The sequence below is a fragment of the Vipera ursinii genome, assembly GCF_947247035.1.
Source record: "Vipera ursinii genome assembly, chromosome: 11".
Lineage (NCBI taxonomy): Eukaryota > Metazoa > Chordata > Lepidosauria > Squamata > Viperidae > Vipera > Vipera ursinii.
In genome coordinates, this window is record NC_139524.1 from 17,576,721 (window position 1) to 17,715,691 (window position 138,971).

A 138,971-nucleotide genomic window follows, 5' to 3' on the forward strand; every position below is an offset into this window, starting at 1 on the left:
AGGCCTAAGATGGTTCATGGTGTTGTGTGAACTTGTCGACTCTTCAAAGTCGATCAGACTACAGGAGGAAACCAAAGTCATCCTGGACCTAGCTAATACATTTTTTATTCAGAGGGTTTTTTCTGAGATGTGTTCTCACTTTACATTTCTGCCTTGGGCACAAATTTCCTTTATCTGACCATTATTGTCTTGGTTGCATCTGTTTCTCCTGATCCTCAAGGTTCTTCCTCCTACCCATCACAAGACCATGCTGGAGTAAATTGTCACCAACCAGGTGATTGATGTCTTCCATTTTCAGCCCGCCAGCTGCTGGTCTTCTTCAAACAAAGAGAACTACGCTAGTTTGTTTACTGCAATGAATGAGTCTCTGGAAAGAGTGCAGAGAAGAGCAACCAAGATGATTAGGGGACTGGAGGTTAAAACATGTGAAGAACGGTTGCAGGAATTGGGGATGTCTAGTTTAATGAAGAGAAGGACAAGGGGGGACATGATAGCAGTGGTCCAATATCTCAGGGGCTGCCCCAAAGAAGAGGGAGTCAAGCTATTCTCCAAAGCGCCCGAAGGCAGGACAAGAAACAATGAACATAAACTAATCAAGGAGAGAAGCAACCTAGAACTAAGGAGAAACTTCCTGACAGTTAGAACAATTAACCAGTGGAACAGCTTGCCTCCAGAACTTGAGACTCTAGAAAGAGTACAGAGAAGAGCAACAAAGATGATGAGGGGACTGGAGGATAAATCATATAAGGAACGGTTGCTGGAATTGGGTATGTCCAGTTTAATGAAGAGAAGGACGAGGGGGGACATGATAGCAGTGGTCCAATATCTCAGGGGCTGCCCCAGAGAAGAGGGAGTCAAGCTATTCTCCAAAGCGCTCGAAGGCAGGACAAGAAACAATGGACGGAAGCTAATTGAGGAGAGAAGCAACCTGGAACTCAGGAGGAATTTCCTGACAGTGAGAACAATAAACCAGTGGAACGACTTGCCTCCAGAAGTTATGGGTGCTCCATCGCTGGAGGTTTTTAAGAAGAGATGGGACAACTATTTGTCTGAAATGGTGTGGGAGGGTCTCTGTTATTCTGTTAAGGATTCAGGTGAACAAAAATGAACTGCCTAATGGTACGACCGGCTCCTGTTATGTTATTGGGGAACCATTTTTCCCCATGATTCCATGGTGAGGAGAACAAGATGATCTTGGTGGAACATTGGGGTTGAAGAACTCATCCCTTGGTTGAAAAAGGACAGGATCTCCTGACCAGGCAGGATAAAAGCAAGTTAAAGATTATCCAACTTCGCGTGAGAAGCCCTAAAGAGCATTTTCATGCCACTGTTCAGAGCCAAGAGAGAAAACAGATAGGGATAAAGTGGGGGAGGTGGGGTTAATTCAGGGTATCTGAAATTGGACTGTGAAGAACAGCCCAAAGGAGCTATTTGTTTTTCTGAAGGAACGCATGAAATGACCAGAACCTGTCAGAAGTTGGAGAAAGTTCATAGAAGTCCCTCATCTTATTATCTCAATGGCCTGGATCAACATAATTCATTTCCTCCATTGCTTTTTCCCTACCTACTCAACTCGAGGGCCAGGTGGAGAAATGGAAAAACCACAAAAATATTGAAATCCGTTATCCATAACAGTTATATGTTGCCATACGTTTTACTGACTTGAATGAACAACTCAACTTTTTTTTTTGCTAAAAGAAGGTAAAGGTAAAGGTTCCCCAGCACATGTGTGCTAGTCGTTTCCGACTCTAGGGGCCAGTGCTCATCTCCGTTTCAAAGCCGAAGAGCCAGCGCTTGTCCGAGGATGCTCACTCTGCTACGCGGCACTCGGGATTCGTCCCGCCAAAGTGCCGACCTTCTGATTGACAAGCTCAGCGTCCTAACCCACTGAGCCACCTCGTCCCTTTTTTTTTTTTTTGCTAAGCTAGTCATAATTTTATGGCTGGGGAATTCTGGGAGTTGAAGTCCACAAGTCTTAAAGTTACCAAGGTCAGACACCCCTACTTTAGGTCAAATTTGGAAGTTGGAGGAGAAATACTGTATTGTAGGAGAAGGCAGTGGCTATCCATTTCTGTTCTACTGCCAAAGGAAACTTTACAGACGTCTTCACGAATTCACCAGGAGCCTGGCGGGGGTGGGGGGGGAGAAACTTTGCCTTTATCTTGTACAAATAGTAACCCCTGCCTTTATTATTGGGAAGGCTCTCTGTTAAATCTTTTATAAACAAAGGAAATTCTAAGGCACTTGAGGCTGCAGGGCCAAAAGGGAGATGTCAAAAGTTGTTTTGACTGAAGATATTGCCACTCACGGTCAAATAATGTTTAAAAGTCTGTCTCCTGAAAAGCTGGGCAAAGAGCTGGTAAAATGGATCCTCTTTGATCTCAAGGAGGCCAAGTTGGACAGCCTGTTTTAAAGGTGGCTGGCGTCCAAATTTTTCTCAGCTGCTGGTTTTTCAAGCGTTCAAAGGCTCCTGTTCCCACCGGCCTGGAGAATTGGGGCTAACGGTTAAACGAGAAGCGTGGTCCAGTAGCCCAGCCGCTGTTGGAGAAAGTCTGTTCCGTCGGGTTAGTTGGTTCTGTCGATCTGATCTGGCGAGATCATTCATGATCTTAGAAGCTGTCCCCTTTCTTAAATTCAAAGGGGGATTTGGAAACATACCTGGGTCTATTATGGTATAAAGATCTACTGAATGCTCCAACACGGGAAGTTTTTAAGAAGAGACCGGACAGCCGTTTGTCTGAAATGGTAGAGGTTTCCTGCTTGAGCAGGGGGTTGGACTAGATGACCTCCCAGGTACCTTGCAATGCTGTTTTGTTCTGTTCTGTTCTGTTCTGTTGTCCAAAGCAGCAGATTGCAGGACAAACAATAGATGGAAACTAACCAAGGAGAGAAGCAACCTAGAACTAAGGAGAAATTTCCTAACAGAGTGAGGACAATTAATCAGTGGAATTCAGCTTGGCTCCAGAAGTTGTGGATGCTCCCTCACTGGAGGTTTTTAAGAAGAAACTGGACAGCCACTTGTCTGAGATGGTATAGGGTCTCCTACCTGAGCAGGGGGTTAGACTAGATGACCTCCAAGGTCCCTTCCAACTTTATTGTTATTATAATCAAGGGCTCGGGGATCGCGGGCCTGTGATGGAAACACACACTTAAATTTAGCAGGGAAAGAGGCAGGAGAAAAGGTAGAATACAGGTAGTCCTTGGCTTATGTTCATTTAGTGACTGCTCAAAGTTACAACGGCACTGAAAAAAGTGATTTACGACTATTTTCCACACTTACAACCGTCCATGGTTATGCAATCAAAATTCAGAGGCTTGGCAACTGACTCGTACTTATGACGGTTGCAGTGTCCTGGGGTCATAGGATCCCCTTTTGCGACCTTCTGGCAAGCAAAGTCAATGGGGAAGCCAGATTCACTTAATAACCGTGTGAGTGATTCAGTTAACGACTGTGGCAAGAAAGGTCGTAAAGTGGGGCAAAACTCACTTCACACATGTTTTGCTTCGCAACAGGAGTAAGGGGTTTAATCGTGGTCTTAAGTCAAGGATGACTTGTGTGAAAAAAGACATTGTCGGTGTGCCATTGTACAGACCAAGCAATAGACCACACACAGGTACAACAAGATCCAGAGACACTGAACAAATGGGGCTATCCCAGGGGTAGGCAACCTCAGCTCTTTTATGACTCATGGACTTCAACTCCCAGAATTCCTGAGCCAGCATGAGTCATAAAAGAGCCGAGGTTGCCTACCCCTGGGCTATCCGGTGGCCTCTGCCTTTTGCGACTGTGGTGCCATGCAAACAACGACACATATGTATACCTGTCCTTTGTATCCCGATCAGTGTAGACTTGAGGACCTCAAGACAGCACGACAAAATGTAATTAAGGTTGCTAGTTTCTGGACAAGGTCTGTTTAACTTTTAGTCTTGTGTTTCATATTTGGGGTTTTATGTTGCATAATATCCCTTATTTTAACCGTGAGGCTTCTGACACGAATAAATGAAAGCCAGGGAGCAGAATGATTTCAGAAACCACAGGCTGAGATCTGCAAAGCTTTATGCCAACCTCTCTCGCTCTCCCTTTGTCAGGTTAGAAGATGTTGCCAACCCCCCCCCCTTTGGTGACATCTGGCCTTGTCTCCATGTTAAACATTGCCCAGGGTTGCGTGCGAAGCTAGTTGGTCAGCATTCAATAGGTTCTCCACCGCAAACAGAGAGAGAAGGGCATGGAAGTTCACTCAACCAGAGATCTTCATTGGCTGGACACTTGGGGCATGGGTAGACAGAAGGGATTTCATAAGAGCCGTGGTTGAGCAGTGGGCTAATGCCTCCTTAAGTAACACCAGCTGCCTGCAATTAGTGCAGGTTCGAGTCCCACCAGGCTCAAGGTTGACTCAGCCTTCCATCCTTCCGAGGTAGGTAAAATGAGGACCCAGATTGTTGGGGGCAATAAGCTGACTTTGTAATAATGCCGCTTGGGGTGTGTGTGAAAGCCCTCATAAGCAGGCATATACATAGAATGAAGGCTATTGCTAAGCACATTGGTTTGTGCTTAAATTGTAAGCCGCCCTGAGTCTTCGGAGAAGGGCGGGATATAAATGGAATTAAAATTAAAAAAAAATTCAGCCAGCGAGTGGTTATTGCACAGCACTATCCCAACAGCCCAGGACCAGTTGCCAATTTTTGAGTCCAACACATTTGAGGGCCTCCCAGGTTGAAGCAGGCTGACCCAGAGCTTCTTCTAGTTTTCATCTGAAGGAAATCTCTGCGATTCATTTAGAGTGGTGTTCCTCCAACCTGGCAAATAGACTAGACTAGACTAGACTAGACTAGAGTAGACTAGACTAGACTATACAATAGAATAGAATAGAATAGAATAGAATAGAATAGAATAGAATAGAATAGAATAGAATAGAATAGAATAGAATAGAATGGAATGGAATGGAATGGAATGGAATGGAATGGAACGGAACGGAACGGAACGGAACGGAACGGAACGGAACGGAATAATAACTTTATTGTCACTTTAAATGTCCATTAATCAGCATAAATTAAAATGAGACTTCATTGTATACAGCACTGCCTTGCTTAGCAACAGAAACCCTGGTCCCGAATATGGTCGCTAAGTTGAGGAATGCCTGTAATAGATTTACAAGAGAATTTTTCTGACAGTGAGAACAATCAGCCAATGGAATAGAAGTTGCCTTTAGAAGTTGTGGGTGCTTCATCACTGGAGGCTGTCAAAAAGAGAGTGGATTGTCATCTGTCAGAAATGGTCTACGTCTCCTGCTTGGGCAGGGGGTTGGACTAGATGATCTACAAGGTCCCTCCCAACTCTGCTATTCTGTTCTATTCTATTCTATTCTATTCTATTCTATTCTATTCTATTCTATTCTATTCTATTCTATTCTATTCTATTCTATTCTATTCTATTCTTACCCTATCCTATCCTATCCTATCCTATCCTATCCTATCCTATCCTATCCTATCCTATCCTATCCTATCCTATCCTGTCCTACTGCTGTTCTCTTGAGCAAGAGGGCTAAATCCTGGAGGTGCTGGGAGAATTTCTGTCCAAAGGACAGGGAACAACCACTCCTTAGAATCCCAGGCTGCAGAAAGCACGCCCTTGAAGTCACCAGCAGCCAAAAATCTAAAGCCGGGTGTCTGGGAATCTTATTTGCACATGCAAAAACCAGCTTCCCATAACAAACCTTGAGAAAACCTTCGTGACAAAGCAGGCTGAGAACGAAACACCATGCCCATGCCAGGCTGGGTTAGGTACCATCCTTCTTCTGGCTGCAAAATCCTTGCGTGCCAGGCAGCTTGTACCTCCCATGCCCTTCCTGGACACACCCTGCTGATCTCAGGTTAAAACCTCAGCCTGCAAAAACAGGCAGCAGTGAAGGTGGCTACCGTAAGATCCTGGCCAGCAAGCAGTGCCCAGGGCCTACCTGCCTCCCATTCTTTTCTTAGAGACGCCAGGTGGGGAGACCGGTGGGGCCATTGAGCCTTTAGTTCAGGCGAGAAAGTCAGGGCCGAAAAGATGGGGTGACCCCGCTAGGTCCTCCCCTTATTTGCTTGGGCTTCCAAAAGAATACATATACATATATATATTCATATACATATACATATACATATACACACACACACACACATATATATATACATATATATGTTAAATGCTTGTTAACTATTTAGATTACCTTGCTAGGCCCCAAACATGGGACAAATCTTTATTTCCTGTTTCAGCCTAACCGAAGGCCATCGACAGGCAGTAGTCACAACAGTGACAGCTCATATTTGTGTAAATTTTTTTTTGTTAGCAATCTAAGAAATTTATACATATACATATATACATACATACATATATATACCTATACATACACATATACATATACATATACATATACATATACATATACATATACATATACATATACATATACATATACATATACATATATATATATATATATATATATATATATATATATATATATATATATATATATATATATATATATATTGGGGGCAATAAGCTGACTTTGTAATAATGCCGCTGGGGGTGGTGGTGAAAGCCCTAATAAGCAGGCATATACATAGAATGAAGGCTACTGCTAAGTTTGTAAAGCCGCCCTGAGTCTTCGGAGAAGGGCGGGATATAAATGGAATTAAAATAAAATAAAATAAAATAAATTTTATATAAGTGGGATTATTAGGGCTCTCCAAACTTGGCAACTTGAAGACTTGTTGATTTCAACTCCCAGAATTCACTAGCTGGGGAATTCTGAGAGTTGAAGGCCATAAGTCTTCAAGTTGCCAAGTTTGGAGGAGACCTCTGGGTTACACCACGAGCGTGGCCATCTTCTATTGGACCACTCCCTGCCAACAAGGTGGTTTGGAAGGGGAGCTGGTTGGTCACTAACTTGTCAGCTTGCATAAAATGAGGAGAACAATTTCCCCCCACGCAACCTGCATCTAATCTGATGCAGAAGTGGCTGACATGGCCTCCTTTGGAACACGTGCTCCGATTTCCCATGAACCTGGATTTCCTCATGGTCTCTCATCTCCACATTAAGTCCTCAACAGACCCACAGCAATGGAAAGAAGAAGAAGAAGAAGAAGAAGAAGAAGAAGAAGAAGAAGAAGAAGAAGAAGAAGAAGAAGAAGAAGTAGAAGAAGGAAATTTCGCTTCTCATCCGAGAAGCTTCATGAGTTCTGAGGGCGGGAAGACGGAAACTTCAGAACTGATGAAGCTTCTCGGATGACAAATGAAATGTTTTCTTCTTCTTCCTTAAGGGGGAAAAAAACCCCAGTCCTCTTGAAGGAAAAAAAGCACCTTTGAGACAATTATGATTGGGATGAATCTCCATAGACACTCTGCCTTGCTCCTGTTGTTATCAGTCACACAACGCACAACCTGTTCTTCCTGGATGTCCTATCAGCAGAGGGACCCCAGCACCCCAGGGCCTGTTTATCTGCACAGGAAAACCACTGGGCTGTGGCCAAACAGTTTCTCACGCACAGGAGTGATCTTTTGCCCTCTGGGGCTAAAAAAAAAAAAATCTTGCCCTCTCCTGTAGCCTAAAAGCTACAATTATGATAATCTTTAACCTCAGGTCATTTCACACACAGGCACATGCAAGGCAATTAGAAATATGTTTTTTAAAAAAATGGGAAGCCAGCTTCAAAATGAATCCCCTTTTCCTGTTTGTGACATGCAATCAGGCACTTTGCAAAGCTAACGTGCAAGCGTAACAGTTATATGGGGTGCGTTTTAGAGGTGTGAGGGATGCTTTATATTTTTTTTATAAAAAAAGGAGCATCAAAATATTGATTTTTTTTTCTTTAAAAAAAGGACACATTAATAAGGAACAATACCAAGATCAAAAGCTATCAACAGCTAATATTTCTTGAAAGTCCTTTTTTTTCCCATGGAGCGTCACAGGAAAAGTTAAATGGCTTCTTTATTTATTACCTCAAGTTACAAGCTACTCCGTTCCAAAAACTTTTGAGCGGCTTACGAAATACCAATCTACTAGGATTAAAGTTGATGATTGATTGATTGATCTGTCACATCGGTATTTACTCTTAATAACCACATATTTCTGCAGGAAATAGGATTATAAAAACAAAAGCTTTCACAAGCAATATTATTCTTTCCAAAGGATGAAAGACTCTCTTCTTAAAGAGACATTTATTTGAACAAGCCGGCCTGGTCTGATGGGTTTAGGGGTATTTTATAGTTTTGTATTAATTTATTGAATAGGGCTGTAGTATTTAATATTTTTAATTTTTGTACATTGTATTTTATTGTATTGCCCTGTACACCGCCCTGAGTCCTTCGGGAGAAGGGCGGTATATAAATTAAATTAAATAAATAAAATAAATAAAAAAATAAACAAAAACACTGGAGGGGTTTTGAAGAAGAGACTGGATCGTCAATTTCTCTGAACTGGCATATAGGGCTTCCTGCTTGAGTAGGGCGTTGGACTAGATGACCTCCAAGGTCCCTTCTGTTATTCTGGATGCACCGCCACTTGGGGGATAGTCTCATCTGTGATCCATCCCAACTCTCTTCCTGGAGAGACACGCTTTCTCAAACCTTTGAAAACATAATCGGACCCAGTCGTGGTTGTAGGTTGAGAACAGCTACAGGCAATGAGTGATCCAGCTACAGTACATGCAGGGAAAGCGTTCCAGGGGGTGAATTTTTTTTCCTTTGGAAATTTCAGATTAGGGGCAAGGTTTGAAACGATCTGATCTGTCCCCAGAAAGGCAGGTGCCCAGTTTGAAATGGGATCTTAAATGGAGGGCGGAGTTCTGCAATCCTTTTTCTAAAGGAAAGATGGAAAGAAAGGGAGAAGAGAGGGAGGGAGGAAAAGAGAGGAAAAGAGAAGAAGAAGGAGGAAAGGAAGGAAGGAAGGAGGGGGAGAGGGAGGAAAAGAGATAAAGATGGGAGGGAGGGAAGGAAGAGAGGGAGAAAAAGAGAGAAAGAGGGAGGGAAGGAAGGAAGGAGACAGGAAGGAAAAGAAAGAGAAAGAGGGAGGGAGGAAGGAGAAAGGGAAGGAAGGAAGGAGGGATGGAGGGAGGAAAAGAGAGAAAGAGGGAGGGAAGGAAGGAGACAGGAAGGAAAAGAGAGAAAGAGGGAGGGAGGGAGGGAGGGAGGGAGGGAGGGAGGAAGGAGAAAGGGAAGGAAGGAGGGAGGGAGGGAAAGAGAGAAAGAGGGAGGGAAAGAAGGAAGGAAGAAGGAAGGAAAAGAGGAAGAAGGAGGAAGGGAAGGAAGGAAGGAAGGAGGGAGGGAAAGAGAGAAAGAGGGAGGGAAGGAAGGAGACAGGAAGGAAAAGAGAGGAAGAAGGAGGAAGGGAAGGAAGGAAGGAGGGAGGGAGGGAAGGACCCTTGGGAAGCAACTCAAACCCCAAGCAGTGGGCCTTTCGATGCCATCTAGTCGGGTTCGCATCCCCACCGCCACGGGCTGCGTGTCAAGGGCGAAGCAGCGCGGCGCCTCCGCCTTTCCCAAGCGGCGCTCCGCACGCGAAGCTGGCATTGCAGCCTCCGCCTCCGCCCCGCTTCCTCTCGCCAGCCGCGGCCCATCGCGTGCCTGGCGGGAGGGCTCCGGGGCCGAGGGCGACCCGGCTGGAGGTGGCGATGGCGGCGGCGGCGGGAGCCCTTCGCACGCGAGCGCGTCTGAACGGCTCCCTTTGCGCTCCTCGCCGGCCAAGTCACTTTAGGGCAGGGGTCTTCAAACTTGGCCCTTTGATGACTTGTGGACTTCAACTCCCAGAATTCCTCAGCCAGCTTTGCTGGCTGAGGAATTCTGGGAGTTGAAGTCCACAAGTCATCAAAGGGCCAAGTTTGAAGACCCCTGCTTTAGGGCTTCGCTGGCTCGCTTTACCCCAACTTTACCGTACCTCGGAGTGTCCGACCTGGGCGACTTTTAAGAGCTGTGGACTTCCCCTCCCAGAATCCCCCGGCCAGGACGTTTGAAAAGTTCGAAACACGCTGGTTTGCTTAGACCACCCTACGTTATCCTTCCGACATTTGCCGCCTTCTCACATTTGAGATGCGATAAACGGGTTAAAGATCTGGAACAAAATAACATTTAAAAAGCGCCGACTTCAAACTTCCAGAAATCTCCAGCCAGGGGAATTCTGGGAGTTGAAGTACACCCTTCTGAAAGTGGCCAAGTTTGAAACACACTGGATTACGCCATCACACATTAGCTTTGGGATATTGACGAAGTTCGAATACATCTGAGATGTACAAACACATTTATGATGGGCGGGGGGAGAGGGAAAGTAATATTTAAAAATCAGTGGCCTTTCAGCTCCCAGAATTCCCCAGCTGGGGCAGTTGAAGTCCACCCGTTTTAAAATAGCCAAGTTTGAAACACATTGGATGTTAGACCATCATAGGTGAGGTTTTGGAAACTGACCAAGTGAACATAGGCTCCACAAGTTGTTGATGTGCTGAGTCACACACTTCTGTTGGCTGGAAGAGACGGGAGATTTTCCGATTAAGCTCAAGGCCTTTTATTTTGGGGCTAGGGCATGTGTGTGTGTGTGTGTGTGTGTGTTGCTTCTGCGTGTTGCCACTGCAGTGGTGCCCTCTTGTTCAGGAAGTTTCAAGCCCTCCTTTTCCTGGCCTGGGCGTTCCGATTACTTCCCACTTTTGTTTCCCGGGAAAAGAGAACAGCCATAGAGGGCAAAGGCTGGCCCTGGTGCTTCTCACGCACAACTCAGCAAACATCTAACACACACACACACACACACACACACACACACACACACACACACCGGTCCTCCCTTTGCTCCAGGGCTGGACAAAAGGAGGTTCCAGACAACTTACCCCAGGGGTAAATCAGAAGTCAGAAATCAAAGCATGAAAAAGGAGAATCTTTAAGAGCCAGATAAGATAAACCGGAGAGATAACACACATGTTTTTGTGTGTCGATAGGCGGGGATCTTTCTAAAGCTGTGTATGCACAACCTGAGAAGTCATGGCTAAACCGAAACGAGCTGGGAGCCGTGGCTTAGCACAACTGTCAGACTTGGAAAGGGGGAACCATTTGTGACTGATTCAGGGCTTCGAATGCGGTGTCACGAATTGTCATTTTTGTTTTATTTTTGGCCTGCTTCCGATGCTATTAGAGTTTATCATTCCAGTTGTGGTTTTCTTTCGGGGGGGGGGTGTCCTTGGTGCTCTTGTTTTCTTGCAGCACTGATGATGTTCTCTTGTTGGGTAACAAAACATCTACAAGAGAAGAACCAAGCTCAGAGAACACCCAGGACCCCCTTATTTCAACCCTACAATATTCTCTCCTTTGTCGGTACAATTTCTTGGTAAAATACTGGCTGTTCTTCGCACCCGCAAGATTGTTTTCTTACGTTTTCCTTTGCGGCATGAATTCGTGCCTCCTGTTCGTTTTTGCTCTGTTGCATGAACCAAACATATCCCTTAACTCTGATTGATGGTTTAGCATGCTGGGCCAAGACCACGCCCAAGAGAGCATGCTGAAACCTGGGGCTCTGAAGGCGCCCCACAATTACAATCCCTGCCTCATTCAGCCAGGCTGGTTGGGGATGATGGGAATGGCGATCCAAGGCACTCGGGGGCACCTGGTTGAGGACAGGCAGCTGAAATGCGATTAAGGGGGAAAAAAAGCAAAACAGGAGAACAGACGGATGTTCTTCCTTCGCAAAACAGCCTGCAGGAGAGCTTGTCCGGGTGATTTTCTGCAACATCACGAATTCACAATTTATGAGGCTGAGATGAGATTGGAGAAACTCCCCCAGATTTCCCAGGCCCTAACTCATCGCTTGAGCCCTAGACATGAACCCCAATGAAACTTTTTTTTCTGAAGCAATCTAGAGACAAAACAGAGGTAGTAGACCTGCAGGATGCTTTTGCTGGCGGAGGAGAAAGGAGAGTTGGGCTCCAACGTGTTAAAAATTGGGTTTGCGAATTAGTATTATTGTTATTATTGTTGTTGTTATAATTATTCAATGGCAAAAAGCGGTTTTACTGGGATAGCTTCCATCCTGTGACAATTTCTGTAACAGTAACACCATAAAACATCTGCCACATCTGCCTATCCCAGGTCCTTGATAAGACAAAAATGCCAAAACCACACTGAACATCTGGCTGATTGTGAATAATAATAATAATAATAATAATAATAATAATAATAATAATAATAATAATAATAATAATAATAATAATAATAATAATTATTTCTATCTCAAGGGAGAGCAAGCACGATCTTTCAGGCACAATCCCCAGGAAGCGCCCGAAGCTGCCTTTACTCGTGAGTAAAACCACCGGCAACCAGGAGAATTGCGGGCCAGCATCGCAGCCGTCCACAAGCGCACCCCGGACACGCGTCTGGCGCCTCGCGTGACCCAACCTGGGTGTCGAGAGGAACCGCTGTCGCGTGACGCGAAAAACCCCCGGCCAATCAGAGCCCGAGGAGGGGCATATAAAGCTGGAAGCCAGCGGCGCTTCAACCCAGCCAAGTTTTGCGCTGCGGTTTGATCCCCGGGCATCTTCTCTTCGCCGGAGAAAGCGGAGCGACGCCGGAGTGAAGCCGCTTTCGGCGCCGGGCGAGCGAATCCGGAGCAGGTCGGAGGTCCGCGCCTCGATTTCCCCCGTTTTTTTTCCACCCAAGGTGGGCTGTGGGTGAGTCCACGCGTGTCCTCCCGAAAAAAAACCTGCCTTTCGTTTAGACTTGGATCCAGCCGCTTTTTTTCTCTCTTTTTTTGGTCTTGGTAAGTCCAGGCGGGAAGCGGATTTTTTTCCTCCCCCAAATGCTCCTGGCTGGAGGGTCGCTTCTTTTATGAAGCTAAAATATAAAAACGTGCCCCTCTCTCTAGTCTGGAGGGTGGGTTCCGATTGGCACCTGTTCGGAAGCCCCTGAAAAAGGGTCCGTCGGTAAGGGGAGGGTAGTTTGAATCTATGAACGCACAGAGAGCCCTTGATTTACCATGACAGGTCCAGAATTCCTGTTGCTAAGCAAAGCAGTTGACGGGATGGCACCTAATTTAACGACCCTTTAGGGCGTGGCTGTTAAGCGAAGCATTCACAGTTCTTAAGTGAATCCTGTGGTCATTAAGGGAAGCTGGCTTCCCCCATTGCGAAAGTTGCAAATGACAATCCCAGGACTCTTGAGATTTCAATCAGAGTAGAGCTTGAAGGGACCTTAGAGGTCTTCTAGCCCAACCCCCTGCTCAGGTAGGAGACCCTATACCATCTCAGACAAGCAGCTGTCCAGTCTCTTCTTAAAGGCCTCCAGTGATGGAGCACCACAACTTCTGGTGGCAAGCTGTTCCACTGGTTAATTGTCCTCACTGTTAGGCAGTTTCTCCTTAATTCCATGTTGCTTCTCTCCTTGATGAGTTTCCATCCATGTTTCTCGTCTTGCCTTCGGGTGCTTTGGAACATAAGTTGACCCCCTCCTCTTTGCGGCAGCCCCTCAAATATTGTACCACTGCTATCATGTCCCCCCCAGTCCTTCTTTTCTCTAGACTAGCCAAACCCAAATCCTGCAACCGTTCTTCACGTGTTTTAGCCTCCAGTCCCCTAATCATCTTGGCCGCTGTCCTCTGCACTCTTTCCAGAGACTCATCCAATTCAGTAAACAAACTAACATAGTTCTCTTTGTCTGAGTTTCCTTGAAGCTGGCGGGCTGAAAATGGAAGTCATCAATTTACCTTTTCGATGGCTAGAGATGGCTCAACAGCGGCTCTTTGGGCTGTAGACACATATACACATACGAAATTAAAGAAGCGTTTTTACAAAGTTTAAAAAAAAAGATGTACACTACACAATATCAAACAGATATATAAATTCATCTCCTTCCTTTCTTCTCTGTTTCTTGGCTCACCAGCCTGTTGGGGAAGATGAAGTCGGTATTGATCGGAAGCAAAAACGTGGTCTCTGTCCCAGAAATCCTGATCGGCATTGCTGTTTTCTCTCTCCTGCTGCTCCTCTTCAAAATCCGGCAGCGGATCCCACCGGGATTAAGGAAGCTACGAGGGCCGAGGGGGTATCCCTTGATTGGAAATATCTTAGACCTGGGGAAAAATCCTCATCTGTCTTTGACCCAGCTGAGTCAGAAGTATGGGGAGGTCATGGTAATTCATCTTGGCGCAAAGCCAGTGGTGGTGCTGAGCGGGTTGGAAACCATCAAGCAAGCCCTAGTGAAGCAAGGGAGCGACTTTGCAGGACGCCCAGATCTCCACAGCTTCAAGTTCATTGGGGATGGTCAGACCTTCACCTTCGGGAGGAATTCTGAGGAGAGCTGGCGCACTCGCCGAAAGCTGGCCCAGAATGCTCTCAAGACCTTTGCCACCTCAACCAGCCCAAACTCGTCGACTTGCCTGCTGGAGGAGCACATCTCCAAAGAGGCAGAGTACCTGGTCACGAAATTCCACGGTCTGATGAAAGAGAAGGAGAGCTTTGAGCCCTTCCAGTACGTGGTGATCTCCGTAGTCAACGTCATCTGTGCCATGTGCTTTGGGAAGCGTTACAACCACGAGGATGAAGAACTTCTGAAGATAGTGGACATCAACAATGACTTTGGCCTGGTGGCGGCGTCTGGAAATCCAGCTGATTTCTTCCCAATCCTCCAATATCTTCCCAACCGCAGCATGGAAGCCTTCAAAGATCTGAACCGGCGATTCAATGTGCTGATGCGGAAGCTGGTTGAAGAACATTATGAGGGCTTTGACAAGGTGTGTCATTAGACATTAGGATTGTATATAGTCACCAAACAGGGCTTGGAGGGAAGCGTTGGGTTATATCTGGTCTGAATGCAGGGGTCTTCAGACTTGGCCCTTTTATGACTTGTGGACTTCAACTCCCAGAATTCCTCAGCCAGCGTGCCTGGCTGAGGAATTCTCGGAGTTGAAGTTCACAAGTCATAAAAGGGCCAAGTTTGAAGACCCCTGTCTTAATGCCTTAGATAAGTTTTCCTCAAGCTCGGCAACTTCAGGATATGTGGACTTCAACTCTCAGGATTCTGACTGAGGAATGCTGGGAGTTGAAGTCCCTACATCTTGAAGTTGCTGAAGCTGAGGAAGTTGATCACCTCTTATTAACTGAGTTAATCACTCTGGCTGACTTTGCACAGCATGCTAAGCAAAGCAAACTGGACACATCATGGTTTGATGTGATGGGTGAATTCCAACAATGTGGCTTGAATATTACCCCGAGTCAGTAGAGGATGTGGACCCAGCCAATCCTGGATTATTCAACAAACCACCGTTAACCAATACTCAGTGAGAATGACTCCTCATGACCTAGTTTGCAGAAAAGTATTTGGCATGTGGTTGTCTAAATAACAATGTTCGTTCTTCATGAAATTGAGAGTCGTGTGGGCTGGAAGTTGGTGTCACATCTCTCCTTCTGGTCTGTATTCCAGAACAACATCCGAGATATCACGGACTCCCTCATCAGCTTCTGCCAGGATAAAAAAACGAATTTAAATGGCAACAATGCCCTCAAGGATCAGAACATTGTTGGTATCGTCAACGAACTCTTTGGAGCTGGTAAGAAACCCTTATCCTAAAAGCAAGCCCTGTCTTTCTTCTTCCCATGACTATTTCAGCACCGTCCATTTAACAGACAGGTGTCAATGCATTTAAAGAAAATAAACCTTTGTAGCCATCAAGACCCACCTCTGATTCATAATTCCCCCAGATGCACAAACTGGCTCCCATAATTCCACGTTTCTCAGCCATTACTCTATCTTTCCTGGGTTTATTTTTGGTCAAGACAGAATTGACAGATGGAAAAGAGATGAGTCGTCTTCATCATCATCATCCTTGGTAGTATTGCGTGTGACAATGAAATTTTCAACTTGGCAGGCTGTTAACATCTTTTTTTCAATAGAGTCCTCCAGATGTAATTTAACGCTATCCTTTGGAGACTTTTGAGGTCAGTGTTTCTCAACCATGGCCACTTGAAGATATGTGGACTTCATCTCCCAGAATTACCAAGCCAGCATGATTTCAGGCTGAAAGCCTTTGGCAATTTGCAAAAACGATGCCATTCACTCAAGCCGCCTTCTGACCAGGCTTCTCCAAAATGAGCTAAGCCAGGGGTAGGCAACCTTGGCTCTTTTATGACTCGTGGACTTCAACTCCCAGAATTCCTGAGCCAGCATGGCTCAGCATGGCAACCTCTCCCTGTCCCCTCAGCATGGCTGGCTCAGGAATTCTGGGAGTTGAAGTCCACGAGTCATAAAAGAGCCTTGATGACTTAGCATTAGATATGGCTCACATGCTGACAGTTAAATGAAAGCATTTAATATCATACAGGGAAACCCAGACCCCAATCTGCACTTCTACATTTTGATGCTTAAATGCTTTTTTTTCTTCCCCTTTTTTGTGTCTGTCTAGGATTTGATACTGTCACTACAGCTCTCTCCTGGTGCCTTCTGTATCTGGTGACTTACCCAGAAACCCAGAGGAGAATTCAAGAAGAACTAGGTAAATCCAGATCTGTCCCTTTCCAAGTCTGGCTTTCCATTGTTATTCTGTAAATCTTGTTGATTTATTTATTTGTATCCTGCTTTTATTATTTTTACAAAAAATGCAAGGTGGCGGTGAACAACGCGTCTTCCCCTTCCTATTTTCCCCACAATAACAACCCTGTGAAGTGAGTTGGGCTGAGAGAGAGGGACTGGCCCACAGTCACCCAGCTGGCTTTCGTGCCTAAGACGTGACTAGAACTCACCGTCTCCTGGTGATGGGCCCAAAGTCACCCAGTCACCAGTAGACCAAAGTGACTCTTATTTCTGTTTTCCCCCTGACCCACAGACCAAATCATTGGAAGAGAAAGGACACCCAAGCAATCTGACCGTGCCATGCTCCCTTACTCTGAAGCTTTTATGTATGAGATGTTCAGGCATTCATCCTTCATTCCCTTCACAATCCCGCATTGGTAAGATTGAACTGAATGGAAAGTAACTTATGTTAGAAAATTAGAGATCAATATGACAAAAAGGAGTGGGCAAGTGATCCAGGATCTCCTGAGGTACTTTGAAGTACCACCATCACTTTATTTTATTTTATTATTTTTTTTGGGGGGGGTTGTTTCCAGAGAGTTTGGAACAAATATGTAGGAGGCAGAGTTAAGCTTGCCATCAGCTTAGAATCATTAGGTTGCCACAAATGCTCCAAATCCAACCCCTCTGGAATTCCATTGACTCTTCTATGGAGTCAATTTACCGTAATACTGAACTTTAATTGACTGGATTCTTTTGCGTAGGCTTAAGCAATAAATCTTGCAAACTGCAACTTAACACATAGTCCTGAATTTTGTTGTGGGTGAGCTCAGCTCACTGTAGTAGATTCAAAAAGCTAGACTTCAACAAACTGTGACTTAGTGTGACTTGTGAACACATCCCCATGGTGACTGTAGGGTAACAGAAAATACTGTTAGTGACTTGCACGAGACAGTAGTTTGTCAACTTTAAAAAAAAGTTGATTGAATCTTATCAAAAGAACCGACTGTGTTCATGTGGTTCTGTTAATACTAGTCAGTCTGTTATCTTACTGCAAATATTCTCTTTCTGTTTAGCACCACTAGGGACACAGTTTTGAATGGCTTCTATATTCCTAGAGATACCTGTGTGTTTGTGAACCAATGGCAGGTCAACCACGATCCGTAAGTATTGCCAAGAACAGCTCTTTACCTAATTGCCAAGCAGAGAAAAACTAGAATTCTTTGTGCAGTCAGTTAAAAGCTGGGTTGCATTTATGGCCTTGCGGTGCCTTAAATTTCATTCAGACATAGCTGCTTTAAGGAGTTGTAGTAAGGGCTACTACTGTGTGATACTTCCACATATTTAAAAGACTTACCTTTGTGGAACTGAAGCAAAGACTTTTCACAGCCCCCGTAGCTAATTGCAACTGTGGTTGTAAATCAAACTTGAATATACCTGTACTCGTGCTTGGGATTAAGTATTAGTAGCAAAAGTAATGAGGACTTTAGAGGCTTCCTACAAGCCTTTGGAAGGGGGAATATGGGCTGTCTGTTCCTTCCCATCTTTATTCTAGATTCCGGTTTCCCAATCTCCGCAACTTAAAAATTTGTGAACTTCAGTTCCCAGAATGCTCATCAATGGCCAAGATGGCAGTGGAATTCTGGGATTTGAAGTCCACACATCTGGAAATTTACATTTATTTTATTATTATTATTTTAATTTTAATTCCATTTATATCCCGCCCTTCTCCGAAGACTCAGGGCGGCTTTACAAACTTAGCAGTAGCCTTCATTCTATGTATATGCCTGCTTGTTAGGGCTTTCACACACACCCCAAGCGGCATTATTACAAAGTCAGCTTAATTGCCCCCAACAATCTGGGTCCTCATTTTACCTACCTCGGAAGGATGGAAGGCTGAGTCAGTTAGAGGAACTGTGGGGATATGCTGAATCAATTCAGTTCAAATCAATGAACTCAACATCTGTTCCCTAAGACGTATGTGTAGTACGCTCACAAAAGATCTACCTGATCACCACATCCATTTGGCAGTTGGAAGATCTGGCTAAAAGAGAGACTGGGTGAAATCTTCACAAAACCTTATTAGGTTCCACATAGATTGTTACCAAAGGAAAGGGTTGGCAACTTCAGAAGTCATGTTCCAACTCAAATGTGGTTGCTTTAATCTGGCTAGGCAAAGGATATTTGAATGTGTGTTTTCTGCCAAGGGGGTTTCGTAAAGAGATAACCTAGATCAGGGGTCTGGCTGAGGAATTCGGGGAGTTGAAGTCCACAAGTCATAAAAGGGCCAAGTTTGAAGACCCCTGACCTAGATGGTGTGTTTGCATTTTCTTCCCCTTCAGGAAACTTTGGAATGAGCCTTCTGTTTTCAACCCGGAACGATTTCTTGCGACTGACGGGACAGGAATAAACCGAGCAGAGTGTGAAAAAGTTATGGTTTTTGGCTTGGGCAAAAGGCAATGCATTGGACAGCACATTGCGAAATGGGAGGTGTTCCTATTTCTGACCACTTTGGTGCAAAAACTGGAATTCTCCTTGTCTGGCACAGAGATGATGGATGCAACTCCCGAGTATGGCCTGACCATGAAGTATAAAAAATGCGAACACTTCCAGGTCAAACCCCGTTTCTAGCAAGGGAGAGCTGGAAAGAGTGGAGGCTGACCCTTGTGCAAGAAGGGGGGACAAGGGGTTACTTAACTGAACTAAACACTATCTCTTTTCTTAATCTACCTCGTAGGGTTTCTTGTGGAAGAAATTGCAGAAAATAGTATGCATACTCCTTGGAATTCTTAGAAGAAAACTGAAATTAAAATATGACCAAAAAAAAGTACTAAACATGATCATTTTAAGTGTGATGACTGGGGAATTATGCTTGAAAAAGGTGCTTCGAATTATTAAATGCACTTTATGTATTAATTGTCTGCCTAAGAGCCACTGATTCTGCAGAAGTATGTGTCATATTCTAGCCTAGAGATTATATTTTGGATGGCCCAGAAAACCTCTATTATTATATGTATATTGTAAAAAAATAAAAATAAAAATAGCTTTCTACGAAATGGTTTGTGAGTGTCAATTGCTCTTTTAAAGGAAAAACTGGATAATAATTTTAAAGGGATACAAACCATTAGGAAAACAGTAATAAAAAATGGTGACCTGATGCTTTTTCTAAATAAAGTATTGGGCATTTACAGTTTCACACGCATTTTTGCACACGCACCGATTTTGCTAAATTCCAAAAGAGCTTGCCCACAAAGTTTTGACTGATTGACAGAAATTACAACATTTCAAGGTTTGGTTTATGGTCTAGCTCGGTATTTCTCAAGCTTAGCAACCTTAAGACGCCTGAACTTCAATGCACTTATAAAAAAAGTTATAAAATTACCCTTTTCAAAGCTGCTATACAAAAGTTATAAAAGCTGAATAACGTAAATAAATAAGACTCCCATAAGTCCCTAACCAGGGGGATTCTGGGAGTTAAAGTCCACCCATCTTAAAGCCTGCTAGGTGAGGAATTCTGGGAATCGGAGTCCTGACACTTTAAAGGTCGAGAAAAACGCTGATCCAGCTTTCCCCAATATCGCCAATGCGCATGCCCAGCACCCCGCGAGTGCCTACTATTCCAACCGCCTTGGCTTTCTCTCGCGCGCATGCGCCCCAGCATACCTTCCCACGAAAGCCACCGTCTCTCCGCTTCATCCCTAGAGTGCCTTAAAGAGAGACGGAAGCGGAAGTGACGGCCGCTTCCCCTGCTGGGCGACATTTCCGGAGCGAAGGCGTCCGAAGCGGAGAGACGAGCGAAGCGAAGGCTGGAGCCCGCCGTTCCTCGGCTTCCCCGTCCCAGGTGTGGAGGCGGCCGCGGGAGGGCCTGTGCGGTGGCCGCAGGGTCCCCGCCTCTCCGCCGGCCAGGGCCGCCGCCGCTCTGCCGCCTGGGGCTGTTCAGGCAGGGCGAGGAGGCGCGAGGGGAGCCTCCCCCTCTGGGCTCTGCTTGGCTCGGCCACGCCCCTTTGGGAGTGACGTCACTTCCTCCCCTGCCCAAGTTCAGTTCATGGAGCAGAATTGAGCTGGGGGGGAGAGGTCGGAGGGGCGGGGAAGACCCGGGTTCGAGTCTGCCCTCTGACGCCCTTGCCGTGATGGTCCTGGGAGGGTTGCTCTTCCTCCCCCCCCAAAAGGGGTCTTAGCCCCCTCCCCTAAGCTCAGTGGGCGAGATTCTCCCCTCCCCCACCATTTTATCCTCCCCCCCCCAGACCTGGGAAATAAGGGACCGTCCCAAGTTCTGCTGCAGGGTTTGAACTCGCAACTTCAGCCAGTTTAGTGGGTGTGGACTGCAGCTCCCAGAATTCCCAGCCAGCATGTTTGTCAGCCCACCTGCCCGTCGGTCAGATAGATAGACTGATAGGTCAGGGGTCCCCAACCCCCAGTCCGTGGACCGGTACTGGGCTGCGGCATGCCAGCAACCGGTCCGCACAAGCAAGCCAAGCCCCATCCGCGAGATGCAGGCAGCACAGAAAACCACGCACTCTCCGGTCCGTGGAAAAACCTCTCTCCACGGAACTGGTCCCCGGTGCCCAAAAGGTTGGGGGCCTCTGTGATAGGTGGATGGACATATGGATTGATGGGCAGCTAGGAGTGACAGACAGGTGGGCAGACCGATGGACCAGCCAAGCCCACCGAATAACTTTTGGCAATCGCCCTCTTAACCCGGCCTAGGCACCTGGTGGTTCGGGAGCAAATAAAAGATTTATCCTTAACAGACAAAATATTTCAGGAATTATTTCGGTGCAATCTGTGTGGAGCCCTTGATGCTCTCTGAGCTTGGGGACATTTCCTCACCCGACTAGATAGCCTGATCAGTGCTCTGGTGATGTTGATGGTGCTCTGATGGTGATTATCTCATATTGATAAGATAACCTTTATTGTCATTTTTTATTATGAGCACACTGGCCCACATTAAAAATGAAACTCTGGAGCCTGCTTTCAAAAGGCCGAATATATCTGCCCATATACATACCTAACACATATATACGCATGCTATATGCATACATACATAGATATGAGTAATGAAGTAATCTTGTTGGCCCATGAAACGTCTGCAAGATAACCAAGCTCAAAGAGCATCAAGGACTCCACAGCTGGACCCTGAGCTACAAATATTCTCTTTTGGTGCAGTATATATTAGCTCATCATCTCTTTGATTGTTTTGCAGCAATCCGGGAAATCATGGCTACCGATTGGCTTGGAAGCATCGTCTCGATCAGTTGTGGAGACAGCTTGGGTGTCTACCAGGGAAGAGTGTCTGCTGTCAATCAAGCTAGCCAGACAATTTCACTCACACGGCCTTTCCATAATGGAGTCAAATGTTTGGTACCGGAGGTTACCTTCAGGTAAACGCTTCTCCGGGACTCTTCATTGAGGCTTGAAAACGGAATGTTGTCGGGCGGTTTTTCTGAAAATATAGCAGTAGGTATTGCACATTCGTGGTATAGGGTATATTTCATTCATTCGTGGTATATTTGTGGTTTATATTTCATATGAGCCCTGGTGGCGCAGTGTTTAGAATGGAGTACTGCAGGCTACTTCTGCCGGCTGCCTGCAGTTTGGCAGTTCGATTCTCACCGGCTCCAGGTTGACTCAGCCTTCCATCCTTCCGAGGTCGGTAACAGGAGGACACAAGATTGTTGGGGGCAAATATGCTGACTCTGTAAACCGCTTAGAGAGGGCTGTAAAGCAGTGGGAAGTGGTATGTAATAAGTCATGGCTACTTTTCAGAACTTCTAGCTGATGTCGAATTGCTGTCTTTTTTTTTTTGCAATATGTGTTTATAGAGGGGATGGGTTATTTAGAAAGCTGGAAGCATCTTTTGAAAATGGAAAATGGGTATACATTTGGACAATTGAAAATGGCTTGATTGTGGTTCTTGGGTTGTTGATGGGACCTTTTGTCCATGCTTGGGGAAAACCAGCAGCCTGGAAGTCTGTCAGTTCTTACAAAAGTGAGCTACATTAAAGAATGCAAGTTTTGAACTACCTGAAATCATCTTTTAAGTGACTGAATAGACCTAGGTTTTTCTGACTGTCATTTCTGGTGGTTAAACTTTGAACCAGGGTGATTTATGTTGCTATACAGCACTCTTCCCCAGCCTGAAGCCCTCAAGATGCGTAGCTCTTCCTTTTCCACCTGATGCTGGCCGGAAGTGAGCAGAACAGGGCAGAGGATGCGACGAGAGGCAGGCGTTGTGGGCAATTAACCCCCTCTCTGGTCCTCTTTCCCTGTTTAGGGCTGGGGACATCACCGAGCTGAAGATTCTGGAGATTCCAGGCCTTGGCGATAACAGACAGTGTGGAGACTTCCAGCACCCCGACCTTGGCATTCCCGCTCTCGAGGGCCTGGGTGGCGCCAGTCAGAATGGCACTGGCAAATTGCCGAAGAAGCCCAGCAGTGCCCCCCAGAACATCCCCAGGAGAGCCGATGCAAAGAACCAAGAGGTTGCCCTTTCTCCCCAGCTGCACCCGTGTTCTAAGAGCTACGTGGATCGACACATGGAATCCTTGAACCCATCAAAAAACGTCCGCCGCAGGCACAACTCGTGTGAGTCTCTTTGGCGTTGTCTCCGTTGTCCCACCTTGGCGTGGATCTGCCGCTCCGCCCAGCTTCCTCTGTCTTGAGATGCTGAGCTTGGCCCTGCCGGTTCTAAGGTGGCTGCATTTACGCGTGTTCCTTCTACCTGTCTTCATAAGGCATTTCCTATTCTTGTCCTTTGAACCTCTTCCAGCCGTGTCAATATCCTTTTGAAGATGTGGTGCCCAGCATTGTGCACGGTCTCCAGGTGTGGTCTGTCGAGAGAGAAACAAAGGCTTCACGTGTCTTTATACCATTCTTGCTGTGATGCAGAATGCTTCTGTGGAGCCTGGCGCACGGACACACACACACACACACACCCTTGACTGTTTCAAAATAGGGGTATTAGGAAGGGAAGGGAAGAAGTCTAGCAGAGGCTGGAGATACTGGCTTTTAAAGTGGGCCTGGTCAAGCTGATTTCGTTTGTGGTGCTAAGCCATGATGTGATTTGCATCATTCTGGCTTAGCATGATGGTTGGACCTGGCCGCTGATGTCTTGTAAATCATCATTAACAGCTGGAGTGAGGAACCCAGCTAGTTATATACTATATAAATGGTAAACATGAACAGTGGTTTAGTGCAGTAACCTTAATATACAGGCAGCCTTAAAACCTTACGATGCAAGTCATTCTCAACTTACAACTGTGAGCTTGGAATTAGAGCCGTAAATCACACCAGTTGTTCAGCAGATCACCCTCTGACCATTCCTGATTTTAACAACCTTTTTTTGCAGCAATCCTAACGTGAATCCACTGTCTGCCGTGGGCCTTTTTTTTTAACCAGTCACCAAAAATAAAGGCGGTTTTCAGCAAAAAACCACATCTCCTGCTTTTGGGCGGGGGCTTGGACTAGATGACCTACAAGGTCCCTTCCAACGCTGTCATTCTGATAAATTGCAGCCCTGTGATTGCGGAATGCTGCAAAGAGCTGTGAATGCCGATTGCTGAGAACTTGAAATGTGATTCCCGTGACTGGGTGGGCAGCCATCAGAACTTGGAACCCAGGTCTTAAGTAATCCTGGGGAGGTCCGTAACTTCAGCCAGTCATAAGTTGAGGATACCATAGGATACCATAATCCACCCTAAGCATTTTGCAGTCAAGGAAGAACGATTTAAAAGGCAGCGTTGGGGGCTTCATCCTCCAGCAAAGTACATCCGACTCTGTAAGCTAGAGGTTCCCAACCCCCGGTCCGTGGACCGGTACTGGGCTCCTTTGACCCCACTGTCTGTCAGGACCCACCCCAATCCACGTCTTAGGAAAACAAAAACTCTTGGAGTCAGTTCTATTCCAAAAGGAATTTTTTACTAGGACATGCTTGGTTGTGGGAATACAAGACAGGACTTGTTATTGTTTTACAAATTGAAACTTTATAAAGGGCTCCCGGTTCAACCCCCCTTCCCTCAACCCCATTTGGTCAGCCCTCCATCATTTTACTTCGTATCATGGGGAAAAAAGGAACTTTGAATCTTTATGGTTATTGCCTTCTTTCTCTACAGAATTAAATGAAGACACATGCCAGATGCCTCCTCCTCTAACCCTCCCTTTTGTTCCCCCAGTTCAAAAGGTTTCCCTTGGTCTTTGAAATAACCTAAGGCAGGCTGAATCCACATGTACTCCTCCTTCCTTGGGAGATGGCAGAATCCATGGGGGGGGGAATAATGTTTTAAACATACATTTATGAATGTGATATAAATGGATTCTGACGCTGTCCTTCCTCCCAGGGTCGTCCAGCAGCCGCTATCCCAATCAGGTGACTCCGAAAAAAAGCGGTCCCAAGAACGGCCAGATGAAGAACAAGGACGACGAGTGCTTTGGGGACGACATTGAAGAGATCCTGGACACCGATTTTGACTTTGAGGGGAACCTGGCCCTTTTCGACAAGGCCGCCGTGTTTGAGGAGATTGAGACCTACGAGAGGAAGGGCGGGACCCGCTCCCGAGGCACGCCGAGCGAGAAGGCCGCCCGTTATCGCCACGACGAGAATATCCTGGCGTCTGAGCCCATCGTGTACAGGAGGATCACCGTTCCCCAGCCGAGCAAAGAGTTCTGCACGGGTAGGTTTGGCTCTTCCCACACACAGGCAGTCCTCGACTTAACGGCTGTTCGGTTAGCGACCGTTCCAAGTGAAAACGGCACCGGAAAAAAATGGACTGGCGAGCGTTTTTCACAGTTACAACCGTCGTAGCATCCCCATGGTCACGTGATTTAAAATTTGGACGCTTGGCAACCGGCTCGCTTTTATGACGGTCGCAGCATCCCGGTGTGTGCGTGTGTGAGTGACGTGATCCCCTTTTGCAATCTTCTGACAAGCAAAGTCCCCGGGGAACCCAGATTCACTTAACAGCCGTGTTCCTAACTTAACAAGGGCAGTGTTAAGGTGGTAAAACGGGGCAAAATTCACTTTGCAACTGTCCCAGAAATGTCGGGCTAAGCTGAGGCTGTAAGTTGTACAGACTTCCTGTAAGCCTTAGGAAATGGTTTGGGGTGGTGCTTTGAAAAGGAAGGTCTAATAGCGATGCGGTTGCCCTCAATCTACTTCAGACGTTGTGCACAGAGAAGGAACTGGAGCAAGCTGGTGTATCTGGCCACCGCTGGCCCCCGGTGCTCCTCTGAACTGTGGCCCAGTTGCCTCCAGCAAACCGGATTAGGTCGCAGAGCGGTGCTGCGATTCTCACGTCACCCGTTTAATTTGAGGTTGACCACAGTCTAGTTTGTGCAGGGGAAAAAGCCTGTTGCGGTTGCAGGCAACCCCACAGATGCAAGCAAGGGTGATAAGGCCTGGGGCAAATGCGGGGGGGGGGGGGGAATTTGGCATAAATCGGAATAAAGAGGGGGAGAAAAGCAGGAGCCCAGCAAAGGAAGTGTAACTGCCTCCTTCAGTGTCCTTCACAAAGCTGTGTCGGTTGCCGAGTGCGGTGATACCCTAGCCAGGCCTGAGCTGATCTGTTGTACTCTTCTATCTCCCAGCCCGAGTGTAATTTAAATCTGGCTCCGGGCCAGCCTCCGGTTGCAGCTCTGTAATTACACACACACACACACACACAGAGACGCACACACACACCCCTCTAGCTTTACACGCTACCTTTTTGATTGCCGCCCTTCCTGAGTTTATTTAAGACCGTCTGGTTGTGATAAGCTGGTCCAACTGGTCGCCCTTGCGTGAGGGAGAAGCAGGGAGGGGAATCCGCTGGGCGCTCTCACGCCGAGAGCGATTAGCACACAGCAGCGTGCAGCTGTAGTGCAGCAGTGGCCTTGCGTGCAGCCGGGCTGTGTAATCGCACACCTTATCTCTCTCGTGTTCCCAACAAGATCCCCTTACCTGAAGGGCTATTGTGAGCCAAGAGCTGCGGAGGCACGCGAGCCCGGCGAAATGAGAACACGAATATCATGTTGAAAGAGGCCCGTTCCCCTGGACAGTAGCCCAACTCCGCGCCCTCCGTTCACCACCCTTGGGGCTCAGAGGCCCTGCAAGAGTCCTCGGTTTACAACCGCTCGCTTAGCGCTTGCTTATTTCCCAAACTCTGCCCACAGAGAAACAGTGGGTTTGCTCTTACAACCGTTCTGTTCGCAGAATCACAGAAGAGCTGGAAGGGATCTTGGAGGTCATCTAGTCCAACCCCCTGCTCAGGCAGGAAACCCTATACCATTTCAGACAAATGGCTGTCCGGTCTCTTAAAAACTTCCAGCGTTGGAGCATTCACAGCTTCTGGAGGCAGGTTGTTCCGCTGGTTAATTGTCCTCACTGTCAGGAAGTTTCTCCTTAGTTCTAGGCTGCTTCTCTCCTTGGTTAGTTTCCATCCGTTGCTTCTTGTCCTGCCTTCAGGTGCTTTGGAGAATAGCTTGACTCCCTCTTCTTTGTAACCAGTGCTTGTGTCTCTCTGACTTTGAACATGTAGGATTGGGTGGTTGGGGTTTTTTTGGGTTTTGGGGTTTTTTTCCCCCCGCAATAAAGTTATCACTGTTTCAAGTGTGGGTTTCAAGAACAAAATAGCCGAAGCGCTGATACTTAATGCAATAAAGCCTATCAAGATAAGGCAGCCACTTTAATTGGCTGTGAACATGCAAGGTCAAACTACCTACAGTTCGGCTTCCCTTTTTTTCCTGTAATAAGCTTGTCACAAAAGACATTAAAACAACCTGTTGTTGCCAGTTGGCTTCCCAAGTCAGGATTCACTTCCATTTGACTGCATTTGCCCATCCCTCTAAAGCCAAAGACCAAACCAGGTTCTATCGCTATTAAAAAAAAAACAACAACAAACGGATCTTGCGATTACCTCGGTAGGTGTCCCATCCAGAGTTGGCCCTGAGGCTACTGAAATAATCTTTGAGAATAATCTTTTTCCCCCCCCTTCTCTGTAGCTGTAAGCCAGGCCTTAAGGAAGGGACGGGGTCATTGTGTGCTTCCACTAGCTCAGGGGTAGGCAACCTTGGCTCTTTTATGGCTCGTGGACTTCAATTCCCAGAATTCCTGAGCCAGCTGTGCTGGCTCAGGAATTCTGGGAGTTGAAGTCCACGAGTCATAAAAGAGCCAAGGTTGCCTACCCCTGCCAGTAACCCCTTTTCTTTAGCCTGAGGTGTTGGTAACTCTAGTTCAGGCACATCTGGAGGAGCACAGCTGCCCTGCTTCTTCTCGACGGTCTGGATTCTGGACCTCAGCTCTGAAACCAGCTTAAGTCTCTTTTAGGCTTGTTCGCCTGCTGGCAAAGAGAATTGGGACCAGCCCTACTTCCTTGAGCTTTACGCGACTGAAAAAGCCATTCGTTGTTTTCGACGGCCCTAAAGAACTGCGGAATGGGATGGCCAACTTTAAAAGGGTGAAGTCCCGTGGCTTAAGCCTGACCTTCCTTTGGATGGCGGCGTAGGGGGATGGATCTGCCTTAATCCCTTTTGCTCTTTGGTAACCCTGTTCCGATTCTGGCATTTTCAGATTCTGGGTTGGTGGTCCCGAGTGTTTCATACGAGCTACACAAAAAGCTGCTTTCTGTGGCTGAGAAACACGGCTTGACGCTCGAGCGGAGGTTGGAGATGACCGGGGTGTGTGCCAGCCAGATGGCGCTGAGTTTGCTCGGAGGACCCAACAGGTAAAGATTCGGAAGTGCTGATTCCTAGAGCGGTGGGGACAAGCCGGCTTTTTCCTCTCCTGCACCTTAGCCGGCAGAGTCACGCTTGACGAAAGTAAATCCTCCTCCGCTTTCAGGCTGAACCCCAAAAACATTCACCAGCGACCCATCGTTGCCTTGTTGTGTGGCCCTCACGTGAAAGGGGCCCAGGGGATCAGCTGTGGGCGACACCTTTCCAATCACGACGTAGACGTCATTCTTTTCCTCCCCAATTACGTCAAGATGCTGGAATCGATCACCAACGAACTGACCCTGTTTAGCAAGACACGCGGCCAGCAGGTGTCCAGTATTAAAGGTAATTGCAAATATGGAATGGGGGGAGTGTGTGGGTGGGGGGGGGAATTCGCTCTCTTTTCAATTTCTACCAATAAAGGAGAATATTTGTAGCTCAGGGTTGGAATGTGGCGGTCCTTGGTGCTCTCTGAGCTTGCTGGTGTTCTTGCAGACGTTTCATGACCCAAACTAGGTTAACATCATCAGTTGCTAGTCCTACACTAACTAGCCCTGATGAGGCTACCTAGTTTGGGTAACGAAACGTCTGCAAGAAAAACAGGCCGAGCTCGGAGAGCACCAAGGGCCCCTCAAATTTATCTCCCAATTTCAAAGGCTTCAGACGGTTAATTAAAACAAGCCCCCAAATCATAAACACGGTAAAAGCAAGCATAATAAAATAACAAACAGAAAAAAAACAGGATAGAACTTTTTTTTTTAAAAAAAAAAAAAGCTGCCTGCTACTAAAAATGTTCCAGATCGCCACCCAGATTTTCCCACCATCTAAAAACTAGAAATTGGGAAGCCCGAATCGGGCTCTTTCCAAGCACTCCCCAAAAGGGATTCAAAAAGTTGCATCGCTTTTTGGAACCCTCCAAAACTCATGTCGCCTTTCAACGTTGGTTCGTGCCACAATTAAATGCGTTGCACTCCCTTGACCTTTCCAAACACATCTTAGGAGGTGAGGTCAAGATTTGGTACCTCAAAGAGTTTTAAGGCTCTTAAAATCAAATGTCTTTGTTTTAAGGGTGGGGGGAAGGCTTAGGAAGAGGATGGGGTGATGGCAGTTGTAATCCAATCATGCTTTGGTTTGTGTGTGTGTGTGTGTGTGGAGATTTGGAATATACTTTTTTGCTAACGTCAGGGGGCAGCTGGAAGAGGCCAAGGAACTGGAGGTCTAGTAAAGCTTCTCCGTGCGAAAAGCATTAGCTGCTTTCAACCGCCTGTTCCATTTTTGAATCTTATTAGCTCCATCTAGCGGGGAGATGCTGGTTTGTTTTTCCATCTCAGGGTTACAGCCCAAACAGGTGAATTGGGCCACAGGCAGAGGTGACAGATTAGACTAAGAGGGTCCCAAGGTCCTTTTTTGAGTGGTTACTAGGCTTTTTGAGACTCCTGCACAACCTCCCATACGTTGTTGCTTTATTGATTTGTGCTCCACCATTCGCGGAGGGCTTCCCCTTTGATCTCCACCGCAGTGCTGTGAGAGAGGAGCTGGTCCCAAGCTGTCCATGGCTGGGGCTGGATTTGCACCTGGATCTCCCCCGCTTAAGCACCACGTCCCATCAGCCCAATGCATCAGGCCCTCTCTTTTCCTTCCTCCCCGTAGATCTCCCCGAGACGCCTGTGGACCTAGTGATAAACTGTTTGGATTGCCACGAAAACGCTTTCCTGAGGGACCAGCCTTGGTACAAAGCGGCCGTAGACTGGGCCAACCAGAACAGAGCCCCCGTCCTCAGCCTAGACCCCCCAGTCAACGAAATGGAGCAAGAGGTCGATGCCAAGTGGTCGCTGGCCTTAGGACTGCCGTTGCCACTGAGTGAGAGGGCTGGCCGGCTATACCTGTGCGACATCGGCATCCCCCAGAACGTCTTCCAGGAAGTGGGCATAAATTACCACTCGCCTTTTGGCTGCAAATTTGTCATCCCGCTGCACTCGACCTAAGCTAAAGCGAGGGACGCCTGGCCCCTCTCACCCAGGAGAAGACCACATCCGATGGATTCCCGGCCGTTACGAAACGTTTGGACGCCTGAAGGAAACATTAAATTCTGGGCCGTGTTTCTGCTCCACGGAGCAGCGGCGCAGCGCTGGGTGTGTGTGGGGGGGAGAACCGCGCGGCCTCCATTTCCTCTGAGCCATCCACGCTCTTGTGCCATTGCCGAAGGAGCCTAAGGCAGCTCGCGTCTTCAACCCGCTCACAGCTGGTGGTGGGAAGATGAGCAGGGAGGTTTACTCACGCCAGGAGCCCTGCTGTGTTTGGTTGTGTACCAGACCGTTTGTGATTTTTCTTTTTAAACTCCTGGGTTTCTTTTTTGTTGTTGTTGTTTTCTTTTTTTTCTTTCAGCACTAGAGTGGGAAAGGTTGCTTGGGTGCTGCCCCTGGCCTTCCAGGATCACTGGAGCAACGGCCAGAATTTGGCTGTGCTGGGATGGTCCTCTCTCTTTCAAACTCGCATGTTCTTGGATGCCCACGTTTGGGTCACTGTGGCACCATAACCTGCTCCGTTCCAAGACCGGGCCTCCTTTTCGTTTCCCCACTCGTGGCTAAGCTAGCACTTGCTTCTCCTGTTTCTGCTCGTGAACGTTGTGTGGGTGTCATCGGGGGCTCGGGGTGCTTGAGGAGCAGATGAGAGAGTGCCAGGTTTTAGGTTTCCACCATTAACTTGCGTCCTGCCATCTTAACTGTGAAGAGCATAGGCTGATTAATGGCTGTTCCTTTTTTTTCCCCCCCCCTTCTGGTGTGCGTGCGACTGTGTGCACAAGGCGGAAAGGACCAAGAGCTTTGTTGGGCCCACGCTGTCCCCATTGGATACAAAAGGTCCAGGAAGAGTGCTCGATCCTGGCACAATGACCTGCTTCCCTTTAGAACAAGCACACAGCGGTGCTTATAGACCGGACGTCAGGTAGTCCAGAACACCAGTAAGAGGCAACTGGCTTGCAACGATTGTGGTCGTGCACGCTGAAAAGCCCATGAGCCACTGCTTCTGTAGGCAGTCGTAGTGACCCTTGGTTCTCCATTTTTGTGGGGAATTGTCTTACGATTCTCTCCGGGGACCCAGTTCTTGCTATAGCGGGGGCTTGTTCCTGCAGTCCTGTGGCGCTGTCTAGATTTCAGGCGCTCCATGCATTAGCCAAGTGGGATGCTGAAGGCGCCTGGCTTCAAGAAATCCACCACACTCGGCCTTTTCTTGTCTCCAAAGATGCCATGCAGAATTCTCATTCATCACAATGATTAAACTGCAGTAAAAGCAGCTCGGTTGCCAAGTCGTATTCATTTCCATTTGCTTCCCAAGCAGGAAATTGGCGTTTCCCTCCCCCCAAGAATTGTCAGCTAGACTGAAGCTATCAACATTGTTCTAATCAATACACATATAAGCAACAGCTACCATGTTGGTTAATTTAGACTTAAAATTAAACTCCCTTCTTATGACCCCATAATCCCTTAATTCAGGGTAGAGTCAGGGTGACTGGATAGAGCTGAGCATTTACTGGCTGGATGCCCTTTCCGACACCTATACGGAGTTCACAGCAGATGTTTTCTCTTTATGCCCTAGGAGAGAAACATCTGCCACTCCCTCGGGTTGAACTCTCGACCTTCTGAGTGGGAGGCGAGCATCTTCACCACTAGGCCTCTAATTTAGGCTTAAAATAAATTAAAAAAATTAAAACTGGGGCAGAGAATTTACACACCCCGATCCTTACCATGGTGTTTACAGTAGTGCCGTGCATATAACTTATAATTTAATGGAAGTTGTGCATCTTTTTAAGATCGAACCACAAGCTTGGGTTGAATTGATACAAGATCTTGGAATGGCTTAAGAGTTGTGTAAATCCCTGAAAAATCAGACCTTTTGCATAAATTATCCCTAGGAATAATAATAAAGTTGGAAGGGACCTTGGAGGTCATCTAGTCCAACCCCCTGCTCAGGCAGGAAATCCTATACCATTTCAGATAAATGGCAAATGATGAAGTGGGTCTGTCAGAGGAAATGGTGCAATAATGGTGTACTAGACAATCAGCACTTTTCTGTAGCTCATTTCAATTCAAGATTTGTCATACTGGCTAGTATGGCGCTCAAACCATATTGCAGTGTGACCAAATATGCTGAAGTACAAGATCCTATATCCTCCATGTTGTCCTTTACAAAGAAAAAACACAGCCAGCAAGGGAAGAAACATTACTGTAAAATTCCCAGGTTTGTGGCAAGGTATAAAACCACCATTTTATTGTTAAACGTAAGTTCATTCATAGGAAGTCAAAGTAGCTAGACGCAGTCATAAGTAAATTATCAAACAATATGAAACACTTTTATTTGAACTTTACAACATATAAATATGAGATAAATCTGTGCTTCTGGACTGCAGTCCCGTTCCCCTCCCACGTCTGATGTCCAATCTGTGAATGCACCAACACCACAGTCCACGGTGCTCCGAGGGGGGAACCCTTGACATTGTTCTCTGCAGAGGTCAGACTAATCTCAGAGTATTTACATATCCTGCTGTGGGCTCCCCTCTATCCGGCTGTCATCTGCTTAAATCACGGCTCGAATCCCGGCAAGTCAGCCGCCGTTCCTCTGGAGATAAGCCGGCAAAGAAGGGGTGGAGCAGAGCTTCGCCGAACGTGATCCGCTGCGCAGGATCAAACTCTAACATTTGCATCATCAGATTAAACAACTGTAGATGCTCAGTGGAATTGTGGAGCATGTACGTCTGGGAGAGAAGATGAATAGGGATCCGTAAATTGCTGCAGCTTTTTGAAGGGTAGGGGTATAACCTTCCAGCCTTTGAAATAATTAGGATTTTTTTTCATGTGATACAAGATTTTTGAAAATATATTACTACATATTAGCAATCTACAGGATAGTAATGTATAGGGAATAATCCCCTGCTTTAAAAATATTACAGAAATAAAAACACGCAAGATAAGAGGTTTACAGGGGGGGGTGAACTCTTAAAAAAAAAAAGCAAAGCAGAATCTTGTCTAGTGAAATTGGGCTTGATTGATAAGACACAATTTAAGTGAGCCTGTCTTCTGATTTTGGGGGGTCTAAAAGTGGCAAAATGTTTATCACTTTCAGCTCATTTTAGGGCATACGGACTTCTCTTTCATTTACAAGGCATTCCCAGCCAATGGAGCCAGGTCTCTAACACTGGTTCAGAAAAAAAAGAGAGAGAGAGAGAGATCTAGGTATTTTTAATGGTTACAGAAAATTAGATAAAACAACTCTGCTGGCTTTCCTGTTCCAGAGGCATAGTGAAAGATGAATTCAGGTTTTTACTGTTTTTCATGAATTAAGAACCTTATTAAAAGCTTTTTATCCCCCTTACCTGTAGTGGTTTGCAGTTCTCTTGCACGTATCTTCCATCGGAAGAGTTCTCATCCCATACTAAATTTCCTTTGTGAAAATATTTCTGTTTCCTGATTGCAAAACAAGGAAGAAGAAAGCATACAGAAAACTAACTTTAAGGGTTGAGGCAAACAAGCTTCATTTCCCCCCCCCAAGTACTTAATAAAACCACCGCAGAAATAGTTCTACAACGTACAAAGACTCCACTGTGTAAACAAATATTTCATTTACAGGTTTAGTACTTCCTCACGTGTGTTACTCTTCCAGAAAAACCTTGACCAGCATCTTAATGTTGTCAACAAATGATCCTTGGCTGATCTACCTGTCCAAGATGATGATGGCTTACTTCCTGCTCCTGAAAAGACCAAACTTACTCAGAGTCAAGCATTCCTACCGAGTTTTGCGGATCATGTGCTGTGGAATTGGGCCAAGGATTTTCTCCATCATTACTAAGTGTTCTCTGTTCTCATGAGTCTGTGAAGTCAAACAAAATTAAGTTATTTCTACTCGGCAAAACAAAACAAAAAAGCAGAGTCAGCGTTATTTTTCCCTTTTCTCACTGACTCCCGAGAAAGTAAGTAACAAGTCAAGTTCATCTCTTTTTCTTCTGAAGTAGACTGGAGGCTGAATACTACCAAAGTCAACCATACACTCAGTCGCCAGAACATAATAAAACACAATGGGTGCAGCTTAGCGTGCAGACAAGAGGTTGAATACTGCAACTGAGTAGCCACTGATAGGCAAGGCTTAATGAACCAGTGCTTGTTCAAAGTTACGATAGTGCCGAATGACGGGGTCCTTGCAATTGTGGCCATCAGAGTGTCCCTGTGGTCAAATTCTTGCAATTATGACATTGCCGTGTTTTCAGTTACCTGACTACAACTTAACAACCTTCCCAGCTGGCTTCGAACAAAGTCAATGGGGAAGCCAGCGGGAAGTCGAATAAACTCCTCCCTTAAGGAATCAGTATGATCTGCTTAATGGGAACTGGGTTTATTTCTAAACAATGCACTCGTATGACACTATATGACCACTATATGACCACATCGCTTAGCGATGGGAGTTTCCAGTCCCAATTACCGTTGTTAAACAAGGACTACCTGCAGTTTACAAAACACCACTGAAGGTCTGTCGAAAGTGCTCACGCTTTAATACAGAAGAAAAAAAATAAATACCTGGATCTATCCAGAGACAATGAAATTTATATACCTGGAAAAGCGTGAATCCCCGGTAATATTCAAACAGGATACAACCAATACTCCAGACATCGCAAGGCTGTGCCCAGCCCAGTTCTGCAAAAGAAGGTACATAATCACACTTGTTGTTCATAGCACCTTTTTCACCCAAGTGAACAGATGACAACTTTGGCGATCGCAACTGGAAGTTTGCAAAGACAGTTGCATTCTCTCTTTTCCACTCGGTCCTTTGGATCCAAACTGCTCTGGATTCTTTTTTTTTATTTCAAGCGCTTTGCTTCCTGCTTTTTGTAAAGGAACCATTTGGCCAATTGGCTCAACGTGGAAATCAACAGGAACAGGCGTGTCAACTCACCCAAGATCACTTCTGGCGGGCGGTAGTGCCGAGTGGCCACAATAGTGGTGTGATGCTCATGGTCAAAGGTGGCACTTCCAAAATCTGCCACCCGGATACAGGTGTTCCTGATACATTTCTCTTCACAGTTCTGCAAGGCAGAAGAGAGGACGCCGGTCCAGTCATTTGCCTTCTCAAAAATGGGATATTCTCAAGGGAATGTTCTATAAATAGCCTTTTTCCCCCCCTGACTAGGTGGAAAACGGCCATCTGCTGCCTGAATTTCACAAATGCTCAAAGCTAACACAAGAAGTTAAATGGCTCAGCGTCAGCAAAGAAGACCTAACTCGTACACCATAAGAATCAGAGCTAAAGCGAGGGAAGTGGCCATTTTGCATAGCCTTCAAGCTCCTGAAATCTGGGGAAATTGCCATGCTGAATATTGCTTTAATCATAAGCTCCTCCCTGCCCAGTAACAACTGACGTTCCTCATTTCCAGGTAAAAGCAACCGGCCGGCCTTCAGATCCAAATGAGACCCACCTTTTTCTCATTGTATAAGGTATCAAATTCTGAGTTTACAAACAAGATGTTTTCCGGTTTGAGATCTGTGTGGGTCAGCTGGTTGTCGTGCAAAACTGCAGAAAAATGGGAGGAGACATTCCAATCAGCTTTGTAGTTGCAGCTACAGACTTGTAATCCAGAACAGGGATTTAATAGGGATTGACCTACTGGAATATCTATTTAGAAGTAGCTATCCTGCCGATTTTCCTTTAAGATGCTGCGAAGTGTTTAGGCTTTTTGAAAGAAAATTTTACTGAAATGGGCAGGATTCAGGCTAATCGCCATCCCCCCAATTATGAAAGTTTAGGAGATTTAAAAATTAATTTCCCTTCCCTTCCCAATCTGGTTTCGCAGTGTGCCTATCCCAACTATTAAGCTGTCGTGTCCAGATAAGATAATTCTCCCACGAAAAACCTGGGTTGACTTTTGGCCATTAGACCTACAATTCTGCTGGACACTGCAGGATTGATCAGGATACTAAACAAGGGTTGCGAATAACTAAAACCCCAACCCCTCCCAAACAGAGAAAACCAAGATCTTTATTTCTGGGGGGGGTGTTCCCCCCCCTCCTTAACCACAGATAACACAAGCAGCACTTACATTTCAAGGCATGGCAAAGCTGGTAGGCCATGTGCCTTATCTGTGGAAGAGGATAGGGCTGGAAGTTATTCTCCTTCAGAAATTCGAAGGTGTTCTTGCCCAACAGCTCGAAGGCGATGCACATGTGGCCGTGGAAATTGAACCAGTCCGACATCAAGACACACAAGCTAGGCCCACGGAGGAAAAGGAACAGAGAGGGAGTGGAAATCCGGCTGCCAAAGAAGCAGAACTGCCCAGGCCTTCATTACCGCCTCATCAAATTCTATGGGGCTGCCCTTAAAAATCCCACCCACCCCCTGTCCATCAGGAGCAACTATTAACTGGGAAATCTGGAGAGAAGGAAAAGCAACTTAATGTAGCTTCTGGGTGGGATGGGTGGGATTTATTCCCTAAGAATAAAGGTAAAGGTATTTATGCAGAATCATATGAAAGTATCTACTTCCTCAAAAACTAAAAAAAAATCAAAGGAATTAATAGAATAAGCACTACTTAATTTTTAGCAATTCTCGGGAGGGGGCTGTGCTGATTCTCTCCTTCCAATAGAGAGTAAAAGAGTTGCCTATTGCATGTCCCCCACCCCCCACCCCAATTTTCCCCCTAGGGCAGACATGTCAAACACAAGGCCCGGGGGCCAGATCCGGCCCGCGAAGTGGTTCCATGTGGCCCGCGAAGCCATCCTGGAAACAGTGAGGGAACGGCCCCCACTGCCTTGGCCCTGGCCCAGAGACTCTCCTTCTACCAGAGACCCCCAGATCTGTCCCACTCCTGCCCAGGGCCCCATAGGCACCCTCGATGCGAACGATGTAGAGCTGGCCATGCCCACCCAGTTGGGCATGCCCACCCTGGCCACACCCACCCGGCCCCCTGAGGGCAACCACAATGCTGATGCGGCCCTCAATGAAATTGAGTTTGACACCCCTGCCCTAGGGGGTGCTCCAGTGTTCCTCTTTTGAAAAAAGAACAGGCAACCTTAGCGGCAACACTTACTGTTTACTGTCCTTTTCTTTTTCTTTAATTTTCTTTAGGACATTAATTTCTAGTCGGGCTGCTTCACGGTATTTGCCCACATTTCGAATAATTTTCAAAGCTACCAGAGATTTGCCTCTGCGGAGCAGGCGGAGAAAGAGAAGAGAAAGGCGGATTGTTAAGATAAGTAACCGCAGACGTTTCCAATAAGTAAATGGCCCGAGATTAAATTCAGTGCTTTGGTTGTTCCAGGTAAAAACCCCAAAAAGGAGAAACGAATTTCTCTTTCCTTTCAAGCACTCAAGAGACGGGTATCAAAAAACGATAAGAGCAAAAAAGTAAAAGATAAATGATTAAATCATAAAGCTGACGAAGGAGCGGCACTCTGCCTATCTCACAGCCTGAAGGCCCCCTTCGTATCCTTTTGAGGGCCAGAGATGCTTCAGGCTACTTAACGACGTGGTTTCTTGATGACAAAGCACTCATAAAAGGAGCAGGTTAATCGGGATTATTTGTTCAGTCTTCATTTACTAGTATTAAAGCAGTGGCACACCACAGCATCTCAATGTCCCTCCCCACAAATGCTCTGTCAGAGAGTTATGTTTTATCCACCCTGTAGAAAATCAGGGTGGCATCAATGCAGATGGTCTGAAGGGAAGCTGTTGCACTGACAAGGCTTCGTCTGGTTAAGGAGATCCCTGCAGTTAGGATTGCCTGGAGGTGAAGACCCTCAGCAAGCTTCCTCTTGACAGACACTTTGGAGAAGGGGGGTGGGTGGTCTTGGAAAATACTTGAGCTCTCAGCTGCGCAGGACTTTAAAGGGGACAACTGACACAAATTCTATATTGCCCACAGAAGCTGACCGCAACTTCAACCATGTGTCATGGAGTGAATTTTAGATGCAGTCCATGCTGTAACGAATCTGCACGGACTTCAAACCCACGTAGGCAAAGCTGCAAAAGTCTAACAATCTGCTACTTCCCAGGCATCCGGGAACTACGGTTGAGAAACGCTGTGGAAGGCATTCTCTATTTACCATTCTCTCCCCCGCCACCCTGTATTTCTAGAACCTCCTAGAGACGACGTCTGTAACTTTTCTTTCCGTTTTAACACCGCAAGCTGCGTTCACCCCAGGCACTCAATTTGCTCGTGGACGGATTCAGTGGCTCAGGTAAACTCCCAATAGGAATAAGCTGTCAAAGGTCAGGAAGCAGCAGCTCTGGGTGGTATGGAGGTCATTCAAACGACATGCCTCCATGAGCAAGAGCTGGATTTAGAGAGCAGCTAGTCAAACAAGCTCCTCGTTAAGAGAAATGACTGACAGAATCCTGGCAATTGCTGCTGTCTGTTTTTTCTAAAGAGGATTGCTCGCAAAAGCAAACCCAAGCCATCTCCTACACCTGGGCTGAGGAATTCTGGGAGTTGAAGTCCACGAGTCTTAAAGTGGCCGAGTTTGAAGAGCTCTGTCCTACACTTTCAAAGCATTCCCAAGAGTCCCCATACGCTCCCAACGAACTGCTCTTCCAAGCAGTGTTGCTTGGGGTCAGCCCTGCTTGCATGTTGGGGGCAAAGCCTGCTTCCCACCGCCTTCTTCCTGGGGAAAGGTCCTTCTTCAGTTGCCTGCAGGTTTTCTTTCACCCTAACCCTTTCTCACTTCCGGGATATACATCTCCCCTGGGGTGTGTGTGTGTGTGTGTGTGTGTGTGTGTGTGTGTGTGTGTCTTGAGGCTTGTCTCCTTCACCGAGGATTTCCCTCTTCACTCAAGGCCAGCGAGGAGCGCGCGAGTGTTTTTGTTCTGCTGGAACACTTTGGGCTGACAATCGGGGAAAGTCTGTGAAGGCAAAACTTTTAGGACTCGTGTGGGTTGTTTTTTTTTTTGGAAGGAGGGAGGGGAGTCTTAAACCAGGGTAAGAAAGACCTAGGGTGGAGTTTTGGCAAAAGAAGGCCAACAGCAAGGGGGGGTAGTGGGGGTGTCATTGAATTTACTTGGAAATGCTAGTGGGTTTTTTTGCAGCATTGCCCATTTTCTCGCTTTCTTCCCTCTTTTCCTTCAGTATCCAAGGGGGGAAGGAGCTGATGATGTTACGAATCGTGCCCTTTTCTAGTGGAAGGGCGATTCTGTGCCTTTCCTGAAGAAATAAGGGCAGCCTTGATGCCAACTGGGGAAGACTGTCTCCATTCAGGGTCATCACGAGAGGGTTCTCACCGGCTTTAAGCAGGATGTGAAAAATGTGGCCATCGAGTGTCTCGTTAGTTTACCTAACCTGTGCTCCAGCTGAGAAAGGACAGTGCATGCGAGTGCCCTTGGAAAGCCGAAAGGGTTTGACCTCTGCTCTAGAGGTAAACACGACAGATTTCTGCCTTTGAAGCGGAGCCTGAATAATTCATCCATGTGTTAAAATAGCTGAGACTGGGGATCCGGGCTCATACCTGGCGTGGTCCACGCACTCCACCACTTTGCCAAAAGTCCCTTCGCCAAGGCTGCCCACAATTTCATCTAGGAGAAAAAACAAAAAGGGATGTGAGCGCCGGGCAGGTGCGCACGCGTGAGGTCCTGTAATTTCACAGCATTCAAATATCAAGAAAAGCTCTCAACTGCTACACTCTTTAATGCACAAGGTTGTCTATTTTCTGTTGTCAAGCAATTACTGTTCAGTCCATTTTTTTATAAGCAATAAAACATTAGAGACCCCTCCCGTACACTGAGAGCGATCTCGTCTAACATGGGGATAGAAAGTAGAGAGGTAAAGTTTTACGAAAGGTGGCTGTACATCGCTCTTGGAGCCAATCGCCGATCCTGCACACCAGGTGACCTTCCTTGTCATCTTCCACGCTCCTGCTGCGCTTATTGCTCTGTTGGCTTCTCTGTACACACCGCCCCCCGAAACGCCATCCGACCAATCGCACACAGCGGGCAGTTTCCGATTGGCAGATTGAGTTGTCATTCAAAGGCGGAGAGACGACGATGCGTAGGTGGTTGGATTTTCCAGATCCCAGCATTTCATAAGGCACACAGCATATATAACGATAGGGATATTGCAAGGGACACGTCAAGACACAAACCGACTTTCAAAACAAAGGTTAAAAAAAAACAGCTACAGGTATGTAAAGAAACTGATTAGCTACGGGAGGCGAGGAACTGGAGTCTCACGGCAGTGGTGCCCGGAGGTCTTGAGTGGGGAGTAAGCAGCGGGCATGTGCCCGGGGACTGGGCATGCTCCCAAAGGCCTCAACTGCCACCTCTTAATTACTAAGGGAAGATCAGCAAGCCACGCAAGAAGGAGGATTCAAGGAAAGCAGCTTCTCCATCAGCAACTGTGATAATGGGCAACCTCCCCCCACCCAAAAAAAGGTCAGCAGAAGCCCACGTTGCCCCCTCCTGCCCCAGGGGCTGTTCGGTTTTGAAGCACCCTCCGGTTTCAGCCTGATCAGATGGGAGACCACTGCAAATCTGGTTGTTCTACCTTGGGTAAGCCTGGTCTAATCAATCCCTTGTTTGCTTTCAGTACTAAGCAGAGATCAAGCTTAGAAGAAGTCTTTAGACAGGAGCCATGTTTGGGGGTGGGGCGGGTTGGGTTTCAAGCGTTTTCAAAATGTTGCCGATGACTGTTCTATCAAGGACCAAAAGCCAGCTAAGGTCATAGAGATCAGCCCCACACCGCCCCAATGCTCAGGAATGTTTTCTGACCCTCTTGAAGGAGGAGGAGGGGGGGGGGGAAACGAAACAAAACGGAAAAGGGAGTCCTTCATGGTTACTAGGATCTACTGAAGGAGTGGGAAGAAACAGCCAAGCAATCCCGAAGAGTTCTGCTATTATAAATAATTATCCCAATCACCATTTTAGGACAACCTTTTAATTGCAAAACGTTTAGAATGAGCTGCAGGAAGAGGTTACGGACCCCAGAGTCTGCCCCCTCTTCTCCCACCTTCCAATGAAGAACAACTAGGCATATGGTCTTAAGAGAAAGTGGTTGGAACACAGGCAAGCTGAGGTAATCTTAAGATCCTTAAGCATGTTAGAGAAGGGTAAGAAAACAGAACTGTTTAGGTCACAACCGAGCAAACTCCGTATCCTTAACGCGGCCATCGTACTTTGATGGGACAAATTCCAACAACAGGAATCTGGAGGAAAGGGGGGAGACTTACAGTGAGCGGCCTGCCAGGTATTAGCAAAGTGTGACTGAAAAACAGGATACGGAAAGAGGAGACTGGTTCAAACCATCCACAAAACCCCCTTCCTTTGCTATGCGTGTAAGGAGGGAGGGCACATAGCAATTCTAGCAGGTCCAGCCTTAGGTACCTGGGAGGCGTATGAATCAGTAAAGCAAGGTCATACGTGCCCCTTAATATTCACTGCTTGGTTCTGTTATTAAATTACTTGCTTCCTTTCTTTGCAGATTGGTGAGTAGAGGCAATCCATGGTGAAATTTGGGAGCTACTTCTTCATTTAATAATAACAATAATAAATAAATAATAATAATAATGCATTAAATAAGAAGGTAGTTGTAACCAAAGCTAGAGAAATCTGTATGTGTGCATGTTTCCCAAACCTCCAAGAGGCTGAATGTATGCTGTAGCCTTGTATTATTTATTGCCCAGCAGATACTCAAATTCCCATGTCTGGTGTTCTTTGAGTCCTTGGTGGGCTGCCCATGGATAACTAGGAGGCTGCATGGGTCGTAAATTATTCGGGCTGGTTATGTGCTCAGCAGGATCTAGGTTTCCCCAGAATTATCACAGAGGGTTGTATGACAAGGAGGGGAGTTCTTCAGCCACGTCCAACACAACCTGGCTGTGGTCAACCAAGGCCAGAGAGCTAGAGTAAAAATGTCCTATTACAAAGGCAGAGAAAAACAGCCAAGAGTCGCTTGAATGCAACTCCCAAGCGTCACCGTGCGTATTATGGAGTAGACGCTTCAAGGTGGAAAAAATAAAATAAAAATAAGGATGCAGCACAGCCATTCTGAGTCACGTGCACAAACAGCCCTTGAATCATCACCTCCCGACTCATCTTAGAAAACACACACTGGATTTCTCATCCACTACAGCTTGTCACAAGCCTAACATTACCGGGATCGCAACAAGAAACCTTAAGAAACCGTAACTTGAGAGAGGAAAAAAAAAAAGAAGATAGCGATTAGAAGTACTCACCCAGTGTTATAATCAAAGCTGAAAAAGAGCTAGGTGGTCAGTCACTGGGCCCTAGACCATTTCCTGAACTCATTTTGGATGCTACTCACCGAGGAGGTGCTGCTACAAGACCTGGTCCTGCGTTTCCGACAACGATGTTGGTGCTTCCTGGTCCGATGACGCTCCCGCTCCCGAGATCGCCTGTGATGACGTGTAGAACGACGGGTAGCGTAATACTCCTCTACAAAAGACGGGCTCGGCTCTTGAAACTTGTGGAGTTCGCCGTCCGTCCTATCTCGGTACCCTCTTTGGTAAGGCAATCTGTCCTGGCTGAATAGCAAACAAAAACCTCCTTACAAATGGAAAAGGGAAATGGCAAACCTCCCCATACTGGACGTTACTTACTGGCAACGCGCTTACAACAGCTACCTAAAACAACTCTTTTAACACCCAAATCTTACTGGCTGCTCGCCAGAGGCACCTGCCGATTGGTTGACCTTCAGATCTCATGACCCCACACTGACTGTGGCACATTTCTGTAACAAAGCTGGAAATGCATCGTGTTGGGTTTATTCTGAGGCTGCGGTTATATTAAGCGAAAAAAAGAAAACAATGGAATTACAGCAGCAGCAGGAAAATAATGCTTCATCGAGGTTACATGGTACAGGCTGTCCTCGACTTCAAACCACAGTGGAGCCCAACATTCCTGTTGTTAAGTGAGGTATCTGTTAAGCGGGTTTTGTCCCATTTTATGACCTGTCTTGCCGCAGCTGTTAGGTGAACCGCTGCAGTTGATGAGTTAGTAACCCGGCTGTTCAGTGAATCTGGCTTCCCCCGTGGACTTTGCTTGTCAGAAGGTCGCCAAAGGGGATCACGTGACCCCCTGGGACACTCCGACCGTCATAAATATGAACTAGTTGCCAGTCATGTGAATTTTGACCACATGATCACGGGGATGAAAGGTCGTAACTGTGTAAAACGATCCTAAGTCGTATTTTTCACGCCGTTGTAATTTTGAACGGTCACTAAACGAACCGTTGTACGTCAAGGACTAGCCGTACACAGTAAACCTTTCTACATTAGTCTTGTTTTGCCCCATCTCATCTGCATCAGCAGTAAAAATGCAGTAGAAATTAGGCCTTTAAGCCAGCGTTTCCCAACCTTAGGAACTTGAAGATGCGTGGACTTCAACTCCCAGAATTCCCCAGCCAGCTATGCTGGCTGGGGAATTCTGGGAGTTGAAGTCCACGCATCTTCAAGTTCCTAAGGTTGGGAAACGCTGCTTTAAGCAATCTATAATCTTCTGATGTCAGAATTGTTAATGATTGCCAATAGCAGATCAGAGGAAAGACCGAGTGGACTAGCAGGCTGATTTATGAAGCCACTTGTGGAAGAGACAAACCAGTAGGACTAAACATCACTTTCTCTTTGTTTAGCTGCTTTTCCTGGATGTTCGGATGTAGCACACAGAACAATTAACTAGGATTTGGAGAAAAGCAGATCTTTCTGGCATATACGTATAAACCCACACCCTACTTGGACTGAGGCTAGAATGTCGGCCTCCAGGAATCAAGTGGGCTCTTTATTCCAAAGTGTACAGCAATCTATTGCTTCGTGGGCCCGCTGTTTTATTTTTCACTTATGAAAATAACTTTCTGGCTCTCAAAAGGCATGGGCACAAAACAATGTAGAGCCTACATTGTCTCTTTCATGGTACCAAGCATTTTTCAATTCTTAGCCCTCAAAAATCACGAAGAAAATTCTTCTGAATAAATAAAGCCTACCACCGCACTGCCTTCATGCGCAGGTTTTTATTTCCGTTCATCCAAATAGGGTTTGTACCTTTTTCATACAAAATAGTTCACCTATTACCTTCGTTGTTCACAGCTAAGAAGCCCATTCATGCAAGAGATTCCCAAAGTCTTATCTGCCAATTTCCCTCAGTTCGGGATTCCAAGCAATGTTATAAGAGTGAAACTCGTAATTCGATGCTAAAGCCAGTAATTGTAGGTCACTGCTGACCTTTCCGTTTCCTTATTTGATTTCATTTAAAGCTGAGCACAATGTTGCCTGATCTCCCCAGTTCCACGGCGACATGCAAGGGAATGTGGGGCTGTGATTCTCTATCACAATATAGATCTATGTTGAAGTAGTTCTTGGAGACAACCTCCCACATCTTGAGCCTGTGCTGCCCAAATCTGAGCCAGATTTTTTTTTTGGGGGGGGGGAGAGCAGCCAGCTCTAAGAGAAGAAAGATAGCAGATTGTTCCCCATCCCTATCTCATCCCCATTCCATTTTTTAATCCCAAACCCATGGGCCAAACTTCAAACGGTTTGGGAGAGGTTCGGAGTGGGAACCTGAACCTCTACATTTGTCCCCCGATCTATTTTTGTTAAGAGGGCAGAATGAGTTACTTATCAAATTTCTTTGCTGTCCATCTCACAGTTTAGGCAACTCTGGGCGGCTTACATCAAGATAAAACCCACAAACATTCAACAATGATAAACATAAAAACACATTTAAAATTACAAAAAATTGAAACAAACTAAAAAAAAAACACACAAAACCAGGGAGGGGAGAGGTGTTAGTGCCCCAACCACCTCCAGCCAACAGCTTTTCTTTCCGGCCAACCAGCAGAGCCAGATTTTAAAGCTTTCCCTGGAGGCTAAAAGAGAGGGGGGCGGATCTTAAAATTCACTTTAAAATGCCACAAGCTGTCTGGTATACATTATACGGTGGTGGATACTTACTAAGATACTGGTTCTAAATATTATGTCTAGGCTTTCCCAATCCTCTTCACTTTATCTGCAAAGCCTCCTGGTTCTTCCTAAGGTAAGCTATGTTTTATCTGCATAACCAAGGACTAAGGCAACTAATGTTTCATTATACGTTTTGAAAAACAGAGAATGCGGGAAAAGAACCCTTATCAGAATTTGTATTCAGAAGCCCACAATAGAAAACAATCAGGTGCAAATAATTACAGTGTCCTGCTTTGGAGCATTCTAGACTCACTAAGCTGTGGGTTGACCTAAGAAAGCAATTAAGAACACAATGGCAGTTTTGCTCAATCCAAAAGGACATCCGGCCGAGCATTTGGTTGCCTTCAGCGGGGAAAGCAATTCGCCGAGTCTCCACCACAACCTCACCAAATGTGAAAGCAAAATTCCTCAACTGTATATAAACCTGAAAGGTGTTTTTTTTAAAAAAAAAAAATATGAACAGCGCTATGTACATTGACAGATTTATTTTCTAGGATTCTTGATACCTACAAAGATGATAAGGTATCTCTGAGCAAACACACTTATAATTTCTCATTTCAGACCAGTCAAATGCTGGTTTCAAGCAGCTCACCTTCTAGAACGTGATCTCCGAGGAAAATCCCTGAGAGTGGGATACCGCGGTCTTCCCTCATGGTGCTCTCTGCTACGAGACCGCCGCCTCTTCCATCTATGGCTCATATAGGGCTCTGGCTCGGGCGAGTGGTAACGTTTGCAGTGATGCATCTGAATACACAGGGGAGAGATGTGTGTGTGAATGAAAGAAACCACCTCTCCAGCAGAACAAGTTCATCCCAATAATCCACACCTTTTTGCCCCCATTCACAAACTTCATAAATCCTATTACACTTCTTGTTTTTGTTAGCATATCCCCAAGAAGACAGGTTAGTGCAGCATCAAATTCAAGAATATTCATACCAGTGGCATTGAAAAGACCTTTATGACATAAGCAACAGACAGACTGTCTAAGAGCAATCGTGTTAAAGGAATATTACCTATTTACATTAACGTTCTGTTGGAAATGTTATAACCTGAGCGTAGCTGACACAAGATAAATGTAATGAGAGTCACTGTGTACATCATAAGGCTATTGTTACTTGTTTCTATCTGGTAAGCTTTTTGTGAGAAATAATTATAATGCAAACAGCTTCTGGGACTGCAAGTCAAAGCACCTCAATTATTGTTTTGACTTGCTAAAACAAAGAAAACAACCAGAAATTTCTTGTCAGTATTTCACTAAAAATAACAAAGTAATAAAATAACAATTAAATAATGATTAGCCGCAGAAGCAATGTATTAAAAGAAATTAATATATAGTTATTTAAAATATGTACAAATTACTAGTATCAATGAAAAGAAGCCGTTGTACGGGATTAATGTTTAAAGATAGGAATTTTATTCTAAATTTTAAGGCTAGTCATCCATAAAGGGAAGAAAAGAAGGAAATGGTTACTCATATAGCAAAGCTGTCATTCCAGCCAGATGTTCTTCCATACTAGTGTCAACAAAACAATTATGTTAAAGAAAAAAATTCCACCACTCCCAATGAGAGCTAAGCCCAGTAATCAGATTCTAATTTATTCTCAAAATCACAACTATAGAACTGGGGATACAGGTCTCTGAGATTAAAAGGAAAAGAAAATAAGTGTCCTTTATCTAATATTTTCTCTCTCCCCTGGAAATTTCCATACAACTCTTACAACAAAGGTTTACATAAAAACAAAGTTAACAAAATAGTAACTGATGTACGAACATAAAACCTATACATCTAAGAAACTAAGTGTACAGTTTGTAAAAAGATCACGCAAGGTATTTATATAGTTGACACTCGAATAACAAAATGCACCTTTGTTCACAGCACATATCCTAAAAACAGCAGTCACTACCATATTGAATTGACTACTACTACTAACAACCTTTCCAAACTGATGCACATCAGATGTGCACATTACGCCTGCAGTTTGACACACCTGGACAGTGGTCAGAAGGCTGAAGAGAGGGTGTAGGTAGGGTGTAAGCCATTCAAGCAAAGCAAAAGAATCAAAGGCCCAGTTCACCCCAAGGACGCCTCATTGGTTGACATCGCAGAAAGCAAAACAAGTCCTCGACTTTTATGACCATTTTTCACATTTAATGACCGTTGCATTGCCACGGTCACATGATTTACATCAGGATGTTTGACAACTGACTCATACTTATGACAGCTGACATGATCCCCTTTTTAGACTTTCTGACCAGCAAAGTCAAGGGTGGGGGGGGGGAGAAAGCCAGATTCACTTCACAACCGGCTCACTAATTTAAGAAATTGCTGTGATTCACTTAACCAGGATGGACAGACGGGGCAAAACCTGCTTAACCAATTCCTCGCTTAGCAAGATCAATGTCGGCTCAAGTTGTGGGTCATAATTTGAGGACTACCTGATGTCTTGTGCTTTTAAAGACGACGGGGGGGGGGAGAGAGGGGGAGGGAGTCTGTTTGCATAAAGATGGGTAAAACCCAACTAGCCAGAACATAACCATCATGGCTTCCTTAAGGAGCAAGATTAAAAAAAAAAGAATCCGGGGCCATCTTTGCATTACATACATTTCCCGACGGTACTTTTATCTTTAGGCAGGTTCGGGAGGTCCCCGAATAGGCTCGAAGCCCTCTCCCCAGCGGGTCCCGGCCTTGCCCACTCCCAAAGCGCCCCCCCATCACCAGGCCAGGCCGGCGGGAGGGGTTCCGGAGGGGAAGGCCGAGCCACACCCGCGGGACGGCCCGACACCGACCGGCCACGAAGCGGGGTTTGCCGGTGGAAAGCCAGCTCCGGGCCGCTCCTTAAGCCCCTTATCCTCGACCCCCCTCCCTACCCGGCGGGGGTCCCAGGTGCCAGCAGGAACCACAAAAGCCGCCTTCGGGGATCGGGGAGCCGATCGGCGGGCGGAAGGGACCGTCCACATCTGCTTCCAGCCGCGGCGCTGCGCCGGAGATCCCGCGAGATTTGGGCGACCGAATTCGTGGCAGTCCCGGAGAGGAGGGGGGGGGAATAGAACGGTGAGGCCTCTGGAGGGGCGTGGCCCGCTCTGCTACGAGGGAAGCCAAGCTCCGCCCTTCCTTTCAGGCTCCCCCTCAGAAGTGGCGGGCCTGGCTACGGCGATTAGGCCCGTGGTCGCAGGCGACGGCTTTCCCGCTTCTACCCCGTCCTCTCCGCCTCGTCGGCGCCCCGAGTACCGAACGAGCCCCGTCCCTCACCGTTGTTTCCGGCCCCTCCGAGGCCTCCGACTCGGCTCCTCCGCCACAGACAACGACGACGACGACGACAACAACGACACTTGCGCGCAGGCGCACTCAGCCGTTCTAAGCGCTGTGAAGGGGCGGGGGAAGAATCTCGCTGGCGGCCGTCGTGCGGACTAGAGCGGCGAACGCCGATGTCCTCCCCTTGGCCGGACGCCACGCCTGGCCGATGGCATCGGCCGCTCTAGGCGTCCGACCTTGTGGTATTGGAGGACTGCGGCAAGGAAGCCTAGAGTCGCAGGAGGCGTTATAATTGTTGCTGTTGTGGTTGTTATTGTTGCGATGTATAGACTGCCGAATCTCTCTGGCAACTTATCGGAAAGACACATAGGGACAATAAACCAAGTGTGCAAAGGAAAGCTCTACATACACTAATTAAAAGGGTCTCCAATTAAAATTCAGCATAAAAAATTAAATCAACTACTGCAAAACTATACCCAAACTTAGATGGAACCAGTGAACAGTTCCCAGAAAGCCTTTGAGGTGGGAGTCAACTGGGAAGCCATTCCAATGTAATATAATAATTTTATATAGTTAGGAAAACTAGATGGCTACCCTGTGCATACAAGTAGTCCTTGACTTACAACAGCTCGTTTAGTGACTGTTCCGTTATAACAGTGCTGAAAAAAGTGACTTATCACCATTTTTCACATGGCCCTTGCAGCTTCCCCAGGGTCACGTGATCACATGATTTCCCAGAATCCCCTTCTGCCACTTTCTGGCAAGCAAAATCAATGGGGAAAACAGACTCACTTAACAACTAGGCTACTAATTTAATGACTCCAATGTTTCACTGAACAACTGTGGCAAGAAAAGTCATCAAATGGGGCAAAACTCACTTAACAAATGTCTCACTTAGCAACAGAAATTTTGGGCTCAACTGTACCTATGCTTACCTATAGGTAAGCACCATTTAAGGCAGTAGGACTTAACGAAATCCTGCTGCAAAGCATTGCTGCAAATTTATGCCCCCTTTGTATCATTTTTACAGTTTGCAAATAAATGTTTGGTGAAATGTTCCTTCTCAGCAGGTCAGAACAGGCTAAGCCACATTAGCTCCATTCACGGCCTGGGCAAAAGAGAATTATGGTTAACTCGAGGCTCGGTGGTTTCATTCAGACCCCACAGGCTTGCCCTGGATGCTGCATTGACACTCTTCTGCATTTACAGAAGATGCTGCACTGCCCTTGAATGAAATGGTCTTTCTTTTGGGGAAGCTTAACTAAACACATTATACAGCTACTAAATCTTCAGCTGATTAAATGTATCATGTGAATGAAGCTGCGCGACTCCGCCTGGCTAGCTTTATTATTTAACACCCTTTAGCTTTATTATTTAACACCCTTGTGACTCCAAACAACTAGCATTTGTGATTCAGCTGATCATTATGCAAACAGACCATTGACGCCATTAGCTTGGACTTAATATATGAACAGAGCCATCTGATTTATGCATGGCTCCATGCCATGTACGATTCTGGTCAATTGTTTATTGAAAGAACCGTGTTAAATCCCACCACTTTATTCATCAAACCATCATAAAGTCTGCACTTGTTTATTTTTTTAACTCCACATTTTCTTTTTGGAAGTTTTAATCATCTAGTCTGCTGGTGAAGGTCAGTGAACTCAAAACCTGTTTATTTCTTTGTGGTTCTCCAAATGCTATTTCTGACACATCGCCCCTTACGGGGACTTTCGATTGTTTTTGCTTCAAAGGAACGAGCAGAGCCACTGCTTTCAAAGCGCCCCTCTTCACAGCTTAAGGAGCGCCCAGCAAAGTTTACTTTTCTCCTCTTGGCACCTTTCCTCCTCCTCTTCTTACCTGTCAGGTGCCCATGTTTCAAAACTCTCAGTTTCCTGAACAACTGAAAGGAAGTCAGCGGCGAGATGAGTTGCCACCACAGTTCCCATAGCAGCAACTGCCTTGTTCCTCTTGGCGTGGGGAAAAGCTGGTGCCCTCAGAAGCCAGGCTGATCAAGTGGGGTGATTGTTGCTCACTCCCCACTTATTGTGAGATCTGCACTGGGCAGCCCTGATTATTAGGAGGTAAGCGCAGGAACGATAAATCGCTTTTTAAAATCACTTCTGTCTGCGATTTCCCCTTGTAACAGAACGCTGGGCTCATTTGCTCAACACATCTGGGAAAAAGCGTAGCTTTCAAGTTAGAATAATTTCTAATTTTGCTCCCTGGTTACGGAACTGTCCCCTCTATAAATGCACGGGTTTTTGGCTGAATGTGAGAATCTGTTTTCTCCTGGGATCTCTTCCCAACAGTGATTCTGCTATAGTTCCTGGTTCAAGCTGGGCATTCGATTTCTTTCTCTGTTTAGCAGAATTTTTCCAGGTAAAACTCCCGCAGAGTCCGCCTTCTTTTTATTACATCCATCAAAAGCTGCTCCCTTTCTTTAGTTTTGCTTTTTCATTCCTTTTCTTGTAGGTTCCTGCAAGCCCTAGATCGTCAAATCTTTGTTTTGCATTCTTGATTTACTGAACATTATTGTATTGTATTGTATTGTATTGTTGATGTTTTCTCTTGAAATAAAGGGAAAGTTTACTTATGATCAAAAGATCCAACGATGAAAATACAGATATAATCTAAACTCTGGCACCAGATGAAACAGTTCAATAAATGAATATTACATAAGACATTTAAAACTCAACCTTGCAGAGGCTTTACTAAAGAACTGTCAAACAATTGGCTGAATGAACTAATGCACTTGTCCTGGATTGCTGAATAAATTGAACCATCTCTTTTAAAGACTGCTTTGCAGAGTGATGACTTAGCTGAAGCCATCTAGTGAATTTATGACTACATTTAGGACATTCGAACCAATTACCTCATTGTCTGTGGTCAGAAGTATGAAGCTTTGGTCCACGAGGGTAGAGAATGTGAATTTTTGAACACAGTTCGGAGGAACAAATTGGAGACTGTTTAAACGTCTCAGAGGTGCTTTTTCAAAAGGCAACTGGAGTTTCTTCACTTTTCCTTGAAGATATTTCGCTTCTCATCCAAGGAGCTTCTTCAGTTCAGAACTGAAGAAGCTTCTTGGATGAGAAGCGAAATATCTTCAAGGAAAAACAAAGAAACTCCAGTTGCCTTTTCAAAAGCACCTTTGGGACAACCGTGACCTGGATGACTGAGAATCTCCATAGACAGTTTTAAATGTCCCGATTGTGAGATTTTCATTCCGTTCTGAAGAAACTTTTCCATGCATTGGGGGAAAATGCTAATTATTTTGGGGGAAAAATCCTCCCCCTCTATTTTGGGTCATAGATTTTTTTTTTTAGGCTCTTCAGACTGGATTCACAAACCTCCATCAGCCCAAACTTCAGATTGGATCACCACATTGATCTGGCCACATTGCTCAGGAAAGGTAAGTTTCCGTGGGATTCTCCGCTCTTAAATGTTACTCCGCAAGTGGACTGGATTTCAGAGTTTGCCTTCCCGGTACGGAGGCATTGATGGAGGTTTCCAACGCAGCTCTGTGGAGACAAGAAGCTCAAGTCTTCCTGGCCAAGAGTCAGAAAGTTCCGACAAGAACCGCGGGTCACTTTTGGCCGCTGGGCTGGAAGAGATCGGTGTGGAAAATGCCCTTCCTTCAAAGAGTCCTTTTCCATCACAGGTAAGCACTTGGCTGTTTTCTGCTGAAGGTCAGGGTTCTCAGTTAACAACCACTTGTTTAGTGACCCTTCAAAGTTACAACAGTACTGGAAAAAAGGGACTTGTCACCATGTTTCACCTTTACCACCCCATGGTCAAAATTCGGAGGCTTGGCAACTGACATGTACTTGTGACAGTTGCAGGGACCCGGGGTCATGTGATCGCCTTCTGCAATTTTCTGACGAGCAGAGTCAATGGGGAAGCCAGGTTCACTTAACAACTGCGGTATGGATGGTTGTAAAATGGGGCAAAACCCACTTAACAGCTGTTCCACTTAGCAACAGAAATGTTGGGCTCAACTGTGATGGTACGTCAAGGACTACCTGGATTTATTTGTCAAGAGAGCATACAAGCTAATTTCGCCTCCCTCCTATTTTCCCCACAAAATGACCCTGTGAGGTGGATCCCTCTTGTTCGTATCCTAGTCTAGCGTCTTCATCACCAGAATGAGTATATATCTTTGGGTTTTTAAAAAAATAATATTTTATTAATTTTCCAATTTTACATTTAAGAGTTTAAAAAGCAAGGTGGTGACTGGGTTACTCAATAGTTCGATAATAAAATCTTTAGTGCAAATCTCAGGTTACAACATCAGATATTTCTTCTGTTTTTCCCTTAACATTTTACTGGCTCGTATTCAAGCTAGTACAGTTCTAGTTGTATCAGCTCAATAAAAACATCATTATTACATTTATCAATACATCTTTAGCTTATACGTCTCTTAATTACATTCAGCCTTCATAAACAAACCATGTTTTTATCACATGCTTTCTCCTCTCTCTTCTCCAAGAAGCTGTGGTTTCCTCCTGTTCTTCCTGAAACCCAATCTTAGATATTTCCAACTGGTACCCATTCACACCAGTTTTGAAACTCTTCTTTCCTCTTTCCATCCCCTCAGCTGAAGACCGGTGGGGCAACAGAAGCCCTGGAGCAACGCAGGCCACAAAGAAGCTCAGGAGGAGCCAGCATGAAGTTCCTACAACCTGGGCCTCTTTTGAGCACCATGTCTGAGGACCCCCAGCCTGGCATTCAGGCCAACCACAGAAGGTAGGTTTGGGATAATCTGGAGAGGAAGAGGGAAAAGCTTTTGCCTGAAATCTAATAGGGGCAGGCGGTTCAACATTTACTCTTTTGGATGCAGTGGGACTTACTCTCAGCCAGGATAAACAAACCACGTCGGCTGCAGAAGTTTCAGTTCTGTGCTTGGGCGAGGACTCGAATCTGGCTCTCCTTAGTTCAAGTCCGACATGCAAACCCTTACATTCTCTTGGTCTCAACCTCTAATGTCATCATATAATTTGCAGGAAGGTTTTTGGCCTCATCAAGGTCACAGCAGGAGAAAACATCCCAGAGGATTATTGTACTTTCTGGAAAATGGGTGTCTCGCAACTGACCTGGTCCTGTCTAAGCAGGTCTGCCACAACAGTCATGGGTGGGGCATGTCCGCAAACTCATTTTCCCAATTTCAAACTTGTGCCCAGCTCCAAAACCTTGCCTGCCTTGGGTGCGGCTGACATTCTCGCTTCTTTCTGAGGCTGTTTCAGTCACACGTTCCGGGATGGTGCGTTCTGGACATCTGGAAAGATCACACCACTTCTTGTAGAATTTCGCTGGCATCTTAAAGAGATACAGAGCCAGCTTGGTGCAGCGGTGAACACATCAGGCTAGAAATGGGAGACTGTGAATTCTAGTCCCCACCTGGGCACAGAGGCAGCTGGGCGAGCTTGGGCCAGTCACTTTCTCTCAGCCCGAGGAAGGAGGCAATGGCAGACCACTTCTGGAAAAACTTGCCAAAAAACCCCTCCCCAAAACCCTGCAAGGGCTTGTCTAGGCAAGGAATTGGACACAAATGAATGTAAGAAAACAAAGAAAAAGAAAGGAAGGAAGGAATGGTCAGCTAGAGGGCAGCACCAAGCTGACCGTTGTAGACAAGCAGCCAAATGGACAGCAGTGCCCAGCTGGCGTGAAAAAAATTAAAGAGGGAAGCACTTGGTTAATACGTAGAAAAATGAATAGAATAGAATAGAGCTGGAAGGGACCTTGGAGGTCTTCTAGTCCAGCCCCCAGCTTAAGCAGGAGAACCTATACCATTTCAGACAAGTCTCTTCTTAAAAACCTCCAGTGATGGAGCGTCCAAGGCTTCTGGAGGCCAGCTGTTCCACTGGTTAATTGTCTTCACTGCCAGGAAGTTTCTCCTCAATTCCAGGTTGCTTTTCTCTCTTTGATCAGTTTCCAACCGTCGTTTCTCATCCTTCCCTTTGGTGCTTTGGTGACAAATCCAGAAATCTCAGATCACTAGTGCAGATTGGAAAATTTTAAAAAGAGACTCTATGCAGAGCCTCCTGCTTGAGCAAGGGGTTGGACTAGACGACCTCCAAGGCCCCTTACAACTCTGTTATTCTGTTTTCTGTTAAACTCTTCAGAGCAGTACGGCTCAATTATGGGTTTGGGATTTCATTGCTAATAACGGAGATAAGCAGGGGCTTTGGATTCGGTTTCTCAGAGATGCTTTAGAGCAGACACCTGTTTTTGGCTCTTTAAGGCAGCCTTGTCTTTTTTCTGAAATCACAGCTTGCTGCAAAGGGCAGCTGCTCCACCTCAGGGGGGCGGGGAAGATGCAGCTAGCCTCTTTCAAGCAGCTTGAAAGAGCTTGCAGATTCTGTAGGAACCGACTGGGTTTATGTTGTTTTATTACATTATCGTAAATCACCCAGAGTCACTCCTGTGAAACGGGAGGTGTAGAAATTTAATAAATAAACAAGACTATGGATGCTTTTATGTATCCACCAGAAGGCCCGACTGGAAGTTCTGTCTCCAAAATCCTTTTAAAAATACAGCATGGGATGATGCATTTATTTTTGGCAGAGATGTTCCAAGGCGCCTGGAGTACAGCCTACTCTCTCCCAGTTCAGCCCTTAGGAGGAGGAATTCCTTATCCCACCTTCCTAACCCTAAAAAGAAGGACTTTAATTCCGATCAGATGTTGGCTAGTAAGAGATGGAGCGACTCGCAGCCGGATCTGCAGGCAAACTTTCCGGAAGAGACGCCAAGGAAGGGGAAGCTGGGCGAAGCTGGCCACTCGCTCGCAGGGCAGCCCAAAGATTTTGGAGAACGGAACCTCGAGTTGGAAGTTGACATGATGGAATTTGAGCTATGTTCCCTTAAACAGAAGGTAATGTAGGATCTCTCCCCCAGTCTGACGACTGTACGGATAGTCCTCGGCTTACAACAATTCATTTAGTGACCGCTCAAAGTTACAACGGCGCTGAAAAACGTGACTCATGACCATTTTTCAGACTTACGACCGTTGCAGCATCCCCCGTGGTCATGCGGTCGAAATTCAGACGCTGGGCAACTGACTTGTATTTATGACAGTTGCAGTGTGTCCCGTTTCTCCCCTCCCCCCGGGGGATTGTGTTCTCAGCTTTTTTTTTTTTTTTGACCTTCTGACAAGCCAAGTCAATGGGGGAACTTAACAACCGTGTTTCCAACTTAACAACCGCAGCGATTCACTTAACGACTGTGGCAAGCAAGGTCGTAAAACGGGGCAAGTGATCTTCTCCGTGAAAAGAGTTTCTAAGGCAGATCCTCTTTCGCCGAACAGAATCGTTAAGGGAGAAAATACAGATGATTTCCCCACCCCCCACCCCCGCCAGGCCCTGGTGAACGTGTAGGGCTGCCTGCGGAATTTCCCCCTGACTCCTTGCCTTTCCTGCAGCAGATGGAGAGCTCCTTTGCCTACCTAGAAAAGGAAAGAAAGTGGCTGGAAGCGATTCGTTCGGAAGGCCGGAAGCGAAAGGGGGAACTGGATGATAAGTGAGTAAGGTCCTGAAGGGATTTTATTATGCTTAAGGTTGATGTTAGTAATATTGATATCAGTAGAGTTGTTGTTAGCTGCGAAGTCGTGTCCGACCCATCGCGACCCCATGGACCACGTTCCTCCAGGCCTTCCTGTCCTCTACCATCTTCTGGAGTCCATTTAAGCTCACGCCTCCCGCTTCAGTGACTCCATCCAGCCACCTCCTTCTCTGTCGTCCCCTTCTTCTATTGCCCTCAATCTTTCCCAGCATTAGGCTCTGCTCCAGTCCTTCCTTCTCATTAAGTGGCCAAAGGATTTGAGTTTTAGCTTCAGGATCTGGCCTTCTAAAGAGCAGTCAGGGTGGATCTCCTCTAGGACTGACCGGTTTGATCGCCTTGCAGTCCAAGGGACTCGCAGGAGTCTTCTCCAGCACCATAGTTCAAAGGCTTCAATTCTTTGGCGCTCAGCCTTTCTTACGGTCCAGCTTTCACTGTCATACATTGCAACTGGGAAGACCACAGCCTTGACTATACGCACTTTTGTTGGCAGGGTGATGTCTCTGCTTTTTAGTGTGCTGTCTAGATTTGCCATGGCTTTCCTCCCCAGGAGCAAGCGTCTTTTAATTTCTTGGCTACAGTGCCCATCTGCGGTGATCTTGGAGCCCAGGAAAATAAAATCTGTCACTACGTCCATTTCTTCCCCATCTAGTTGCCAGGAATTGAGAGGGCCGGATGCCACAATCTTGGTTTTGATATTAGTAGTGATTCTTTGTAATCATCTTTGTTTACCTGCAAGCAGTTTTGTAGGCGTTTTATATTGGGAAATTAGTTATAGAAAAGCAAATGTTTCGTGCTTTAGGTACAGGGGATTGCTTACATGAAAAGAGCATGGTAAGGGGAGGGGGGGGAAAGGAGCTGTGGTGGAGCCTGGGTTGTTCTGTATGAGTCATGATCTAGGAATTATTTTTCTGTACCTTTTGGTTCCTAGTACCAAGACCAGATCTCTTTGTTCTGAAGGGGTATAAAAGGTGGAAGACATCTTTCCTGGTTGTGGCCTTCATCTCTGTACCAGCCACGAAGAGAGATGTGGCCACCCGACTCTATTCTGATCAAAATAAAAGTTGTTTGCTTGCTGAAACCTCCGTTTCTTTTGGCTCTTTTAAATTCCTGAGTAATGCTGGGGCAATTGTGAGGCTAAGTGTAAAACCTTACAGTCCCTTCTCTGAGAAAAAGGTATTGGATATCAGAAATAAAGGAAGAAGATGTTGAAGTTTTCTGAAGGCTGTATGCTGCCGTTCTTCAAAAGAAGCCAATGCTCCTGAAAGTGGGCAATATTTCATTATCGTGTGGCTATTTTGTGGCTTTCTAGGGTAGACAACCAATATGTGCCTATTCACAATTCCTAGAAGATTGCTGGAGATGCAGGAATCTCTCTTCTCGCTTGGTGTGTCTTTCAGGATCTTCAGGATGGAAATGGAGCTGGTCAAGACGAAGTCTTTCTTCGGCAAAAGGGATGACCCCTTGCTTTCCCAGGGTTTCAGACTGAGCGAACAGGTGGTAAGGAAAAGCCGTCCAAATCTAATACCTGGCTTTGAAACGGTCCCAGGCTTGGGTTTATTTTGCCATTCGGCAACGGGGCCGAATTCTGCAAGAGCGCAAAGGAGATGTGGGCTAGGAGAATGGAGTTTCCTGACCATCCCTGTACTTTTTGAATCGTTCGTGCCTTCAAAAGAGACGTTTGCAGTATAAATACGTGGTCTAGCTCTTTCCAGCTGGGTCTTTGCAGGTGTGTTGGGCCATATCCCATCCTACCTCGCTAGTGTGGAGGTTAGCCATGCTGCAAGAGCTGTGCTACCTGAGGCACTATGGGAATTGTGGTGCAACACATTAGGGCAGGGGTCTACAAGCTTGGCCCTTTTATGACTTGTGGACTTCCAGAATTCCTCAGCCAGGTTTGTGTAAAACAAACCACTGCTTTTGCATTGCCCCTGGTGCAAAATACACAGAAAGGCAAAAGGCACAGCCATCTAATCTTAACAAGTCTCAGCGTTTTAGAGGTTTTGTCACCACAAATGTAATGTCCTCACCTCAAAGGACAAGAGATCTTTACAACATTTACCAACCATTTGTCTAGTGGCTGTTTGAAGTTACAGCAGTGCTGAAAAAAGGGACGCATGGCTTAACGACTGCACGACTCATTTAATGACTGCAGTGATTCACTTAACAACAAGGTCATAACAGGGAGCAAAACTCACTTCACACTCACTTGCTTAGCAAAAGACCATTTTGTGCTCAGCTGTGGTCGTAATTCAGGTCTCTCCTGGTAGTATGTCTCTTCAGTTGAGAGGCAGTGTGATGTAATGGTTAGAGGGCTGACCTGGAGCAGATAACTCTGGCTCCAAAGTTCCCTTGGCTTTACTGTCTACTACTGGTCCAGAGGAAGCTGCTTGTTGCTATCAACCCAGTTTGCAAAGAAGGTGAGGGTGACCGAGGCTGCAGCTGGATAAAATAGTCAGGAAGATGACCCGGGTTGCTTCGAAGCCTACAAAATAAGTGTGCAAACTGGAAAAAAATAAAATAAAAATGGAAATACTCTCTTCAGACCCAGGAAAAGTTGGATGTCGGCCATGAGCTAGGGAATCTTCAAAAAAGTTTGGCTGCTTTGAAGAGCTGCATCAAGAGCCTGGAAGAAAAACGGAACGAAATGGTGCAGCAGCTGAAATGCGTCCAGGAGGTTAGTCTGAATGGGCGGCAGAGTGAGCTGCTTGGCTACTGCAAGTGGGCTCTGCGGGGGGGGGGGGCTGCCCTGGAAGACATTAAGATGGGAAGGGTGGTGCTGCGGAAAAGAAATAAGCAATACGCAAAGGGGTTCTTCTCAGTGGCAGGGGACTCCATTCCATCCGCCACTCATTTTGAACTGAGAAACGTTCAGTTCCACGACCACGGAGTCTTTTCGGAGCAATGCTTGCTCTCTAGGGCTCTCTAGCCCTCCTCCTCCAACGTTTCTATCCCTCTCTCCAGACCTTGAGATTCCTCCATTTACTCCTTTCTCATCCTCCTTGTTTCAGTCAGCTTTCGACTTCACCGTTATTAGACGTGAAGGTCTGAGAACTGTTTTCTAGGAACCCAAGAATATTTCTCTTCCTGTGGTTCTTCGGGGAGATCAGAACTCAGCCAGCCACCCAGTAGCCACAAACGTACTGGAAATGAAGCACGAAAGACGCCAGCTCCGAGCTGCTTACAAGAACATCAAACTGGTGGGTTTAAAAAAAGGATCCTTTGGTCCATAGAGTTTTGCTAGAAGCCAGGCCTTCTCTGTAGCAGTGCCAATCTTACTGATCACCCTCCTTGCAGTGGCTCATAAATTTCAATCCTGTATATCTTGGCCTAAAAGTTTTGGCTCCTTTTAGAAGCTTTAATCCGGTTTCATCTTTTCCAGCTTTGCTATCTGGAGCGATAGGTTTCATCTGCAAGGCCAAATCATTTTCCCGGTTTACATTCCACGTGCTTGTATTTTGAGGTTGATGGCGGCTTCCTTCTTGAAGGACGCTTTGTCTGTAGTTTATGCATGAAAATGAGATCTGAAAGATCGCTCTTACGACAACTTAATTGCAGAAGAACGCTGCCTTGCTTCAGCAAGTCCAGGATCTCAGCTTGGAGTTAAAGCACGCACAGGAAAAACGAGAAGAATTTGAGGACCAGATCTCGGCTCTCAAATCAGAGCTTGCAAGTAGTAAGAATCGGGCCCATCAACAGGAAGAAGAGAAAGTCCTCTTCAAGGAGGAGATGAAATCTGTTCGGCAGGTAAATCTCAGTTGTGGGAATGGATTGTGCTGCTGTTCTTTTTAGGGCGAGGACCCATCCAATAAAAATGCAAAAGCATCAGAGCTTCTGATACCTTCATGCAATCTTCTTGGCTGCAATGAGAAAGGGGTCCACCATGTGATGTATCTTCTCAGTTTAGCTTACAAACCTTTGAATTCCCTGTTAAGCCTCCTAATTGTGATGGAAGGTGCACCTGGAGAATCAGAGGATAAGAGATTTGGTGACAGAGTTTTCCCCAAAAGAGGCCCGGATGAAGAGACTGTGCAGTACTGAGCTGGATGGGAGTTCAAGGGTAGACACAACCTGGAATATCTCAGGATATATCTAGTAGTACTGTAGAAGAGAATATTTCTGGCTCAGGGTTGAACTGTGGGGCTCTTGGTGCTCTCTGAGACTGGTCGGGTTTTTGTAGATGTTTTACGACCCAACGAGGTAACATTATCAGTGCTAGAAGGGAGTGGGGTTTGGGAGGAGGAGGATCAGCAGCAGCAGCAGCCGCATCCTGAAATCTCTAAGGATGCATCTAGTAGTAGCACAGAAGAGAATATCTGTAGCTTAGGGACGAACTGTGGGGTCCCTGGTGCTCTCTGAGGTTGGTTGTTTTCTTGCAGACGTTTCATGACCCAACTAGGTAACATCATCAGTGATAGAAGGGAGTGGGGTTTGCATGGAGGAGGAGGAGGAGGAGGAGGAGGAGGAGGAGGAGGAGGAGGAGGAGGAGAGGAGGAGGAGGAGGAGGAGGAGGAGGAGGAGGACTGTGGGCTCCTAGGTACTTTCTGAGCTTGGTCGTTTTCTTGCAGACATTTCATGATCCAACTAGGTAACATCATCAGTGCTAGAAGGGAGTGGGGTTTGCATGAAGGAGGAGGGGGAGGAAGAGGAGGAGGAGGAGGAGGAGGACTGTGGGGTCCTTGACACTCTCTGACCTGGGTGGTTTTCTTGCAGACGTTTCATGACCCAAACTAGGAAACATCATCAGTACTAGAAGGGAATAGGGTTTGTGATCATAGGTCGAGGATTGCCCGGTTGAACCCAACTCATGTGAACCGGACTGAAACGGTTCAATTTCCCGATCCTTCTCGCAGTTGAACGAAGAGCTTTCTTCCAAAGCAGCTGAGAGCTGCCAAAAGCTGGAAACTCTTTTAGTAAAACTGCATCTTCTGGAGGAGGAGGAGAAGTCCCAGGCTAACCATATCCGGGCTCTGGTGGATGAGCGGACTCAGTTGCTGGAAGAAAAGGAACGACACCTTCTCGAAAGAACGGCAGAGCAGCACTGCCAGGAGGAGACCAGGAAAGCTCTGCAGGCAACCTGTGAAAACCTCAGGTAAGAAGCATTCAGACGTTCTTCCCAACCCGGGGGCCAGGAGGAAGACGTCAAGCTGCTGCTGCTGCTGTAGCAAAATCTCTGTGTGGCTTTTTGCCTATGCATAAAGTGTGCAACCATGGACAGCCCATTCAGCTTGAGTTCAGCTTCTGTGGCCAGGGAGTGGTACAGCCCAAATCATAAATTTGCAACTTCACTTCTTGAACATATCCATTTCACTGGAGTCTCGTGGCGCTTTACGATCAAGAGAACAAGGTTGCCTAATGGCTAAAGGGGTTGGGGCTGGAGAGGACCTCCCCTTAACGTTCCTCAGAGGCAACTCCATGGGTGCAAAACCCAGTTCCCCAATTCCTTTCCAGGTGGTTTTGAAGAGTCCTCAAAGTTTTCATAAACCGACCTTGTTTTCCTTAGGGAATCTCAGATCCAGTTGCAGAAGGAGAAGGATCTCCTACAGGCTCACTGCCAGGACCTTGAAAGACAAGCCGAAGAGTTGGGCAAGCAATTGGGTGAGCGAGAGTCGATCTCCCAAGACTGGAGAAACCGATGGGAAGACGTAGGTGCAGCTTTGAAGACCAAGGAAGAAGAGTTGGAGAAAAGGAATGCCCAGAACCAGGCTCACCAAGACAAGGCACGGGTGAAAGTTTCTCGATAGTTTTCCTCTCCTTGTCTCTTGTCCTTTCAACCGTCCTATTCCTTTTGGTCTTTCAGCCATGAGCTTGGGCAGGATCAGTGGGGCCCTTGATGCTCTCTGAGCTTGGATGATTTCTTGAAAATGTTTTAATAATACCAAACAAAGTAGCATCCTCACCCTCATCCTAGCTTGGTGGAGGCCTACTCAGAAGGGGACAAATTAGAAGGGCAGAAAGAAGAAAAGGCAAGAAAAATTGAACCGTGATTTTATCCACAGGACTAGTACTCGATTCCTTGCAGTCACTCGAGATGCTTCTGGTTGTGGCTTTCTAACCTTTTCAGTAAATATTCCAATCCAGGCATCTTCAAACATGGCCCTTTTCTTATGACTTGTGGACTTCAACTCCCAGTCCACAGCGATGTTACCTACTTTGGGTAATGAAACATCTGCAAGAAAAACCACCAAGCTCAGAGAGCACCAACCCTGAACTACAACTATTCTTTTATGGGTCTGTCTTTCCTGGAACTTGGCACAGCTGGGACCCTATATAAGTCTCAGTGATGCCCTGGAGAACCTCTTTGGCATCGTCCCAGGGCGGGCATGCCTCTTCACCGCTGACTTGCATTCTCCTTTCTTGGTAGAACACAGAATGGAGTTTGGAGAAGCAGAGGCTGCAGCAACTTGTCCGTGCATTGGAGGAACAGCTTGCCAAAAAGTAAGGAAAACAAGGCAGCAAGGCAGGGTGTAAAGGACTACTAGATGTCCACAGGAAATGACATCTTGCACATTCTCCAGGAATTACAAGAGGCTGTTGACAGCTAATCCTCTCGTGTCATGATAAATTCCACCAAACAATTTATTTTTATTTTTATTTATTTTAATTCCATTTATATCCCGCCCTTCTCGGAAGACTCAGGGCAGCTTTACAAACTTAGCAGTAGCCTTCATTCTATGTATATGCCTGCTTATTAGGGCTTTCACACACACACCCCAAGCGGCATTATTACAAAGTCAGCTTATTGCCCCCAACAATCTGGGTCCTCATTTTACCTACCTCGGAAGGATGGAAGGCTGAGTCAACCTTGAGCCTGGTGGGACTCGAACCTGCACTAATTGCAGGCAGCTGGTGTTACTTAAGGAGGCATTAGCCCACTGCTCCACAATAACAACAATACTACAATAGTAGCATTTCTGGAGGAAGAAAACAAAACTTCACAAAACGTCAGGTTCCCGTGACTTGCAATGCATTTTTTCCAGACCTGTAGGGAATGTTATTTAATTTTATTTCCTATAATGTCTGCTGGAGGCCTCCATCCTCCTCTGCTAACTGTTGCGTCTTCACTTTGACTTGTTTTTTTATGTCGCTTTGTGCCCAAAGCCGAAACATTGGGGATGGTTTCCTGGAGGTGCTTCATTGCTCTGTGGTTTAGTTCAAAAGAATTCTTCTCTCCAGGGACCAAGCCTTGAGAGACCTCAGGCAGACCAACGGTGTGGACAGAGCTGCCTTGCAGAGGAGAACTTCGTCAGAGCCAAAGAGAACAAGAGAAGATCCAGGGACCTGTTATGAGAAGGTGAGTCCTGGTGTAGAAGACATGTCAGTTGGATCTGGCACAACTTGAATATGTTTTTGAGCTGCATGTCGAAGGCGCCACCCCAGTTGCTATGAGAGAAGTGAGCTTGGAGGCATCCAACATGCCACAGTGAAGAAATGGGTCCCTTCTTGGCCCAATGAAATGTTTGAATTAGGACTGATTTTTGAACGTGAGGGAAGGTCCTAGGTAGTTCTTCCTTTGAAACATAAACTTGGGAGCCGGTAAGACTGGTGAAGAATGGAGAGCAATTGATCATGCTACATAACCTTCCAGAGTTAGGCCTTGGAAGGTCACAATAGTTCCTAATCTGCAGTCGGTTCACACAAACTTTGAGATGTGTGGGTTAACTTCCCATGTCATAAAAGAGAAGCACTCATATTTGTGGTATAGTCAGGACGTTGGGGTTTTTTCCTGACCCAGAGCTGTGTTTTCCCCCTTCTAGGAGCGTCCTAGTGGCTTGGATGCAAAGATTGTTGGGAATCAGCTGGAAGGTTTCAGGCTACAGCATCATTTAGTGACTGAGCAGGTGAGATGTCCCTCATGGCATTTTTTTAAGCTTCCCATCTTTCTCCCTCTGCCGTCTCTTTGAGGGCAAAGAGAAGACCGCTGCAGAAATGGGATTGTCCAAGCTTTGATGGACTGATCACCGCGTCCGGTAAGAATGGGCTGGTATTACTGCAGACATTTTGAAACAGTAGTCTTTCTCCTTCCCTGTCTTCTAATACTTACACCAGAGGGATGCCTGATGTACTCCAGATGTGTAAAATTGCAACATTGCCATGCTCACTGGCAGTGGTGGGATTTGTAGACCAACACTGGCACACACATGATGAAGGAAGTTTGTTCGAGAGAGCTTGGGGTTGTCTTTTAAGTTAGGTTTTCTGCTGGGCAATTGGAGACACAGAAGATTATTGAAAGTGTAGAAGACCTAGACCAGGGGTCTTCAAACATCCCTTCTCCTTCCCCGGCAGCCTCTTCAGAGAGGGGCAGTTGAGCAGCCAAGGGAAGCGTAGCAAGAGGCAACTGATCAAAACCCTCAACTACAATCAAGTCAATTCATTGGTGGCCAAAGAAATTCTTAAGAAATTCTAAAGTAGGGGTTTTCAAACTTGGCTCTTTTATGACTTGTGGACTTCAACTCCCACGCGTGCCTGGCTGAGGAATTCTGGGAGTTGAAGTCCACAAGTCATAAAAGGGCCAAGTTTGAAGACCCCTGACCTAGACAATCTGGTGAGGATTGAGTATGTTCAGTGGGTATGGGGGTGGCGGCTGATCTTTGGGTGAGGTTCTGAGTAGGGTATCCTTTAATGAGTGACAGACAGAAACTCTCTTCCATTCCTGCACATTCCAAACGCCTCTTCTGACCTGACTCTGAAGCATCACACACACACACACAAACACACACACACACACACAGAGTTTCTATCCCGTGTGAGCCACACTTGACTACAATCGATTGCAGATCCCACTTTCTCGAGATTTAGTTATTATGGCATTAGTAGCTTCTAGAATTCCTCAAGTCTGGGTACATTTTTTTTATTAACCAGAATATTATTTCTATATGTTTCTGTTCTCCAAAAGCTGAAGGAACTGTTCAGTCAGAAGCAACAGCAGCAAACAGGAGCCAGGAAGCATCGGGATGGGGGACTCAAGGAAAAGAGCTCAACAGCATCTCGGAATGTTCCACAAGTGCTGGTGAGACTCCATCTTTCCATCCTCTCGGTGGGCCACTAACTGAGTCACCAGCTGCATGGATATCAGTCTTGTTTTGGGGAGCTTGTAGGTCCAACCGGAGCAGTGGTGACCACAGTCCTAGAATGGGTTCTAGGTTCTTCAATTCTAGGTGGGAGGATATCAGATTCTGGAGCATACCCACAAACATTTTGCAGGGGCATCCAGTTGGCCATGGTGGGAATTAGGGTGCTTGACCAAGTCATATTTTAGTTTGATCCAGCAGTTCAGCTTTTCTCATGAAATGTGATTTGGAGGGTGGACCTCTTAGCCTTGAAGATGCAGAACCATCAGCAAGACCCAGAATGACTTCTAGTTTTCTTCTCCCAAAGACCACGGTACAGGCATCCCTCGCACTTTCATCAGAAGAAGAAAGCCATATGGAATCTGGAGACACATCCAAAAGGGAAGAAGCGGAACAGAGCCTTCAGCAGCAGCTGAAAGCAAAAACTGAGGTGGTAAGCACATCGTCAAGGCTCCGACTAACGGACCCAAACAAATCAGAACTCCGAGGCTTAAAGCTTCCTCAAAGGACATATTTATTGGGTACATAATATCGGCACAGTCAAAAGTGAAACCAACTCTAAAGTTCCCCCCCAGGAATTCAATGTAACTTACATGTAACACGTCCCTCCCGCTACCCAACAAGGGCAATTGGCGGGCTCTGTGACACTTCTCTCCATCTTCCAGCACTTGTGGGAATGACCTTGGTTCCCACGGGACCGCTCCGTGCCTTAGTCTAGCAGTCCTTTTGCTCCCCCCCCACTTCCTCCCAAACCTGTGTGGCAACTGAGAACAAAGATGGCTTCCACCAGGTTCGTTTCAGACGTTGACACACAACTTACTTGCAGCTCCATCCTCAAAAGCACCCGCTGAGAAAGAAGGTTGTCTTGTCAATCACACCTCAGTAGATGGAAGATGCTACTGAAGAGAACTTGAACCATGTGTGTGATAGCTATAAAGCAAGGAGAGAGGGGTGGGGATTGATTTCAGCCTGCGGACGTTTACTCGGGAGCAAGGCACCCCTTTCTTCTTACTGGCTATCCTTCTTTTTCTTCATCTCTTTTCTTAACTTGGGTTTCTTCAAATGGGTTTGGACTGCACCTTCCCCCCCCAATTCCCAACTACTGAAAAATAAACCGTACATCACACTCGCAGTTGAATTCCACCTAATTTAAACGACGATTGAGTAAAACAAATATACGGAGGGTTGCATTTTTGTACAATGTTAAGTTTTATTTCCTTTTTCCTTGGTGAAGTTAAATGATAATTCCCGGGTTTCCCTCTGATCCGGAGAAGGCTGTTGCAAGTGATCGACGACTGATTTGAGCTTTGGGGCAAGTTTTATATTGGAGGGGAGGGGGGGGGAAGGCAGATCAAAATAATTTGAATAAGATCCAAAAGTGAAGCATAGCTCCCCTCCTCATCTAACTGTAAGCTCTCGGAAGCTTCTTCGCTCCCCCTTTGCAGCATGCTGTTAATTTGTTTTCTCACTTCCAGATTTCTGCCATGGCCTGTGAAATTCAAGCTTTGAAAGAGAAAAACGAGAGCTTAATGCAAGGTGAGGAGCTTTTAGCTCTTATTTCAGCCAGGTCCCAGCTAAAAGAGGTTAACACGCTTTCTAACTTTTGTTTTCTCACACACACACACACACACACACACACACACACACAGTTTGGAGAAACCTTCGGCCGCCGAAAGTTCAGCTCTCTTTATCATCCCATGTTTTATTGAAAACTCTTTATTTTCATCTCGGCTGCTTCCTCCGAGGGCTTTTGGTGTAAAGAGCTGCCAGATGCACAGAGGGTCCTTGACATACGACCACAATTGAGCCCAACATTTCTGTGGCTAAGTGAAACATAAGTGAAATTTTGCCCCATTTTATGACTTTTCTTGCCACGTTTGTTAAGTGAATCACTGCAGCTGTTCAGTCAGTAACTTGGCTGTGAAGCGAATCTGGATCCCCCCTCCCCCATTGATTTTGCTTGTCCGAAGGTCGCAAAAATAAAAGGGCAGGGGGGATCATTACCTGACCCCGGGACAGTGCAACTGTCATATATATGAGTCAGTTGCCAAGCATCCGAATTCTGATCACGTGACCCTGGGGATACCGCAATGGTAGGTGTGAAAAATAGTCACAGGTCCCCTTTTCCAGTGCCGTTGTTAACTTTGGCCACTGAACTACCTGCAGTGAGCAGAGGGCTTGTTAAAACGGAGCTTGGCTTTCCTCCCAACAGCGAAACTGAGATTCCAGGAACAGATCCAGCAGATCCGCCAGCTTTCGAAGCGACCGCCGGAAAAGAGTCAGAGGGAGCTGCGGGTCCCCAGACTCTCCAGCAGCCCCGGAGATGATGTGCCAAGTGCTCCTTGCCGTGAGATTCTGGAGGCTTCCTCACAGGACGACGAAACTCCATCCTCTTCCCGACATGCAGAGATGCAGGGACCGTTCCAGGCCCGCACTGGGGATGAGCAAAGGGGCACCTCTTTGAACATCAGGACGGTGCAAACGGGCCCCTCGCCTCTCCCTTCTGAGGCGTCTCGTCAACCGCCCAACGTCTTCTCCGATACACCTTCGGCATCTGAGCAGCTTTTATCAGCTCCGGGGGCTTCTCCAAAAGGCCCCCTCAAGCTTGCTGAGGATGAAGCAGCTTTACTCAGCCCCCGCAGCTCAGGGCTTTTGTCCCCCAAGCCTTTTGGGCCCCCGAGACCCTGGTCCCCTTTCCGCGAGAGGGCTGAATCGCCAGTGAACCGAAAAGAACTGTAGCAACCAAGCTTGCTTCCTGTGGGGCAGAAGAAACGTCCACCAAGGGATTTGACCTTGAGGAGGAAAGCTGAGGTTTCTCCTGCTTCTAATGTGGCTTCTCTTTCTAAAATATATTGTGCCATCCATTAAACAAAAAACCTGGACTGGATTTAATCTTTGCCTAGCTATGGAAGATCTCCAAGGAGATAAGCATATTTCCTTCTCAGGGCTGCTTCTACTCTACCCTCACAAGATTGCTTGAAGCTAATACAGTTGGGGAGGGATCTATTAGATCTTTGGCAGAAAGGGATGCGAAAACAAGAAACAAGCATAGACACGAGGAGGGCAGGAAGTTGGCTTACTTTTCGGAGCTCGGCTGGGGGTCTCTGATTAGAGTCTGGCTCCCGCGAGCTTGAATTTTTCTCTCCAGTTGAAATTCTCTTGGGTTTGGAAGAGGTCGGTCCTGGTGCTCTCAACATCTCCAGGGCTCCTTCTCACCTGCCAAGGTGCTCGAGATACACAGCCACCTGCTGTTTATGTTCCTGGGTGTAACTCAGTCCCCAGCATCCCCTCCCTTCCCTGCCGATTCCAACAAGGCTGTTCAGCAGGATGGAGATTTCCTGGCAGGCTCACAAGGGAGATTTGGGAAAAAGAAGAAAATTCCATAGCCCTGCTAGTCAAACAGCCGCTGCTCTAAATGGCTTCCTCAAAACTCAAGGGTTTTTTTGTTTTTTTTTTAAATGAGGGACCTCCAGAAGCTGTTGAGCTGGGCCAGGATCAAGCCAAAGTTGCAGCGAGCCAATGATCCGGTTTGTATGAATTGACTCTTATCCGTGCAAGTAACCAGGGATTGAGTGCCAGAGTAGATCAGAATCTCAATAGCCCTTGGAATGGTTGTTTTACCAAAGGGCAAGGGGGAATTTCCCCGTCCCAAAAAACCAGGATGGCAGCATGGGCTTAGCCCAGGGGTAGGCAACCTTGGCTCCTTTATGACTTGTGGACTTCAACTCCCAGAATTCCTGAGCCAGCATGGGGGAACTATGGTTCCCTCTTGACTCAGCCATGCTGAGGGGAAAGGGAGAGGTTTCCAAGCTGAGTCATGCTGGCTCAGGAATTCTGGGAGTTGAAGTCCACGAGTCATAAAAGAGCCCAGGTTGCCTACCCCTGGGCTAAGCCGTGGTTAAGTGCAGGCTACTGATTTTATCTCTGTTGCCCATCAACTGATCCCAGTTGCTGGCTTCACACAGCACACACACAGAACCGTGAATTAGCCGCCAATTAAGGCTGACCTATTGTGCAAAGCTCAGAAGCACCAGCAAGCTGAACAGCGGATTAAAAACGCTTTAAAAGGATAAAGGGAAAAAAATCACTAAAAAGAGTGCCAAAGCGATCGTTCACACCACTGCATTGCCAAGAGTCAAATCTGGAGGCCAAAGGAGAGCAGAATGCTCCTCCCGCCTGTAGCTCAGATCTGTTCGAATCCAGCTTCAATAATTCAGATCCACCGTCCGGCGCTATTTTACGTCTGACAGAAGGGCTCCCGCTGGTTTCTACGGTGCCGCAAAAGCCTGTGTTGGCTTTAGTGAAACCAGCGACATTTGTGGCACGGTGGCATCGTTTAAAGAAAAGATCATGAAATATTTGATCGTAAAGATTAATAGACAGAAATCTTAACGTAATAAAAATTTTGAACAACCCCCCCCCCAAAAAAAATCTGCCTCCTTTTTTCGGCGGATTCAAGTCCCTAATTTGTGCTCCAAAACAAGGAGGACGACAGCCACGCTCTGAAGAGGTAGAAGTTTATTGGAATATAAACATTCAGATAACTTGTTAAGATAGAAAAAAAAACAACAACAAAAAAAAGCAAAACAAAACAAAAAAACCCAACGACAACATATACAGACACTTGCTGGAAGGAAAACATCTGAGGTATTTAGTTATTCACCATTCTAGGCTATCACATTTTTTCTTTTTCTTTCTTTCTTTAAATAGTTAAGAACAAGCTAAGTTGCAAGGCTGCTGCAGTCGACCTGATCTTAAGATTCACCACCTTCCTTCCTTTTTTCCTAACCTCTCGGGAAGGAAAGGAAGAACAGCAGCCAAAAAGGGCTGTGTAGGGTTTTTGTGTGCAGATCCTTCTGGGCTGTGTGTGTGTGTGTGTGGGGGGGGCACCTCCCTAGCCCTTCCGTTCTTGATGGATCGCATCCACCCGATCTCTGGCTCTCTGGCGTTACCTAAAAGTGCTGGAGCCCATTTGCTGGACTAAGGGCAAAAGGGGGGTGTGTGTGTGGGGGGGGGAGCCAAACCACTGAAGCCTCTGATGGAAGCCCCCCCCCCAAACCCTAATTCACCCACCCACCCACACACACACACACCCCGGCCAGCCCTGCTTTATCGGCTGGCATTCCAGGATTGGATCCCCAGATAGCTCAAAACAGGGGTCTTCAAACTTGTCCCTTTTATGACTTGTGGACTTCAACTCCCAGACTTCCTCAGTCAGGCATGCCTGGCTGAGGAATTCTGGGAGTTGAAGTCCACAAGTCATGAAAGGGCCACGTTTGAAGAGCCCTGGCTCAAAAAGTCGGGACTTTGGCTGGACCGAAGTTCGTTAGCCAGAAAATTGGCGTGGAGCAGTCCAGAGACAAGGCAAACGCTTTAGGTATGGGCTGGAGCGCCCTTGATTCCCAGCTTGCCCACCCAAATTGACCCCAGGCCCTCGGACGGCGAGGAGGGGGGGGGGAAACGGGGGAAGAGGGAGGAAGCCGCCTCTGAAAATACGGATCTGTCATTGGAGAACTTGCCCTTCCCATCGTAAATGAAAAGTCCTGAGTGCCATACAATCTTTTAATATCCCGAGTTAGGTAAGGTGAGGGGAAGCTGCCACCCCCCCCCCCGCCTCCCAATTGAGGCCTACTCTGCTGCTGGCTTATGGACCCCTCCCCAAAATCCAAACAGAAGAGAGGAACGCTACCAAGGCCGGTAGCCTCCGAAACTGGGGTGGTGGGGCTCCTGTCTTCACAGTCAAAAAAGCGGCCGGCAGAGCAAAAAACCAACACACACCCCAATTAAGAGAGTCAGGGTGTGATGCCGCAGCTTATCTGAATGAGGTATATATTTCTATTTATATATTTATATATATATCGTTTACAAACCCCCTCAAATCTAGCTCCCCCCCCCGCCCGCCCGCTCCCTAAAACTGGAGAAGAACAAACCCTTTTACTTCCCTGCCTGGTTCCCGGTTAGCTGCGTCCGTTGCTAAAAGGAATGAAGGCCCCCACCCCACCCCAGGGAAAGCCACTCCAGTGAGCCAAAACAGCTTTCTGTGCAAGGGATGCAAACTTAAGCATGGCTGGGAGAGGCACAATCATTTTTAAAACTCGGGCCTGAGACCTACTGAAGAGAAGACAGCAGTGGTGGGAGGTTAATTTTTCCGAGACAAAAATAAGGTGGGGGGGGGGAGGAGAAATCACCTGGGCTTGCAAACTTCCATCGCTTTTCACCTTTCCCCCAAAATGGCTTTACCTCCAAAGCCAGGTTTTGATCTTCCAAGAAGGCTTCAGGTGGGGTAAAAATTGCTGGAGAGGGGGTCAGCGTGATTAAAAAATAAATAGTAGTTTAAAACACCCACAAGTGTCCGGCAAAAGTAGTCCCTTGTCCCTCTCTCTCTCTCTCTCTCTGCTCTTGCCAGCCCGGGTTTGAAACTGTCAGAATTATGGGATGTGCTTTCGAGATGACTCCTCCGGCAGAGATGGCCAGCGTTTCCTTCAAACAACCGCCAAAGGGTTCGGTTTTACAAGCTGGGAGACGGCTGGGATGGTTTCCTAAGTACTATAACAGATGTGACAGTCTTAAATGGACACACACACACACGCACACACACACACACACACACGCACAGAGAAACTTTTAAACAATGCAGAGGATTCATGCAAGAATCCTACGGGTGTGTGTGTGTAAAAAAATTGGCTAAAAAGCCACAAGTCACTCGGAAAGCTTGGCAGATCCTGGACTGCTCAATTCCTTTTAGCCTCTCTGCCCACCTGCCTCAGTCGGAAGACTCCATTAACCATGAGGCTTCGCTACTTACGCCGTCTTTAGCCGGAGGAAGATGGGCAGGGGAAGTGGCACCCCCAAGGAGCACAATCTTTGGGCTTGGAAAGGAAGCAGAGAGGGACTTTAAACACAGCCCCAGGCAGACGCAACGCAAGTGAGAAAGATGGCTGCCTTCTGAAGCAAGGGCCAAGCACGGCGAAGGTGGCGCCTATTACGCTGGTTGCAGATAAGCCCCACCAGCTAGAGCTTATCTTGGCCACCAGGACCGAGAGTGGCCATGGGGGGCTCCGGTTGACTGGGCAGGAGATAACATGGGCTGTCCTTTTTTGCAATCTGGGCCTCTTGCCTGTTGGGGGGGGGGGTTGGCATGTCCAGCTCTTGATATACAAAGGCCAAAGACCGATTCACGCTCCTCTACGGATTCTTTTCAAGAACGTTTCTTTCCTGGTGGATGAAAACACGGGTGGGTGGCTCACAACCCACCGGTAATACAGCCCGATTGAGAAAGGGAGGGATGGGGAAGAAAGGTAGGGCTATTTTGCAAGGTATCTGGCCCACATTGGGTAGATCCGGGCGGTCCAAGTATCATTTTTCTCTTAATTTGCCCCACTGCTAGGTAGCAACCAGAAAAAGTCCTACCAAATTTCTTCATTCTTCAAGGGGCTGCGTGGCTAAAATGTTTCTCCACTTGGATGGAATGAAGTCTTATCGGCCAGAGAGGAGGAGGAGGAGGAGGAGGAGGAGGAGGAGGAGGAGGAGGAGGAGGAGGAGGAGGAGGAGGAGGAGGAGGAGGAGGAGGAGGAGGAAAAAGATCCGTAAAAGACCTGTTTGAAATAGAAATTGAGGGATCCGGCCTCTTGTTATTGGCCATGTTGAGGTTCTTAGCAAGTTTTGGGAGATCACAGATTCCTCTGCCTTGCCTAAGGAGACAACTGGCAGCGGGTCTTTACTATTCTAAAACTGGTACAAAACAAGACGGCAAGAACATCCCAACCAGCAAGAGCAGAAAGCCTTCACTGAATCCTTAGAAAGATCACGAGGAGGAGCTAATATTGATGCCTTTTAGAATATCTCTTTGAAGTTGACCAAGAAGAGGCCAGCTTGCTAATGAAGCCTTCCCTTTTCAAAGCAGCCACTTCAGACCTCTAAAACATCCCGCTTCTGCAAAGCGGGAGGCGTAGACCTGGCACATTTTTTTTTTATTTTGTTTCGATTAAATTGCCAAGGGGAAGGAGGGCAGCTTCAGACCCGAGTCCTTCCTGTTACAGTTTGGAAACAGGTGGATTTTTCCCCGCAGAAAAACTGAGGAGAACTGGAGGTAGCATCCTAACAACCAAGATCTCTCTCCAGCAAAGATCTATCCGGTGGACTCCCTTCCTGATCTTCAAAGGCAATTCTCCAGAGCCATTTCTCCCCCGTGGGAGTTCGCCTCTGGGTGTATTTGTCCAGAAAGCAACGCCATGGAAACAAGAGAAGAGATGGGTCGAACCAACTTCTTTGGATCGCAAAAAGAAATCCATAATGATTCAATATCGTCGCAGGAATCACATTCAAGATGGTCTTCTCAGCTGAAACTCTTGCCTTCCTTTTGACATGCAAGCAGGCTATGAACCCGAGTCTAAAGGCTGCGGGAGGGGGCTGAGTGGATAATCCTGTCGCTCAAAAGCTTATTCATTCATTCATTCATTCATTCATTCATTCATTCATTCATTCATTCTCCCCGGAGTGACCAAACTACCATGCACACAGGATTGGGATTCCCTCTAAGGTCACGTTTTTCCATTTGCACGCTAAAAAAAAATATCAGAACGACACGCCAGGCTTGGCCAGAAAGGCAAGGAGAGGGAGGGTTTAGGTCTCCCGAGGCCAACAATCATGGATGCGGGAGTGACTTTGAAACCCCTGAGCTCATAAACCGACTTGACCCATTTGAGTGCTCTTCGGATAGATCAGGATTACAATTCCAAGAACCGGAACTGCCACAGCTCCTCTCCAGTTAGGAATTCTGGAAGTCCCACACATTTAGAAGCCCAATGCTGCAGACTAGTGTTTCTCAACCTTGGCAACTTTTAAGAGGAGTGGAGTTCAACTCCCAGAATTCCCCAGCCAGTTCAACTCCACTCCTCTGAAAAGTTGCCAAGGTTGAGAAATACTGCTGTAAAAGGGGGTAAGCCCTTTTCTGGGTTAAAGAAAGGGGAGGGGGCAAAAAAAGGAATTAACCTGCCACCAGAGCTGGTTTCTATCCACACCCGAGGCAGTTTGTGCCAACCACTTCCCTGACCTATTGAAAATATCAAACCTTCATTCCTTCAAGCCAGGGAAAAGCTTTGTTCCTCTTTTGCTTTCTCTCTCTCTTTCTCTCTCTCAATCTCTCTCTCTCTCTCTCTCTTGATTGGTGTCTCTTTGGTGCTACAATATATAAAATTCAAACTAAAAAGCAGTCGACGAGACATATAAAAAAGAAGCTTTTAACATAGGCAAATCCTTCCAGAAGAGGTGGGAAAAAAACAAAACAAACAGGAAAATAAAATAAAATAAAACCCCCAAACCCACCCAACCCAACAACACAGCAATAAGTACATATTTTTTTTTTGAGGTATTTCATCTGCTCGGGAGAAGCTGTCGCAGTTCTGTAGGATGACTGAGCTAAACCAGGACGGGATGTTTTCCCCTTGGGAAAGTGACGTGCTGCTGAGCTGAGCGGACAGCAGCTGTATTTAAAAACAAGCAAGCAAGAAACCGAGATGATCTTAGTTGGATTTCAGGGAGGCACGAGAAAATTGGACCGGGGGAGGGGAAAAAAGCCAAAAGAAACCCTAGTTTTCAGCACACTCGGGTGTCAGGAGAACCTTACGAGCTGCAGAACTGGGATGCGTCGTCGGCAGGCAGGCTCCCGAAAACAGCCCATTTCTCTTTCGGTTTGAGAAAACGGAGGCGGCCCTACGGAGGATTCTGCGAGGGAAGGCATCAAGACCGATGCTACGCACCCACCTCTTTCGCTCGAAGCAAACCCCCCAAGTGTTGACCCCCAAGGCTGTTTCTGCCTGTGCTGCCATTTTTCGGTTGCTGGGATTTGACTTCCCACGATTTCTTTGCGGACACCCAAAAAACAGTAAGGAGGGAGCAAAGAAACACAGAACCGCTGGCAGGGATGTCAGGCCTTCGACTGCAGATAAGATTGGAGGCAGTTCCACAAACAGCCCTTGGCCATTGAACATCTGAGTTTTGGTTTGTTTCTCTCTCTCTCTCTCTCTTTCTCTCTCTCTCTTTTTTTTAAGAGAGAGAAGCTAGCTATGATTTAATTGCTGCAAATGAAAGCCCGGAGCCAGGAGCTTGCGGTGCCAAAATCGTTCTTCCGGCAAAGTGGAGGAATGGCACGGAATCTGAGAGATGGAAGGATGAAGGGGAGCCGGGCTGGGCTAAGGATAATAAGAGGGTCTCGGGAGCGAAGGGCGATGTTTTCCCCCTGCCTTGGGGTGGGGCGGTGGGTAGGATTGTCAACACACTGGCAGTCAGTCGTATTTGGAAAGGGAGAAAGAGAGGAGACAGACAGACAGAAAGGAAAAGAAAAGAGCACGAGAGCGCCTCCTTTAGGCTTCCAAGGGGAAAAACAGGCTCCTCCTCGCACGCTCAGTCATCTACAAAACCGCTTAGCCTCTCCAGAGAATCCCTGATTGAAACACGCCTCGTGTCCCCTTGCCCCCCTCCCTACCCACTCAACCCGCCCCCCCCCCCCACTGAGGACACAGCAAGACCTGGGGAAAAAAAAAAGGCTAAAAGGTCAGCGAGGTCCATCCGGATGGGAAACTCGCCAGCACAGACACGGCTGGCGGGCTCTCCCGGGCGGGGGCAGGAGAGGCTGCTTGGGGCCAGATCAACGGGGTGTTGGGGCGGGGAGAGGAAGGAGTGGAGGCAACTTCTCCTGGGGACGGAGGAGCAGCCGCTGGAGGCTGGGACCCTCAGAGAGACCAGCTGGTGGAGGGCTCGGCGCTGGGGGTGCCTCTGGAGGAGGAGGTGGGGCTGGGAGAGCTGCTGATTGCCCCACCGGTGCTCTGGGTGTTGGAGCCGGCAAGGAGGTGGACGACGGGCTTTTGGGCAAAGAGGACGCCTGTTGAGGGGGGAAAGAGAGGAGGAGGGTTGGTTAGTTGACCGCTTCGAAGCAGAGCTCAGCCAGGTACATAAAGCAGGGGGGCCTTCAACCGTGTCAACTTTCAGACGCGTGGACTTCAACTCCCAGAATTCCTCAGCCAGCTTTGCTGGCTGAGGAATTCTGGGAGTTGAAGTCCACGCGTCTGAAAGTTGCCAAGGTTGAGAAAAAAAATAATAAAAAACACACGGGGCCAGATGAAGCATCCAAACTCTTGTCAATGCTCCCAAGAAGATCTGAGTGGCGGGAAGGAGAAACCGCATCTTCCAGAGGCCAACCCCAGGGCCTCTATGCCCAGAGGGATCCCTCTGGCTTGGGAGCTCCCCTTGGCAGGTCCCCATGTGCTGCGAGGAAGCGTGAGAGAAATCCCAACTATGGGGTCCAAGGCAGTGGTTTGGGGAGGCTTCTCTGAAACTGGATTCAACCCCTGGGCTTACTTCCCGATGCTCTCACCTGCATAAATTGTGCCGTTGATTTCCACTGACATATTGATGCTGCCGAAGCCAGAAGGGGTCCAGTTTAAAGCTGCTGCTGCTGCTGGATCTGACTTATCTTCTGGAGAGGGGGGGGGGAGAGAGAGAATGGGAGAAAGAAAGAAAAAAAAAAGCAGAAAAACTAAGGAGGGCTGATTGAGGCTTGCAACTTATACAACAGCTTATCTACCGGGCTGGGATTTCTGCAGAGGATCAGCCTGATCCCAGCACCCATCAGATGCCACGGAAGCTGCTACCTGGAGCCGCTTGCAGGAGGGAAGTTTGCCACGAAACCCACAATCTGGTTCCCACGTTGCTTTAAGCCTGCAGGGCGCCTAAGCGCGCTTGCTTGAATGAATGACACATCGCAGTTTGGCTTGCAGAGCAGACCAAGCTAGAACTCAGAAAACCTGCTAAGCCACAAAAGAAACTATTTGATTGGAAGGGGGGTGGGGGGGTGGCACGGCATGATGATGTAATAACTCAACCAGGGGCTAGAGATGCAGCCACTCCCAAAGTGAGGTTCACTTTCCCCCACCCGGTGAAAAGCCAGTAGCCCCCATCTTGTTATTGGGGAGGTGGGAGAGCAGGGAGAATCCGAAGGCCTCGGATGTTCCTTAAGATCCGAATGGCTCAAACTCTTCGGATGAAGCCAAGAGGGATTTGACTCTTGTCTCCCCACTTCCTCCATCCTAAGGGTCCATGTGAATTTAAAACAAAACACTGACATTAATAAGAATCCTTGCGTCAACGCTGCTAACATCGAATGTTATTGCTGGACAGGAGATGAGGAAGTAGCTATTTCGTATGTTAAACTTGTGTATGGCTTTAAGACTTGTGAATTGTTTTAGTTTAAGGTTAGGAGGGGGGGATGAGTAGGATTGCACTTTTCAAGGCCATCTCTAATTAAGAACATAAGGCTTTGGCCGGTCTGACGGAAGGGAAACTGATTCTTCAAATTAATTGGAGAATATGATTAAAGACAAAATTAGAAAGGTGGAGAATTGTCTTTTAATATATTGTGCAAGGGGCGGAGACTTCAGATTCCAGCTTCCTTCCAGCAAGCATTTGCCGGGTGTATTAGGCTAATAAAGGACTTTTAAGGTAGACAATCCCTCGGACCCACACAAGTCGGAAACTTGACACCTTGTGGAAAACAATGGTCGTTTGGGGTGGGTTTTTTGGGGGGGGGGGGAAATCGTGACCAAATGGAGCAGAGACTCCCCTGGGGCTGAGGCTGGGCTGGAGCAAGCGAGGGGACAGAGACCGCAGCCCGGCCGGCCAGCGTGGGCTCACCTCGGCCGTTGATCTTAATCTTCATGGGCAGCTGTCGGGCCATGCTGAAGAGGTTCCTCTGAAAGGCCTGCTGGACGAAGCGCTGTTCTTCCTCCGTCATCCGGGCCATCTTCTCCGCCGGTTCCCCGGACTCCAGCCGCTCCTTCAACTGTTCCAAGGTGGCCGTTCTGGTGGCAGCCGTGGCCTGCTGGCCGGCCAAGCCCACGGGCACGGCGAGACGATTTGGCGTGGAGGTGGTCAAAGGCAGGCCATCCCCTGCAGCGGGGAGAGTAATTCTCAGGACCTTGCGTAAGGCGGGGGAAGCACCTGGGTTCACTCAAGAAACAGGCAAGCGTGGAACCAACAGACCAAGCTTCATCCTAGATTATAAAGATGGGCCTGACATGGAGAGCAAAACCAGCCACGGAGCCAGCAGAGGATTTGGGACGGGGATGTCCAACGTGAAGTCTCTGAGGTGGCATTCGGCCCATTGGTGGACTTCAACTCCCAGCATTCTCTAGTAAGAATGGAATTCTGGGAGTTGAAGTCCAGAAGCCCAGGTTGGATATCTTTGCTTTAGGGCCGTGGTGGCGAACCTATGGCACGTGTGCCACAGGTGGTACGCACAGCCCTGTCTGTGGGCATGCGCGCTGTCGCCCCACTCCTAGGCCTTCAGCTGGGTTTTATAAAACCTTTTCGCTTTAGGCCTCCACCGCCGTGTGCAAGGAAAAAAAGTTTCAATCGATCAACTTCAACTTCTCACGGGAAAAAAAAGATCTTGCAAAGTTGGAGTTGATTGATTGAACTTTTTAGTCCCGCCCAGTCTGCCGTTACCACCGCAGCCACGCCCACCCAATGAGCCACGCCCACCCAAATGGGCCACGGCCACCCGGCACCCGAGGATACATAAGTGGCTTTTGGGTTGCAGTTTGGGCCCTCGGTCTCTAAAAGGTTCGCCATCACTGCTTTAGGGTAAACCCCAAAAGAGTTATACGCAGGCGGTGCCCAACAGGGAGAGACTCTGAATAACTACGCAGAACAGCTACAGATTTCTTGCCAAGCATCCAAAATCCACTGTATTTCCCACGGCCGTTTCTTCAAGCTTTATGACTTCTCAGTTTAGCATCCTCCCACCTGCCCTAAAATCCTGGATTATCCCCAATCGGATGCAGGGATGCAGCCCTGCTTGGCATCCTTTTTTTAAAAAAAAAAAGCTACAAAAGACTGCTTCGGTGCTTAACAAAACAATACCAATAACACTAATAATTTTTACAAGGACCGGCTCACCTTTCCTGAGAGGGCCTGCTGAGGACAGGTGGAGGTTGCTAGTTGTGCTGCTGGGGGCGAGGCTGACGAGGGGGAAGCGGATCTTGGGGGGACACAGGAGCGAAGGGGGTCCTGGGGCTGCGGGGGAGAAGCTGAACAAAGGGGAGCTGTAACTGGGCCGCCGGCCTTCCCGCCGGTTGCCGTCAATGGCGGCCTGCAGCTCGGCAGGTGAGCTTAAGGACTTCTTCTCACATTCGTAGGCATAGAGGTACTTCATATACCTGGGGAGGAAAACGGGAGGGGCTCAGCTGCGTCAGGAGGCAAGAGAACGAGACGAAGTTGCCACCCATCTTGCTAAGGGCAGGATGAGGAGAGGCAGAGCCCGGGGATGGAGTCAAGAGAGGAATCGGCCTGGAATCATTAGGTTGTTGTCACAAACGGTCTAAGTCTTGAATTTGGTTATTCCTTATCCGGTGCCAATTTAGCCCAGACCGATAGTTGACTAGATTCTTGTGTACAGGTTTGAGCAATACATTAGCTTGGCTGAAACTCAACTTGTGACACCCCCCCCCCAAATTCTTCACACCTGATAATAAGCCACTGTTGAATGAGTCCTGGCCTACGAGGTAAACCATGATCCAGAAACCAAACTGCTGGGTTTCCTCCCCTTGTTATGTGAAAAAGACAAACGACAGGATTGCCTACCGTGGAAATGAGCAACTTCACTCAGTCAAAGATGTAGGCCACTCTTGGTGTGACAAGTTGAGGGCCGAAGCCCTAGTTTGCATGAGGGTGTGTGTGTGTGCTAAAATATAGGCCTTCAACAAGAAGAAAGCCCCACCTATTCTGAAGGGATTCTGGTGTCACCAAGGAATGCTGTGAAGGCCTTCTGGTGCTACACGGCACCCTTATTACACCTCAGGTTTACCAAGATGCAGTGCTTCTCCCCATGCTGCCTGGGGAATTCTGGGAGTTGCAGTCCACACATCTTAGAGTTGCCCAGTTTGAGAGAGCCTGCTAAGATGGAGGAATCCATTTATTCTCTCAAGCCGGTGGTTTAATATCCTGGGTTGAAGGTAATCAGGTCAGACACCACTCTGAAGCAAGAAGTACACAAAAACTTTAGGGCAGGGGTGTCCAATCTTGGCAACCTCAAGACTTGTGGACTTCAACTCCCAGACACCAAGGGACCGAAGGCCTTTGACTCTTCTTCCTGTAATGCTCATACCCAGTCCTGCCAGGACTTACTGGGTGCGAAGGGTAAATGCCGCGCTGGTGATGGAGGTGGGGAGGTTAAGGCCTTTGGTGATCTCCCTCCAGATCTTCTTGTTGATGATCTCCACCAAGCCTCCTTTTTCGGTCACCAGCTTGTAGAGCATATAGAGGTCAAGGATCTGCTTGGCCATGATCGGGATGCGATTGATGGGTGTTCCTGAATGACAGCACGGAGGAAAGAGAAAGGATAAAAAAAGACAACAGGTTACCAGGAGACCTTCCACCTTGCACCGCTTCTACAAACCAAGGAAAGCTCCCCATTTCCTTCCACCAATGGAGGTATTTTCCACCAGGACTTGAGACTTGATTCCTTTAACCTTCCCGACATTTATTAAAGGCTAAGGAAGCATCATCTAACTGTATTCCGTCTTTTTTTTTTTTGGGTCTTTTGTCCCAGTCTCAAATGGTACATCCAAACCTGGCAACTTTAAGACTTGTGGACTTCAACTCTCAGAATGCTGGCTGGGGAATTCTGGGAAGAAGTCCACAAGTCTTAAAGTTGCCAAGTTTGGAGAGCCCTGTTCTAGACCATTGCTTCTCAATCTTGGGAACATTAAGACGGGTGGACTTCCATTCCCAGGATTCCCTAGCCAGTGTGATATGACAGACCACTAACAACTGACCTCTGACCTGCCCCTCAATTTGGTCTGAAATCCTTTGACAGCCCCAAAGATTGTCCGTTCCTCTTTCTCTAGGCTCTACTGCACACAACCACCCTAACCCATCAATCAAACTCTTAAGGCACTGCCACTCAGAACTTTTCCTCTCGTTTACACAAAATAGATTTGCTCTTAAGAAACAGATCATTTCCCCTCAGACAGGCTTCTTCCTTGAAGCCATTTTTCGAGCAGGAAAGTAGATGATCGGGTTAAAGTTTTGGCATTGCTTTAGCATTTTATAAACCAATCTAGCCAGTGAAATCCTGAAGGCACACACACTGCAAAGAAAAATAGGAAATGCCGCAGGGAGAAGATCACAGATAAGAGCCAGTTTGACCGGAAAGGGTGAGAAATCTCCAAACTTAAAGAGATGTTGCCCATAAGACAAATTTCCTGTAACTTGGGCTCAAGGTCCAAAGCAGAAAAGTATTGATGTACTGTTCTACCGCTTTTAATGTCTAAAAGCTTGACAGATTAATACGTCTCTGGGTTAGGAACAAATGCTTTGGAGCAGCTGTTCTTGCGCGTAGCCTCTAGTAGAAAGTTTGCTGATTAAAAATTGGTGGTTGGCTTGAGGTTCAAATTACTAAATCGTAATTGGAAGATTGGCTTTGAGCTTGGTGCGGGATGTCCCTGCCTGTCCCAGAGGATGTTCACATGGCCAGATATATGGCGCCCAACTGGGAAAGGGGAACCTTTGCCATATATGATGGACGTTAATGTTGGCTTTTGAGAAGGCCTAGGGCTACAGATTAATTATGGCTTATTTATGGGTGAATCGAGCCAGGATTCTGTCCTTGAATGATTGCCAAAATGATGATGATGACTGTCTCCAGATGGAAGACAATTACAGGAGTTGGTGGCTGGCACACCTAAAGGATGCAATGTGGCCTCTAGAGATTCTACAAAAACAATAGCAATAGCACTTAAGACTTATATACCACTTCACAGTGCTTTACGGCCCTCTCTAAGTGGTTTAGAGTGTCAGCATATTTGCCCCCAACAATCTGGGTCTTCATTTGACTGACCTCGGAAGGACGGAAGGCTGAGTGAACCTTGAGCCGATCCAGGATCGAACTCCTGGCTGTGGGCAGAGTTAGCCTGTAATACTGCATTCTAAGCGGAAGGAAGGAAGGAAGGGAGGGAGGGAGGGAGGAAATGAATAGCATTTATTTACTGATTCACAGTGCTTTACGGCCCTCTCTAAGCGGTTTAGAGTGTCAGCATATTTGCCCCCAACAATCTGGGTCCTCATTTGACCGACTTCAGAAGGATGGAAGGCTGAGTCAACCTTGGGCCGGTCCAGGATTGAACTCCTGGCTGTGGGCAGAGTTAGTCTGTAATACTGCATTCCAACCACTGCACCACCCCGGCTCTTAATTTTAAAGAGCCAACCTTTTAAAACTATCTGCATTTTCTAACCCGCAAAACACAAAAGTCTACCCATCCATCAGGGCCCCAGACAGTTTGCAAATCCTATTCTACAAACCACCTGCCAAGAGAAGCTCAACCAGGACCCCTGAGCTTTCAGCTTTACCAAGAAAAATGTCATCTTCCCTAACTTTAACAGACAATATTTTGTGCTGCTGTTCAAAATGCTATTATAATCATCATCATCATCATCATCATCATCATCATCCAACTTGGACAGCTCATTTAATTTTTTTTAACTCAAGACAAATGGAGAGATTATCTGAAGAACAGAATAAAATATGTTCCTATCCTATCTCTCCTTCTTTATTTTAAAATAGACTCAGCGAGAAAAGTGTGTGTGTGTGTGTGTGTTTGGGCAAGACAGTTTGCCTTCCCATTCTCGGGAGGTCTGCACCCTCAAGAGCCTTTCACAAGCAAAGGTGAGGAGAAATAAGCACACACACCCAGTAAGTGTGGAAAGGTCTCGTATTGGGTGCCCTCCCCCCCTCCCCTTCCAGAGCCAGCCCGCCCCCCCAGAAGGGGCTGGTGATAAGTTGTTCCTGGAAGCCCCTGGTGCTGAAACGGGAAAGTTGAAAAATGAGTATCTTGGGATGGAAAGAGGCCAGGCCTGATCTTTTCACAGCTGGCTGCAAGGCTTGTCAGAGCTCATGATGGATGACTGTCATCTGGCAGGGTGGGGATTAATGATCTGTGGGTCAGAGGGGAGAATTCCAGAGGGAAAGGTCACCGACCACAGCAAATGCATAATAAGACTTGTTGCCGTTTGATACGGGACCTTTTTTAAAAAAAATTACTGTATTTTCCAGCATCTCTGCACAGGGACCGTGAGTCTGCAACTCTGCAAAAGTCCCCATCTTTGTTAGCGGGGAGAGGTCAGCCCTTGCTTTGCCTTCGGATGTAACCTGGAGGTCCCAATTCCTCTGCTGGGCCTGCCCTTCCCCTCGGGCCACCCGATCCCAAGCTATGTGGGTAAATCAAAATCAGACCAGGTTGAGCCACCAAAACAACGGTGGCCGAAAGACTTCAGAAGAAAGCAGCTTTTTAAGGAAGAAAGGCTTGAATCCTCACGTTTTGCAACCTCGAATCATGAGAACCGCTGTGTTCTCTCTTTCTCTCCATAATATATATATATATATATATATATATATATATATATATATATATGTATGTATGTATGTATGTATGTATGTATGTATGTATATGTATATGTATATGTATATGTATATGTATATATGTATATGTACACACATATCTAAAATAACTAAAATGACATCCTTTGGTTACGTAAAAGTAGTTAAAGAAAAAAAAACACTTTTTCAAATTGTGAAAAGCTGGGGCGCCCATCAATATTAGCTCAGCATTCGCGAACTGGACATCTTTATTAGTAGTTGAATCACGATCCCCATCAAATTCAATAAGGCTACTGAAGACAAATCTCATCAAAAAGTCCAAAATATCTGCTATTCATTTTTTAAGGGAAAGGTGAGGTTTCTGCATCATCCTAAACCTCCTCTCGTAAGGTACTTTCCCTCAATTTCTCCCCAACTGTGTTTGTGCCCGGTGGTTGGAGTTAATAACAACAGAGACAGATAGGAAAGGACTGAGGGCCACAAAGAGAAACTCTTCTAGTGTAACCAACCCAGTGAGACAGAACAGAATAACAGAGTTGGAAGGGACTTTGGAGGTCTTCTAGTCCAACCCCCCACTGCGCAAACAGGAGACCCTAGATCCTATATCATTTTAGACAAACGACTGTCCAGTCTCTTCTTAAAAACCTCCGGTGGTGGAGCACCCACAACAAAGGAAGGGAGGAGGGAAGGAAGGAAGGAAGGAAGGAAGGAAGGAAGGAAAGAAGGAAGATGGGAATGGGAGGAAGGAATGAAGATGCGAGGAAGGAAGAAAGGTGGGGATGGGAATGGGAATGGAAGGAAGGAAGGAAGATGGGAATGGAAGGAAGGAAGGAAGGAAGGGAGGGAGGGAGGGAGGGAGGAAGGAAGGAAGATGGGAATGGCAGGAAAGAAGGAAGGAAGGAAGGAAGGGAGGGAGGGAGGAAGGAAGGAAGGAAGGGGAGGAAGGAAGGAAGGAAGATGGGAATGGAAGGAAGGAAGGAAGATGGGAATGGGAGGAAGGAAGGAAGGAAGGAAGGAAGGAAGGAAGGAAGGAAGGAAGGAAGGAAGATGGGAATGGGAGGAAGGAAGCGAGATGCGAGGAAGGAAGAAAGATGGGGATGGGAATGGGAGGAAGGAAGGAAGGAAGGAAGGTGGGAATGGAAGGAAGGAAGACCTCAGAAGGCACCAGTCATGAAGACATGTTGCCAGCCATTAGGTTCTCTCTTCACATGAAAGGACACCAGCTCTGCCCTTCAATTTTATTTGAAAACAAGTAAGGCAAAAAGCTGAGAAAGCAGCTTCGGTCTGGCCAGCTTAATTTACTCCAACCCCCCCCCCCGTGCCCCATCTTGGACTGTTTCCACAGCGGGTATTTGCACCTCCGGAGGTGGCAGCAGCGCTCAGTTACCTGACTTCACAAGCCTGCAGACTGTCACGCCTGCTTATCAAAGCAGGAGCAGGGAAGCAATCAATCACGCCTTATTTGACAGGAGCCCCAGTTTTATCGACACCTATGGAAATGCCATGCAGTTCGGCTCCCCCCCCCAGAAAAGAGGGCCAGACTGACAGATCACAGCTATTTCGGAGCCTAGTTGCCAAGTTGAAGGCAGCCTTAACAGATACCTGCCCCCCGCCCCCCCAAATATGGCTGCTAAACCTCCTGCTGCCCCGTGGAGCCGCTGGGCCAGAAGCCAGAAGTGGCCCCCGGATGCCTTCAGCCTCCAAAGGGTTCTGTTGCTGGATACCTCCTGGCCCAGCTGGGTTTAATATAGGCTGCTCTCTCTCAACGCCTCCACCAGATGTTCGACAGCTGGGCTACTGCTGACCCGTGAGCCAGCTCTCCTTCCCCGGTGAAATCGGAAGGAGAAACGCCGGGTTTACCAAAGAAATCGAAAGATTTTGGCCTTAAAATAGCACACGACGCCATCGAAAAGTCTAGTCCTCAACGTACGACCACAGAGGGAGCCCAAAGTTCCCCTCGCTAAGCGAGACTTTTTTTTTTTTTTTGGAAAGTGAGCTTCGCCCCATTTTACGACGTTGCGTGCCACCGCTGTCAAATGAATCGCCTCGGTGGTCAAGTCAGTTACAACGTTTGGTAAAGAGAGTCGGGTTTCCCCGGCGACTGTGCTTGTCGGAAGGTTGCAAAAGGGGGATCCCGGGGACCCGGCCGCCGTTGCAAAAATGGCTGAGTTTCTGAGCGGCTGAATGTCACGATGGCGGGACCCTGGGGATGCTGCACTGGTCTGGAAGGGTGAAAAACGGTCGCCAGTTGCTCTTTTTCAGTGGCGCTTTAACATTGAACGGTCACTAAATGAATTGTTGTAGTTCGAGGACTACCTGTGCAGTGATTTACAAACCGTAACTGGCCACAGCCGTCCAATATTCTCAATATTCTAAATCAAAACCAGCCTAAAACATTCTAAATTAAAACCGAACCGACTAAGCTCAGCCCAATGGGTTAGTCCTGATAGGCACACGCGCCTGGCTGAGGAATTCTGGGAGTTGAAGTCCACAAGCTGCAAAAGGGCCAAGTTTGAAGACCCCTGGTCTATGGAGATTCTGAGCTCACAGTTAACCCAAAGGTGCTTCTTCAGGAGGCAACTGGACTTCCTTGTTCTTCTTTGAAGACGTTTCGCTTCTCCTCCAAGGAGCTTCTTCAGCTCGGACAGCTCCATTCCCCACCCTCCAGTCAGAGCTGAAGAAGCTTCTTGGAGGAGAAGCGAAACGTCTTCAAAGAAGAACAAGGGAGTCCGGTTGCCTCCTGAAAAAGCACCTTTGGGACAGGAGAGGAACAACGGGGGCCGTTGTCCTGCTGCATCAAAGGTTCATCAGTGGATAAGCTCAAATGCTTGTAACTAACTGGAAGGTAAATGGGAAGACAGCAAACTTAAAACAACTGAGGAGGTCTTCATAAGGCTGCCTGCCAGATACTTTGATTAGTGCCACTGCTGGCTGGAGATAAAACTGCCCCCCCCCAGCCTCCAGCAGCAGCAGTTAGCAATATTAAGAGTTTTTCCACATCTGAAAAGAAGCAGATAAGATACACAACAACAGGAAGCCATTTAGTCAGGCTCACAAAGCTCCTTCTATGGAGAGACCCATCAAATGTAGGAAGAACAAGCCATCTGGGAAAACTGAGGTCATGTACAACCTTGAGCAGCGGCAAAGCTATATAATCTGAAGTGTGTGTGTGTGTGTGTGTGTGTGTGTGTGTGTGTGTCTGTGTGAGCAAAACCGTTTGCATGACCACAGAATCATTCATACGTTTACAGCACTGGAGTTGCAGAATCTGCAAATGGTCTCTGCCTGCTTCAGTTTTCCACCCAGACAACCTCTTTCTATTAAGGTTTCTGGGGGGGGTGGTGAGTGAGCAGATGGCTATATCTCCAATAGAAAATAGAAGAGAAAGCCAGTGCATTGAACAGAAAAGTTGAAAAACTTTGCCTGGATTTGAACGGCGCTGAGCATTTGGGAAACTGGAGCGCGCACGCGAGAGAGAGATAACAGTTCTTGGTCACAACTGTATTAATTTTTCATCTGCTTCTCGACGAGACCATAATTGTCAACAGCGTAACTGTTAAGAGCCATTGCCTCAGACAAATGGGAACTCTTAGGCCTTAAAAGATTCTCCTGGTCTCCTAAATGTTGTCATCTACTCAAGGCCACAGTTAGGGAAGTAAATAGCTTGTCAGTTGAAACTGGAATGAGCTATTTTACGCCATTGCTCAAAAGTTAAGATGGTTTTGTGGTTTCCCAGTTTATTGTGCTATTAGTTTTAACCCTAACCATCATGGAGACTTGTTCGGGAAAGAACTCATGATCTATACCAGCGTTTCCCAACCTTAGGAACTTGAAGATGTGTGGACTTCAACTCCCAGAATTCCCCAGCCAGCTATGCTGGCTGGGGAATTCTGGGAGTTGAAGTCCACGCATCTTCAAGTTCCTAAGGTTGGGAAACGCTGATCTATACAACTGTCACTCTATAATTAACATGTCCAGAACCTCAACTGCACAATTCTACAGTGATTGCGGTTCTTCCATATTCTCTTTTGATTGTCAAATATGCCAACCTGCAACAACTTACGTATTTCTATGGCAACTTCAAGAGAATAAACCACTCCAACAAATTATTTATAGGCAACTTAAATCAAAAATAAAAATGCACAAACATTCTTGAGTTCAAATGGATTTTCAAAAAAATCAAGAGTAAGCATTCCTACCTATACTAAGTAGAAATAATTTTGTCTTTTTCTTGGGTCTTGTGAGTTACCACAAGGAAGTAGCCAACCAAAGTAAAAGGATAAACACCACAAAGAGTTTCTTTTTATGATAAAAGTAGCCCGTACATGAGCATTCCAGCTACATCAAAGCTTTCTCTCTCCTGAAGATTGGTTTCTTTAAGAGTAGAGGAGACTGGATTGATTTTTAAAAATCCATTTATAGTTCAAAGACAGATGAGTTTGAAAGACAAATAGGGAGGCCATTCAAACACATCTCAGCTGACTTCACAACCTTAATGCTTTGTGTTCAGCCTTTGGCGGGACTTAAAAATTGATCCGATTGTGGCCATGTTTCTATCAAGGACAATCTTTTACATTTGATGTCTGGACCCTAAGAAGGATCAGGATTTCTTAGTCCTTGAATAGGACCACTTCGAAATTCTGAGGCTGTCAGCTGGACTGGAAAATTGAAAAGCATCCCAAAATAGAGCAATGGAAAGCAATTTCCATGTTGCTGTTGAAAAAAACCCACACAGATCGATCACGTAGGTCACTGAGCCTTGTTGGGATTTTATGAGCATGAAGAGTGGTGAAAGAGAATCAGAAGAGTGCAGAAGAGCTGACATGGGGGTTGTTAAGTAAACCAGTTAATAATCAGGATCAGTTGCCCAGGTAATTAAGATAAAGTTGTCTGAAAAAAAACTAAAACAAAGGATGAAAACTGAAAAAAGACTCAGAAGAGACAAAATGAAATATTGCATCAGACTGGAAAGAATCCGCCTAGAGTAGAATCACTGCCGCAAGAGGCTGCAAGGACCACCAACTCCTCAAGTTGGAAAAACAGCGGAAGGAAGGACAAGAAGGAAAAAACTAATCAAGGAGAAAAACCAGCCTAGAACTAAGGAGAAATTTCCTGACAGTGAGAACAATTAATCAGTGGAATTCAGCTTGCCTCCAGAAATTGTGGCTGCTCCATCCCTGGAGGTTTTTAGGAAGAGACTGGACAGACATTTGCCTGAAATGGTACAGGGTTTCCTGATCAAGAAGGGGGTTGGACTAGAACAGGGGTGTCAAACTCAATTTCATTGAGGGCCGCATCAGCATTGCGGTTGCCCTCAGGGGGCCGGGTATGTATGGCCAGGGCGGGCGTGGCCTACTGGGTGGGCGTGGCTAGAGTGCATATGGTCTACTGGGTGGGCGTGGCCAGCTCTACATCGTTCGCATCAAGGGGGCCTAGGGGGGCCTGGGCAGGAGTGGGACAGATCTGGGGGTCTCTGGCAGGAGGAGGGTCTCTGGGCCAGGGCCAAGGCAGTGGGGGCCGTTCCCTCACTGTTTCCAGGATGGCTTCGCGGGACGCATGAAACCACTTCACGGGCCGGATCCGGCCCCCGGGCCTTGTGTTTGACATGTCTGGACTAGAAGACCTCAAAGGTCCCTTCCAACTCTGTTATTCTGTGTATCAGGTTGTGGGAGAAGGATATCTATGGCTATTAATCAGGACAGACAGGTATGGCCTCCCATTTCAGAGGTAGCCAGCTTCTCAAAATCAGTTGTTGGGGAACACCTCTCTCTCTCTCTCTCTCTCTCTCTCTCTCTCTCTCTCTCTCTCTCTCTCTCTCTCTGTGTGTGTGTGTGTGTGTGTGTGTGTGTGTGTGTGTGTAAGAGAGAGAAAAGGAAGATTTCTGCAGGCATATCCTGCTTGTCAGCTTCCTATTGTCATCTTCTTGGCCACTGTGAGAACAGAACTCGGAGCCAGAGCTTCTGGTTCGATTCTGCACAATTCTTCTCATATACCCTGAATTGCAAGTCAAACAGGAATAATTGCAGTTGATCATCTCTGTTCCCACTTTGCTGCCTTTTCCTGCCAAACTTTGGATAATTTAGAGATGAAGATTTTTTTATCTTTTTGTTCTAGTAAGTGACGCCTATTTTACTGAGCTGGATATTGAGGAAGATGGAACAAGCGGCATCCTTATGACTTATTGTCCAATAAACGTGCTACCTGATACCCTTGGAAGAAAAGGTCCTGAGTCCTTTTCCCGCCCACCTCACAAAACTGCTTCCCCACAGGTTTCTCACTCCAGTATACAGAACAAGCAGCCACGTGTTTGTCTCCCCCTTTTTCAGGCTAAAGCCCACTCACCCCTCTTGTGCATAAAAATGAAGAGATCGTCCAGGAACTTCTTCCGTTCGGGGTCACTGTCCAGTTCATACAACTGTGGAATGAAGCAAGCGCAGTTTAACTTGGGCTGGGCGTAGAAAGGAAAACAAGTTTCCAGAGCCATGTTCAGCGGGTGGAAAAGCACAATTCAACTCAGATTTGAAGCTCCCGTTTAATTCAGCCTCAGGTTTAAAAAAAAAAAATCAGGCTGGGGACACAGGTAGTTTGCATTCCAGCCACGGATAATATGGATCTAGAAATCGAGTTCTTGGAGGCTAACGTTGCAGCAGTTATCGATTTTCTGAAATGGAGGTGAGCATTGAAGAAGAAGGTGGTGGCTATAAAGAAAACACATGTCCTAAACCAGCGTTTCTCAATCTTGTCCGCTTTAAGATGCAAGGACTTCAACTCCCAGAATTCCCCAGCCCAGCCAGAATTGTGAGAGTTGAAGTCCGTGCATTTTAAAGTGGCCGAGATTAAGAGAGACACTTTCCTAAACAATCTGACACAAGGCTATCAAAGATATCCAGATCAATGGCTCCACCACCACCACATGCTTGCTAAATAAATCCCTGTGGATTTGAAGCCAGGACTATAATTAAGAGGTACTAAAAATTACAACCCAAGGAAGCTAGATAAGGGATGATCAGCCCAGCCGGATCAAGAGATCTATGGAAGCTGATTTGGAAGGAATTCAAGCCTCCTTTGCGAAAGACTCAAGTTACTGTTTGAAAGTTCTTTTTTTCAAGCCCCCTTCAGATAGCAGAGCCACCCCAGGCAGCAGAGTTTTTGCGACAGTTTAGTAGGCATCATTTCCACCCTGGATGCAAACAGGCAATCAAAGCTAAGCTGTTGCACTGACCTTGGCAAAATCGCGGGATATCTCTCTTCCTCTGCTACTGTCGGCTTCTTCGCTCCAAGTTAGGTTCCCGTTCTGAAGAGGAAGAAAACCAAAAGCAGACAGCTATTAAAAGAAAAGAGCGGCAGGCATCGATGGAGATTCTCAATCGTCCACGTCATGGCTGTCCCAAAAGTGCTTTTCAAAAAGGCAACCAGACTGTAGGGGTGGAGAAGGATGGCCCTTTTATGACTTGTGGACTTCAACTCCCAGAATTCCTGAAGCCCACAAGTCATAAAGGGGCTATGGTTCCCCACCTCTACTTTAAGACAACCTTTTCTTTCAGCACAGACCTCCTTTAAATACTTTTTGTGGTCACAGACCATGGCCACAGACGCCCCCCCAAGATTTAAGATTTAAATTATAACATTTTTTTCCAAGCCTTCACGAACCCCCTGTGAAAGCATGTGGCCCCAGGGATTCGTGGACCACAGGTTGAGAACTACTAATTTAAGAGGTTAAACCCGACCAGGGATTACTAAAACAGCCCAAGCAGCGGTGGGACCAGAAGGCTACGGAAGAGTAGTCCCGACTTTCTAACGATTGTGGGAATAGAAGGATGACTACTATAGCCCTCCCAACTGCAAACATTGCAATGCAAAAATGCCCGGGCAACAGGCAACAGGCGAAACCAATAAGGTCAAATGCCAGGGGATGTGTGTGTGTGACCCACCATCTGGTGGTAAGCACACAGGATCTTAAATCAGATGAAAAGCCACTGAATCCAGGGAGGGGTTTCCAAACAAAAAACAGTTTTTAATTAGAGCCACTTTAATGCCTACAGTTTAGTGTCATCTGGCAGTGACACACACACACTGAATTAACAAGATGAATAGCTCGGGGATGGGCAGTATGACTCTCTCTCTCTCACACACACACAGACACAGACACAGGACACAAACACACACACCAATCTTTTGAATGGCACAGGTTGCCTTAAAGCCTGCTGGTTTTATATGAGCCAGCAATTCCGGCTGAAAAGTCAATTATACAGTGAGGCCCATCAGCCGAAATGTATTTAATGGAGGATTATGGCTGCTTCTGTTGTGTCAGCTGTTTTGTTGCAGCTGTTGCCTCTCTTGAGCCAACTTCAGAAAGAGCTACAGACACAAATCTCGTCTTGACAAGCAGGATGGCTAAAGGTTCTCCACGCGACTAAACTGGCCACTCGCAATACCGGCCAACCGGCATCCTTAAAGGCAAGTTAGCATCCTGACACAGGCACAAGCAGTCCTCGGCTTACAACAGTTTGTTTAGAGACCGTTCCAAAGTTACGACGACGCTGGGGAAAAAGTGACTTACGGCCGCTTTTCACACTTATGACCGCCGCACCATCCTGTGGTCACCTGATCAAAATTTCAGACGCTTGGCAAGTGACTCATGATTTAAGTTCTCCTATTAAAGCCGCACAATATTAACATTCACGCTCCTGGGATTTATTTATTTTTTAAATTTACCCAAGGCACAGGAAAATATTTATCTGTTATTGTGTATATACCTTGCAACCGGCCATATGCCGCCCTTAACCACAGTGGCAAATTTCAAATGTTTTCGATAGGAAATAAACACTGTTGCTGTTTATATCTCAAAACAGGGCAAAAAAACATCTCTCCAAGGACCAGCCTTGCTAAGAGAAGAAAAATCAGCTTCTGCCTTTATCTTCAAGGAAGTGAGCAGGCTTAGCATTTTGTGTATATATAGAGGAAACACAGTAAAAAAATGACAATGAAGGTTATCTAATCTAATCTAATCTAATCTAAAAACAACAACAACCTATCAATTTTGCAATGCCTTCTCTGTCACGGAAAATGAACAGGCTTTTTGCACTGTGTGTGTGTGGGGGGGGAAATGGGAATTGTCTAGTCCAGGGGTCTTCAAACTTGGCCCTTTTATGACTTGTGGACTTCAATTCCCAGAATTCCTCAGCCAGCAAAGCTGGCTGAGGAATTCTGGGAGTTGAAGTCCACAAGTCATAAAAGGGCCAAGTTTGAAGACCCCTGGTCTAGTCAGTAACTTTGAATAATTGTTTCAAAGCTCTACTGCGTTCGTTTTCAAACCATTTTAAGTGGGACCACAAGCAGTTGAATGACAGAGTTGGAAGGGACCTCGGGAGGCCTTCTAGTCCAACCCCTCCTCAGGCAAGAGAACTTATACCATTTCAGACAAGCGGTTGCCCAATCTCTTCTTAAAAGAGGTCTTAAAACGGGAATGCATTCCCTCCAGAGGGAACTTTTAACAGGAAGTGCCAATTTAAACCAAATCACCCTATGTTTTAGTGTTGGTAGGACATTCCAGTACAGGACAGAACTACGTAAATTTGCTCTTCTCCAAAGCTGGCAGAAGAATTGCTTTATATCTCCTTAACATCCGTCAATGACGTCACCCATTTAGTCCCCCAGTGACATTCTTTCCTACACATCTTTTTGTATTCTAGCTTTTTTCTTCCCTTAAAAAAAACTAAACCTACTGGAATTCCTTTTCTTTCTCCCCCCATCTTGTTCCTTGGTAATCTTTTGTCCCCCAACTCATCCTGTAGACCAGGGGTGTCCAACCCGGGCAACTTTAAGACCTGTGGACTTCCAGAAGTCGTGCTGGCTGGGGGAATTCTGGGTATTGAAGTCCACAGGTCTTAAAATTGCCAAGGATGGACACCAATGCTGTAGACCAGTGGCCCCCAAATTTTTGGGTGCTAGGGACCGGTTCCATGGAGAGATGATTTTCTGCAGACCGGTGTGTGTATGTGTGTGTGTGTGTGTGTTTCGTGCACCACCTGTATCCTGTCTGTGCTTTGTTCGTTTGTGTGACCCAGTTTCTAGCGTGCCGTGGACTGCTCCCGATCCACAACTCAGGGGGTTGGGGACCCTTGCTGTAGATCAGGGGTCCCTAACCCCCGGTCCGTGGAGCAGTACCGGGCTGCGGCATGCCAGCAACCGGTCCACACAAACAAGCAAAGCCCCATCCGCGGGGTGCAGGCAGCACATGAAAGCACGCACCCTCCGGTCCGTGGAAAAACCTCTCTCCACGGAACCAGTCCCTGGCACCCAGAAGGTTGCTGCAGATGGTTACAAGCTGGTTGCAAGCTATTTGTTGTTGACTTCCTGGGATTTTGACTGGATAGTCCCAGTACAGAACGTGTTTTTATTCTTTTGAGTCTCTGACCGAGATTGGGTAGAATTCACCCGTGCGCTTGTCATAAACCGTGCGCTTGTCATAAACCGGCATGTGAGGGCACGCAGCTATGTCTCCAGTCAGCTCTAAAGGACGGGCAGCTCCAAATAAGCATTTTGAAATGGTGTTGTTCTACGGGGCGGTGGGGGGGGGGTTGTTAAGTCCTCCAGGCATCTCCAAAGCTTTGTCTCTACCCAAACTGCTGGCACCTTCCAGTTAACTATCAAAGCATGTCGGCCCCTCCCCAGAGCAGGCAAGCTTGACTACAGAAGCAATTAAGAGCCGCAGCTATTTTAGGATTACTCCCAAGCCACCTGGAGTATCTTATTAGAGTGGAATGCAGAGGGCCAAAACAATTGCAGTCCCTCTCTCTCTCTCTCTCTCTCTCTCTCTCTCTCTCTCTCTGCCCCTGCCCCCCCACTTGCAAAAAGCCTGTTGAATCCTTTCCTTGAGGGCAACACTAGAAATTCCTAACATGATCGCGAGCCCCCCCAGCCCACCCCACCCCTCCGATTTTGGAATTCTACAAAAGAAACCCTGCCAATCATTTGGGGACCTGCTTCTGGAAAAGAGGGTGTTTTAAGACCAACGGGGGAATCTCCTCAAATGCCTTTTAGGGTTTTTGTGAAGGAGCCGTTTATTCTCACTGCAAAAGCTGGTTTGCCTGTGCACGCGTGTGTGGGGGTGTGTAGCGGGGGACAAACAAACAAACAAACAAAAAAAGCCAAGGCTGATGTGTGCAAGAGGCTTTCTACACAAAGCTTCTTCTTGGAGAGCTCAGAACGTGCTTCCTTGTTCAATTTCTAGCCTTCAAATTACAACCGTTCCGTTCAGCGACTGTTCAAAATGCCAACTGCACTGGGGGGGGGGGGGGAGAAAGTGGCTTGTGATCGTTTTTCACATTACCACCGTTGCGGCAGCACCCCCCCCCCATTCACAGGATTGCCAATTCGGACGCTTGGCAACTGGGCATGTATTTAGGATAGGGTTGCATTGCCCCAGAGGTTATTTTGTGACTTTTTGACAAGTCAACGGGTGGTGGTGGTGGTCAGTTATTCACTTAATGACGGGTGTTACGACCCTAACAACTGCCGTGATTCCCTTAACAACTGTGGCAAGAAAGGTTGGGAAATGGGGCAAAACTCACTTAGCGCATGTCTCGCTTAGCGATGTAAATTTGGGGCTCCATTGTGGCCGTAAGTCAAAGACTACCTGTACCGCTGTGGTTCTATACCACAATTCCCCCCCCCCTCCCAAAAAAAACAAAACAAAACCCTGGCTATTTCTTAAAGAAGGCAGCTATTTTGAGGAGCTGTGTGAATTCAGTCCAGAGAATTAAGTGGGTGGGAGATGCAATTTGGGGATTATTAGAGAAACAAGCCAAATTCCTTTTGTGGGTGGAGAGGAACTGTTGGAAGCGAACAGGGAGCCTTGGAAAAAAAAAGCTCCGGTAGCATAAATCTCTGCTGAGATTAAGTTGCCCATAAAGACAGTCGTCTCACAACAAACGCAGTCTGAGAAAAGAGGAAAAAGCACCGCTAAGCTTATCGGTACAGATTCCTCTCCTGGCATTGACAGCTTTTTAAATGCTTGAGAAATAGATTGTGTTATGCTTTTTAAGGGTGTGTGTGTGTGTGTGTGTGTGTATAAATAAATAAATAAATAAATAAATAAATAAATAAATAAATAAATAAATAAATAAATAAATAAATCTGCATGAATTTGGGAAGTGTTAAGGGAGAAAAGAAACTAAACTAAATCGACTCCCTTCGCGTTTCTTTGAGGATTTATTTATTTTTTTTTGGCCAACCCCTTGAAAGACAGCCAAAGCTTCCTCCTTGTTCAGAAGCTGAGCTGGCTCTTTTGTCGGCAAGGCTGTTGTGACCATTAATTACTTTGTGGTGGACACTGAATGGAAGTCAAAGCAAACAAGCCTCAACAGCCTTCTTCCTTTTGAGAGTACTCTTTACTAACTGGAAAAAAAAACCGTTCAAGGGGGCTATAAGTTGACTTTTCTCCAAAGGAAAGGGGGTTTTTTGAAAGAAAGAAAGAAAGAAAGAAAGAAAGAAAGAAAGAAAGAAAGAAAGAAAGAAAGAAAGAAAGAAAGAAAGAAAAAAACGGGGAAGTGAAGAGAGAAATTTTAAAAAAAACAACCCCAAACAAATATAACACCAGAGACACCTCTTAGTTCTGAATGCATCAGTTTCAAACGACGTTACGCAGAAAGCCATTTTTAGATCAAACCACCCTTCTGGGTTAATGCAAAATGCAAATTTAAGTAGCTCCTGACAGGAGAACATTACAAAGGGCAGGCAAAAGACTTAATTCTTCCCAGACATTAAGGGATGAGAGGGCTGCCTGGAACAAAAATAGGCATCTTGCTTCTCTCGTCTTACAAAATGGGTGACTGACATCCATCCCAATGTCAACCTTGCCTATTAATAGACACCGTAATCCCGGGGGTGGTGAAACGAACTGTGGATGGAGGATGCCTTTGCTGAATGTTCCTCAAAAGAACTCCTGGCAAGCAAAGATTCTCCTTTAAATTAAATAAGAAGAACTGATTTCGGCTCTCTGGTTTGCAAGAAAAGAATTCTTTATCGGCCAAGCATGGTTGGGACACACAAGGAATTTGTCTCCGGTTCATATCAGTGTACATACAAGTAATAAATCATGATCATAAGCTCGGGTTTACAACACGACAGAGACGCGTAAAAAAATGTGCACTCATAGTCCTCAGCTTATGACAAGTGAGCCCAACATTTCTGTTGCTGTGTGAGACAGCTGTTAAGGGAGTTAAGGGAGTTTTAAGCTGTTAAGGGAGTTTTGACAGGGAATGGGTGGGGTTTTTACTTGCTATTTTAATATTTGTAATTACTGTTTTTAGTTGGGCATATATTTAATCCTTTTTAACTTTTGTATTGTATTTTTTATGCTTGCCCTGTTCACCGCCCTGAGTCCTTTGGGAGAAGGGCGGTATATAAATAAAATTATTATTATTATTATTATTATTATTATTATTATTATTATTATTATTATTATTATTATTATTATTATTATTATTATTTTACTTCCCGATTGACTTGGCTGGTCAGAAAGTTGCAAAAGGTAATCGCGTGATCCTGGAACACTGCAACCGTGATAAAATGAGCCACTGGCCAAGCGGCTGAAATTTGGTGTGATCCCAGGGAGGCTGCAATGGTCGTTAAGTGTGAAAAACGGTCACAAGTCTCTTTTTTCACAAGTCTCTTTTTTCCAGTGCCGTTGTAACTTCGAACAGTCATTAAATGAACTGTTTTAAGTGGAGGACTATCTGTATTCCCTGCCCCGGAAGTGGACAATAGTTTTGCCGACAGCACAGAACAAGACTCTTAATTATCTAACCGACTAAAATGGAGATGATGAGGAGAAGGAGAAGAATGGAATATCAGAGGTATATTCAATTACCCTGTGAGGTTTTTTTTAACACAGCAATAAAAAGTCCTCCAGCGGTGTATATAGAGAACCTAACTTCCAGAAGAATCTTAAAACAAAGTCACTCAGAAATCTGGATTCTAGGCCAGCATCACTTTGGTGTCCTAGGTGTGGAATTTGACACCATGCCATCACACAGGGCTTTTCTTTTACAGCCATGGGGACCCCCGCAGAGGAAAAAGCTCCTCAATAAAGGCCAAACTGGAAAGATTCTTAGAAACCAGGAACAGCCCAGTGGCTTCATGGACTGGATGGAAGTAAGATGGAGATTGATGCAAACAATCCCAACTGGAAACCTTTTTAAAGGGACAGGAAGGAGTTTGGGAGGGGAACGGGTTTTCATCGGCTGGAACAGCAGAAAGTTACACTTCTCTTTCAACATTTTCCAGAAAACCCACCTCTCACGGCACAGAAAAAAGAGATTATTTCACATGAAGCCTCAGACAGGTAGGTTTCTCCAGGTATTTAGTCCTCGACTTATAGTAATTCATTTAGTGGCTGCTCACGGTTAGACTGGCAATGAAAAAAGGGACATTTTTCACGCTTATGACCATTGCCAGCCTCCCCATGGTCACATGTTCAAAATTCAGATGCTTGTCAGCCGGTTCCTATTTGTGACGGTCATAATGTCCCGGAGTCACGTGATCTGCTTTTGCGACCTTATGACAAGCAAAGTCAACAGGGGAGGCCAGATTCACTTTACAACCAGGTTTCTAAGTTAACAACCGCAGCGATTCCCTTAACAAACTGTGGCAAGAAAGGTCGCAGGGAAAAAAAATGGGGCAAAACTCATTTCACTAACGTCTCGCTTAGCAACAGAAATTTTTGGGCTCAAGGACCATCCTAAGTCAAGGACCACCTGTATGCCTGTTTTTTTGTTGTTGTTGTTGTTTTTCCCCCTTCGGCGAAAGGGTTTAGAAAGCTGACGATGGTGACTGAAGCTGTTTGTTCTCAGCGCAGCCCTTCTCTGACGAAGTAGCCCACACTGCACCATTTATACACGTGGGGTATAAATATCCCTTGCGTAAACATCAATTACGGTAACACGAATAAGCTTTCAACCCTCAAAAGCTTCCAACATGCAAAAACGAGAAGGATGTTTTGCAATCCGCTGGCATTTTCTTCTGCCCACAGAAGCAGAGTACACAAGGGGTGGGTGGCCTTTGGATCTGAAGCACTGGCTTAGTTTGGCTGCAAGACATGGCCAGGGAAAGGTGAGGTGGTGCCCTAAACAGGTGACAGGTAATTGAGAGAGAGAGAGAGAGAGAGAGAGAGAGAGAGAGAGAGAGAATGAGTGAGTGGTCCACACTAACCAAGGAGAGAAGCAACCTAGAACGAAAGAGAAATTTCCTGACAGTTAGAACAATCAATCAGCGGCACAACTTGCCACCAGAGGTTGTGGATGCTCCAATGCTGGAAGTTCTTAAGAGACTAAAATGGTATAGGGTCTCCTGCCTGAGCAGGGGGTTGGACTAGAAGACCTCCAAGGTCCCTTCCAACTCTGATATTCTTCTATTCTTCCTTCTTTCCTTCCTCCCTCCCTCCCCCACTGGAGGTTTTTAAGAAGAGATTAGACAGCCATTTGTCTGAAATGGTATAGGGTCTCCTGTCCGAGCAGGGGGTTGGACTAGAAGACCTCCAAGGTCCCTTCCAACTCTTGTCATTCAACTCCCAATTGCTGGTGGTCACACTCAAAGGGATTTGAAAAATAACTGCAGTAGAACTTTGAAACAATTATTCAAAGTTACTAACTAGACAATTCCCATTTCTCCCCCCCCCCCCACGGTGCTATCAGTGCAAAGCCTGCTCGATTGCCATGGCAGAGAAGGCATTGTAAAATTGAGGTTTTTTTAAACTCGGTTTCCACTCTCTCTATATATACACTATATACTTATCCTCTTCTAACTCCATGAAAGAGGCATTCAGGCAATGCTCACAATGTTGCTGGCTGCTCCATTCTAATCCCACCCCGCTTCTCCCTGCCCGCCTGGATCTGAATGCCCTCCGCAGATGTTTTACGATACCCGAGCTATTTCATGTCTCTTTGAGTTGTTAAGCGAGTTCGGCCCCCCCATTTTGCGACTTTTCCTGCTATGTTTGTTCAGGGAATCGCTGCTCTTAAAATTCATAACACGGTTACGTGAATCTGGCTTTCCCACTGATTTGTCAGGTGGTCACAAAAGGGGATCACGTGACCCCAAGATACTGCGACTGTCATAAATGTGAGTCAGCTGTGAAGCATCCGAATGTAAATCACCTGACCATGGGGGATGCTGCAACGGTGGTACGTGTGAAAAAAGATAAGGCACTTTTTTTCAGCGGCCGTGGTAACTTTGAACCGTCACTAAGCGAAATGTCCCCCTCTGCTTCTAAGGCAACTTTGTTTTTTTAAAGGTACAGAATTTTTTTTAAAAAAAAACCTTGCACATCAAATTAATTTTTAAAGGCCTGGCTGGAAAATGGGTTTCTGTAGATTTCTGAAAGGAAGCAAGAGCGGAGGGCTTAGCCCAACTCCTCAGGGGCTGCATTCCGGAATCCGAGTGCGAAAGAGAAGACATTCATTGCAAAGCCAGGGCAAAATATCCTGGAATTTTTTTTTTTTTTAAAAAAGATGTTTGAAGCGCCCGCTCTCAAAAACCAGTCCCTCCGTGTGCTCAGCATCTGAGAGACCGTGCAACAAAAAAAAACAACGGCGCATGGAAATACGGTGGGAAAATTGGCAGAAGGAAAAGCAGCCGTGAAAGAGTCTGCTTGGCATCAATTAATCAAGCCAGTTCAGTTGCCTTCTCAATACAGCCTTTTAAGAATGGTCCAGTAAATCAGAGGTCCCCAACCTTTTGGGCACCAGGGGGCCGGTTCTGCATGCCGCCTGCATCCCATGGATGGGGTTTTGCTTGTTTGTGCGGCCCGGTACTGGTACCACAGACCAGGGGTTGGGGACCCCTGCAGGAAATGCTTGCTTACCTACTTAAGGGAAGCCTCACAGCCACAAAAAAGGTCACCCACAGCACTAGACCTCCACAAGGAGCATGGAAACCCCCCCACCACCACCAAAGCAGATGCAAATTACGCACTTAAGCACCAGAAAAAGTGGCTTTGTTTTTCTTTAAAAAAAACAACACATAGCTACCCCTTGGCCTTTGCACGCAGCAACTTTTGTGCAACGTGCAGGCGGTACCCAACTCAGAAATGTGGTAGTAAATATGACCGGTGCACTGACTTGAGGCACACGCAGATTCCGGAACTGAGTAGACCAAAAGGCCTAATTGCACCGAGGAGGAGCAAAATACTCTTTCCAGTTGCATCACCCGGCCTGCTTGTTAATTGCAACACTTCAAAGGCTCTTTCAGCCACTGAAAAGCACAAGTTATTCTCAGCCAGGCTCAAGCTGTCGGTGTGAACTGCAGACAGAACTTGCGAGGGGAAACAGGAGAGGCTTCCTGGAGTCTATATAGACAGAAAGCCTTCTTTCTTTCTTTCTTTCTTTCTTTCTCTTTCTTTCTTTCTCTCTTTCTTTCTTTCTCTTTTTTTCTTTCTTTTTCTCTTTCTTTCTCTTTCTTTCCTTCCTTCCTTCCTTTCTCCTTTCTTTCCTCTTTCCTTTCTTTCTCCCTCCCCTCTTTCTTTCTTTCTCTTTTTCTTTCTTTCTCTTTTTCTTTCTTTCTTTCTTTCTTTCTTTCTCTTTCTTTCCTTCCTTCCTTCCTTCCTCTCTCCTTTCTTTCCTCTTTCCTTTCTTTCTCCCTCCCCTCTCTTTCTTTCTTTCTTTCTTTCTTTCTTTCTTTCTTTCTTTCTTTCTTTCTTTCTTTCTTTCTTTCTTTCTTTCTCTTTCTTTCCTTCCTTCCTTCCTCTCTCCTTTCTTTCCTCTCTTTCCTTTCTTTATCCCTCCCCTCTCTCTTTCTTTCTTTCTTTCTTTCTTTTCTTCTATGCGCATTTCCCCTTGCCTAATTCACAGTGGCAGTCAGGAGCCCCCAAAAGTTTCTCACTTCTGCTCATTAAAAAAAAATGCAAAGGAGCTGCTGCGTTTGTGTGTGTGTGTGTGTGTGTGAAGGGGGGGGTAGAGGAGAGGGCTTAGGAAAGGGGTGGCTCACTTCCCAGAGCTCACTATTATGGAAGGCTCGGCTGCAGTCAAAGGCTGATTAAGGTTTCTTACCCTGTTTTCTGCTTCACCAAAGGATCCCCCCCCCATATCTTTCTCGCTCAACTACCTTGCAAGGGGGGGGGCTGACTAAGAAAATAAAACAAGGAGACCAACTCCTTGGTGAAAAGCGGCACACGCAGGTAGTCCTTGACTTACAGTTCATTTAGTTCAAAATGACAGCACTGGGAAAAGGGGACTTAGGGCCATTTCCCACAACAATGGTCGTGGTATCCTCGTGGCCGGGTAGTCGAAATTTGGACGCTGGGCAATTGGTTCATAGTTACGGAGGGCCGCAATGTCCTGGGGTGATGTGACCACTTTTACAGCGACCTTCTGACCGGCAAACTCAATGGGGAAGCCAGATTCACTTAACAGCCGTGTGACTCACTGAACAACTGCAGCCATTCATTTAACAAGCAAGGTCGTCAAACGGGGCCAAGCTCACTTCACCACAGTCTCGCTTGGCAACAGAAATTTTGGGTGTGTGTGTGTGTGTGTGGTTTCCCCTGCGGTCGTAAGTCGAGGACTGCCTGTAAAGGAAAAAAAAAGGAAACTAACGCCCAAATACGGTGCATGGCTTTCCCTGTACAGCTTAAGAGCCACATCTAAGATGACACAACAAAATCCAAACTTGCGAGCTTCAGTTGCATCCCGGGGGGGGAGGGGTGTGTGTGTGTGTGTGCAAATTTTGACTGACCTGTTTGAGCTGCTCGTCCAGCCTCCACGTTGGTCTCCCAGAGGAGGGGCCGGAATAGAGCGAGTTGGGGGCTTCTCTCCCCACTTCGTCCTTTCCTTGCAGGCTCCGCTGGACCCCCAGAACTGGGAGAAGCTTAGAGGAAGGAGTCACTCTTTGGTTGTGGGAAACCGCTTTGGAAGCGTGAAAGTATTTCAGAGCGGATCGCGCATCCTGGCCAGTCCTGGGAGCACTGTCCTCCAGATCACCGTCTTCTGAATTTTCCTCACCTTCGTCCTCCTCCTCCTCTTCTTCCTCCTCCTCCTCGGAGTTCAGAGCACTCTGATCAAATGTCCGAGAAGCCCCCAGGGCAGGGGGCACTCTCGCCGAAGGTCCAAGGATGGGCCCACTGGACACTTTGCCGGACGCGGCAGCCAGGCCAGCCTGCTGGACCGTCATCTGTTGGGGGAACTGCAGCTGATTCTCTCTCACCTGCCTCAGCGGCCGGTCCCTGGACTCCATGGGCTGGTGCTGCTGCTGCTGCTTCTGCAGCTGCTCCACAACTGCCTCCAGCTTCATCCTGTTGTTAACATGGCTGGGTGGAGGAAGGAGTTCGGAGGGACGCGGCTCCAGACAAAGCCTTCGCAGGATCTGAAACACAAATATTGGCCTGTAGAATTACTTCTTTCCACCCACCCCCCTCCTCACCCTGCTCCAAGGGGCTGCAAAAAAAAAAAAAAAAAAAAAAAAAAAAAAAAAAAAAAGCAGACGGGGGGGGGGGGAAGCCGAGGCGGAATTCACGTTTTTTGCTGAATTCCAAGCCTTCTTTGCAAAGGGAATGACTTCCTCGTCTAAAACCCAGTCCCAAATCAGCCTCGGAAATGACTTTTATCGTATGTGGACGCAAGACCACTTTCTGCCTCTCACCCTGCCGTGTTTTTTCTTTGAAAACATCTTTGACACTTTCTCTTCATGCTATGCAAATACTCGGTTCCTGTATAATCCGAGCAGAATAGGATTACAGCCCAGGGAAGGGGAAAACAAAAAAACAACAAACCCAACACACACACACACACACACACACGCCCCAATGTCCACCAATTGTTGTTCTGGCATTACACTCTAAGAAAGGTATGCAGAAAGATCTTTATTCAGAAATGTCTTCTAGAGGCAACTTTCCCCCCCCCCGCCTTCGTTGCTTTCTTCTATGCCAGGGGTTCTTCAAACTGGGCCCTTGTATGACTTGTGGACTTCGACTCCCAGAATTCCTCAGCCAAGCACGCTGGCTGAGGAATTCTGGGAGTCGAAGTCCACGAGTCATACAAGGGCCGAGTTTGAAGACCCCTGTTCTATAAGGTAAAGGTAAACGTTCCCCCGCACGTGCGTGCTAGTCGTTGCCGACTCTAGGGGCCGGTGCTCATCTCCATTTCAAAGCCGAAGAGCCAGCGCTTGTCCGAGGACGTCTCCGTGGTCATGTGGCTGGCAAAGGCGCACGGAACGCTGTTACCTTCCCACCGTAGTGGTCCCTATTTTTCTACTTGCATTTTTACATGCTTTCGAACTGCTCGGTTGGCAGAAGCTAGGACGAGTAGCAGGCGCTCACTCTGCTACGCGGCACTCGGGATTCGACCCGCCAAACTGCCGACCTTCCGATCGACAAGCTCAGCATCCTAACCCACTGAGCCACCGCGTTCTATAGGCTGCTGTAATTCCAGGAGATCCGCTTAGAGAGAGGGCTGTAAAGCCCTATGCAGGAGTGTAGAAGTCTAAGTGCAATTATTAGAATAAAAACGGGAGGTGGGGTGGCTGAAGGCGTACACAACATTCGGCGGTCCAATTCAAGAAACCAATGCAAACGAGGGGCCATCTTTTACTTTTCACAGTGGCAAAAGCTGTTTTCGTTCAGGCACTGGGAGGTGGAAATCAACCCCCAGAGGGAAAAAAAATATAGGCAGTGCAATTCAGCCCAAAGCGCCCAGCGCCAAAGCAAGACAGTTAAGTGAGTTTTGCACCACTTCATGACCTTTCTTGCTGCGGTTGTTAAGTGAATCGTGGCAGTTATACCTAATAACACGGTTGTTAAGTGAATCGTGGCAGTTATACCTAATAACACGGTTGTTAAGTGAATCGTGGCAGTTATACCTAATAACACGGTTGTTAAGTGAAGCTGGCTTCCCTACGGACTTTGCTGGTCAGAAGATCACAAAAGGGGGTGATCGCGTCACACACACACACACACACACACCGGGGATGCTGCAACCGTCGCAAATGCATGCCGGTTGCCAAGCTTCTGAATTTTGATCGTTGTGATCACAGGGAGGCTGCAACGGTCATGTGAAAAACGGTCGCAAACGGTCCCTTTTTTTCCAGCGCCCTTGTAATTTCAGTCGGCAAACAAATGGATGTACGTCTGTACATCGAGGACAAACCTACAGTGAGTTTGCAGATCTCGAGTGGCTGGCAAGAAGTAACAAGCAAACTCTTGCAGCTGGCAATTATGAGATCAAGTGTCTGTCCGCCATCTTCCCCTCCCCCCCCAATCAAAAAAAAAAAAAAGCAATTGGGAGTTTCAGATGTAATAACAAGTGTTAATGAAACCCGAGGCCTACTATTTGAAGGCAAATATAAGCCCCTGGTATCCCCCACCCTCTGCCATCGCGGTGGCACACCTTTCCCTTTGTTTGGGACTTCTGCCTTCCAGGTAAGTTTACTTTTCTCCCCTAGGCCCAAATTTTAATTTAGAAACACCACAGGGCACCGGATCTGCCATCTGCAAGGAGATAACGAATAAGAGGATAATAAATAATGAATGAGCTTGATGGTCAAAGGATGAAAGGCGACAAGCCACCCGCGATCATTAAGGGCGGAAATACATTGGGGGGTGGGGTGGGGAGAAATCATTATTGGAGCAGAATTTCCTGATGTGGTGAGAAACCCAAACTTGCAAAGCAGGGTAGAAGAATAATTCCCTCTGTTTTTTGGTTTGCTTTTGTTGTATCTGCTCCTCTGCCAGCAGAGAAACACTTAGCTTCAACCGAGATAAGATGCATAGCTTTAGCAAAAACAGACCCTCCAAAAGGGCAATAGGATATTTTGCTAAAATTAAATATGCCATCTCCAGCGGCAATAAAATAACTCCTCTGCTATTTTAAGAAAGACCGATTCATCAAGAATTTCCCGTGAGTCTCTTGAATGCTCTGTGAAACTAGATTGGAAGGTCGTAAGCAATCCTGTTAACACTGAGGATTGTTCCCGATTTTACAGTTGTTGTTTTTAAACTACAAAGACAACTCAATGCATGCGGGAACGTCCATCCCACCATTATTCTAAGGGCCACAATGGTAACAGCTAATAAAACTCTTCAGGTTTACAACACGACTTGAAACATGCTTAAATTACAAGTAGTCCTTGACTTATGACCATTGGTTTAGTGACCGTTTGAACTTATGATGGCACTGGGAAAAAAATCACTATTAAACTAGTCCTCACACTTAAAACCACTATAGCATCCCCACATTTACCAAGTGCCCAAAATGCAATCATGTGACCACCGTGCAAAGTCAAACAGCCCCACTCCCAAATGGTGGCTAGGACAGATTTTGAAGTTCTGATGGTTGAAATTGGGGGGTGGAAATGGCAACCATCAGAATTTCAAAATCTGGTCATAACTGTCTTTTGAGGGGGGGGGAGCATTGTCACAACTTTGCACAATTGCTAAGTCACCAGTCATTAAGTGAGGGCCGCCTGCACATAAAACCACCTACAAAATAGCTACATTCCTGCACTCCAGATGCACGTACATCGCAAGAGGTAAACTAATTTCCAAAGAAAATCTATGTGCACTTTCAAACATCCTCTCATTCCAACTCAGACAGCCTAAAGTGAGCTTCCTGGAAACCTCAATTGTGCAAGAAGTACATTTGCATATTAATAGGATTACGATAACATAGTCCCTCCCAGCACTAAGACTGTCTTTGTGCATAATGATAACCCACAGCTGAGTGACATGATACAGGCTGGCTTTGAAAAATCCCAAAGGCCCAGATCAGCCACAATTCTAAGTATGGACATAACTCAAACCAGCAGTTAGTTAAAAGAAAAAAGAAAATACAAAAACTCATAGCCATGTTTGGCAGGTAGGGGAACATGGAACCTGAAGGCTTGTCTCATCTTGTATCAACAATCCACAGCTTTTCAGTATGTCTGAATGTAACGGTCAGCTCTTTCATTGTAACAGGTTGATAAAGTTATGATGGACAGGCGGAAAAAAGAATTTCTTTTTTTATATAGTGGGCAACTGAAAGGGACTTAATTAGCAGCAGGTTGAAAAGGCAATTAATTATACAGTCCTTATTCTAGCAGCGCTCAAGGTTTACTCCCCAAAAGACTGGGGGGGGGATCAGAGGGCGATACTCTTCACTGTATAAGCCATGACTAAAAGCACTATATAAAGGAGGCAGAGTGTTTGCTGCCATCACCAACTGTGGCTTATCAATTTGGTCTAGTGGTTAAGGCCCCAGGTCCCAACTCGCTGGGAGACAGCGAGTTCTAGTTTTGCCTTAGACGTGACTTTGGGCCAATCACCAGGAGACAGCGAGTTCTAGTCCCGCCTTAGGCATGAAAGCCGGCTGGCTGCCTTTGGGTCACTCGCTCTCTCTCAGCCCAACCAACCTCACAGGGCTGTTGTTGTGGGAGAAAAAGGAGGAGGAAAGCGCGTTGGATAGGTTTGCCGCCTTGAGTTATTTGTGAAAATAATAAAGGCGGGATATAAATAAATGAATAAAATCTGGCGGCTTGACTCACAGCTCCCACTGCAGCAAAGAGGGGAGAGGAGGGCAGGAGAGCGCCAGGCTGGGGAGAGCTTGCAGACCCTCCCTCCCCCCAAACCTGGAGATGTCTAGTGCTCTGGACTACAGCTCCCATCCTTTTCACATCACAGCAAAGAGAGGGGCCTAGCAAGGAGCACGGGAAGCCACCGCAGCACCTCTGGCGGGCGCCAGGTTGGGGACAGCAGCAGCAGCAGACACCTCCCCCCCAACCTGCAGCTGTCTAGAGAGCTCTGGACTACAACTCCCATCAGCTTCCCCACCACATGGTGGGAGGGGAGGGAAGGTGAACCCATTGCAGGCACCAGGTTGGGGAGAACTGCAGCGCGCGCACACACACACACATAGACCCAAGGCTACCTAGAGCTCTGGACTACAACTCCCATCCTTTTCACATCACAGCAAAGAGAGGGGTCTGGCAAGGAGCACGGGAAGCCACCGCAGCACCTCTGGCGGGCGCCAGGTTGGGGACAGCAGCAGCAGCAGCAGACACCCCCCCCTCAACCTGCAGCTGTCTAGAGCAGCGTTTCCCAACCTTAGGAACTTGAAGATGCGTGGACTTCAACTCCCAGAATTCCCCAGCCAGCATAGCTGGCTGGGGAATTCTGGGAGTTGAAGTCCACGCATCTTCAAGTTCCTAAGGTTGGGAAACGCTGCTCTAGAGGGCTCTGGACTACAACTCCCATCAGCTTCCCCCCCACATGGTGGAAGGGGAGGGGAGGGAAGGGAAGAAGGTGAACCCATTGCAGGCGCCAGGTTGGGGAGAACTGCAGCGCGCGCACGCGCACGCGCACACACACACAGACCCAAGGCTACCTAGAGCTCTGGACTACAACTCCCATCCCCCCGCCCACCGCCTCGGCCCGGCTGGGGGTAGGGAGGCGTGCTGAGGCTGGGGGAGGGGAGGGCGGGCGCCGCTTGCAAGGCGTCTGGCGGGCGCCAGGTTGGGGGAGGCGGCAGGAGAGCGCCCCGGGGCCCTCCTCCAGAGGAAAGCCCGGCCCCGAATCCCCCTCCTTCCCCGCCGAACCTCACCTCGGCCTCCGCCGCCGCCGCCTCCTCGTCCTCCGGCGGGGTCTCCTTCGCGACAGGCGCGGCGCCCGCCACAGCCACCGCCGCCTCAGCCGCGCCCCCAGCCCCCTCCCCCACCCGGCCGGAAAGAGGGGCGGGAGGAGGGGACTCTATGGGCCACGCGCCGGAAGAGGCGTCAGCGGGCGGACCCATTCGCCACTTCCGGTTTAGTTTTGGGGTTGGTTTGCTTTTTGGCTGGAGGCCAGAAAGTCCAGGCTTTTGCGAGGGTGGTTTTTTACTTGTGCCTTTTTTTTTATAGGGCTGTATTGTACTGGTGAACGGGGTGCCACTCTATCCCTTCGTGCCTCGATGCCCCTTTTTCCACAGAGATCTCAAAGACAGAGCGACGTTGCAGTTGGCCTCCATGGAGGAAAACCGTTCAGAGCGGAAGTCGGGTTTTATATTGGTTATTTTTACGTTGCTTTAGTTTAGTCTCTAGTTTGCGGAAGAGGAGGCACAAAACTGAGGCAGAACCAGGAGGAAAATAACGAGGGGGAATGGAAAGAACAAAAAAAAAGGCAGCGGGAGCAACGCTAGGGAAACCATTCTTTGAGCGGTTACCATAGCAACCGCCGAAGCGGCAGGCCAAAGAAAGGGGTGGAGCAAAGGCAGCGCCGTATCCTTCCGTTCCAGGAAAGGGCGGGCCTTCCATAGTGGACAGCCAATGGGAGCGCGCAGAAAATATAAATGCCTCCTGGCGCGAGAATATTGCAATTACATCGGGAGGGGGGGGGAAAGTTATGGTGATGGCGCGTGCGCATAGCAGCCCAGGTTCCCAAGTTTGGGCAAACTCACTTTAGCGTTTTGATTTCGCTTAAAAATACTGTTAAAGATAAATTGTATGTTAAAACTTTTCAATAAAAAAAAATACTGTTGAAAGAGAAGTCTTCATCGGGGTCCAGTCCAAGCCGGGAGTAAATAAAATGGAGGCTGCTTTAGAAAGAGGGTTGTGGTTTATTGAAGAGCAGAGCCGGATAGAAAGGAGACGGGGAAAACAGATCACATGTAGCTGGGAGTGGGGCTTTTGAGGTTAATAATAATAATAAGAAGAAGAAGAAGTTGGGAGGGACCTTGGAGGTCATCTAGTCCAACCCCCTGGTAAGGCAGGAAACCCTATACCATTTCAGCCAAATGGCTGTCCAGTCTCTTCTTAAAAACTTCCAGTGTTGGAGCATTCAGCGCTTCTGGAGGCAGGTTGTTCCACTGGTTAGTTGTTTCCTGTTCCTGTTTGAGGCTTTCTATTTCTTGTAAGGGACACGGTGGCTCAGTGGGTTAGGACGCTGAGCTTGTCGATCAGAAGGTCGGCAGTTTGGTGGGTCGAATCCCGAGTGCCGCGTAGCAGAGTGAGCGCCTGTTACTCGTCCCAGCTTCTGCCAACCTAGCAGTTCGAAAGCACGTAAAAATGCAAGTAGAAAAATAGGGACCACTCCGGTGGGAAGGTAACAGCGTTCCGTGCGCCTTTGGCGTCTAGTTATGCCGGCCACATGACCACGGAGACGTCCTCGGACAAGCGCTGGCTCTTCGGCTTTGAAACGGAGATGAGCACCGGCCCCTAGAGTCGGAAACGACTAGCACGCATATGCGGGGAACCTTTACCTTTACCTTATTTCTTGTGTGGTGAACTTCGACCTGAGTCTGAGTGTATTCTGATAGTGCCTATGTAGATTTTAGGCGTCTTTGTCTTCCTAATCTCATCAGCTTCTAGCTTCCTGGCTCCAACCTTTCTGAAAGGATGATCACATCTGCATTTCTAAAAGCTGGCCTCTGCCTAGTTTCTGCTTGGGGGGAGAGGGGCTAGGGCTGGTTTCTGTCGTTTTTGTTTTGTTTTAAAGATCTTCTCCATTATTCCTTTGGGGAAATGTATTCTGCCTTTCTAATATTTCCCCAAAATATGTCTTCCTGTGGATTCTTCCCACAATACCATATGCTCAATTGTGTTTTTAGCCAACGCATTCAGTCCAACGTTTCTTAAATTATAGTTTAGTCTTATGTATTGTTGCATTGCTTCCCCGGGCAATTGGATTTCAAATCCGCTGAAATGATTCGTAATCTTATCAGCTTGCAAGAATAGAATGAAACACACGTTTGAAATATTTAAAGGATGAGGGAGAAAAAAGGTTGGGGAAACAAAGGCATTCATCTTGCACAGATAAGGGGAGAACACCCGGATTGTGCAAAACTGGGTCAACCCAACTGCAAACGGTGAGATTTAATACTGTAAGGAAAATAATACAAAATAGTGTCACCTGGTTTGATTAAATTTTGTACTGAAGAGGATGGAGAAACAAGTACCAGTGGTACTTGTTGACGTCTCACAACAGGTGGTAGATGTGACTCTTGGGCTTGACTCATTCCACCCTGCCATGCTTTGTGGCCTCAAAAGTATCTTTACACTAGCTGTGTTGCTTGCTGCAAACCATCACCACCATCAACCTCGTTGTAGCCATGCTCTATCCACTGCAGCACGGAGGCCTCTTCCGCCTGTTTCCAATCAATACAGGCCTGAGCTTTCTCTTGCCAGTTGGGCCCGCAATACTAGCTGATGTTGTTGATCCATTAGGTCAACAGACCATGAGAAAGTTGAATTCAGAGGAAAGCAAAAGGCAAGGATTTAGGAAGGAACTGGACTATCAGAACAAAGGAAGGAAGGGCAGGATTATTATGTGATTTAACTTTAAAGCAATGGTTTAGTATGTTGTTGAAAAGTTGTCATTTTCCTGCCTGCCTGTATCTTTTCTTTTCTTTTCTTTTCTTTCTTTCTTTCTTTCTTTCTTTCTTTCTTTCTTTCTTTCTTTCTTTCTTTCTCTCTCTCTCTCTTTCTTTCTTTCTTTCTTTCTTTCTTTCGTCCCTCCCTCCCTCCCTCCCTCCCTGTTTTTGAGAAACTGCAAACACTTGATTTTAATAAATGTTTATATATGTGTGTGTGTAAATTTTTTGGATCTGTCACTGTTGTGACTACAGCCTGTGGATTGCCTTGGGTTAGGCTGAAACAGGAAATAAGATTTGCCCCGTATTTGGGGCCTAGCAAGGTATTCAAAATACTTAACAAACACTTTATATATATATGTATATATCTTGATTAGTTTAACAAGCAAATCTGAATGACATCCCATGGTTTACATTATAGCACTCTCTGAAACTGAGTAAGCACCAGGAAATGTTCTTGCAATATACACAGAAGGATTTTTGGAATACATCCAAAGATATAAATGCTTCTGTTTAGCCTTATTTGGTTATACTGCAGTTTTCCTCCTTACGGAATACTTATGTTTTAATGATATTTACTTATTGCACAAGCAACCTATATTCACATTTGTTCACAGATAAGTCAAGTATAGGATCAAAGGGCAAACGAGCAGGAAACGGATAAATACCAGTGGGGAAAAAATCAGAGGAAAGGAAAGGATTTTGATCCTTGCTGAGACAATTGTGGAATTAATTGCCGAGTTAACCACTCTGTCTTGGGGTAAGTATAGACTAGATTTAAACCATCACTTTCCCTAAATGTTCTGCCTATATTGGTTTGAATGCAGTTGCCAGTAGCGGATTAAGAGAAGCTGAGTTGTAACAGGATGTTAGATGAAAAGACCAAGAAATTATAGTTTCTCTTCAAAGCTAGCTCAGAAGCTGCTGGCTTGGTGGTAGAACATCCCCTCTGCATTCAAAAAGTTCTAGGTTTGAACCCTGCCCTTGTGAGCAGCATCTAGAACGGGCTAGAAACAGGAATATGGAATGAAAGAATGAAGAGCAAGTGAGATGGGAGGAAGAGCCAAAACAGAACCAGACCAAAATGAGAACTAAATGAAGCTTGGGAAGACCTTGTAGTCCAGCTAATGCTGCCCGAAAATAGGAGGTCGTTTAGGAAGCTCTTTTTAATGGTCATCCAGAAGATTTTTCTACGAGACGTTCCCCAGCCCTAATTTGTATATTCCTTACCAAAATCATCTGACACAATGTCACTGAACTTTAGCATATATTCTGGGCTGTTGCAGAAAAGGTATTTTTTTTTAATCCCATTTATATCCCACCCTTCTCCGAAGACTCAGGGCGGCTTACAATTTAAGCACAAACCAATGTGCTTTAGCAGTAGCCTTCATTCTATGTATATGCCTGCTTATTAGGGCTTTCACACACACACCCAGCGGCATTATTACAAAGTCAGCTTATTGCCCCCAACAATCTGGGTCCTCATTTTACCTACCTGGGAAGGATGGAAGGCTGAGTCAACCTTGAGCCTGGTGGGATGCGAACCTGCACTAATTGCAGGCAGCTGGTGTTACTTAAGGAGGCATTAGCCCACTGCTCCTCCATCAAGGCTCTTCGGGAATTGCGTGTTCAATTGGACCCTGGCTACGACTGTATTAAGTCATAGTCAATTAAATCCAATTCTTCCAGCCCTTGTCTCCTGAAAGCGCAAGTTATTCAGCTCTTAACTCTATGTGGGGTTTTCCCCCCCTCATTTGAACATGGGAAAACGGAAGGGCACAAAAAAAGACAGGTTACTTTAGGTCAACGTTTTGGCTTGTCGTCTCAAAAATTTGGAAAATGCCTTAACTTGACTCGGCTGGCACGTCACTGACCCGCCCCTCCAAACAAAAGAGAAACAATTCCATATATATTCATTTAAAAACAAAAGCCCACAGTCCAATCATCTGCGGTGCTGTGTATTATATAAAAAAGTATCAAAACAATTACAAAAATGAAATACAAAAGCAAACGCCCCTCCCTTCTGGCACTGATGACACTACCTAGTGGGGTAATGAAAGGTCTGCAGGAAATCAGCCAAGCTCAGAGAGCACCAAGGACCCCTTATGTACTGCATTTGCAGAACACAGAGCCCATAGAAATAGGAAGTGTGTCCTTCATGTCTCTGCCTGGTTCTCTTCTAGGTTTACCTACCAATGGCCAGCCAAGAGATTACAGCACTTGTGGTGGACAACAGCACTAGGACCTGCAGGGCAGGGTTTGCAGGAGAGGACCTGCCCCGAGCAGTACTTCCTCCCGTCATAGGGAGGCCCAAGCAGCAGAGTGCGGTGGAAGATGCCAGCAGAAAGGCCTATTACGTGGGAAGCGATGCACAGAGCAGGAGAGACATCCTGACCTTGAAGTACCCCATTGAAAATGGCTATATTAGCAACTGGGATGACATGGAGAAAATCTGGCACCACGTTTTCTACAACGAGTTGCAGGTGGCTCCCGAGGACCGTCCGGTCTTGCTGTCTGACCGTCCCGTGAACATTAGAAGCGACCGGGAGAAGATGACCCAGATTATGTTTGAGAGCTTCAATACGTCCGCCTTCTACCTGGCCATCCAAGTCGTTCTCTGTCTCCACGCTTCCGGCCGCACCACTGGAGTAGTTCTGGATATCAAGAACAACCGGACAGATCCCATCCCCATCTACGAAGGCCATGTGGTCAACAAGGCTCTCTTTCGCATGGAGCTGTGTGGCGAAGACCTGACCGACGTCCTCCTGCGGATGCTGAAGGAAAGAGGCTACCACATCAAACCAGAAGAGAGGGAGATGGTGGAGGACATCAAGGAGAAGTTTTGCTACGTGGCCCTGGATTTTGAGAAAGAAATGGCGGCTGGCACGCCCGCCTCTCTGGAGAAGCAGTATGAGCTACCCGACGGGCAAGTGATCACCATCGGCAGTGAGCGTTTCAGGTGCCCCGAAGCCCTCTTCGAAGCCCGATTCGCAGGTAAAATATGTTGTGGCATCCATGACAGTCTCTTTAATGCCGTCATGAAGTGTGAGCAGGACCTCCGCCGCACACTGTGGAAAAATGTCGTGCTGGCAGGTGGCACCTCCATGTTCCCTGGCTTCGTTGAAAGGTTGCAGCCGGAGGTGGAGGCACTGGCTCCCCGAAATACAGAGATCAAGATCTTTGCCCCCTCAAATCGCACCTACTCAGCATGGGTCGGAGGATCCATCTTAGCTTCTCTTTCTCACTTTCAGCAGATGTGCATCAGCAAACAGGAGTATGAGGAATTTGGCCCAGCTGTTGTACACCAAAAGTGCTTATGAGGGTTTGGGGTGTTTTTTTGCTGCTTCTGTTCACTATCCACATGTCGAAGTGGTATTGGAAGCAGAATAACAGTCAGAAGGGACCTTAGAGGTCTTCTAGTCTAACCCCCTGCTCAGGCAGGGAACCCTATACCATTCCTTTGGAACCAACTTCCCCTTGAGCTTCGGATGGCCCCGGACCTCCGGTCCTTTCACCGCGACCTCAAAACTTTTCTCTTCCATCAGGCTGACCTGGATTGACGATGGGTTTTTAAATATGTTTTAATTTTAACTGTAGTTAATTTATTTTGGGGCTGTTATTTAATTCTTTTTTAATTTTTGTATTGTTGTTTTTATTGTTGTAAGCCGCTCTGAGTCCTTCGGGAGATAGGGCGGCATATAAGTCCCAAAAATAAATAAATAAAATAAATAAATAAATTCCAGCCTCTGGAATGATGCCTGGCTAAAAAAGAATTGGCAACCTGCAAGGGAATGCTTGTTTAGCGGTCCCAGTTTGTAATTCACTTGGATATTGACTCTATTGATCCTAAGGCACAGAGGATGGAAACTTTTAAAAAAAGAGAGAGAATAATCATCATGCTTGTAAGATCGGTATCTGAATCTGTAATTGATATTGCTAGAATATCTACTTTTTCTCTCATCTATATACAGTACTCTAGGGCTCCTTATTAATACTCTATTACAGGAATCTAATGATATGCTATCAATATTGCATTGAAAAAACATACCAAAATTGAGAAAATGGAGTGATAGATGGCATAAATAAATAAATCTAGCTATTAATAAATGGATTGAATTTTATGGATGTATTTTTTTGCTTCTTCGAATGCCTCTCATTTAATGACTGTATATTCTTTTCTGATTTTAATAGCCGTTATATTTCTAGTCATTCTTCGCCCCATTTTCTGGTGGTTATACGTCACCGATACTATTTTTCTTTTTAAAGAAAAAGAAAGCTAAAGAAAAGAGATTGTTGACTGGAGACGACAAATCGGGCCTTTCTGCATGTGCAAATTTGGCGTATGGGTTTCTGTTACTGTGGATTTGTAATAATTTTTAAGCCTCCTGGCGCCACGGCATGTGAGTTGGGCAATCCTATAAATTTTAACAAATGAATACTTAGTTCACGATCCTCCAGGAGAACAATCTTAAAGTATCTTTGTAAAACTTGTGTGATTAAAAAAAATAAAATAACTGGAAGAGTCTACCGACTTTGATATATTCTTTATGACTTGGTGTGTTTCTACTGGCTGTCAATATCAGTAAAACTGGCTGTTTTTTTAAAAAAAATTAATGACAGTAAAAGGAAAACTCCTCTCCCATCCCAAATGGGCTGTGTAGTCCTCCTGCACAGGGAATAAAAAGCTCCACACCCCCTGCAAACCTTTCACGCGGTCTCTTGCGTGAAATACACGCACAGCAAAGGATGCCTCCTTGGGATGCTTCTAGCAACTTTTGAATCCCGCGCGCCCCTGAACCCCGCGCGCCCATTGGCCGCCTCCTCCCTCCCTCTCTTTCTCGATTGGCGAAGACGCGGAAGGCCGAGGCGTCACAATGCGCCCGCCTCGGCTCCCAAGCCCGCCTCCCTCAGGACTGCAGTTCCCAGCATCCTTTGATACGGAGGGCGGAGCTTCCGCTGCCGTTCGCCGCTACCCCGCGGGCGGACTCTTTCTTTTCCGCTCGGCGCGCCTTGGCTTAGCAGGAGAATGTGAGCGCTGGTTGCGGCCGCCTACAATCCCCGGCATGCCTCGCGCGGGCTCGGGCAAGCGTTTCCGGTTGGAGCCGCCGGCTGGTCGTAAACATCCAGGTAAGGAGGAATAAAAGGTCTTAGTGGGGGAGGGGGCGGGTTGGGGTGCTATGGAGGGTCTGTTTTTTTGGGGGGGGTCCCCTTTCCCTCCCCTTTTTTTTCTCCCAGAAAGCATAGCGGTGAACCTCAGCGGAGTCATTACTCGCCTGGGCCACTGTCAGAAGGAATGCAGTACTGCCCAATGGGTAGAGCTGATGAGTGTGGCCTTTTTTTGGGGGGGGGGAAGGGAGGCCCAACCCATATCTTTGGTTTAACTCTTATTTTCCTGCATGGTTTACTCCGATCCTCTTCCAAGGCTTCAGTGGCTCCCTGCCCCCACCCCCGTTAATTTCTATCCTCATAACAACCCTGCGAGGTAGGCCAGCGCGTCCCAACTAGCTCCCTTTTGCCCTCATGGGAGTTGGCAGAAGCAGGACTAGTAATGAATGCATAGGATGATTGGAGCTAGTTTTAGGTGGGAGAGATGGCAACACACACACACACACACACACACACCCCAGAGTGATAAGATAAGATAGATGGATGTTGTAGATCAGAGGTCTTCAAACTCGGCCCTTTTATGACTCATGGACTTCAACTCCCAGAATTTCTCAGCCAGGCATGCTGGCTGAGGAATTCTGGGAGTTAAAGTCCATGAGTCATAAAAGGGCCAAGTTTGAAGAACCCTGTTGTAGATTAATGGATGCTGTAAATAGATGATAGGTAGATGATGGATGCTATGGAATAGATTGATCGATCAACTGATATTTAGATGATAAATATGGGTGGATGGATAAATGGATGCTGTGTATAGATGATAGATAAGTAGATGGAAGATGGATGGTGTGGATGGGTGGATGGATTGATGGGATAGATGGATAGATAGATGCTATACATTGATCAACTGATAGATGACAGAAGATGGATAATGTAGATGGATGGATAATAGATTGCTGTAGATAGATGATAGAAGATGGATAAATGGATGGATGCTGTGTATAGATGATAGACAGGTAGATGGAAGATGGGTGGATGGATGGATGCTCTTGTTTCTGACATAGCTTCTTTTCCAGATTCTGCTTGGAATTCAGACTGGGACCTCGGAGAATCAAATCACCCCAGCACCACCATGTCTGTCTCAGAGTGTTACATCGCGGTGAAGCTAGCCGACCAACCCTTGGCTCCCAAATCCATCTTGAGGCTGCCGGAAAGCGAGCTGGGCGAGTGCCCGCTGGGGGGTTGTAGCATCTCCTACCTGAAACAGCTCATCACGGGAAAGTTACAGGAGTCCATCCCTGACCCAGAGTTCATTGGTAAGCTGGTACTGCGTGGTTTTCTCAGAGACCCAGGTGGCTGCCCCAGGCTGAGCTTGACGGCCCTGGGAAAGGGTGAGAGGCCGTTAAGATGCATGGACCTCAGCTCCCAGAATCCTCCAGCCAGCTCCTTGATTTTTTATTGAAAAAATTGGGCCTTGGATCAAACTGGAGATGCGACGATGTCAAATATAGGTAGTCCTTGACTTACGACTGCAATTGAACCCAACATTTCTGCTGATAAGCAAGACAATTGTTAAGTGAGTTTTATTCCTTTTTTTTTGGCCACAATTGTTAAATGAATCGCTTGAGTTGTTAAGTGAACCCGGCTTCCCCATGGCTTGTCAGAAGGATGCAAAAGGGGATCACACGACATTCCCCCAGGGACGACGCAACCGCCGTAAACATGAGTCAGTTGCGATCATGTGACCACGGGGATGCCGCAACAGTCATAAGTGTGAAAAATGGTCATAAGTCGCTTTTCCCAGGCTGTTTGTACCTCCCAGTGGTCACTAAACGAATGATTGTATGTCAAGGGCTATCTCTAATGCTTTTCCAGTCCATTCTAAATCATCTCCTTTTTACTGGCCTTATTAAACATGGGCGGCGTTTATGACTAAGATCCACTGAGTGTGCGATCGGCCGGATTTTGTGTTTGGGGGGTTCAATATAAGCCTCGGCTGCCTTTCAGATCTGATCTATTGTGGGCGTAAACTTCGGGATGAACAAACCCTCGAATTCTATGGGATTCAATCTGGCTCCACCATTCACGTTCTCCGAAAATCCTGGCCTGAACCAGAACAGAAACCAGGTAAATTTTCTGCTTTGAATCCGAAGCTGCTTCTCGGTTGCTTTGTTGTTCCTTTATTGGCAAAAAATAAAAAATCCAAGCGTTGAAATGGCGACAACCTTAGCGACAGTGACTTCATTGCTGCATCGGGATCCCACAGTCCAAACTGGACAGGTTTTTAGGAGAGGCTGGGGTGGCATGTTATTTAGCAGTCCAGGTTGTCCTTGACTTAACAAGCGTAATTGAGCCTGGAATTACAGTCGTAAAACGTGTCATGACTTGGGATAGCTGCTAAGTCCCCGGTCGTGAAAGCGAGAAATGCCTTTATTACATTTCTACTTGCGTATCTCTTCCGATCGTGGAATCCCTGGGCAGTTCAGTTCTGCGAAGGTTCGTTCCGTGTCGCTTTTTCAAGAGTGACCGTGGCTTGTCTCTTCCACAGAGCCGGTGGATAAAATGGCTGCCGTGCGGGAATTCCGCGTCTTGCACACTGCCCTGCACAGCAGCCCCGTCTTCAGGGATTCGGTGAGTCTCAAAACTCTGCTCTTCTTTCTGTGCTTTTTATTTGGCTTCCCGAGGGTCCAGGGTCCAGTCTGCTGTTTCCTAGCATGGCCTAGCTCAGGGGTCCCCAACCTCCTGGTCCGTGGACCGGTACCTGGCTGCGGCATGCCAGCAACCGGTCCACACAAACAAGCAAAGCCCCATCCATGGGATGCAGGCAGCACACAAAACCATGCATCCTTTAGTCCCTGGAAAAACCTCTCTCCACGGAACCAGTCCCTGGTGCCCAAAAGTTTAGGGACCTCTGGCCTAGCTGAATCTCCCTGGCTTTTCCACGCAGGTTTTCAAGATGCTGGGCAATAAGGAGTCTCTGGATCAGATCATTGTCGCTACCCCAGGCCTCAGCGGTGATCCAATCGCTTTGGGTGAGTCGTAGACCCCAAACTGGGTTAGGCTGTCGTCTGGGATGTTAGAGCTGGGTGGTAACTCCTCGGCCAAATGCCGAAGCTTTCTTCTCGAGAATTATGAGTACACACCATCGACTTGGATCATTTTCCTAAATTGGATTTCTAAAAGAGGCTTGAAAGAATTGTATGAGGTGGGACAAAGAAAAACAACAACAACCTGGAAATAAAAATGAAAAGGATGAACATTAAAACCTGGCCTGCGCAGGAAAGATCAGTCTTTTTAATCAGGTCTTATCTTCAACTCCCAAGAGGATGGTTTGGTTTTTCGGCTTCCTTATTTTTCAGGAGATATAATATCGTCTGCCGTTTGCTCATTAGTGATCCCACTCTCTTTATCTCACAGGGGTCCTGCAAGATAAAGACCTGTTCTGTGTTTTTGCTGACCCAGCCATGCTGGACACGTAGGTTTGCTACGGAGGCTTTTTTTAAAAAAAGAAATCATGCTGTTTATTTATTTATTTGTAAAATTTCTTATTTTGCCATACGGTAACTCTGGGTGGCTCGCAATATTAAAAGATAAAACTGTATAATAGGTAGGTAGGTGGGCAGATGGGTAGGTAGATAGGTGTGTAGGTAGGTAGATAGATAGATAATCTTTGTTGTCATTTTTTACTCTGGGCGCAATGGAATACATTAAAAATGAAATTTAGTTGCTCTCAAAATGTACACATACATAACACACATTTAAACATACTAGATACAACTTATGTATACAACTATATACAACTTATGCATAGACCTACAGCCTTACATATAAGTAACATATTACTTGTATGTAATAAGTAGCACGTTAATGTTACTGAAACACTTAACAACTGCAACGGTTGTTAAGTGTGAAAAACGGTCACTGGTTGCTTTTCCCAGTGCTGTTGTGACTTTGAAGGGTCACTCAACAAAGGGGTGTAAATTGGGGACTTGCCTGTGTTCTGGAAATCCAGCAGATTTTAGGCTGAGGGACCCGACTGGGCGAGCTTTGCTGCCATCCAACTCTATGGTTCAGCGCCTCTCTAGCCCTCCACCCCGGTTCGTTCTTGCTGCTTTTCCTAGACTCATCCCAAGCCATCCCGCCTTGGTGAACGCCATCGTCCTGGTCCTCCATTCTGTGGCAGGCAGTGCCCCATTGCCCACTGCAGAGACCTCTTCGCGCAGCAGCATGCCTTCCAGCTCCTACCGTGACATGCCGGGTAAGGAAGAAGCTACAGCATGGAGCACAAATGGCCAGATTTAACCCTTGGGGCTACAGGGGGTCCTCGCTGCCTGAAGTGAGGGTGGCGTTGAATGAATGGTGGCTTATGCCTGGTCACTGAAATGATGGCCCTTGGTGCCTGGTGGGAGAGGCCTGGCTTTGGGAGCAGGTTCATCGTGGCTTCTTTCTCTCTCTCTGGTCCAGGAGGGTTCCTGTTTGAAGGTCTCTCCGACGATGAAGATGACTTCCATCAGGTAACGTGAGAAGATGGGTGGGCATCTCTGAGAAGGGAAGGCCAAAGCATGAAGAGAATAGAGAACAGAGAGTAGAGACTAGAATGGAAAAGAATAGAATGTAGAATATAGAACAGAATATAGAATATAAAATAGAATACAATGTAGAATAGAATAGAATTAGAGTAGAGTAGAATAAGAGAGTAGAATAAAAGGGACGCGGTGGCTCAGTGGGTTAGGACGCTGAGCTTGTCGATCAGAAGGTCGGCAGTTTGGCAGGTCGAATCCCAAGTGCCGCATAACAGAGTGAGCACCTGTTACTCGTCCCAGCTTCGGCTAACCTAGCAGTTCGAAAGCACGTAAAAAATGCAAGTAGAAAAATAGGGACCGCTACGGTGGGAAGGTAACAGCATTCCGTTCGCCTTTGGCATCCAGTCATGCTGGCCACATGACCATGGAGACGTCCTCGGACAAACGCTGGCTCTTCAGCTTTGAAACAGAGATGAGCACCGGCCCCTAGAGTCGGAAACGACTAGCACGCATGTGCGGGGGAACCTTTACCTTTACCTTTAGAATAAGAGTAGAGTAGAGTAGATCAGAACAGAAATAATAGAACAGAACAGAATAGACTAGGTTTATTTGGCCAAGTATGGTTAGACACATGGAATTTGTCCCCAGTGCAAAAGCTCTCAGTTTAGAGGCAATGCAACAGAATAATGATAATCATCATCACAGTCACAGTGCTAACAAGAGGGGGGAGCAAAGAATATAATAAGGATAAATATTACTGCAGCCATGCTACATGGGTTAATAGACATTAGGTAGCACTGCGAGGTGTGCAGCGGAGTGAAGGCAGGAGGGAAAAATCTCTCCTTGTCCCCAGTTGTTTTGGCACACAATGTCCTGTAGCAGCATCCAGAGGGGAGGAGTTGAAACAGTTTACGTCCAGGATGTGAGGGGTCTCTAGTTATTTTCTCAGCCCTCCGACCCGCGCAATATACAGGACTTCCGTGAGTTTAGCAGGTCCAGATCTACACCCTTCTACCTTTCTCAGATCTTCTCTTGGGAGCAATATGGGATGATTATTCCGGCTTTAAAATGTGGCTTTGAAAAACTCTGGAACTCTTAGCAGCTTCTTCTTATCCTCAGTAGGAATGGGGATTAAGGATTTATTTTTAGCCAAGCCTTGTTCTGAGTGAAGCCTGTTCTCTCCCAACAGAGCACAAGGACCACCCCATCCAGCAGCAACTCTGGATCCCGGCCAGCATCTCTTGGCTACACAGGCGCAGCAGGGCCTCGGCCCATCACTCAGAGCGAGTTGGCGACAGCCCTGGCCCTGGCCAGCACCCCGGAAAGCAGCTCGCATACCCCAACGCCCGGAACACAGGTCAGCAGGATGCAGAGAGAGTTTGGCTGATCTCAGAAGCCACCAGGAGAGGTCTAGTCCCTCCTGAGAGGTGACAGTGGGAAAGACTTGGTCTAAAGCAGGGGTCTTCAAACTTGGCCCTTTGATGACTTGTGGACTTCAACTCCCAGAATTCCTCTGCCAGGCACGCTGGCTGAGGAATTCTGGGAGTTGAAGTCCACACGTCATCAAAGGGCCAAGTTTGAAGACCCCTGGTCTAAAGCAACGTTTCTCAGACTTGGCCACGTTAAAGCATTGTGGACTTCAAGTCCCAGAATTCCCCAGCCAGTCTGGGGTTGCAGGCCTTGCAGTCCGATTTACCTGGAGGGCACCAGGTGGAGGAAATGTTGATAGTAGTCCAGCGCTGGCTTCAAAAGTGGTTTGGAAGAAGAGCTTTGGATTTCTGCAAGGATCTCGTCTTCTTTCTGGCTTGATCACATTTATATAAAAAAGGAAGATATGCTGCAGCTGCTTTAATGAGTGGAATCATTAAAGCAGCACGTCTTTAGTGTGACGCTGAAAGCAGCGGCAACTTTAGGCTGGCAGGAAAGCCTGAGGGGAAAAAAACTTGGATAAATCTGGATAAGCCTTTTCTTATTGTGAGGCATGCAAGCAGTCTCATGTAGTTTCTTGATAAAAAAACGTCTTCCTGAGTTATGAATGTTGTTACACGTCGCCTTCCTTTGTGCCAAGCTGGCTGGTAAGCCAGGAATGGGTCTGGCAAGTGTAGGGAGGCGTGGCCTACTCCTGAGTGACAGTTTCTGCCTTTTCAGGGACATTCCTCCGGCACATCTCCCATGTCCTCTAGCGTGCAGTCGGGAACACCCATCACCAATGACCTCTTCAGCCAGGCCTTGCAGCACGCCCTCCAAGCATCAGGACAGCCTAATCTTCAGGTCTGTAAACCTCATGAAGCTGGGATGGTTCGTTCATTCATTCATTCATTTATTCATTCATGTCCTTGCATTTTGGTTCAGCCCTCCAATAGTCTGAATTGGGAAACTGTGGGCATCCTAGACCGCCAGGCTAAATCTCAAAAATGCCGGGAATAGCTGGAAGCTTGGCATTCAGTCAAATCAGCCATCCACAGACACACGGAGGCAAACCACGTTTCCACACCCTTCGAAAGAGGCAAAAGGAAAAGCTAAGAAGGAAACGAAAAGAGCTGAACACAGCCTCTTCAGTAGCTGACACTCAGATAAGCAGGGATTAACACCAGACAAACTTACCAAACGGGGAAAACAAACAGGCACCCTAATCAGGAAACTACCACAAGGAGAAAACCCCCATCACCCCCACCAGCATTGGCAGGGCACGCTCCCTGTCCACAAACAGGGAGCAGACCCCACACTCACTCACGCCAATGACGATACTTTAGTTGGGTAATGACACATCTGCGAGAGACCACCGAGAACCGCAAGGACTCCGCAGTTGTCTCAAGTACCCGGTTCTGCTGGCCTCTTCCCAACACCCCAGAGAGACAGGTGGGGCTCCGCAGTGGCTATTTCCGTGTCCGTGATGGTGCTTGACCTGGTGTCCCTTCCTTTGTCCGCTTTCCCCTTGCAGAGCCAGTGGCAACCCCAGCTGCAGCAGCTGCGAGACATGGGCATCCATGACGACGAGCTGAGCCTCCGCGCCCTGCAGGCCACCGGGGGAGACATCCAGGCTGCCCTGGAGCTCATCTTTGCAGGAGGAGCCCCTTAACCTCCGCGAGGCCTCCGGTCCCGCAGGAGGTGATGCGACGTATCCGATCTCTGCACCCCCCCCAAGCCAGCCCTTTGACGTGCGTGCCCCCCCATTCCCCAGTGTGCTCTTCTCCCTTCGCATTGCGGGGTCCCAGAGCGTTGTGTCCCGTCTCCTTTTCCTTGACTCCGGACGAGGACCCTTTCCACAGGAGCTCTGAACACCGGACTGCAGTTTGGCAAAACGGCTGCCTTAAGACGTTCCAGGATCGGAATGTTATGGCCTGCTCCAGAGGTGACCCCAGCTGTGCCCCATAGCCAGAGGGCTCCTTGATCATTTGAAGAATTGAATGCGCTCATTCCCCTCTCCGCTTTGTGGTGGCTTTTATTCCTGCCCTGGCCAAGCTTCCCGTGTGGTTTGCTGGACTCTTAAACTGTCTCATTAAATTTAGTTTCCTCCAGACAGTCTCTTGCTTGCTTCTTCCTCCTGCTGCTGCTGAGGTTATCACGGCAGCTAATCCTTGACTCAACAACCATTTGTGTAGTTTTTAGTTCCAGGTTGGAACTGCCTTGGGGAAAAAAGTGATTTACAACTGGTGTTGTTGTTTAGTTGCAAAGTCGTGTCCGACCCATCGCGACTCCATGGACAACGTTCCTCCAGACCTTCCTGTCCTCTACCATCTTCTGGAGTCCATTTAAGCTCACGCCTCCTGCTTCAGTGACTCCATCCAGCCACCTCCTCCGTCGTCCCCTTCTTCTCTTGGCCTCAACCTTTCCCAGCACGAGGCTCTTCTCCAGTAAGTCCTTCCTTCTCATTAGGTGGCCAAAGTATTTGAATTTCAACTTCAGGATCTGACCTTCTAAACAGCAGTCAGGGTTGATCTCCTCTAGGACTGACCGGTTGGATCGCCTTGCAGTCCAAGGGACTCGCAGGAGTCTTCTCCAGCACCAGAGTTCAAAGGCTTCAAATCTTTGGCGCTCAGCCTTTCTTATGGTCCAACTTTCACAGCCATACATTGCAACTGGGAAGACCATACAACTGGTCTTCCTACTTAAACCACCGTTGCAGCATCTCCCACCATCACTTGATCAGAATTTGGGCGCTTGGCAACTGGCATGGATTTACGATGGTTGCAACGTCTTGGGGGTGTGTGTTACGTGATCCCCGTTTGCGACCGTCCCAGCGGGCTTCTGCCAAGTAAACTCAGTGGGGGGATTTGGATTTCCTTAATGACCACACGTTTCCCATAGCAGCTGCAGTGATTTGCTCAATGATCATGGCAAAAAAAAGGCATAAAACTGGGCATGACCTCTTCGCTTAGCGATGGAAATTCTAATCCCAATTTTGGACATAAGTCAAGGACTTAGCCTGTACATGAGGCCCACGAGATGCCATTAAGGGACATAAAAGATTTTTGAATCCTATGTCGAACAACTGTTATTTTCTTTTCCAAAATTGGTTTTCTCGCTTGGGCCGTTAGAATCCCGGCTTGTTAGAATTCAAGGGCAGATGGCGTTCACCCAATGGCACACTGCCCGCCATCTTGAGACGCAAAAAGGAATTCTTTTTGCTTCCATTAACTTTCCCCCTGTAATTTTTATGTCCTTGTGCAAACTCTGGCGTTTCCGAATTCTGCTGGAAGCTCAGTGTGATCTAATATTAGTCCCTTTAGGGATACATTTGCAAATCTGGTCTTGAGATAGTGGAGTGTCTGTTAATTTTACTGCTAAGCATGTAAGCCGCCCTGAGTCTTTGGAGAAGGGCGGGATATAAATGGAATTAAAATAAAATAAAATAAATTTGACGACCAGTTCAGTGTCGTGGTTAAGGCAGCGGGCTAGAAAGCAGGAGATTGTGAGTTCTAGTCCCACCTTAGCCACAAAGCCAGCTGGGTGTTCTTGGGCCGGTCCCTATCTCTCAGCCCCAGGAAGGAGACAGTGTCGAACCACTTTGGAAAAACCTTGCCAAGAAAACTGCAAGGATTTTTCCGGACATTCTTGGAGAAACCATCGAATGGAAGGAAAAAATAATAATCTTTTTGGACAGCAGAGGGCGCTGTTTCTCCATCAACAATGCAGTACCACCTAAAGATTTCAAGCCAACTTCTTCAGAAAAGAGATTCGGGGGAAGAATCCCATATATTTTTAAAAAAATCTGCTGGATTCCTGCCTCAGTGACCTTTTAGAGCACTTTTCAGGCAGCGGATCCTTGGGTTGGAACCAGAATCGCTGCTTTGACCAACAGGAATGAAAGAATTCTTTCAAGTAAAGTGAAAAGTGCATTGTGCCACATTGGAGATTGCAAGAGATTTTCCAGAAATTCCAAAAAAACATCCTTTCTCAGGAGTAGGATGGACCAGAATTGAATGCTTTTATAGCTAGTCCCCTCTTAACGACCGGTCGCTTAGTGAACTAATTTACAAGAGACCCTCTACCTGCTAAAGATACTCCTTAATTTGTTCTGCACCTTTCTGTGGTCCCACGGCAGTAATTTGTGAGGTCTTTTTGCCAGATTGTGCTCATTTTTGGCTTAGCAAAGGAAATTCTGATTGTAAGCTGAGGGTTACCCACAATTCTACTAAACACTCTTTTTAAAGGGAATGTAAAGAATCTAACCTTTCCAGCATCTCATGTTGAAAAAGCCTGGTTTGCGTTTTTCAATATTGTTGGGTTAAAGGCCAACTTGTCTTTGAGGGGCCCTTGGTGCACTCTGAGCTTGGTTGTTTTCTTGCATGTATTTCATTACCCAAGCTAGGCAACAGCACTGATGACGTTACCTAGTTGGGTCATGAAACGTCTTCAAGAAAATAATCAAGCTCAGAGAGCAGCAAGGAGCCCTCATTTCAACCCCAAACTACAAATATCTTCCTTTATTGAAACTTGTCTTTTTATCAGACTGGATTAGAGTCTCGGGCTGAGGGCCTTCCCCATCTCCAGAAGCCCCCGACTCAACCCCTCAGAAGTGATGGAAGACCTGCAAGCAGGCTCACCTTTACCCACGATGGCTCAGGACACCCAGCCAACCTTCGGAGGGTGAAAGGTGTGAACCTACAATTTTCATCCCCCCCACCCCACCCCCCCACCCCCGGGTGTGTTTTCCAGGGGTGATTTCAGATCGAGGCAAAGCCGCCTTCAGAATGAGTTTCGCAAAACACCGAGTGCTCCTCTCCCCACGCCGAAGGTAACGATTGGCAAATTGGAACCGCAGCAGCGGAGGAAAAATAAGAAAGGTGGAGATGTGGCAAAGGTTTAACCGTATTTAGCGGTGCGGTTGCTGCTGTTTTGCTTTGCACCTCTGCCCACGAGAACCGTTTGCCCTCCGGAGCTGCAGAGGAAAATGGAAAACCGATTGCAATGGGACGGTTGACTGTTTCTTTCTTGCTTCAGGCGTGCACTGGAAATCAACCTTTAAAAAAAAAAACAAAACCCACAGGCTTCCTGCCTGCAAATTCTTTTTCCCGGTTAACTCTGTGTTGCCCCTGAATGTGCTTTCTCTAAATCAGACATGCCAAACACAAGGCCCGGGGGCCAGATCCGGCCTGCAAAGTGGTTTCATGCGGCCCGCGAAGCCATCCTGGAAACAGTGAGGGAACGGCCCCCACTGCCTTGGCCCAGAGACCCTCCTTCTGCCAGAGACCCTCAGATCTGTCCCACTCCTGCCCAGGCCCCCATAGGCACCCTTGATGAGAACAAGGTAGAGCTGGCCACGCCCACCCAGTAGGCCATACGCACTCTAGCCATGCCCACCCAGTAGGCCACGCCCACCCAGGTCACACCCACCCGGCCCCTTGAGGGCAACCGCAATGCTGATGCGGCCCTCAATGAAATTGAGTTTGACACCCCTGCTCTAGATCCTGATCTTCCTCTGCCAATTCCAGTCATCTCAATGCAGCCAAGATTGAGGGAAATGGCTGTAGTGGATGATCAACAGATCTTAAAAGCCACTAATAAAATTCTTGTGTCTCCTGAAAAGTGGGACCAAAGACAGCTAGTGGGAGAGGCTCGGTCTAAACTGGTACTTCTCAACTGTGGAAACCTGATTGCAGGCTGGGGGATTCTGGGAGTTGGAAGTCCAGAAAGAAAGTTGGCAACTTGAAGCTTTGTGGACTTCAACTCCCATAATTCCCCAGCCAGCCTGGGATTGGAGGCTGCGGAATTCTGGGAGTTGGAAGTATACAAAGTTGGCAACTTGAAGCTTTGTGGACTTCAACTCCCATAATTCCCCAGCCAGCCTGGGATTGGAGGCTGGGGAATTATGGGAGTTGAAGTCCATAAAGCTGGCAGCTTGAAGCTTTGTGGACTTCAACACCCAAAATTCTTGGTGTTGAAGTCCACAAAGTTTTAAGTTGCCAAGGATGAGAAACACTGATGTGGTATCTGAAGCAGATAACTGAAAACCCACTTAGCATTTATGTCTTCTTGTGGTATTTATTACACACTGGAATTCAAGTAATTGCACCTTGCAGAAACTATTAGCTGCGTACTTGCATATCCAAAGACATTTATGAGACTCCTTCAGGGCTTGCAGGAAGTAACTTGCCCCAGACGCCGTTAAACCAGAATATTGGTTGATGGTTTCAAATCCGTTTTGCTTTTCTCTGGCTCGGTGAGTTTTATGCTGCCACCCTGAATTCTCAAATCTCCCCTGGCACTTAGGAGGCTGCTGGAAAAGCTTCCGTTATATTGAGACGCGGGTTTATCCAAGCAACACTGGATAGTTAATAATGTGTTTATTCCCACATCCCTCATTAAAATGCATTTTTTTAGCTTCCTCTCTGGGCGGTTAAGCAGAGCAATCTCGCCTTACTTTTTCCTCCTAATCTCCGTTTCCAACATTTTAGTCCTTCTAATTTTCCAACACGAATTTCCATGCCCCAAAACTTGATTTTTCCCTGCAGTTCATTCAGAATGAAGTCATATTTTCTCCCAACTGCTGGCAAGGCCAAAATCAATAGTAATGCGGATAAATGGAAATAGCCCCCCCCTCCTCGAATGACATTTATTTTACAAGGGGGACACTGAACAATCTCATTCCTGTAAACGCCCATGATCTCACTGGAGTGGGATAAATAGCAAATGCAGCTTAAAATAGCCGCAGAGAAGGCTTTGGTCAAGCAGCAACCGCTATCCAGCGGGACAAGAATGCTGCCGCTTCTCTGATTCTAAAAATTTAAGGTTTGCTTAATTTGCAAGATCAGGCTTGGGGGCTAAAGCAGAGCTCCCCAACCTTTTGGGCACCAGGGACTGGTTCTGTGGCGAGAGATGTTTTTCGCAGACCGGGGTGGGGTGAGGTGGGGAGGTGGTTTTTGCTGCTGCCTGCATCCTGCAGTTGGGGCTTCGCTTGTTTGCACGGACCAGTTTCTGGCCTGCCATGGACTGGTGCCAGTCCACGGACCAGGGGTTGGGGACCCCTGGGCTAAAGCAAATAGGGGTAACCATGTAAGCTAGGTTCAGACTTGGAAGCGCGACCCTGAGCATTGGCAGAGGATAAGTTTAGGATTTGTCTCCCTAAAATAGGACGTAGGAGCTGGTGGGTCCTAAGGTAAGATTTGTGGCAACCTCTAAAATCTGGAAGGCCAGGATTGGAGAACTTGTGATCTCCAAGAGGTTGGTCTCCCAAACCTGTCCTCCTTGGCTGTTGGTCAGGATGATAGGTTTTACAGTAGCTGAAGGATGCTAGGGGTGTCCCGTCATGTCTTAGAGAAGTGATTCTCAACCTTGATCACTTTAAGACAGGAGTCCCCAACACCCGGACTGTGGACTGGCACTGGTCCGTGGCATGCCAGAAATTGGTCCATGCAAACAAGCGAAGCTCCATCCACGGGGTGCAGGCAGCATGTGAAACCACGTCCCCTTTAGCACACAGAAAAACCTCTCTCCACAGAACCGGCCCCTGGTGCGCAAAAGCTTGGGGTCCGCTGCTTTAAGATATGTGGGCATGAAGCTCATAAGTCTTAAAAGTTGTTGTGACTCAGGGCCAGCCTGTGGGCCCGACAGCCGGGTCCGATGTATCGGAGGACTCAGATGTGGGGGAGGAGGGAAACGAACCGGCTGATGATGATTTGGAGACTTTGCAGAGTCCTCAGCCGGGAACCTCTTCTCAGCTGTGTGAGCCCGAGAGTGCGGAGGATGATGACCCACAGCTGGCCCTGTTCAAGGACGCCCGACGCAGGAGGCAGACGAGCAGGGACAAACAAAGGAAGGCTATGGGACTCCTCGGGAGGAGGCACAGGGAGACCACGCCCTGAGCTCTCTATAAAAGAAGTGTTTGGGGAGGGGCTAGTTGCTGAAAGCAACTTTTTCTTTGAGAAGTCAAGCTCTTGTATTTTTGTAACAGTGTAATTAAAACTTGGCAGAAGCCTTTTGATCTTGGACGCTTTCCAGACTCTTCCTTTGATTAGGGGTGCGAGAAGAGGGCTGGTTTAGAACAGTTTGCTTTCAGCCACCCACCCCTTAATACTACGATGGAGCAGCTTCTTGCCGAGAATGTCCAGCTCAACCAGCAACTCACCTTGCTGGCCACTCAGGTGGCACAACTGCAGGCTCAGGTACATGCTGCCCCCCCACCCAGGAGGAAATGTCAGATAGCTATGCCGGATAAATTCGCTGGTAATCCAGAACTGTTTCCTGCCTTCCTGGGACAATGCCAGCTTTATATCAGCGTGAAAGCAGCTGATTTCCCCACTGACCGAGATAAGGTGGGATTCGTGTTGAGCCTTCTGTCGGGAGATGCAGCTCGTTGGGGCACGCCTCTGTTGGCACAGCCTAGCCCTTTGTTGGATAACTTTGGGGGGTTTTGTGACCATATGCGCCTCATGTACGAGGACCCGATTAAGGCACAGACGGCCACCCGACGCCTGAAAGCTTTGAGGCAGGGTCAGCGCCCTCTACAGGCCTATATCAGCGATTTCCGGCTGCTTAGCCAGGATTCCGCCTGGAATGAGGCTGCGCTCGTGGATGCCTTTCAGGATGGCTTGTCAGAGGAGATGTTGGATGAGCTGGCCCGCGTGGACATTCCCTCAGACCTGAATGGGCTGATCCATCTTTGTCTGCGGATCGATGCCCGGCTGCAGCAGCGTAAGAGTCGCCGTGCCACCCCACAGACCCCTGCCGCCCCTGTTGTGCGTGAGCCCCCGGTCCAGAGGGAGGAGCCAATGGAGCTGGGTGCCGCCAGGTCCCGTCTATCGGTGACGGAAATGGACAGACGACGATCGGAGGGGTTGTGTTTTTACTGTGGGGACCCTGGACATTTGGCTGCTTCTTGCCCGAAGAAGCGTCAGCGGGCGTCAGTGACCAAGCCTGCCCTGAGAAAGTCCCCTGCTTTGTTATCGGGAAACGGCCCGAGCCCGATCTAGACGGTGTGAAAGATCGGGCGACCCACAACATCCACTCCGAGCGACGCCGTTCCAACGGTGCCTGTGAACCTCCACGGCATTTGATTTTGGAGGCACGTCTGATCCTCCCTGGCAAGTCAGAGGGGATTCCAGTCCATGCCTTAATTGACTCTGGGGCTACCACTAACTTTATGGATTCGGCCTTTGTGGCCAAATGGGCTGTTCCCCAGTGTCCAGTGGATCCGCCCATGCTTGTGGAGACCATCGATGGTCGAGTGCTCCTGTCCGGGCCTATCACGGCCGCCACGCAACCCGTGTGTATGGCCATCAGTACCCATGTGGAGGCCATTCAGTTCTACGTCACTTCGGATCTGCACTTCCCCGTGGTCTTGGGACTGGCGTGGCTCCGGGCGCATGATCCACAGATCTATTGGTCTCAGAACTTGGTCACCTTCCCAAGTTTGCAGTGCGTGGACCACACCCGCCATATCTGTGCCGGCCAGGTGGAGGGTTCCTCAGGGGTTTCCTTGCCTCCCGAACTGTCCGACTTTGCTGACGTGTTCAGCGAGTCAGAGGCGGACCAATTACCCCCGCACAGGCCCTACGACTGCTCCATTGACCTAGTCCCTGATGCGCCTCTCCCAGTGGGGCGTTTGTACTCCATGTCGGAGCCCGAGTTGGCTGCATTGCGGGACTTCCTGACGAAGAACTTGGCTCGTGGTTTCATCCGGCCCTCGTCCTCGCCAGTGTCTGCGCCCGTGCTCTTCGTCAAAAAGAAGTCGGGCGAGTTACGGCTTTGCTGTGACTACCGGAAACTCAACGCTATCACGGTGCGTAACCGCTACCCGCTGCCCCTCATCCCCGAGCTCTTGGACCGACTCCGGGAGGCTAAGATCTTCACGAAACTGGACCTGCGTGGAGCTTACAACCTCGTCAGGGTTCGGCCGGGTGATGAGTGGAAGACGGCGTTTGGTACTCGCTATGGACATTTCGAGTACACGGTGATGCCGTTTGGCCTGACCAACGCCCCCGCTGTGTTTCAGCATTTTATGAATGACGTCTTTCGGGATCTGTTGGACCAGTTTGTTGTGATTTACCTGGACGACATCCTGATTTACTCCCCGTCGCGTGAAGCGCATCATCAGCATCTCCGTCAGGTCCTGCAGCGCCTCCGGAATCATCGGCTGTTTGCCAAGTTGGAGAAGTGCCAGTTCTACCAGGTGACCATTGATTTCTTGGGTCACCGCATTTCTCCTGAGGGCATCGCCATGGAACCGAGTAAAGTTGAGTCATTGCAGAGTTGGCAACCCCCGCGTCGCGTGAAGGATATTCAGCGACTTCTTGGATTTGCCAACTACTATCGGACATTCATCCCTGGCTTTGCTGCCTTGACAGCCCCCCTCACCCGGCTCCTGCAGAAGAAGACTCGGTTCCAGTGGAACGCCCCCGAACAACAGGCGTTCCAAGCTCTGAAGGACGCCTTCATGAAGGAGCCCATCTTGAAGCATCCTGACCCGCAACGGCCATTTGTCGTGGAGGCGGACGCCTCCGACATTGCCATTGGGGCCGTGTTACTTCAGGCAGCGACGCCCAACGGTACCCTTTTCCCTTGCGCGTATCACTCACGGAAATTGAATCCCTCGGAGCGCAACTATACCATCTGGGAGAAGGAGCTGCTGGCCATCAAGGCGGCGTTCGAGGCTTGGAGGCATCATCTGGAGGGGGCGCGGCATCAAATCGAGGTCCGGACGGACCACAAGAATCTGGAAAGCCTGCAGACCGCTCGGAATTTGAACCAACGCCAGATCCGGTGGTCCCTCTTCTTTGCGAGGTTTGACTTCCGGGTGCGGTACATACCAAGCGGGCACAACCAGAGAGCGGATGCTCTGTCCAGGAAGCCCGAGTACACCCGAGTGGAAGACAAGCTTCCGCCCAGGACCGTGATCCCCGTCGAGTCTTTTGCTGCGGTGCGGGAGCCGGTGGATATACGGGCTCGGATCCGGGAGGCGCAGCAGCAGGAGGCGTGGGTGGCTCAGCGGAAGGAAGAGGTGGGGCCAGATTCGCCTTGGTCGGTCACGGATGGACTCCTGTATTATCGTGACCGGCTCTATGTTCCAGGAGGGCCACTCAGGGGACTCGTCCTCAGCCAATGTCATGATAACCCGGCTGCGGGGCATTTTGGCCTGTTCAAGACTCTGAACCTGGTCTCCCGTACATTCTGGTGGCCCCGAGTCCGACACGATGTCCAGTCTTATGTCACCTCCTGCGTCCCATGCAGGCAGGCCAAGTCAGCGACAGGGGCCCCGCCTGGTTTACTGCAGCCTTTGCCAACGCCCAAGAGACCCTGGGGGGCTGTGTCCATGGACTTTCTGACGGATCTACCCCCATCCTCCGGCTTCACGACAGTGTTTGTGGTGGTGGACATGTTGACCAAGATGGCGCACTTCATCCCCTGTCGCGGCTTACCGTCAGCTCGCGCCACTAGTCGCATGTTCATCCAACAGGTGTTCCGGCTGCACGGCCTTCCCGATAGAGTCGTCTCCGATAGGGGGGCCCAGTTTACAGCCCGCTTCTGGCAGGAGTTGATGCGGGCGTTGGACATTAAGGTTTGCCTCTCGTCCGCGCATCATCCTCAGACCGACGGGGGTACCGAGAAGGTCATCGGCATTTTGGAGCAGTATCTGCGCTGCTACGTTAACCTGCAGCAGGACAATTGGGTGGACTATTTGGCCATAGCCGAGTTTGCCTTTAACAACTCGCAGCACACCTCCACGCAGATGACACCGTTCTTGGCCAATGTGGGTTATCACCCTCGGTTTTTCCCCCTTTCTCCCGTGGACTCACCGGAGCCGGCAGCGAACGAATTCATGGCGGAGTTACAGGCGATCCATCGGTTGGTGCGACGGCAGCTGGAGAAGGCCAAGGCCGACTACAAGAGGTTCGCCGATCGGTCGAGAAGGGATACGCCTCCATTATCGGTGGGGGATCGGGTCTGGCTGTCCACCAGGAACCTACCATCCACTCGGCCGGCGAGGAAGCTGGACCACCGTTACCTTGGACCGTTCCCAGTCGAGGCCGTCATCAACCCGGTCGCCTATCGTTTAACTCTGCCACGTTCCCTGCGCGTGCACCCCGTCTTCCATCGGTCCTTGTTGGTCCCCGAACAACCGGCTTGTCCACTTCGCCAAGCGGAACCTCCCCCATCAGGACCTCGTGATGGCGACAGCACCCCCGAGTACGAGGTCGCCAGCATCAGGGATTCCCGCTGGCTGAAAGGTCGCTTCCAGTACCTGATCGAGTGGAAAGGGTACGGGCCGGAGGACTTCACATGGGAAGACGCGACCGCCGTTCATGCCCCTGCGTTGGTGACTGCTTTTCACGAACAGTTCCCATCCCGACCGCATCCGGATCGGCAGACCCGGGGGAAGGGCCCTGCGGTGCGGGATAGTGTTGTGACTCAGGGCCAGCCTGTGGGCCCGACAGCCGGGTCCGATGTATCGGAGGACTCAGATGTGGGGGAGGAGGGAAACGAACCGGCTGATGATGATTTGGAGACTTTGCAGAGTCCTCAGCCGGGAACCTCTTCTCAGCTGTGTGAGCCCGAGAGTGCGGAGGATGATGACCCACAGCTGGCCCTGTTCAAGGACGCCCGACGCAGGAGGCAGACGAGCAGGGACAAACAAAGGAAGGCTATGGGACTCCTCGGGAGGAGGCACAGGGAGACCACGCCCTGAGCTCTCTATAAAAGAAGTGTTTGGGGAGGGGCTAGTTGCTGAAAGCAACTTTTTCTTTGAGAAGTCAAGCTCTTGTATTTTTGTAACAGTGTAATTAAAACTTGGCAGAAGCCTTTTGATCTTGGACGCTTTCCAGACTCTTCCTTTGATTAGGGGTGCGAGAAGAGGGCTGGTTTAGAACAGAAGTTGCCAAGATTGGACCCCACTTTGAAAGCTGCCTTTTTTTTTAACCACTTCCTTTGGAAAACCCAGGTGAGATATTTGCAGGTTATATGCAATAGTCATCTTGCTGCTGTGCTGCTCTCAACCTAGGAGAGTCTGGTTCCCTTGTCCCCTAAGCCATGGCACCAGTTTAAGATCTGGAAATCACTTTAATAGCTTTGTGAAAGAGTGGCGGTGCAGCGGTTAGAAGGCAACATTGCAGGCTGACTCCGCTCACCGCCAGGAGTTCGATCCTGGCCAGCTCAAGGTTGACTCAGCCTTCCATCCTTCCGAGATCGGTAAAAGGAGGACCCAGATTGTTGGGGGGCAAGATGCCGACTCTGTAAACCGCTTAGAGAGGGCTGTAAAGCACGGTGAGGCGGTATATAAGTCTAAGGGCTATTGTTGCTGCTATTATTCTGAACATTCTTTGTGGGAGGTTTCACTGGCTTTCCTTTTTAAACTTTCACCGACTGTCTCTGGCTGATAAGATATTCTGTATGTACTCAAAGCGAAAGTATCTCTCCGCTTTCTACACCACCGCAACCAGTGAAGGTCAATCCGGCACTATACACAATGTTTGTTCTCTGCTTGAATTCTGAACCCATCATTTAATCCTTTCCGTCCTCTTGAGACCAGGTGTAATTTAATTGAGGCAGAGTTCTCATCCAATACTAGCCAGAGTTGCAATCCGTAGGGTTCAGAAACCCAAGGTTAAAAAGTAACATCCACGCTAAATTTGACATGGTTATCATCTGCACACTTCTGTGTGTCTTTGATTGTTTGCAACTTTCCATTGAGCGAAGTGGTGCATCACAGGGCAAAAAAATTGGGATCGAAGAGGCAGCAGGCAGATAAAAGGGAGATAGCCACAACATTTGGGGAAATATGAAACCTATGAGCCTCCTGCTCGGAGAAGGCAGGATCCTTCCCATTTCCACGAGAAGACAAGTAGGACACTTGAAATCAACCCCGATTAGAAAACAATTCCTGGTTGCAGGGATTGTGTATGTCTAGTTTAGTGAAAAGAAGGCCTACGATACGAAAGCAGCCTTCCAATATCTCAGGGGCTGCCACCAAGAAGAGGGAGTCAAGCTATTCTCCAAAGCGCCCGAAGGCAGGATGGAAACTAATCAAGGAGAGAAGCAACCTGGAACTAAGTAGGAATTTCCTGACAGTGAGAAGAATTAACCAGTGGAACAACCTGCCTCCAGAAGTTGTGGGTGTTTCATCACTGAAGGCTTTTAAGAAATTCCGCTTGTCTGGAATGACATAGGATCTGCTGCATGGGCAGGCGGTTGGACTAGAAGTCCTCCAGGATCCCTTCCAACTCTGTTATCCTGTATTCCCCAAGCTTTCAAAGCAAGCTTTTGCTTGTCCTTCTGAACAGGGTGAAAATGATGAAAGAAGCTTTTGGAATTTTGGAGAACAAATTTGAACCTGTGTCCGCTGAGCAGGAATTGTTTTTCACTACCTGAAAGAACTGGTTTGATTTTCGATCTCCCTGGCCAGAGGGGGTCGAATTGGTTGTTTCCCCTCAACCCCCATTGTCCATACCATTCCCAAACTGGGTGTATTTTCCTCCAACAAAAGGGCTGGAAGATTTTTGGGAAGTTGCAGTAAGCATGCATAGTTATGGTCATTTGAGTTTTCTGTAGGAAATGACTTCAATCACACCATTCAGAGCCTTGGTGGAGCAGTGGGCTGATGCCTCCTTAAGTAACACCAGCTGCCTGCAATTAGTGCAGGTTCGAGTCCCACCAGGCTCAAGGTTGACTCAGCCTTCCATCCTTCCGAGGTAGGTAAAATGAGGACCCAGATTGTTGGGGGCAATAAGCTGACTTTGTAATAATGCCGCTTGGGGGGGTGAAAGCCCTAATAAGCAGGCATATACATAGAATGAAGGCTACTGCTACGTTTGTAAGCCGCCCTGAGTCTTCAGAGAAGGGCGGGATATAAATGGAATTAAAATTAAAAAAAATTAAAAAAAATCATCCTTGAACTCAGTGGCACTCTCAAACCAGTCCTGTATCCCAGAAAAATGTCCAGCCACTTGGCCAGGATGGACAGGAAGACACGGCAGCCAGACTTAAGGGAAAAAAAAACATTAATCAGGATGTATTCCTCGAAAAACCAGAAGTGCAAATTGCTTATCAAAAAAAATAATTTCCATGAGAAATCAGTGTCCAGTTGGATTTGAAATAAATTAACATCTATAGCTACAGATGATTATAAATCCTCACCACCAGCTGGATAAAGTGTCGTAAATATCATTATGATAATCAGCTGGCAAATCTCCAGCATTATGATATTATTCATGGGCTAAATGATCATAAATATAACAATCTGCTGGAGCAATTAGTGTGACATAAATTACCTCCATGACTTCTGCAGAAATGCAACCTTTTGCAGAACCCTTTATTTTGCGCAACATAAAGCCGCGTACTGGATGCTCCCAATTCCTATTTTCACCACAACAACCCTGCCAGGTGGGTCAGGATTGACCTAATAATCTCCCAGCTGGCTTCTGTGCTTAAGAAAAATCTGGAACTCGCACCCTTCCACTTTCTAGGCCAACTCTTCTTTTTAAAACTATTTTTTCCAACCGGATCCAGCTCCGTCAGCTGGGAAACAGTGGCTGAGTTACTCCAGAACAACCCCACCTAGTTTCAGGAAAAGAGGACCAGAAACAAGCTGCTGAGTTCTGAACCATCATCCCTCCGTGTCAGGGAGGCGCCAATAATCAGATTGTGAGAATCTGGTTAACTCCTGCTTCTGCTTTGTTCTCTGTTTCCCCTGGATTCACCCCTGATATCCTGCTCACCACTTGTTTTCAGTAATCACACAAGCTTACACACTGCTTACAATAATCACACAGCTGTCTGTCATTCATCACGAGGTCAGGAGACCTTGCTTGGAAAGATGAAAAATGTTTCATCTGATGTTTCCCTTTGCAGCCTGAAAACACAAGACTGAGCATGGCGTGTATTAGCCTCTCTCACAAGCCTTCTTTTTGCAAACTAACTAACTAACTAACTAACTAACTTAACTAACTAACTAACATCTGGGGATCAGCTAGCCATCAAGGTCAGGTGATCAAGGTCAGGTCAGAAAAGAGCAACAAAGATGATTAAGGGACTGGAGTATAAAACATACGAAGAACAGTTGCAGGAATTGGGTATGTCTAGTCTAGTGAAAAGAAGGACGAGGGGGGACACGATAGCAGTCTTCCAATATTGAGGGGCTACCACAAAGAAAAGGGGGTCAGCCTATTCCCCCAAAGCACCCAAAGGCAGGAGAAGAAGCAACAGATGGAAACTCATCAAGGAGAGAAGCAACATGGAACTAAGGAGAAATTTCCCGACAGTGAGAACAATTAACCAGAAGACCAACGTGTCTCCAGAAGTTGTGGCTGCTCCATCACTGGAGGCTTTTAAGAAGAGACTGGACACCCATTTGTCTGAAATGGTACAGGGTCCCCTGCTTGAGCAGGGGGCTGGATTAGATGACCTCCAAAGTCCCTTCCAATGCTGTTATTCTGTTATCCAAACCGGTTTGCTGCCCCTCTATTTTGGATCGCCTTTTGCAAGAACTGATGCATTTGTGTGATCAGATGTCCCTTCTTTCAATCCACGCTCTTGTTCAAATGCTTTCCCATGCGTTGAAGGGAGGGTTGCAAATGAACCCTGAAATTTGGGGGGGGTGATACCCCCACCCCACCGCCCCAGCCTGGGCTGTCAAATCATTTCCCCAAGGAGGAACCCTTTGCTGTCCATATTTCTCTTCTTCCCAACGTTTTCACTTTTGCTGCAGTGGCAGGTTCGATCCCGGCGAGGCCTCTGCTCTCTTTCCCTCTGCAACACGCTCCCATTGTCTGCATTGTTCAACCAGCTTCCCTCTGCTCCTTCCCACTGCTTTTACCGGCTGCTACTGCTATTAGAGACTACGAAACCCAAAACTATTACAGTAAACGGCGGTGAAAGTTTTCCCGCGTAGCCAAAGCCTCTGAATGCTTTCTCGCCCGGAGTTATTAAATATTTCTGCCTTTCTGGTCGTTGCTAAAAGGACATTTCCTGGCATCGCCGAGACAAGGAGATGGTGATATGGGCAACAATGCCATGAATGAATGAATGAATGAATGAATAATAGAATAAATGTGTCGCCATTTCCTTAGTTGCAACTGCTGAGAAAGGTCCTTCAGGATATGGAAGCCACCCCTTTCCACCTTACTCCCCCGTGTAACTCCAACCCGTGGTAAGAATTTTAAAAGC

General features: G+C 47.3%; 8 protein-coding genes and 1 long non-coding RNA gene across 21 annotated transcripts in view; 5 read left to right on the plus strand and 4 right to left on the minus strand.

Moving 5' to 3' along the window:
- Positions 1-337, minus strand: part of LOC310645395 (cytochrome P450 1A5-like) — an 8,306-nt gene extending 7,969 nt beyond the window's left edge. The window contains exon 1 of the mRNA XM_083371086.1: positions 1-337. This exon is cut by the window's left edge and continues 450 nt beyond it. The gene's annotated coding sequence lies outside the window, so the exon portion shown is untranslated.
- Positions 338-13,277: 12,940 nt separating this feature from the next.
- On the plus strand, positions 13,278-19,754 carry LOC310645719 (cytochrome P450 1A5-like). The gene is made up of 6 exons (XM_083371706.1): positions 13,278-14,735; positions 15,425-15,551; positions 16,404-16,493; positions 16,824-16,947; positions 17,587-17,673; positions 18,853-19,754. Exons 1-6 carry the CDS (start codon positions 13,902-13,904, stop codon positions 19,139-19,141), a joined length of 1,551 nt encoding a protein of 516 aa, XP_083227832.1. The 5' UTR covers positions 13,278-13,901; the 3' UTR covers positions 19,142-19,754.
- Positions 19,755-20,274: 520 nt separating this feature from the next.
- Positions 20,275-31,486, plus strand: EDC3 (enhancer of mRNA decapping 3). 2 transcript variants are annotated; one of them, XM_083371475.1, is made up of 7 exons: positions 20,275-20,351; positions 21,714-21,891; positions 22,785-23,095; positions 24,847-25,179; positions 28,053-28,206; positions 28,323-28,540; positions 29,846-31,486. In XM_083371475.1, exons 2-7 carry the CDS (start codon positions 21,728-21,730, stop codon positions 30,178-30,180), a joined length of 1,515 nt encoding a protein of 504 aa, XP_083227601.1. In that variant the 5' UTR covers positions 20,275-20,351; positions 21,714-21,727; the 3' UTR covers positions 30,181-31,486. The 2 variants fall into 2 exon arrangements, with proteins under 2 accessions (XP_083227601.1, XP_083227602.1); XM_083371476.1 differs by lacking the exons at positions 20,275-20,351; positions 21,714-21,891 and adding an exon at positions 21,917-22,247.
- Positions 31,487-32,517: 1,031 nt separating this feature from the next.
- CLK3 (CDC like kinase 3) lies at positions 32,518-48,487 on the minus strand (the record flags this gene model as incomplete). Of its 5 annotated transcripts, XM_083371202.1 has the most annotated exons (13): positions 32,518-33,017; positions 33,564-33,654; positions 33,978-34,057; positions 34,793-34,875; positions 35,135-35,264; positions 35,655-35,749; positions 36,276-36,447; positions 37,262-37,379; positions 39,673-39,739; positions 40,014-40,107; positions 42,483-42,702; positions 45,725-45,876; positions 48,383-48,487. In XM_083371202.1, 12 exons carry the CDS (start codon positions 45,874-45,876, stop codon positions 32,760-32,762), a joined length of 1,560 nt encoding a protein of 519 aa, XP_083227328.1. In that variant the 3' UTR covers positions 32,518-32,759. The 5 variants fall into 5 exon arrangements, with proteins under 5 accessions (XP_083227328.1, XP_083227327.1, XP_083227325.1 ...); XM_083371201.1 differs by lacking the exon at positions 48,383-48,487 and having other exon boundaries at positions 32,518-32,945; positions 36,276-36,442; positions 37,263-37,379; XM_083371199.1 differs by lacking the exon at positions 48,383-48,487 and having other exon boundaries at positions 36,276-36,442; positions 37,263-37,379.
- A 3,196-nt stretch (positions 48,488-51,683) lies between these two features.
- Positions 51,684-67,873, plus strand: LOC310645413 (uncharacterized protein). Of its 5 annotated transcripts, none has more exons than XM_083371102.1 (17): positions 51,684-52,046; positions 52,983-53,131; positions 54,950-55,256; positions 55,803-55,900; positions 57,340-57,439; positions 58,485-58,616; positions 59,005-59,139; positions 59,498-59,686; positions 60,793-61,031; positions 61,443-61,659; positions 62,304-62,377; positions 63,116-63,233; positions 63,697-63,780; positions 64,836-64,949; positions 65,318-65,443; positions 66,486-66,546; positions 67,223-67,873. In XM_083371102.1, exons 1-17 carry the CDS (start codon positions 51,828-51,830, stop codon positions 67,747-67,749), a joined length of 2,889 nt encoding a protein of 962 aa, XP_083227228.1. In that variant the 5' UTR covers positions 51,684-51,827; the 3' UTR covers positions 67,750-67,873. The 5 variants fall into 5 exon arrangements, with proteins under 5 accessions (XP_083227228.1, XP_083227230.1, XP_083227229.1 ...); XM_083371104.1 differs by having other exon boundaries at positions 63,700-63,780; XM_083371103.1 differs by having other exon boundaries at positions 55,806-55,900.
- On the minus strand, positions 65,004-70,182 carry LOC310645416. Of its 2 annotated transcripts, none has more exons than XR_014493490.1 (3): positions 68,091-70,182; positions 65,831-66,513; positions 65,004-65,422 (listed from the first exon to the last, which is right to left on the minus strand). It is a non-coding gene; the product is annotated as an uncharacterized lncRNA (long non-coding RNA). The 2 variants fall into 2 exon arrangements; XR_014493491.1 differs by having other exon boundaries at positions 65,831-65,940; positions 68,091-70,181.
- Positions 70,183-75,550: 5,368 nt separating this feature from the next.
- ARID3B (AT-rich interaction domain 3B) lies at positions 75,551-108,109 on the minus strand. Its single transcript, XM_083371481.1, has 9 exons — positions 108,007-108,109; positions 102,173-102,799; positions 90,663-90,734; positions 89,783-89,855; positions 80,191-80,374; positions 78,964-79,223; positions 77,698-77,952; positions 76,382-76,483; positions 75,551-75,889 (listed from the first exon to the last, which is right to left on the minus strand). Exons 2-9 carry the CDS (start codon positions 102,725-102,727, stop codon positions 75,741-75,743), a joined length of 1,650 nt encoding a protein of 549 aa, XP_083227607.1. The 5' UTR covers positions 102,728-102,799; positions 108,007-108,109; the 3' UTR covers positions 75,551-75,740.
- A 3,335-nt stretch (positions 108,110-111,444) lies between these two features.
- LOC310645758 (actin, cytoplasmic type 5-like) lies at positions 111,445-114,068 on the plus strand (the record flags this gene model as incomplete). Its single annotated transcript, XM_083371748.1, has 2 exons — positions 111,445-111,508; positions 112,932-114,068. Exon 2 carries the CDS (start codon positions 112,944-112,946, stop codon positions 114,066-114,068), a length of 1,125 nt encoding a protein of 374 aa, XP_083227874.1. The 5' UTR covers positions 111,445-111,508; positions 112,932-112,943.
- A 1,673-nt stretch (positions 114,069-115,741) lies between these two features.
- On the plus strand, positions 115,742-123,896 carry UBL7 (ubiquitin like 7). Of its 3 annotated transcripts, none has more exons than XM_083371483.1 (11): positions 115,742-115,875; positions 116,928-117,167; positions 117,859-117,978; positions 118,400-118,482; positions 118,799-118,883; positions 119,269-119,326; positions 119,973-120,109; positions 120,316-120,365; positions 121,564-121,731; positions 122,523-122,645; positions 123,316-123,896. In XM_083371483.1, exons 1-11 carry the CDS (start codon positions 115,812-115,814, stop codon positions 123,451-123,453), a joined length of 1,266 nt encoding a protein of 421 aa, XP_083227609.1. In that variant the 5' UTR covers positions 115,742-115,811; the 3' UTR covers positions 123,454-123,896. The 3 variants fall into 3 exon arrangements, with proteins under 3 accessions (XP_083227609.1, XP_083227610.1, XP_083227611.1); XM_083371484.1 differs by lacking the exon at positions 115,742-115,875 and adding an exon at positions 116,037-116,060; XM_083371485.1 differs by lacking the exon at positions 115,742-115,875 and adding an exon at positions 116,276-116,329.
- Positions 123,897-138,971: the final 15,075 nt, after the last annotated feature.

Excerpts from the sequence above, each read along its gene's own strand:
- LOC310645413 (XM_083371102.1), top strand. The coding sequence starts at position 51,828 with ATGTTACTCCGCAAGTGGACTGGATTTCAGAGTTTGCCTTCCCGGTAC. Across the intron at positions 52,047-52,982 it reads AGAGTCCTTTTCCATCACAG|CTGAAGACCGGTGGGGCAAC; the intron begins GTAAGCACTTGG and ends CCATCCCCTCAG. Across the intron at positions 53,132-54,949 it reads ATTCAGGCCAACCACAGAAG|AGATGTTCCAAGGCGCCTGG; the intron begins GTAGGTTTGGGA and ends TATTTTTGGCAG.
- UBL7 (XM_083371483.1), top strand. The coding sequence starts at position 115,812 with ATGCCTCGCGCGGGCTCGGGCAAGCGTTTCCGGTTGGAGCCGCCGGCT. Across the intron at positions 118,884-119,268 it reads CGGTGATCCAATCGCTTTGG|GGGTCCTGCAAGATAAAGAC; the intron begins GTGAGTCGTAGA and ends TTTATCTCACAG. Across the intron at positions 120,366-121,563 it reads ATGAAGATGACTTCCATCAG|AGCACAAGGACCACCCCATC; the intron begins GTAACGTGAGAA and ends CTCTCCCAACAG.
- EDC3 (XM_083371475.1), top strand. The coding sequence starts at position 21,728 with ATGGCTACCGATTGGCTTGGAAGCATCGTCTCGATCAGTTGTGGAGAC. Across the intron at positions 21,892-22,784 it reads GTACCGGAGGTTACCTTCAG|GGCTGGGGACATCACCGAGC; the intron begins GTAAACGCTTCT and ends TTCCCTGTTTAG. Across the intron at positions 23,096-24,846 it reads CCGCCGCAGGCACAACTCGT|GGTCGTCCAGCAGCCGCTAT; the intron begins GTGAGTCTCTTT and ends CCTTCCTCCCAG.
- ARID3B (XM_083371481.1), bottom strand. The coding sequence starts at position 102,727 with ATGAAGCTGGAGGCAGTTGTGGAGCAGCTGCAGAAGCAGCAGCAGCAG. Across the intron at positions 80,375-89,782 it reads CATTTTTATGCACAAGAGGG|GAACACCCATCAATCGCATC; the intron begins GTGAGTGGGCTT and ends GCTGTCATTCAG. Across the intron at positions 79,224-80,190 it reads GCATTTACCCTTCGCACCCA|GTATATGAAGTACCTCTATG; the intron begins GTAAGTCCTGGC and ends TTTCCTCCCCAG.
- LOC310645719 (XM_083371706.1), top strand. The coding sequence starts at position 13,902 with ATGAAGTCGGTATTGATCGGAAGCAAAAACGTGGTCTCTGTCCCAGAA. Across the intron at positions 14,736-15,424 it reads ATTATGAGGGCTTTGACAAG|AACAACATCCGAGATATCAC; the intron begins GTGTGTCATTAG and ends TCTGTATTCCAG. Across the intron at positions 16,494-16,823 it reads GAGAATTCAAGAAGAACTAG|ACCAAATCATTGGAAGAGAA; the intron begins GTAAATCCAGAT and ends CCTGACCCACAG.